Below are 141,126 nucleotides of genomic sequence, written 5' to 3'. Positions count from 1 at the left end.
TGTCAGCAATTCAGTTATAAACCCCTTATTTTCAGGAATTCATAACTTGGCTGTAAAAAATTATCAGTGAATGTGGTGCACTATATCAGTCCCACAGTAAATTTATTTTGATACAAAATTTTGAAAATATTGTTATTTAAGAAGTGACTCCTTTTCTTAATGTGTTATAGACAATTAGTGCATAAGATGGTTTAGAATCTTATGTATTTTGGAATTATTCGTTTGCCCCTTGGTGCTACTGTAATATAATAATATTGTTTTAAAGAATGTGCACTAGGAATATGCGCTAAACTTTTCTCATTACAAAGTTCACAAAGGTTTTTAAACTTGTGGTTGAAATGATGTAGCCATTGGTCTAATAAATCATTCTGTTTTACTGAATCCATGTGCATTTATTAAAACTATTTGATACCATTTTCCCTGTCATACTAATGGATAGGGGGTCTCTGGGCATGTCTACACTTACTGTACAGGTACAGCTGTGCTGTTGCAGCACATTTGGCGAAGATGCTCTATGCCGATGGGAGACAGCTCTCCTGTTGGCATAAAAAAACACCCCCGCAAGCAGCATAAGCTATGTCGATGGGAGAAGCTCTCCCTCCGACATAGCGCTGTGCACCCTCAAGCTTATGTCAGCATAATTTATGTCGCTCAGAGGGATTGAATATTCATGCCCCTGAACAACGTAAGTTTTACCAACATAGGCAGTAGTGTAGCTCAACAATCTGCACTTTCCTGCAATGGTACACATTATTACCTCATCCTGGACTATCTATGTAGTGCATGGTGGGGTGAGATATTCCTTCTATACTTATAAAAGAAGTTGCCCATTTATGATTTACTTTTAATTTTTTGCTAAGTTACCTTTCAACATATATTGCTGCTAAGGAATAACCTATTTCAGAGACAGAAGGTGGGTGAGGTAATATATTGTATTAGTCCAGTTTCTGTTGGTGAGAGAGACAAGCTTTCGAGTCACACAGAGCTCTTCTTCAGGTCTTGTAAAGGTACTCTGAGCATCACAGCTAAATGCAAGGTGGAACAGATTGTTTAGCACAATTAGTTAGCACATATTGTAAGGGACCATTCAAGGTACAGTGGCCCATTAACACCTCTGCAGTCATAGAACAAAAAGAGGGGGTTAGTGTGTTACAGATTGTTGCAAAATTGTCTCTGTTCGGCCTATGCTTTTTAGTGTGTAGCAGACTAATGAATTTAAACTCCCAGGCTAGTCTTTTGAAAGTATTGAGCAGGTTTCCTTTGAGGAGGAGGACTGCTAGGTCAGATATAAAGTGATCACTTTCTGAAAAGTGTTCACCCACAGGTGATGGGATGTTTTTGTCTTTTATAATTTTCCTGTGTAAACTCATTTGAGAGTTTAATGATTGATCCGTTTCACGCACATAATTGTTGTTGGGGGCATTTAGTGCACTGGATGAGGTACATCACATGTTGTGACAGGCATGTGTAGGATCCATGGATCTTGAAAGGTGTGTTGTGGGGTGTGTTGATCATTGTGGCAGTGGAAATATGTCTGCAGGTTTTGCATCTGTTGTTCTGGCAGGGTCTGGTGCTGCTTTGAGTTGGTGGGTCCTGGTCTTTGGGAGTTTGCTTCTGATGATGAGCTTGAAGAGGCTGGGGGGTTGTTTGAAGGCTGGAAGTGGGGGATCAGGGAAATTTTATTTTGGGATGCGGTACCTATTGAGTATGGGTTGTGGTGGTTTGATGATACGGTTCTAGTATGGGGTGGTAAGTAACAACTAGGGATGTGCAGTCAAAGGGGGGTTTTCTTCTGTATTGAAGCTTCTCTCAGGGTATTTGGGTGGTCTCTTCCATGATGCAATCTACTTCTTTGGTGGAGTGTCCTTATTTGGTGAAGGAGGTGTAACGATGCTGGTTCTGGTGGGACCCAACTGAGAGTGCTAATTCAGGACAAATTGCTTAAAGCAGGGCAGTTACAGCCCAAGGCTGGGGTTTCGTTGCACACCAAGGCAAACCAAACCAGCCAAGCAGAGAAGACTTTGGTTTCACCCCACTGGCTAACCACAAGTCACACAAGCAATTCCCTTAGATACTCCAGTTTCCCAGTATCACCACCAGTACCACTCGTTATGGAGACAAATGATTATGAAAACCAATACCCCAGTAAAAGAAAAAAAAATTATCTCAATCCCAAAGGACCAAGACCCAGATCCAGGTCAATATACAAGTCAGATCAGACCCACAAATCATGCTGTTGCCAATTCTTTAGAATCTAAAATCTAAAGGTTTATTCATAAAAGGACAAGGATACAGATGAGAGCTAGAATTGGTTAAATGGAATCAATAAAATACAGTAATGGCAAAGTTCTTGGTTCAGGCTTGTAGCAGGGATAGAATAAACTGCGGGTTCAAATCAAGTTTCTGGAGTACATCCCCAGCTGGGATGTGTCATCAGTCCTTTGTGTAGAGCTTCCGTTTGTAGAAAAGTCCCTCCAGAGGTATGAAGCAGGATTGAAGACTAGATGGAGGAGCTGCAGCAGCTTTTTATAGTCTCTTGCCATGTGGTCTCTGCTTTCTTTGTCCCAAAGACAAGCTGTCCATCACGTGGCATGGAAAAACCTCAGAGTTCTGTCCATAGGCATGTCCCTGCATACCTTATTGAGTCACAAGATGTGTCTGCCTTCTCTCAGTGGGTCAGTCCTATAGCTGATGTTTCTTAATGGACCATCAAGCAGGCTAGACAGAGCTGACACCAACTTATCTGGGATGTCACCCAGAAGCATAGCATAAGTTTGAAATGCAGACAGTATAGAGCCAACATTCATAACTTCAACTACAGATAGCATAATTATAACCAATCATAACCTTCCCATAGACACCTCACACAACAACCTTTTGTACAATATTTGTTGCAAATATATAACAGTGGTTGCAACAGTGATCTATACGGTTACAGATTCTGTCAATAACATCACAGGTGGTTTTAAGTGTGTTATGGCATATATCCTGGACTTCAAAAGCTTGTGTCTCTCACCAACAGAAGGTGGTCCAATAAAAGATATTACCTCACCCATTATGTCTCTCTAATATCCTGGGATATTACACTGCATATAACTTGTTTCAGGACATTTCTGGCTTGGCTTGATAGCAGCTCCTGAGATTTCCTACATCAACCATTTCTTAAAGATGTAGGGTCCTCTATGAGACCAGCTGCCAACCTTCCTTTTGTCCCTCATGGGAGGTCAAATTAGAACCACAAAAAGATTTGTGGGCCTGTAACTTCAAATAGATCAGCAGTTGTAGTACAATTGAGTCTCATTCAATTTTCACCACCAACTCATATATAACAAAAACTTAGATTTAGATTATATTGGACCCCATAAAAATTAAGGAAATGGGTGCTTGTTGAGGATGTTGAGCATCATACAAGTTTTGTGGAAATGCTTGGTCACGTAGGTTTTGGAAGGATCTACTTGCTAGAATTAATCTTAGGCTATGTCTACACTGGCAACTGAACAACAAAACTTTTGTCTTTCAGAGGTGTTAAACCCTGACCCCCCGAAAGACAAAAGTTTTGCCATGACAAGCACGAGTGTGAACAGAGCATTGTCGGCAAAAGCGCTCTCCTGCTGACAACGCAAACGCAGCTCATTGTGGGTGGAAATTTTTTGTCAGCAGGAGAGCCGACAAACAGCGGCTACACTGCCTGACTTTTAGCAGCAGGGCTGTAGCGACACAGCCACGTCGCTAAAAGCTGTGTAGTGTAGATACAACCTTACTCTTCCAAGTAATTCATTACCTTTTATATGTTTTTTATTGGGTGCAATCCCAAAATTGCTGAATCTGGGAGTTTCGATGAAGAAAAGGTTTCTTTAATGGTTGGGAAAATAGCATTGCAACACTGGAAATGATCAACAGCTCCATTTTTAAAGGAGTGGTGCAGTGAGCTGTAGGAGTTAGCTGCTCTGGAGAGAGTGATTTATAAAAGGCAATAAGCTGGAGGACTTTGAGAAAATAAAGTCTTTATTTTTGGACTGTTAAGCAGAATAACTATACTTCATAACCAATGTAGACTCTAGTCATAATAGTTTAGCATCTCAAGGACAGTGTTACTGTTTGGGGTTGGAGGGAAAAGGTGCAATTCATGTGTGTGGAAGAGGGGAATCCATTGTTTTTAAAGTGAGGAAGTCTACCTATACAGGTGATGGGTGTCACTATTTGACATTCACCATGGAAGGGAAGACACATGGGTGTGAGGAGTTTCTGGTTCTGACATGTGAAGTGGGGAGATCCATAAGTGCAAGTGGGACCCTGTTGAGGTTCAAGTGAGAAAGGGACAGATATAAACAGGTCTAGTACCAATATTTGTATGACCTTGGGCCAACCCTGACTTGTACTCTAAGAATGTGTGCACAGTATCTTTTACACACAGTTGCAAGTAGTCAGAAACTTAACTTTTGTTGGGGTCTCTGTGAGTACATATAGATTTTCTTTCTTTTTGCTGAGAGAAATGGCAGGTGCTGACTGCCAGGGGGCAGCAAAGGGAGATTTTTTGTTTTCAGCCCTTTGCAGTTGGAGCTTTTCAGCTTGATTGTGCTAAATGCTTCTATGCCAGTGTTTCCATTTACAAACTCTGCCTCCCCTCCCCCCCTTCTCAGTTTCTCTACCATTAACTCTGTGCTGCTGCAGCCTGTTCCACCTCCCATACAGCAGGATGGGGGTGGAGGCACTGAGGGGCTCTGGGAGGAGACTGGCTGAGGTTGTCTGCACTCCCTGAGTATATTGTAAGGGGGGGGGGATTTGAGAGGCTCAGGGGACCCTCTGGTCACCCAGGTTTTATCTCATCCCCTGCTCCCCTCGTCTAGGATGGGACTGAAGGACTCTATGTCCCACTGGCCCCCCAGCAGGCTTTCCCTCCCTGCCCCCCAAGTATGGGGTATTAGAGCTGCTGTTTCTCCCCATCCTGGCTGGCTCCCCCCATAGTGATGAGCATGAGGGGGGGTCTCTGTCCCCCTCCCCCCACTTGGCTTTGCTCTCCCCGTGTACTGCATGGGGGTGCTAAAGGTCTTGCCCTAATCTGGCTGGGGTTCTCCTTTGGCCCCTCATATACGGTAAGGGGGGGCTCCCCTCCATCAGGCTGGGCTGTGGGTGCCTCACTGCCCCCTGGCCTAGGGGACCTCTGCTCCCCCCGGCTCGGGGCTCGCTCGGTTACTCCGTCCTGGGCTGGGACTCTCTTCCCCGCCCCCCTAGATCGGGAGTTTCCAGGAAGCAGCGCTGAGAAGAGCCGTTTCACCGCGTAGGCTCAACTCCCCCGCCTCCGCTGAGACCGTGGCAGTAACGTCAGATAGTCCCCGTCCCGACCCCAACCAGACTTCTCCCAGCCTGGGTCCAGCGTGGGACGCACCCCGCCGGGAGGCGGGGGCGACCGAACTAAAGAGGAGCTGGCTCAGCCTGGGGCTAAAGTGAGAGTTTGGGGAGGGAAGATTGTGAGGTGAGGGAAGGAGTCCCGGCCGGGGCGGAAGGATCCGAAGACGAAGAGAGTGAAAAAGTCCCCGGGTGCCCTCTCAGCGAGGGAGGGAAGTGAGCGGGAAAACACGGCGCGGACGTAGCCGGGAACAGCTCCCACCCCCTGGAGCCTGGGGGCTCCCGCCCCCCAGCTTTCCCCACAGTCGGGGGCTTCCTACGCCTCATCCCCTCATGAGGGGCCGTGTCCGCACAGAGCGACGCTCCACCCCGCCCCTCAGGCTCAGGAGATCCTGCCCCACCAGCCCGGACCTTAACTTCACCAGACGCTGGGAGGGGGCGTCTCCTTCTCCTCAGCAGCGAGCGCCCCTCTCAGAGACAGGGGGAGGCAAAGGGGACAGAGTGAAAACGAGTGGTGTGGGGCAGGGAGGTCAGAGCAGGAGCCTTAGGGCTGCTGGGATATGGGTGTGTGTGTGTAGAGTCAGATAGGGGGTGCAGGAAGGGCAGGGCTGGAGGAGACCCCAGTGGGGCAGACAAAGCAGGACATGGGTTGGATTTGTGTTAGTGATGCTTTGTAAAGCCCCAGCTTATAGGGAGATTTGGCACAACAAAGTAAGGTGACTAAAAAGTGAGGATGCCAGTAACCACCACATGAATGACGTTTTCCTCCCATTCGCCCTGCAGGGTGAGAAGAAATGGGAGGTCTCGGCTTTGTGCTCACCCCCTTTTTTCTCCCTCCCCACAATTCAAGCCACTCCATCAAGGGTGGCCTTTGGCACAGCCCAGGAGTGCAGCCACACAGGGCAGGTTGTTTTTGTTCTTTTGTGGAACCCCTTTCTGCTGGACTTGCCTCCTGCCCTCAAAAATGAACTTGGGAACCAAAGTCTCCTGTCTTCTAGAGATAAGGACCCCAGTTCACCACTACCCCCCCCCCCCGACTGTTACTCCCCAACACTGAGTAACTTACTGGTTTAGTTTCCTTTTCTGGATAAGCAAAGCTACAACAAACCCAAATGTAACATGATGCTTGTGGAAGTTTGCTTCAGGCCCCTGCATATTTTACTTCACACAGGACCCCACAATTCCTAAAGCTGCCCATTCGCAATGGCTTCACATCCTTCCATTAACACTGCAGGGAGAGGAGGGAAAGAAATTGTGATCATTCTAAGGTCTTGCTTTCCACCAACACCCTCCCTGTTCCCAGGTACACAGGCTTCATGTCCTCCCATTAACCCTGAGGAGAGAGGATGAAAGCTAAACTATGCTCTTGCCCGGCTTCCCTCATCCCACTCCCAGCTAAGCAGTCTTCACATCCTCCTGTTAATGTTGAAAGGAGAGTAGGACAAGAGCTGCTGATGATTCTCAGGCCTTGCTCTGCTTCTCCCCACCCCCTCCATCATCACTATCCCCATCCCCCACTGCAGCTCCCATAGACTTGCATCTCTTCCATTAACACTGAAAGGGGAGGACAGGAGCTCTGATGGGTTTTTCTCAGGCTTATTCTGTTCTCTCCCTTCTACCAACCAGTACCCAGCTCTACAGCCCTTTTTAAGTGCAAACCCTGCAGCCAGCTCTGTTTTCATATACACCAACCCAACTGCCCTTCCCCCAACTCTCTATCCAAGCTCTACAGCCTTGCAGGAAAAACTGGTGATTCCCCACATTTTGCTTATTCACAAATGGTAGTTTTTAAAAAATGTGTGATCTGTTCTGTTTTGGAGGCTGCAGCATGCTTTCAGAACAACGTTTTGTTTTATATAATCTTGTAGATAGCCCTTCATAATAACCCCTTGAAATTCTCCATTTTGGTCTTTTAAAAAGTTCTATCTCATCACCTTTTCTGGATCAGTAAAGGTCAGTTTAACCCCTTCCATTTAAAATCAGAAGTCGGTTCAGAAGGATCACTTTTCATTTATGGTTGTGATATCTCATTTTAGTGAATGAATTTTTTTCAACCCAGTCATGAAGCACACTGACGAAGAGTGCTTCTGCACTAATGAAAGTCATGTATGAGTTAATGAGAGGTTTGCAGGGTATGCAAAGCAAAAGAGAATCTTTAACCAGCTCTGCCATTCCCTCTACATACCACAAACTTGTAAGCTGTAACTACAAGGTGGATTGGATGTGTGTGTGTGTGTAATGCTGCAGCAGGAGACTCATGTACAGGTGGATGCTCATTCATTTCATATGTTATCATTTTTAGAGTACCTTTAAGTTTATATACACTTTTTTTTCTGGAGGCATTGTGTGAGGCTTAATTAATACTTGTGAAGCACTCTGAGAACGTTAGAGGTAAGGTGTTATAAAACTACAAAGTATTATTTACTGAGTCAGGCTTCACTTTAAAATAACTTGATTTTTTCTATACTAACAATTTTCCAGATTTATATTAATAGATCAATTATATTTAGCAAATTCTCAGCTGCTGGGGCCAGTGTTGTTGGTGGCAACATCCTAACTATGGAACTTTTTACCTAAGGAACTCCTTGCCAGAAGAGATCAGATCAAGGCCAAGCCTGGCTGTGTTTAGGTCCAAATGTAAGATGTGCCTTTAAATTAAAGGCCCTGGAACAGTGCTAGTAAACAAAACAAAAACAAACCCCTTCAATTCATACACCCCACTTCACCAGGGAACAAAGAGAAGTAACACCACTTTTGTTATGTACTCTGATACTATTTAAGTTTGTACAACGCTTAGATACAGGTCCACCGGAGCCGCCTGCCACCCTCCCGGCGACCGACAGAGCACCCCCCGCGGCATGCCGCCGTGCTTGGGGCGGCGAAATGTCTAGAGCCCCCCTCCTTAGATACCAAAGCAATCAGTGATTTATAAATACCTATACAGGAAATACTGTAATGGTAAATCTAAACAAGAGGAACAAAGGTTTTATTTTCCTCTGCCTTTTTCTAACATTTTTCTGTAAGTTTCTATTAAAATGTTAAATTCCTCTTTCAATATGATGGATAAATATTAATTGTATCAATGGTGTTTTGTCATCTTTATAATACAGAGATAATGGAGCCTTGTAATAAAAAAAATCACTTTATATTGGGGAAATCTTTATATAACAGAGGGAACTACTGTATCTTGAAGTGGAGGGGGGGAATCTAACATTAAGAACATGGATGCTATATATTGTTGGAAAGCTATACTATAGGCATGGACGTCAGAAATATGTTTTATGCTGGAGAAAGCTTTGTAATGAGAGAGTTTGCCTTGGAGTAAGAGAGGATTTGATTTTTTTCTAACTTTAAGCAACAAATTAGGAACTCTTCGACCATATGAAAAAAGTCTCTGTCTGAAATGTCCACGCTGGAAACTGAAATTTGGCTCAAGTAGTCTGTTTATGAACATCTACTGAGTGGAATAATAATTAAAAGAAGTCAGACACTAACTTTAATCTAATCTCATTTAATTTTGCTATGACTTCAGTTGAAATTGAAAGAGGTGAAGGGTATGTAAGTAAATATTTATTTTTTTAAATTATGAACTGAATGTATGTTCAATAGGCCATAAAACTGGATTACCTGCTTCTGACTGGTGTCCTCTAGATTTTGCTCATGACAGAACATGGTCCTCCACCCCTCTGGGTCCCTGTCTTACTCTTATCAAGTATATTCCTTGTAAATGTTTATTCTGTAGTAGGAAAGATTGGGATGTTGGTTTGCTGGCTTGTCCCTCTCTCTAACTTATTTTTGTACAAATAATGAATGCAGTGAGGGCAAAATTGAGATTGTTTTGTATTCTCAACACTGTTGGCCACCACCTGCCCTCATCTCTCTCTCTGCAAATGCAATCACTTTAATGTTGCTGGGAGGTATTACTTCAGTGTCTTCTCCTTTCTGCAATATTTGTGGCCTCCTGGTCCAATGAGCCCTTCATATTAATTTTTCCTCCTTTTAGTTTGCCTTTTTGCAGCTTAGCATTCTTTTTCCAAGCAAGGAATTTACCAGATACTTCAGCTAGAAATTTAGGTCATCCATGGTGGAAGGGGGAAATAGAGAGCTAAAAGTAAAAATAATTTTTTGGTGGGTGGGTGAGTTTTTCTTTTTCTTTTTCCAAGAGGTTTGTCAGTTTAATTTTTTTTTCTGTTTGTGTGTAAACTAAGATTATATGTGTTGAAAACTGATTAGGGTAAATCATTTTTGTCATTTCAGAATCAAAGTTGACTATTTTCTTGTATGTATGGTTTCTTTCCCATCTTTGTTACTAGTCTTAGTCGCTTTCACACCTGCTTTGAGCTTTAACACTCAAATTATTCATAGACTTGCTCTGGAAAAAGAAGACTTTTCATCTGGACTAGAGAGATTTACCATCAGTAATTGTAAATGGGCTTGGATGATTTAATGATTCTTGTGCTTTAGCAAAATCTTAATTATCTGATTTCATTGCCTTTTAAGAACTCCTGTGCATTGTGTTGTCCCAATTTGTAAATCTCTCCAGTGGAATTTATTAGTTATTTCTTGCAAATTAACTGAAAGCTTACAAGGTAATGACTTCATGCTTTGACATGCTGAGAGATACTGTTACTCTCCTTTTGGAAAATTGTATCTCTTATTGTATTACTAGGTTAAGGTAGGTTATTGGACTATTTGCAAAACTTTTTGTCCCATAATCCCTAATAACCCCAGTTCTGTATGTTTGTGATAGGAAATCAGCTTGGTCTGACCTGGTTGTATCAAAAATACCATAGCAAATTTGGCTGTCAAGTCCAAAGCCTTTTTTCCTTTGTTAGAGAAGGAGATTGTATCCTATCTGAACTGTCCCTTCCTTTAAGAGGAGAGGGGGCTTTTGTGTTGAAGACTCTAGTACAGCCAGAGTTAGTACTTCGTGAAACACTTAGGATTCCCATCACCTAGACAAGTGCAATTGGAGGCAGTCAGAGGATCATAGTAAAAAATAATTTCTGTTTAGACTCAGATGAGCTGAAGGACTCATCTGATGTCAAATACATCTCCATAATGGAGGAACACCAAGACAGTAAGTCCACTGGGGTCCATGGACTCCTACCTTATTTGGCGAATTGTCCCTTGAATTGTTTTTAAATGTTGTCTTCTATACACAATGCAGTATATCTCGTTCTTTCCTCTGCAATCTGACTGCTCAGAAGAGAAGGAATCTCCTTCTCTGTCCTTTGCTAGACACAGACTGAGCCATTAGACAACTGGGCACTTTCACAGTGTGATGGTCTCTTCCTTGGGCCTTAGGATAGGACTGCTTCTTCAGGTTCCTCTGTGCTACCAAATGAGATGGTGCTGCTCTTCTGAGCAGTTGAGTGGCTGGGGAGCAGCAGCTCCTGTTTGTCCCAGGTCCTGCTAGTTGTACTAGCTCTTCAACATGTAGCTGACCAGGGCTGAGGAGAGGGGGGGGAAGCTGGTACAAATTACCAGGGCCCGGGGGTCTGGAAGGGGGCCCTGGGCCTGGCTTCCCTGGCTTCATCAGCCCTGTTTATCCAGTACGCCCTTGCTGGGGGGCCTGAAAAAATTTTTCACCAGGGCCCGAACCCGCTCTCGGCGGCCCTGTAGCTGACAGACAATGTATGTATAGGCAGCCTGCAGCACAGCAATTCATTCCTTGGGCTTACTGGGAGTCATCAACCTTAGCCCAGCAGTTCTGCCTGCCTCTATCACATCCCAACCTCTCTTCTATTTCATCACAATCACTGGTTTCCCCTTTTGCTTGCTTCCACCAGTGCCTTGCCTCCTTCCCAATTCTTTCACTTTCCCTGTCTGCCAAGATATGCAGGGGTGGAAGGCTGGTCACAAAGGGGTGTCTGTAGAATGACAGGTCAGATGGCCACATGTGTATGGGGAGCGAGAGTGGATGCTGGGTGTCAGGGATGAAATCAATCCAGTTCACTGTAGTTTGGCAAACCAATACTTTTTTTTCCCTGAACGCTATCATCATCTTGTGCTCCAGAATATAAACTTTAACTCTTATGATTGCACCATTCAACTTAAAAATGTGGGCTGAGGAGGATGCAGTGATATTTGCCTGAGTCTGCATGCAGCCTGAAACAATGACTCTGAGAGAGGTATGAATTACTTCTATTAATTTAAAATGGTCATTATCTCTGAAGTACAATGACAAATTAAATGTCAGTATTAATTATTTCACTGCTGATCGAGGCTTGCTAGAAAGAAGAGGGACAATCATATTCTGAAGATCTACTGTAAGTAAAGTCTAATTTCGATAAATCTCAGTTTGTGAAGGAACTTTGGAGAATACGAATATGTTTGTTTCTAGTTTCACCCTTGTTGGGGTTGTACAAAAAAGAAATAGAGAGGTTGGAACAAAAGATTGAGCATAAGGAAGTAGAGAGAGACTTTTATGAGATCACATGGAATAGAAAGCAAAGGAGGAAAAGAGGAGTGTGAAAGGGAAACAAGAAAAGGAGGGAGTGCACAAACTGGTTGGAGGGGAATTTAAAGGGGAAGGGGAGCCATTATTAAACACTGCAGAAAAGTTAGACTGAACAAATGCAGACACTGGAAAAGATAAAGGAAAAAGACACTAACAGTGGAGTGAAAGTTAAAAATGGAATGAAGGAAGTAAACTGACGAGAGAACAAAAGCAAGGGAAATGTATTTTTTTTTATAAAATGTTACAAAAAATAATGAATACATTTTAAAATAAGTTGTTACGAAACATTATAAAATATATATGTTTTTATTAGGGATTATATTTTAAGCATGTGAGCTACCCCAATTGAATGGTTTTGCAGAGGGGCCCAATCTTACAACACACAAGTCTGGGCCACTGTAAAGGTGTTGCTTGGGCTTCTTGTGTTCTGCCATTCCAGCTCTGTTCTTCACCACCAGCAAACAAAACGAGGAAAGGAGATATCCCTGGTAGTTCCTTTCCTTCATCTCTCTTTTAATTAGGGTATCAGCTTTTACTGATACTAGAGGCTGGAAGATGGAACAAGGATTTTTGTTCCCTGAGAAACACTATTTCTGCCTCATACAGTATAGGGCATAGATAACTAACACGTCTCTTAGCAAAAATTGTCTGTGATGGCCAGGAAAATTTGTTCAGGTTTTAAAATTCTTGTTACCATAATGTAAATGAAATCTTAGAGTAAGAGAATCTTGCAAATTTGTCCGTTTTCCTACTTACAGCCAAGACAGATGAACACACCTAAATCAAGATACTTCAAAGCAGAAAGTCTGTAGGACACACTTGATAGATCCCCTCATTGAGGCTTAGTATTTTTTGTTTGATTTTAAACTGTTTGCCATTTTGAAATGACACTAGGGCTTCAGCCAATCAAGACACAATACAATCTGTATTTTCCCACAGCTCCATAGTATTTATTTGACTTGTTCAATTGTAACAGTTACTTTTATTTTAATTTTCCAACTTTGAGAGCACAGTTTAACTAAGTTTTTGCATTTATTTTGTGCACTCGTTTGATCATCTTGAATGACATACATTTTACTACTTGTGTGGTGTTTTCTCTTTCCATAATATTTTTAACCATGTCAATAGCACTAAGGTTAATTTTCTCTGTGAGCTGCTCTATAAAAGGCAGGAGGCAGAGGAAGTGGTGTGTACAGATGGTAGTATTGTTGGTGCAAATAAGCAAAGAAAAGACTGTCCAGCCACTGGTGCATTGATCTGAGTTCTTTCCTTCTTAACACAGGGTCATTGCTTTTCTTTCCCCCTACTAACACGCTTTGGTAGAGTATTAATTGGGATAACTTCTAGCTATTTTATAGGGTAGCAGACTTACTCCATGGACCTTCATTGATCAGAGCGAAAAAAGGGAAGAAAAAAGGGACAACTGCTGATTCTTGTTTTGTTTAATTTCTCAAAGTTATATGAAATGTGAATTTTTAGAAACAGCAATTGTTACCATGTTCCAAGGGATGCTTGTGCAGAAATGTGAAAGTGAGCTGCTGTCATTCAAACTGCAGTTCTAAACAAAGCCAACCTCTCCAGCCAACCTTCCCAAACCCCTAAATAACACTCCACTAACATAATGCTCTGTGGCTTCCATTTAACATTGTTATTCTGTTATCGATAACCCTCTTTGCTCGCCACTCAATGTCCTGATATGAGTAGAAATTAAAGGACTATATCTGCACCAAGGAAGCAATTAGCATGCATGCACCAGCCTTCTGTAACCCTATGGAGAGACCACAAGAAGGTTTGGTTGTTTTTTTTTTAAAGAAAGAGCATATATATATATATATATATATATATATATATATATATATATATATATATATATATAAAAAATATCATCTTAGCACTTATATAACATTTTACCTATTTAAAGTTCTTTACAGACATTTAATTTACCCTAACATATCTGTGAGGATAACTGTAATTGTTCCCATTTTACAGATAATGAAACAGAAATAGAGAAATTAAATAACTTTTCCACAGCCACAGAGAACATCTTTGAAAATTCTCATTAGAAATCAGCCTCCCTGGCTTCTAGTCCTGAGCGGAGACCATGTGACTAAATCATGCCTCTTTTTTGCATTTTAAACAAGGACTACTGCAGATAAAGTTTTGGGTACCATCGAGCCAAGGAAATCAATATACAGAGCAAGTTAACTTGGAGTTCTGGTGAATCTCTCAGCTCCCCACAACACAATGATTGCAATGAGCTCTTTCAACTTCCTTTCCCTAACATTGTGGGCATCTTTTAATTGTTCTTCCCTCTTTTGGCCTCCTCCACTAATTCAATATCCACATTATGTTGCTTTCTCTCTGTTTTCAGGTCTTCCAGGACTAACTTGACTCACCACCAGGACACTCCAAGTTTGTCTCTCTCTGCTAACCTAGACCATTCCAGCCACTCTCATTTCTCCATGAGAAAGTCTGATTTCTTTCAGCTCAGTTGCTGCTTGATTCCACTGTGTTCTTCCAGGGATTTTGCAGACTCTTTCTACTCTGCCTTGCTGTCTTGATCATGTTAGCTTCCCCAGTATTTATGTTTTCACACTTACCCTCTTCAGACCATCTCCTATCTCCTGCGTTGCTCATACCTGAAATGTAGCAACAATACTCTGTGACATAAGACTTTTCCCTGCAATATTTTCTTTCATTTTAATGTGTTCCTTTTTTGTCAGAACAAAGCAGATTAAAATCCTTGTGTATCTAGAAAAGGGTGGATTCTTAGTTATTCAGGGAACAATTTCATAAAGAGCTTCAAATGGCCCTTTTTTTTATCGGGGAAAGCTCATTCCAAGACAAACCAGTGAGGTGCTTTGAAGCAACCTGCATGTCCCAAGCAACTTTAAGTTTTGACTTATGATAGTTCATTGTTCATTCATGTTGTCGGAATATCTGAAAGAGAACAGTCTTATTGCCCATAAAAATGTTCCCATTTTACAGATTACGAGACTGAGGTAGATAAGTAACTTTTGCATAGTCATAGGTAGAATATGTACAATTCAGAATATTAGTCTTATCTGCCAGAAGTATGATACAGAGGCAGATCTCTTGTAGCTCCAGTCTAAGGCTGGGTGAACAAGTGTTCAGGAAAGCTGCTGAAAAGGCAAAAATATTAAAGTAAAAACTGAAACTTCAAAAAGAGATTAAAAGGGTCATAAAAGAGGCCCTAAAGAAAAGCAAGAAAATTACAGGATCAGATTTGCAAGTAGGTGGAAGCAGCTATGGCAAAGGCTTGTATCTATTTGGTTGCAAGTATTGACAAATTCAGCAAAGTACAAAGCTAATAAAGTTAAATAGGAAAAGCAGGAGAGAAAATGATTTAGCTGCAGCAGAGTAGAGCTGGTACCTACACACTCTATGGAAGAAAATATAAGACAAATTACTTGAGAATACTGAGTGAACTGGAGCAAATATTAAACAAAACTGGAAGAGAGACTTAGTCACATCATTCTCATTGTCTTGGAGAGTCATACTGTAAGATGTCCATGATGTCCTAAAAGAACCTGAGTGAAGGGTTGCAGGTCCCCAAAAACATGTAATACTTGAAGTGTGTGTTACAAAGGCAAGGAAACATGTTTGGAGATGAAAGCGTAGCCTGACTGTATCTCATCTTGGTAGCTTAGTATTATGGTGGTAATAAGAAAGCAGGAAAATTGGCAAGTCAATTGGAAAGCAAAGCTTTATGCAGAGATCAAGCAGCCAAACCCTAAAACGTGTATATATGGTAAAGCCTGGGATAGGGGAGGGTATTGAGTGAGTGCTACACAGGAACCTATTCAAAATGTGTTTAATAGAACACTCAGTGAAACAGCAATCCAAAGTTGTTGTCTGGGTTAACTGTAGCAGAAGACAAATTGAAAGAGGTATTTTGTGTAGAACTGGTGTATGGACTGTTGGCCTCAAGAAATCCTACTGAAAATGTCATGGTTGGAAAAGAGAAGAAAGAGATGGCTCTGGGTAGATCACAACATACTACATTTGGAGAACTTCCAAATGGGTCTCAGAGCCAAGTCCTTTGAAGGGAATACAAGAGAGAAACTGGCAACTATTGGTCATTTTGAATAAGGTATGGAAGTTGTAATATGCATTGATTTATTTCTTGTTTGAAAACATTTTAATTTGGTAAAAATACTAATATAAAATAGGATGCAAGTTTTTACCTGCAGTTGTGAGAGACCAGAATTACAATATAAGGGGTCTTACAGAGTTCAGCAATAGAGCAATAATCTTTTCCACTCTGTTGCTATTCAAACAGTAGCACAATGACTCTGGTAATGTCCTTTTTTTAAAAAAATGGAAAGGTCCAAAGACAGAGCAATGACAGCAGCTGGACCACCTTGAGTAGGACAGAAGTGAGCAGGCAGGGAGAATATATAGATGAGCTGACAGGCACAATGGAGCAGTACTGGCCACATATGAAGCAACACGCTCTGCAATCACTGAGGGTGCTGTCAGTGGTCAGATTGCTGTTAGTGGAAGTGGAATTCTATGAGAAGTGCAGCTGCTACCAGCAAAAGACAAATGAGTAATAATGAAACAAGTATGTTGGGAGGGGTTTCAAGGCAGAGATGGTGTCCTCCTATGTATTTGTTTAGCAGTTAGCACAATGGGACTCTGATTTTGACTGTGGGTTTGGGGACTTATGCAATACAAATAATAAAATATTTATAAAACTGAGAGTTAACTGTGATGTATAACCTTATGGTGGAAAGGAATTTATGCATATGCCTGGTGGGAAGATCACTCTTCTGGTGAACGTTATTTGTGGGAGAAGAGCAGTGGGGACTAGGGATTAGCAAAAACTGGCATTCATCCACTTCCAATCTTCCCTAAACCATTCTGGCATATCCTCTGAAAATGTGTAAGACCAGCAGTAAATATATAAACCCTGTATTTTCTTGTATTGAGTAAATTCTTGTTTCTCTAAGTCTGCAATTAGTACTATAGATAATCACCCTTTCCCAAATCCATTTATGCCTCCACAGAAATTAGATAGTTAAGAAATGTGGTGTGAGGGTTTGAAGGCAGCGGTTTTCTCAACCTGTGGTCCAATGAGCACACAGCTGCAGCCCATGTGACATCCTCAAGGCCATGCAGGTATTGTGTGTGTATATGATATATGTGTGGCTGCAGCTCACATAACACCTAGAGAGCTGCATATGTGCCCCACAATGGTAAATAGGTTTAGAACCACTGAGGTCACAGCTACAATTAGCAGAATAAAGAACAGTGGATTTTCCATTCTTTGTTACAAACAATAATTAAGGTGTGACCTCCATGCATGAACACAACCAGTTCACAGCACATCAAGCCCTTTGCCTACAGTTGATAACCAGTGGGCTTGCCAGCTTCTGGATACTGCTCATACACTGGTAGTGTCTTTATTTTGATAGTGACTGATCTTTTGTCCTTCTCTAAATCTCATACCTTCACAGAGATCTTATTCCATAATCTAGATCTGCACAAAAGTCTTCTCCTAAAACTGTGTTTCTCAAACTGGGCAAAATGGATTCCTTAGGGCATTCCACTGTCTTTTCTGAGTGATACAAGAAAACACAGTGGAGGGAAATGCAACAAAAGAATTCCCCCGTCTTTTCTTGTTGTGTTGATTCTGACTTAAGTCTCTCTCTCAAAAAAAAGTCTCCTCTGAATATTCAAGACATGATTCTACTTTTACTGAACATGAAGTGAAAAATACCAAGCAAGAAAGTTTTGCTGTTGGAATATTCTTTAAAACTGCACTATTCTCTTACACTCACCAATTTTCTTCACATCCCACTTTCCCCAAGAAAATATGAGGGGAAACTCCATACACATCTTTTATATGTTCATTAGGGAGCCCTAATATTTTGTTTTCTATGAGACAGTTTGGAAAACCTTACACTAGAACAAGATTTTTTTCCCAGCACTTCTGTATAGAAGTGTGGGATTCTTTATGTGACATTGCATGTGCACAGATTTGACTAGAGCAAGGATCACTGCTTAGTTCTCCAAGTACAGTCTGACACAGAGAATTTGCTGAGCTTGCATTCCGGGCCAGGTCAACCTACATGCTACTTACCCTGTGTATTTCATGCTTCTTTACACTCTTGTGACCTGGATGAATTTTGCAGGGAATGGAGCAGTGCGCTGTTTTATTGTATGGGACTCTTTGAGTTTTGGTCATGCAATCTTAAATCAACTCCTTGTGATACATTAGGTTGTCACATATTATTTTTTTCCATAGGACCCTGCCTTGTTCATTGCACCAAATCAGTAGTTATTAAATATTTTATTTTATCTTCTTGATTCAGTGTGGGTCCCCATACTTTATTTATTGCACACATTTCAAACCCTGCAGTGAATCTAGAATTATGAATTTCCTCATGGACTTTTTGTGGTTCTCATCACTATAGCATCTGACTGCTTTACAAATGTTAATTAAATGTATCTTCACAATAGGCCTGTTGTGAAATTATCCTCATTTTACAGAGGAGGAATTGAGAAAGATTAAGGACAAAATTAACAAAAGTGTCCACTAAGTTTTGGCTGCCAAATTTTAGAAACCTAGGGACCGATTTTTTCATAATATTTTTATACCACTTTATATGTTCAAAGCACAGTTCTTTTTTACTTCAGTTGCAGTTGTCAGTGCTCAGCACTTCTGCAAATCAGGCTCCTTATGTTTGAGATGTGTGTCCCCAGCATCCCAGAGTAATTCTGTGTCAGAGGCATGGATAGGATCCACTTGTCCAGTGGGGTATTCAGTTGCCTTAACCATAAGACTATCCTTTCTCTTTATTCAGTCCCCTGCTTTCTTCACTACGCATCTGACTTCTGGGCAAATGAAGCAGAGTTCTTACAGACAACAGCCTCATTCTCTGTGCACCATCCATCTTGCGCTTGATTTTGCAACCTTCATGTCTTATCACAGAGTTTTATTGTATATAATTCATATGTTTTAATAAAGAAAACTGAAAAAACATAAACTTAATCATGTGGAACAGTACTGTCCCCCACAAGTATGGAGGTGGGCCACGCACAGGGTATATGGAACAGAATCAGACAATTTTGCTGCCAGTCTCTAACAAGCCTTTTCTAAGCATGTGCAAATGGTAATTTTCAGAAGCTTTAAATTCAGCCAAATTTAGGTGCTTTTTCATAAGAATACCAAAAAGTACATCTCCGCCTCCAAGGCAACCCTTCTGCTCAAAATGTGAAGGTGCTAGAACTTTTCAGCAAACATCTGTAAGAATTTAATATGGGCAAAACAGTGTATTTTACCTGATCCTCATTCTTGCAAATGGCTGAACCATTTCTATTGAAACTTAGTAATAATAATGATCAGCCTGAGGCAACCACTTTGCATGGAAAATTTCAGCCTCAACAGATGAAGTTTGGCAAAATTATAAGCAACTGAAAACAGGGTCTTATAGTGGAAATGTTAGGTAACCTTAATTATAGGTGTAGCTGCCAGCTTCACCTATAATTACAGTATTGCCTAGAGGGTCCCACCTGAAATTTGGGGCCCCTTTTTGATAGGCACTGGGACACAACAAATACATTGTAAAAGATGGAGAGTTTACAATCTTCTAAATAGACAGGACACGACAAAGATGGGAGAGCAAAAAAAGCATAGTCTAAGTCAGGAGTAGAATCCTGTGATGCTAACTGCCAGTCCAGTAGCCTGTCACTAGACCATGCTGCTTCTCAAGGAAATTATCACAGCAGAGGTTCCATATCTAAAACAATGTGGAAGACAAAAAGGAAGGTTCTACAGTTCCTGTTGGCTTTATTGACTATATTTTTTAATACAGAGGGTAGCTCCAGGTTTTATGGTGGAAGGAAATGGCCATGTTATCAGAAATTAGAGATGGAAAAGACTGATTTAATGTATCCAGACTATCTCCCTGACAATGCAGGAATCTGTTGTCTTCAACAGAATCCATTATCAAACATTCCAGTGTCAGTGATAACCAACTAGTAGCTAAAAACCTGTGCTATTGCACGGGCATAATTTGTAAAGTTATGTGTGGCCAAAACAAACAAAGAAATCTAAAAATGACTGAGACCTTTAAAAAATTGGATTGTATAAGACTGTGAATCCCAGTTATGATTGAACCTGGTGATATTCTAAACAAAAACCTCTTGTAGCTGTTCCCATTGCTTCACACTGACTCTCAGATTCTAGGATTCAGAGTGATGCTTGGGATTATCGTGTATGCTGGTGGCAAATGAGGGGGTCTGTTTGGGGTGAAAGTAACTTAAAGGACTTACCAGTATGCAGTGTGGCCAGGCTCCTGGGCAAGGTAGGGGGTGCTCTGGGCCCCTGGAAGGGGTGGGGCCAGACTCTCCCAGCCAGCCCTTCAGCGCTGCCCAGTCCGTGCAGCCCGGGACTCCAGCGGCGATTTAAAGGGCCCAGGGCTCTGGCAACTGCCGGGAGCCCCAGGCCCTTTTAAAGCACCGGGCCCCAGAGCAGCTGCCCCATTTGGGCTCCCCCACAGCAGCCCTGCTGGTGCGGTGCTTAAAGCGTTTTAACGTCGGCTGCGTACCGCCCCATACTGGCGGCCACTTTCTTACCGGTATACCGTACCGGCCCGTACTGGCTTACTTTCACCTCTGGGTCTGTTGTGTTATTTGTGTAAGGATCCACAGAACCAGAACCCAGGTTTGCAGAGCTTGGGACAGCTGCTGTTCCAACATTGCCACTGGGAAGTTATGCAGAACTATCTCCAAGGAGCATTGTGAAGATTAGGTGTTGCAGGATGTAGTGCCCAAAGGGACCATAGCAACAGGTCCTGTGGCTTTCTGATTGGCCCATGCTCTCTATTTAACCCTGGAGGGTGGCCCAGGAAGTTGTCTGGGTAACCAGGCAGACTTCTGGCTTGCTGTGACTTTACCCCTCACCTCACTTTCTGACCGGTCTGACCCCAGCCTGACTCTGACCCTGACTTGTGCCTGCTGATCCTGGCTCTAGCAATTACTCTGATCCCTGCTTGCTGACTTGTGGCTGCCCTTGACTTGTGGATGCCAGCCCAGCTGTGACTGCTAAGTTAGATTGCTTACACCCTGGTCCTGTGTAGTTTGCCCAGACCACTTTTGACCCCCTCTGCAGAAGCCCATTAGTAGGGATATGGAAGGGGCATGTCTTTCGTGACCCACTGGGGTACTGGATCTATAGGAGCAGCTTGTTCAACTCCAAACCAAGAACTATGTGCTGTGGTCCCAAGTGGCACAGCTCCTAGCAGAAAATCAGACACATTGCACAAAGCTAGCATGATCCTAGGAAGAGAAGGCTATGCTGCAGGCTCATGTTGAGCCACTGCCCTCCAAACAAGATCCGACAGTACCACTACATGAATGTTTTGATGAGAATCACCAGAAGTTCAGGGGGTTCCTGAACCAATGCAGTCTCATTTTCAAGGGCAGAGCAGGAATGTATCCCACTGACCAGGTGAGGGTGGAAATAGTGATCAGTTTGCTATCTGGAAAAGTGCTAAATTGGGCCTTCCCCCTGCTGAAGCAGAACAGCCTGATGTTAACTGACTAAAATGCCTTTCTGTGATTTCCCGCCCCCCCCAAGATGGCCCTGATTGTGCTCACTCAGTGGAAGCTCCACTACAAAGGCTCCAGTAAGGGAGAGGGCCAGCTGCCTCATACCCTGCCCAGTTCCAGTGACTTGTGGCTGACAAGTGGAACAAGGCAGTCTGAATTGCACCAATTTCAGTATGGACTTAGTGAGGAGGTAAGGGATGAACTAACCCATGATGACACCCTAACCAGAATGGATGTTTTTCTTGAACTCTCTCTCCATATTGACAACTGCTGCATGAGCAAAAGGAGAAGAGAAGGGGAATCATGTCATTGCATGCCTGTATGCCATGCTGAAAACCTCAGGGTCCAACCATGTACTGATGCTAGTTAACTTGGCGCAGAGACACTTGACCCTGTAAGAGAAGGAATAGTGATGGTGAAATAATTGATGCTTTTATTACGGAGTGCCAGGACATACCCTCACCTCCTGCCTATCATGGACCTCGACCAACAAGGAGTTGGAAATAAGTGAACCCATATAGAGAGGGCCAGCCTGAACACCACTAGGTCGCTATGCTCCAGAATTACCCCTCAGCCCTCGATGGAAACCTTATCCGGGACATACAAGTCCTCCTTATTCTTCCAAGTACAGCTACAGCGAATGGGGCCAAGCTGATTCCCCCTCAGTGGGCCCTGATTGATTCTGGGGCCACCAATAATTTCAGAGGTGATAAAGCTGCTCAAGCCCTACAAATAACCTTATGGTTAAAGTCTATATCAGTTTTCATGTAAATGATAGATGGGTCACTCCTGTCCTCAGAACCAGTAATACAGGAAACAGTACCCCTAGAGTCCATACTCCAGGGGCATCAGGAGGTGCTACAATTCTGTGTAATTCATTCTCCATGCTTCCCACTGATTCTAGGTGTCACGTGGCTGGTGCAGCACAATCCTTGCATCTCCTTGTGAGAGGAGAGGATCAGCTTCTACTCTGAACATTGATGAAGGGTCTGCATGCTGTTGGGCCCCCACCCTCTGTCCCAGGCTCCTGCAGCTGATCAGGAGAAATCCAGGTGGCAGTGGCTAACCAAAAGGAACCACTCCCAAACTTGAGTCCCCATCTGCCTGATAAGTATCAGGATTATGCAGACATTTTTTAAAAGAAAAAAGCAGACCTGCTACCTCTGCACTGAAACTACAACTGCCCTATAGACCTGCAACTTGAGGCAAAGGCCCTTTATGGATGGATCTGTGTAATGTTCAAGCCAGAACTGGCAGTGCTTTGTGTGTACATCCAAAAAAACCTGGCCAAGAGCTTCATCCAATGCTCCACCTCCCCAGCAGAAGCTCTGGTCCTTTTTGTTAAAAAAAAAAAAAAAAGGATGGAATGCTACTCTCTGGATAGCCTACTGTGCCGTAAACCAAGTGAGAGTCCAAAACTGGTGTCTCCAAGATTAGGGGTAGGAGTTGCTAGCTCAAATGTGGTCTGCCAGAATTTTCACCAAAACAGACTGCTGGCAGGGGGCTTACAGCCTAGTGCACATTAGGGTAGGAGATAAATGGAAAACTCTTTCAAACCCCCCTATGTGCACTTAGAATTTTTAGTAATGCCATTTGGTTTGACCAATGCTCCCACAACCCTTTAACACTTCAAGAATGATGTATTTAGAGACATCCTGGACCAATATAATCCTCTATCTTAACAACACATCTTGTTTTCAGAGAACCCCAAGCAGCATTGTTACTAGGTTTGTTCCATCCTGGAAAGACTACGGAAGCACAGCCTGTATATGAAACTGAAAATGAAAAATGTACCTTTGACCAATCCTCTACAGAATTATTGGGTTATATCCTTTCCGCAAGAGGACATTAAGATGGACCCTCCAGAAGGTGGATGCCATCTCCAGCTGGGCAGTGTCCAGGTGCCCCCAGGACTTACAGCTCTCCCTGGGCTTTACAGATTTTTACCAATGATTCATTCCAGGCTTCTCAGGGCAAATAGTCCCGATGACAAACTTCCTCAGCAAAGGTGTTGAATTTGTTTGGGTGCCAGAAGCTCACCTTGCCTTCAGACAGCTCAAGGCCACTTTCACCACTGCTCCTGATTTAGCACATCTTGCCTTGGCCCAGGCATTTATAGTGGAAGCCTATGCCTGCATTGGATTCAGACTCTCTCAGAGTCATGGGCCACAGGAAGTGCTGCACCACTCCGCTTACTACTCCCCAATACTCACCCCTGCTGAATGGAATTGTGAAATATTAGATAGAGAACTGATTGCAATTAAATCAGCCTTTGAAAAGTGGTGCCTTCACCTCAAGGGAGCCTGAAATCAGGTGCAAGTATTCTCTGACCATAAGAACCTCTAATATGTGTGTAAGGCTTGAGCCTTGAACCAAAGACCACTCAGGTGGGCAATATTCTGCTCTTAGTTCTATTTCATCATCATGTATTGCTTGGTAATGAGGAAGCCAATGCCTTATGCTGAAAAGGAAAATACTACCAAGAGGGTGAGGAACCTAACCAAGAATCATCCTGTCTCCTAAAATCCCACAACTTCCTTAGTGCCACAATACACCAAGATCAGATTAAGCTAATTGGATCTGCTTCACAGGGTAATCTGTTAACCCAGGAGGTGACAGATCAGCCCAAGAAGTTGAGACCCAGAACCAAAATGCAAAGTTCCACACAAGACAAGGTCACATAACTTGATGGGCACATATATGTTCTGTTGGAGTACCCCTGTTTAAAAGTGCTTCACCTCTGCCATGACGCCCCATTGGCAGATCATTTTGGCTACCTTCAGACATTTTGCACAGTTTCCTGTTTCTTCTGGTGACCCCATATGTGAACCAAAGTCCAGCACTATGTTGACACTTACGAGCTCTGTGCATGCACCAGGATGCCCTGTGCTAAGTCCCTCAGAACTCTAGTACCCCACCCTAGACCCTGGGCTTCAATCACCCTTGATTTCATAGTGAACTCCTTGAATCTGACGGCCACACACTGGTCTTGACAGTTGTAAACCAACTGACCAAAATATCACACTTCATCCCTGTGATTGCCTGCCCTCTGCTGAAACAACAGCTCATCTCCTGCTGGTGCAGTCTTCATGGGCTTCCGACCATATCACCTTGGACCAAGGCCCACAGTTTGTCTCATGCTTTGGGCATGAAACTTTCTGGTTACTGGATGTTTGTGCTTTTACCTCCTCCACATACCATCCCCAGACAGATGGGCAGACAGAGGAAGTGAACCAAGTACTAGAGCAATACTGAAGATGTTTTGTCAACTATCATCAGGATAACTGGTTGTCCCTCCTGCCTTATGCCGAGCTCTCATACAACAACACCAATCATGCCTCCATGGGGCAAAGTCACTTTTTTTTGCAAATTACAGGTGCCACCCTCGCTTTAGATCTGGCCTTGCTGGCAGCCTCCCGGAACCCAGCAGCAACTGGCTGGATCCAGTGAATTCATCATATCCATAAGGAGCTTAAGGACCACCTTGAAGATATGAAAAAGGTCTACAAGCACTACACAGACTGTCAACACCAGGAAGACCCAGCTCTGACAGTAGACGAAAAAGTCTGGCTTGCTGCAAAACACCTCTGTATGAACAGAGCATTCTGAAAGCTAGACCCAGGGCCGGCTCCAGGCACCAGCGAAGGAAGCAGGTGCTTTGGGCGGCCAATGGAAAGGGAAAGCATGTCCGGGTCTTCGGCGGTGGGTCCCTCAGTCTCTCTCTTCCTCTTTGAGGTGCCACCGAAGAGGAAGAGAGAGAGTGAAAGACCCACTGCTGAATTGCCGCAGAAGAATGAAGCGGTGCGATTGAGGTGCCACCGATCGGCTTTATTTATTTTATTTTTTCACTTCGCCGCTTGGGGCAGCAAAACAGCTGGAGCCGGCCCTGGCTAGACCACCAGTTCCTCAGACCATTCCAGATTTGTCAGCAAATCAACCCTGTCACCTTCAAATTGTAGCTCCCTCAGATCCCTTAAGATGCACCCTGTCTTTCATGTATCCCTTCTGAAGCCTTACAAGGAAGACCCCTTTCCTGAGTGGTCCCAACAGCTGCCCCTGCTGGTCCAGGTCCAAGGGCATGAGGCATACGGTAATCCATGATATCCTTGATTGTAAATGCAGAGGGAGAGTCTGTACTACTTCAAAGATTGTGAGGGCTATGGTCCGGAAGAGTGCTCCTGGGAACCTGCTATTCATGGCTATACCTCTGACCTGGTAAAAAGCTTTCATCAAGACCATCCAGACAAACCAGGCCCAGTGCCAACCCAGAGGAAAGATGCGCCTGAAGGGAGTGAATAATAAAATAATCCATATGACTAGAACTCTGGTTGTGGATAATGGGATAGCAGCTGTTCCCACATCACCACCAGGAGGCCATGCAGAGCCATATCCAAGAAGCACTGAGGAGACTAGGTGCCCCAAGAAGTACTACTCAAAGGGACCATAGCGACAGCATCCTGTGGTTTTCTGATTGGCTCATTCTCACTATCTAACTCTGAAGGGTGCCCCATGAAGTTGTCTGAGCAACATGCAGACTTCACCTTGTTCTCTGCACCTGCAGTCTCTGTCCTGAGCCTGACTCTGACCCTGATTCTTGCCTCCTGATTCCAGCCTGGTAACTAACTCTGATCTCCAGCTCCGACACCAGCCTTTCTCTGGCCCTGATTCTTGCCTATCGAGCCTGGCTCCAGTGACTTACTGGCTCCTGATTCCCGGTCACTGACTACTGCCTTGTGGCTGTCCTTGACTTGTGTACACCACCCCAGTAGTGACCGCTAGGCCAGGCTGCCTGTGCCTCAGTCCCTTACAAATTGTGTGGGTGACAGTTGGGCCGCATAATCCACTGTTTGTGCACTTTCTTTTACAACCAATGAAACTGGTGCATACAAATTAACTGTAGAGTTAGAGTGGTGTTTATCTCTGATATCACAGTTGTCTAGGACTCTTGGCGTGGCATCAATATATGCCTTGGTATTGCTTATATTGCACAGGTGTAAATTCAAAATAGTTGAGAACTTAAAAATTGGATGGTAACAAACCATGAAACCGAGTGATGATTCATCCTTGTGATATTCTGAACAAAAAGAGCTCTCAGTCATGCTTGTAGTTGCTTTCATTGCTACACACTGATTCAACAGACATTTTAGGCTTCAGAGTGATACAAAGAGGAATCTTATTATATAGATATGACTTGTCCCAGAAAACTAATCTTGAAATATCACCGTGATGAATTGTCCGCCATGACTGTGGATGCATACTGAAGGGGAGCTGATGTTAGGTGACTCTGTTCCTTATGATTGGACTTTTATAGTTAGTACATGGGAGAGGGAACTTTCATTTGTCTCAACATAATTCTGTCTTTTCACTTTGCATGTTTTACAAACATGTTCCGCCGCTATTTGTGAAAAAAGCATACTGTATCATTCAATTTTAATCCAGCATGAAATCCTCTTTTTTAAAGGTTTTATTGAGAAGCCTTTTACCTGCCAATAGCTGAGATTGGGTTTTGTTTTTCTTCTGTAACTCCTGATAGCTAGCAGTGAATCATTACAACACACTGCAACAGTTGATCACTGACCACTAAGGAGCTCTTATTCCTCATGCTAATTCAGGCATTATTTACTATTATTTGTTATACATTGTAAAAGTATCCTAGTTTCTTTACAGAATATATAAAAAACATAGTATTTTTCCTGAAGAATTTACAGTCTAAGAACAGACAAAACATAATAAGCAAATAGACAATAGGAGGGTAGGAGAATGGGAGGATGAGATTTACATCAATAAGACTAAGTGGTTATGTCAGTGATGTCCTTAACTGTACCAGTGGAAATCCAGAATCTTGAACTCTGGTCTCTGTAGGTAAGAAAAAAGTAGAAATTATTTTAAAATATCTTACTTTTTTAATGTATGTACTTGTAAACTTTGTCTAAATACACAATGAATCCTAAAACTGTGTGTATATAGATATGTATAATATAGCACTGAAGTTTACTTCTAAGTAAATCTACTGACTTATGCTTTCTGAGTTGCGGGGAGAGAGAGAGAGATTTTGTGTATATGAGAGGACAAGGTGGCTGCACACCTGGGAAAGGAAGTGCAAAACAAAAAAAGTATGGCTCTGTACCAAGAAAGAACAATATAATGGCACGCTTAGTGATGAGAAAGCGGGAGGAGGGGAAAATACTGTTGGTCATTCTGGATCTTTTTAGGCCTTTAATTCTGAAACCCCCAAAACACTGTTTTAAAAGGTCATACCCTTGTTCTTCAACAAAGAAGATGGAAGAATATACTATATTTTGATCTAGCATAGTCATTCCATTTGGAGGAGTTCAGTGAAATTAATTTAAAAGTGACTTTTTTTTTCTAGTCAGTGGCTGTAGTTTCTTTATCATCCTGTCCAGTTCTAGATATTACTGGGTTAGGGAACTTTGCTACTGACTATAATATAGGTAATTCTGACAGCCCTGAATTTGAAGAAGACCACGTAGAAGCATTGCAGGAGCAAAATCAGCAATGATAAATACACTTATCTAGCATTGCCCTGCCAGACACTTGCAGCAATGAGAGGCTATGGATAGTAGAACCAAATGTTACTATGTCAGTGACCCACTGTATGTGATACTGAGAGGAACTGTATTACTATCAGTTGCTTTTTCAAAGGACTTCCTGGCATTGAGAGACAATGGTTAGGAGGGTTAGTGTTATCTTTTAAAAGCAGTGCTTAAAGTGAGGGGTGGAGTATAGGTGGTTATGCCTTCTTCTCACTTTTCACTGTTGCCAGTTGAAAGAAAATATATATAGTGAAAGTTGGAATATAGCAACTTCACCTCTCCCCCAAATTCAAACCTTGTTTAGAAGTAAATTGGTTGAAAAGGGATTAAAGTTGCAAACCAGCAAGGGTATCTATATAGACTGCAAATAGAAATACATTTAGCTTCAAAAGATTTTTTTAAGCAAAAGTTTTGATATTTTTTTACTGGATACAGTATATAAAATATTTTCTTTCTTAAAAAAAAATATTTGAAAATCAATTCTTCCTATTTATTCAATAAATCTTGAGTTCAGGGTTCTACTTTTCCTGAAAAGATATCTCTAACCAGTAGCTTTGCTTTGCTGCAGGTGCTTGCAATGTTATCAGTTCCTGCAGAGAAACACTTCTGTCAAAATTGTGCAGTGAGACTCCTAACATTCATATTTAGTCAGCTGCATACAAATGGTTTGGTTTTCAAAAGTGCAGAGTTTGAACAGTCCCAAGAAAGTCAGTGGGAGCTGTGGGTTTTTAGAACTTTTGAGAATCAAGCAATTTATATGTAAGTTGGGATAAAGTTAGGCTCTAACTTTAGGCACCAAAGTTTTAAAATGTTGTCCTTATGCTTTTAGGGCTCCTATCCTGCAATCACATCCCTGCAAGTTGACTCCTATACTGAGTCTCAAAAACTTCAGTGGGACTTCACACAGGTGTAAAGGTCCTGTAAAGAACCAGAGCATAGACAGTCTATCCTAGCAGTCACAGTTGGATTGGTGTCCACAACAGTCAGCAAGCTGAGATCAGAGTAATCACTAGAGCCAGGATCAATAGGCAAGAGTCCAGGTTAGGCCAGAGTCAAAGACCAGAAATCAGAGGTAGTTATCTGGATGGAACCAGGAGGCAAGATTCAGGGTTAAAGTCAAGCTTGGGTCAGAGGCTGGAGAGCAGGAGGCAAGGTGAGGCATTGCAGTAAGCCAGAAGTCTGTGTGGTTGCCCTAGGGTGACCAAATGTCCTGATTTCATAGGGACAGTCTTGATTTTTGGGTCTTTTTCTTATATAGGCTCCTATTACCCCCCATCCCCTGTCCTGATTTTTCACATTTGCTGTATGGTCACCCTAGGTTGCCCAGACAACATCCTGGGGCACCCTCCAGGGTTAAATAGTGAGCATGGGGCAATCAGAAGGCCACAGAGTGCTGTCATTTCCCACCATTTGGGGAGTACTTCCTGTGGTGCTTAAGCTCCACAGTGCTCCTTCAAGATGGTTTTGGATGACCTCCTTGTGACAATGTGGGAACATCATCTGTCCCAAGCTTTGCATAGCTGGGTTTTATTCCCATGGTCCTTTATGGGGCCACCCACATGCATTAGATTACAGGATCAAGGCTTTAAAATGCTGCTTTTAAAAAATATTTTGTGTAGGTGAGTTAAGCATCATATATATATTTAATTGCAATCATCATGATATTAAAAGGTGAAAGTAAATTTTTGTACCTGAACGGATTCCTTTTTACTGAGGGTTTTCCAAGGCTGGTCTACACACCTGTTCTTTTACTAATTTGAAATATTTCATATCTCAATTTTGTATTAATAAACCATGCAATAATCACTTTTACCTTCCTTTTACTCTTTGAAACTCAGAAACATTATTTACAATAGCACAGCTCTTGAGTTTTCTGGCAGTGAAATAGATATTCCACGATTTTAGTTGTGTTCTTCCTATGTTTTAGGAAGTACATCTGGATTATTAAAAAATTTTTTTTAATCAACCTTTTTATAAAAGTATTTCACAGTACAAAGAGCATGATAAAGTTGGTGTAACAGCATATTCTACTCTCAATGACCATGGGTATAGTAGAATCCTATATAGAATATGAGCATAAAAGTTCCTAATTATTTGTTGCAATGTACAGATCGTACCTGAGGATACAGTTATCCACCATGTAGAGTGACTTTACTGTAAAATGGTTCCACTTTACCCATATATGTGAACTGGATGTCTGTTAAAGATAAGACTTTTCAAAAATCTTCTGTCTCCATCCCCACAGAAGGTATTTGATTTTAATTTCTCTCTGTGTATGTTTGTGGATGCACAGATTTTTTTTTTCCTCTTCCAGTCTGGGAACTTGTATACTTTTGATATGGACTTGATCTTGGAAAGTGCTGAGCAAGCTGGCCTCAGTCTAACAAAGTGCATAGTTAATATTACGTATGAGTCTTTTAACAGCAATGGGACTTTCTTGCATAAAATTAAATATGTACTTATGTGCGATACTGCATTGGGCCAGTGTGTTCTGTACCTTGCAGAATTGAGACCTGTGAATCCAGAGTGAATTTTTACAGCTGAATTTTATCCCTTTTGAAAAACAGGGTTTAAAACAGAAACTCTGACAGATGTTTAATTAAAATAATTATAATAATTGTATATGTAAAGTTGATGTGACTGATTTCTTTCTGTCTCTCTTTGAATACAAGCACTCTCCCCTAGAGGGTTAATGCAGGGTGTGCAGTTCTCAATCATACTCTATTCCTCTGAGTTCCTTGTCCATATTTTTTGTCTGTTTCATTCGGATTGAAAAATGGCAGTGTACAATGTTTGGTGTAACCTTAATCCTGACCAGCATCTGGGCCCCTTTAAACAAACAAAAAAAAAGTGCCTCTGCCACAAGTCAGGGCTTCTGTATATGCTTTCATAGAATTATAGAACTGGAAGGGACCTCAAGAGGTCATCTAGTCCAGTCCCCTGCACTCAAGGCAGGACTAAGTATTATCTAGACCATCCCTGGCAGGTGTTTGTCCAACATGTTCTTAAAATCCCCAATGATGGAGATTCCACAACCTCCCTAGGCAATTTATTCCAGTGCTTAACCACTCTGACAGTTAGGAAGTTTTTCCTAATGTCCAACCTAAACTGCCCTTGCTGCAATTTTAAGCCCATTGCTTCTTGACCTATCCTCAGAGGTTAATAAGAACAATTTTTCTCCCTCCTCCTTGTAACAACCTTTTATTTACTTGAAAACTGTTATGATGTCAGAGATGAACAGTGTTTTAGAATAGAGAAACTGAATATGAAGAAGAGATTTTATTTTTAATCTTCATTTAGCACCCCCTTAAGCTATTAATTACCCACAAGCATGTTAGAAGTAATGCTAATAGAAAACTGACAGAGAATAAAAATGTCTATTTGATGCCTCATGCCATTTTCCTATCAAATGTAACAGGCATTTTTAGAGGCCCCCAATGGCAACACTGTTGTATTAAATATCCCAGAAGACAAAGCACTGAAGATGAAATGGTGGGAACCTAGTGGGTATTCACCCACGAAAGCTCATGCTGCAAAACGTCTGTTAGTCTATAAGGTGCCACAGGATTCTTTGTTGCTCCCTCAACACAAGTAATTTTATTATTTAATTGTTATGTATTAAGTATTAAGACAAATCTAAATAGCTGATAAAGATTATAAACTTAAGCAGAAGCACCATACATGCCTCAGGTGAGAAGTATGAGGTTGAAAACTAGGGGACAGATGTTCTAAAGAACTCAGCTCCCACTTAGACACCAAAATAGATTTTCAGAAAAATTCAATATGTTGTGTGCCAAGGTCTTTTGAAAATCCAGACTTAGATGTCTCCAGCACCTGAAAATGGTGTGTATGATACTATAATTGCACATCCTACAGAGTATTATGTCTATCCAAACCGTAAAATAGCCATTTTATAATAGGATACAAACACTGTGGGTATGATTCCTAACTACACAGTTCAGAATAATTCTCACCAGCCACTCCCATTTCCTTGATGATTTTTCTTCTTCCATTTTGCTTTTTATTTCCCAACCCACAAGCCATTGTAGGGCAGCAACTGACTTGTCCCTTCAGATGAGGAACATTGGACTTCACTACTGAAACAGCCATAGAGGTTGTTTCGGAAGTCTGGGCAGTATGAAGCATTCTCTCCCAACTAGGGCTTTTAGTTTCTGATGGCCTGAGTGGAAGAGCAAGTTTAAATACTTAACTTGGACCCCCCACATTGTATCTTGTTGAACTGTCAGTGTGGCAATCCAGTCCATATTATATATATGTATGTAGTATGTTCATTTTCCCCTCCCCTCCCCCCGTTTTTGCTGAGAGACAGTAAAGGATGGATGTCTTCTATCCTTTTAGCGTTATTCACGTAGCACAGTATTGATATTTTTAGGGCATATTATATACTTTGAAACCTGTGCAAGAGGCCACATATGTCAGACAATCTTCTGTCTTAAGAATCTGCTCCAAAGTATCCCATAATAAGCTGAGTACAGTTCTGCTCTAACTTTATTAGACCACCTCCCTGAAATGATCCATTTTTGTCAGTCTTTTGAGGGTTAATTAAGGCAAGTTTCACTATAGTGGTGTTTGGCATTCTGAGTGAGTACACATGCAAACAGCATGTGTGTTGTCTGAGTGAAGAATGTATATTGGAATGCAAAGGATTTGCTTATGTTAGTACAGTATGTGTTGTGGGAGTCTAAGCATTAAGTGTGTGTGTGATGTTTATACTCTCATTGTCTCCTGATCTCCCCATTCAACCTGGGGTCATAGCTATTTAATACAGGATGCTTCAACCGTTGTTTGGGGGATGGGAACCAGAGGAGCCCAACTCCATAAATTTTAATCTGGTCTTCAGTTCATATTAAACTTCAGGAGAGAAAGTGATAATCTGGGGACCTGCTATAACTCTTAATGGAAGATTTTCTGTCTTGTCATTAGTTTGCTTAGTGGAGTGTGACAGATCTTCTGTAGCAGCTATTCTTTACTTTTTAGGCCACTTTTCCTGGTGACTGTAGGAGGCACTCTTTTCTGAGCAAGTGACTACAATCTTGACAATCAGAACACTAAAGGGCATGACCCCCTTGAAAAATTCCACTTCCTGTGTACTAATACTTTTCCTTGGGTCTCTCACTTATTCCCATTGGTGGGTTTTGTGCCTGAGGATAGGGACTTTTAACTTTTCCTATAAATGCTATGCTGTGGAGTACAGGGAAGTGATCAAACTTACTGTTTTTTTTTAGTAACCCCATTTCTGCATGACCTGTATCTCCTATCTGCTTGTTTCCCTCCATTTTATTTCTCATCTCTCTCTCTCTCCCCCTCTCTCTCTCTGTTTTTCATCTCACTCCAACTCTCTCTCATGCTGAATTTGCGTTTGAACAAAAGACTCCATTCCAGATCCATTCCAGAATTGCTGTGAGAAACTTCATAGCAAGAGCTGTCTGTCCTCTCTCCCTCCCTATCTCAGTAAAATGGCAGTGCAAGAGCTTCATGAAAGAGTGTAAAACCCTCTTTCTGAGTAGCTTGCTTTCTTTTTGCAAAATCCTTTACTGCAGTCGTGACTCCACCACTCAAACTTCCCCAAAAATACACTTTGCTGGTCAAAAGTGTAAACATATTTTTTACACCCCACTGAAAAAGGAGAACATAAGTAAAAGAAACACAGATGAACAGACTTATTCACAGCCAGTAGCTTTTCTTATGAAGGCTAATTAATTTGTGATCTCATTTGTATTTGTGTGTAATATTGCAGTTCCAAGTGCTTGAAATCCCAAAACAGTTTTGCTTAAATAGGAGAACGCAGGCCCAAAGTTCTTCACTCTGTTGGAGTTTTAGAAGGATTTCTAAACTATTTCTAAGTGGGTTTCTATTGTAATATGTTTTTTTGCTTCAGTCAACTAGAGTTGGATACAAATTTCTAGTGGGCTCAGCAGAAATGATACAGGTATGTTCCTGATCCAGTGCAGTGGTTTTATGAAACTCCAGTCCATGTTTTTTTATTAAAAGCTTTACACTTCCTTCTCTAAAAGAATATATTCAGCACCAGAAACTGGTACGTTGAAGAGGCTGTAGTCTCTGTGTTTGTATATACATAAGTGTATATAAAATAGATGCATTTGTTCTTTTATTGCACTTAACTGTCAGATGCTGATCAGAATTCTGTCCAGCATCTGATCATCTACCAATTCTGATCTGGAGTTACGTATTCATAGTTCCAATCCCCTAGTCTTTTTAATGTTCCTCATATGTTCAATAAGAAGACAGAGGTGCTTTTTCCACTTTGTCCTCATTTTAGGCCTAAATATCTCTGTGGCACATGCACACACAAACTTGGCATTATCTTACTACTCAAATCACAAATGTGTGAAATAGAGAGCAAAGACTATGTTGTTTATTTAGCTTAAACAAATTCTACGTTGTTTAAAGCTCTTATTTTTCTATTCCACTTCATATTTTCCTCCCATTTTGAGCCGCAGCAGCTTGAGAGGTTTGCCAGGGAAAAGATCTCTTAACTATAGTGCAGGCTCCATTCCACCTTCCTTTATGAAACTCCAGTTCATATTTTATACCTCCTGGCTAGGGCTGGTAAAATAATGGATTTCCTTGACTCAGACTTGAGTCCACTTTCCTCTTTTAAAGGGCATCCCAAAGTTTTTTCAGCTCTGTCAAATGTAATCAAATGTTAATGCCAGACTTCAGCAGTGTGTCTGAAACCTTAACTCACTACCTTTCCTCTTTCTTTCTTCCTTTCTTCTTGCTAACTTTTTAAGAAATAGCAAATCCAATTTAAAAATCCACTCCAGCCTTTGAACTTTGCTGGTGTGCTCAGTAAATTGACAGAGTTACCTTATGCTCAAACTCCACTTCAGTTTTTTTCTGTAGTGATCTCTCACTGTGTGCCTCTTTGCCATTGTGGCAATGTTTGAGTGGGAATAATACAATATCTTGATATTACATTTAAAGAACCTAAACAAGGATTGCAAAACTCTGTCTTGTACAGCGCCCAGTAGATTGTTCACACACATCAAATAATAATAATCCATAAATAATATCAATACTTAAGCTGCTATGAAGCTGCAGTAAGTATGCTGAAGCTAGATATAATAGAATCTATAGTGGAGAGAGACTATACAACACTGTAGTGGAGCTAATACATGTCAACATGTTTCCAGAAAACTTAACATTTCTTAAGAAAAATTGGTCAGCAACCACATAGGCATTCTAATGTACCGTAGATAACTTTTTCTATTTCCATTCCATATTTTGCAGTGTACTGTATGAATTAGAATAGATTTGTTTCTTATATTTGGTCCAATCCAGGCGAATCCCAGTAAAATGGAAGAGCATCTTCATTCTCCAATCTGTATGTTTCTGCTCAGCTCTTTCATTCCAGCTTGGATGCAGTAGTTAACACTTTATTGCAGAAACTCTATCCAGTTCCTGAAGTAATAATCCAGTCCATGTTTATAGCTTGTTTAAGGGGCCAGGGATAATAAGGTGAGAGAGAGAGAGAGAGTGTGTGTGTGTGTGTGTGTGTGTGTGTGTGAGAGAGAGAGAGAGACTTTAGTTCGGTTTCCATGTCAACAATTCAGTCCATATTTGCCATCACACAGTTGGCAGAGCCTCTTTTATTAGGGAGACTACTCCTGTTTCTAGCATTCTGATCTATACCAGGTTTCCTAAACTGCCTTGGTACTAGGTTAAATGGCAAGGCCACCTTCATGAAGGAGACTTTAGTTAATAAGAGCTGGCCTAGTGGTGGTGGCCTGCACTACCATGTGGGAGACCTGAGTTGGATTCCCATCCTGGGGTATCTCACTATCTGAGCTGCTAGGAGTTGGTATGGCAGTGGAGGAAATATGCTCAGCACAGAAGGTAGGGGGGCAAGGGAAAAAGTGCCTCGCATAACATAGCAGAGATCCCTCAGGTCATAAAGGAGGAGAGTTGACATGTTTCAAATAAAGTCTTGTCCAGTTCTCTTTGGCTGATAGTCGCAACACAGAACCACAAGAGGATTCTGTTGAGAGGATTCTTAGGTCTTGGATAGAAATGTTGGAAGAATGCTGCTCTCTGTTTTCCAAATCTAATATTTTGGGTTCCACAGAGTGCTTCAGTATTTAATAAAACCACAGGGCCTCCTTTCTGTGAGACAGATTCTGGAATTGCTTCAGGTTTCACAAACTTCTTGGTAAAATTAGTATCTCCTTATTGTAAAGGGAATCCATTCTAGTTTCCACATTCCAATCAGCTCTAGGTTTCAGTGTCCCACAGTATTCTTTGAAGAAGATTCCAAGAGGGTGAGAAATTGTAGGATAACCTCGCATACAAATTCATAATTTAGATGGGGGAGACTGAAATTTAGGCTCCTGGACTGAATTTGATAGCCTCTGAAGGGGTCCAATGAGATGGCAAGGTTTAATTTAATGAGGCAGACTCTAATCTGGTTTCTGGGAGATTATAACACTCAGAATTTTGTAGCCCAAGAGGGTTTTGGATAAAATGGTAGCGCCTGTTCCATTCTATTTTTTCTAGGTGTCCAACAATTCAGAATTTGTTGGATTCTCATTAAAGTGGGGGAAGCATCCTTGAAAGGGATATCCTGTCTGCTTTGCCGCTCTTTAATCTTTTTTGGATTTTACAGCCTACCACAGGGTCACCTTTGTGTGAGACTCTAGCTTGGTTTGCTGAAGGAGAATCTGCTCCAAAACCAAAACTCTCTCTGGACAACAGTGCTTGATCAAATAACAGTTTGGGTTTTTTTGTGAAGAGCTCTCAGATCAATTTTTTAATCTAGAATTTTCCAGAGTTTTTAAAACCCACTGCATTTTATTGAGCACTACAAAGGTCTCTTGTGTTGAGTACACTACAATGGTAGTATACTCAACAACTCAGGAGTTTCTGGTTTCAGAGTAGCAGCCATGTTAGTCTGTATCTGCAAAAAGAACAGGAGTACTTGTGGCACCTTAGAGACTAACAAATTTATTTCAGCATAAGCTTTCATGGGCTACAGCTCACTTCTTCGGATGCATAGAATGGAACACACACAGACAGGAGATATTTATACAGACAGAGAACATGAAAAGGTGGAAGTATGCATACCAACTGGAAGAATCCAATCAATTGAGATGAGCTATCGTTAGCAGGAGAAAAAAAAACTTTGAACTGATAATTGAGTTTCTGTTGGTTTCCTTTACTCTTTTTGTACACTTTAAAAGTGATGTTCATAGGGCAAGCATATAAAGACATGCCCAACCCCTCTCTGCTGGAGGAAACATTTTGTGATAGGGGGACGGGGGGGAAATATTGGGGATTTTTGGAATCCATCCCAAATTAAGGCCTCAGAAATTGCTTCACAATTGTGTGTCAGTTGGTAAAGTACATTTTGTGAAGGAGACTCCAATCCAGTTTCTGGCTCTAGAATAGAATGATTTCTGTTTCAGGCTGGATTATAAACTTTTAGCAAGGATTTTGTCTTCCTGTATGTTTGTGTAGCACCTAGCATGTTGGGGCCACAATCCTGAGAGGGGCTTTTGCGTGGCTACTACAAAACAAATACTAAATGTAGCTATCATTATGTATTATCCCATTGCAACTCTCAGTAAAATACGAGAGAGAGAGACTTTTTCTGTGCCAATGCTGAGGTAGACTCTACTCTGTGTTATACATTCTACTGTAAAATGGCAACGCTGCCTTGGTTAGGGAGCTTCTAATGCCGTTTGTTGCTCTGGAGTGCATTCTGAATTTAGCTACACATTGACTTGTGCCAACTTCTACCCCAGCTTATTACTTTGGAGTCCCTTCTGTTTTTTAGCACCTGCTGTACCATGTATATTTATATTATGTTATTTAGAATATAAATATATAGATTCTAATTTTTGTATTTTATTGCTGGATCGATGGCATTGTACACTGAAATTTTCTATTGATTGTAAAACATGCACAGTATTAGCAATGACCAGTTTTTCAGGTGCTGCCCAGACTAGACCATCCTAGACTTGGCCTCTCTATCTGACTGCTATCAGGGATGCTAACTGTGATAGCATTTTTTGTGAAGTGGACCCTTAAGAAATGGTTGAGACCATCAATCCATTTCATAGACACCCTCAAAGCATAACAGCTGATAATCTCTATGGGTCATTACTGCCCTGTACTTGTTTTGAACTGATGTTCTAGCACTGAAAGACTGTATATCATCACCTTCCCCCTGCTCTTTCAAGCATCCTATAGACATGGTTTTCTTATGTTAGTGTTTATATATAAGTTCTATATCTTTCGTAAAACTTCCCCTTCACAAAAAAAAAAAAAAACCCAAAACAAAATTAAGAAAAACTGTATCAGTGGGGGAAGAAGGAGGAAACTTCTGCCTAATATACTGTCAGGATGGTGACTGGATTATAGAACTTGATGATATCAGAAAATAGTAGATTCGACATTCACATAATGAAAGATAAGTTACAGCAGAGGTAAAAAGTCCAGTGCCTTCTCTGCCTCTGGGCTTCTTAGCTAACTATACCATTAGGACAATGGGTAGCCTTCTATACTTGCTCTCTCCAGGAACAAAATGTGGAATCAAGATCCGAACTGAAAAATAGTGTAGCGAACACTAATATAATGTGAGACTAATTAGTTAGCAATAATACTTCGCACTGTTGATATCCTCACATTAAAGAGGCTTCAAAGTGCTTTGCAAACATCATTTTTCTCACACAGATGTTGGGCAGATTTAGTAGTATTCCCATTTCAGAAGATGGGGGAAACAAGTTATGATGTGCCCAGTGTCATGTGATGGTCTTTTACCTATTTCTGCATTTGTTGTAGGTGTACATGGTGCTTCAAAGAGATGGGCCCTGTCCTAAAGAGTTTCCAATACAAGGGCCTGTTTTAATCCAGTTAATCATCAATGGGAGCAGGTTATAAAGTAGATCACATAAAGACAAAGGGTGCTGATGGGAAGGATTGTGATACAAAATAGTGTAACTTGCACTACTTAAAAATCTTGAAGCCAAGAAATGTGCATAATTGTATATGTATTACACACACACACACCCTATATTAAAATAAAGTTATTTAAGTTGCAAAGTCAAGTACTTGAAAGATAGGAAGTGTCAGATTTACAGTAATCCATGCAATCTTAATTCAGCTCCTTGTCCATTCAGCCTCTTGTCTGAATGAGGTAGGGGTCCTGTGGAAAAAATATTGTGATAATCTAATTGGAGTGTATCAATGGATACATACCAGGGGGCAGCAATTGCATGAATGAGCAACTCCGAATGTGACATTTCCTAACTTCCAACTGCTTGACTTTGCAATGTAAATAACTTTCTTTTAATATATTTTTGCATGACTCCTAAGGGTTTTTTAAGGGGGGGAGGAGAGAACTTTTGCATCATAGTACAAATTTATATCACTTGAGTTACAGGACTAACTATGCTGATGGCCTGCTGGCACAATATGCTACATCTACAGGGAGCCTGGCCTGACTCAGCTCTCTCTCTCTCTTCCCACCTCATCACCAGGAGAAGGACCCTTGCCCCCTGTGGTCCTCTGGAGCAGGGGACATGCTGCTCTGCCTCGTACAGTCTCTAGTGTAGTTATGAGGGGAGCCTGACCAGGGAGTTGGGGGAGTCCTGCTCTGGGTGATGGCCCCAGAGAAGGTGATAGGAAGGAGGTAGGACACTAGAACCATGTGCTTGGACTGAAGGGTATGTAGTCAGGTGGGGAGCTTGTCTTGTCTCTCTCCCCCACCCCATCCCCTAGTAGCTCCCAGTGCACTGCCTGCTGCTTTGGCAATAGTGTAAGCCCCTGGCTTTAGCATGTTTATGTTCAGTTATTATTCTGGAATACAGCCAACATTGTCCAGAGGAACACAAGCAGCAGACAGAAAATGGCAATTTTTAACAGTTTACAACAGGTAAATCTGAATGGAAAATCCTGGGACAAACAAAAGGCACTTAAATAGCCCAAGGGACTTTCACCTAGCTGAACTTCGCAGGCCTGCTGCAAACAATGCAATGTAAAAATTTCCCCCAAAAGTTGAAAGACACTTAAAATTGATAGTATTAGGCATCCTAAGTAATAAGGGTCTCTTCCATGCCCCCCTATAAAAATTGCAGTGCATTATACTGTTTGGTAGCTAGAGTCATTTTCCAAACCTTTCTTTAGCCTCCACTCCCAGAGGGTAAGATGGACACATCCCTCAGAGCATCTTATTCCCTAATTATCCAATTTAGAGTGCTTGTACCTTCCATTAAAGCATCTGGAACTAGCATGTTGCAGACAGGATGCTGGATGGAATGGGCCACTGGACAGAACCAGCCTGCATATTCCTGTACTCCAGACTCCAGCCATGTCTGGTCCTGTGCCCAGCATAACATCCCAGTTCTGGGGGCAAACCCAGCACTCCTGCCTTCCACAGTTAGAATAGACCCCAGGAGTCCTGGCTCCCAGACCTGTGCTTAGTAAACTTCGACTTGTTCTCCTTTAGCAGGGATGGATACCAGCTTCTGGTGGTTGCAGGTATCTTTTTATGCGCCGGGCAGTAGTGCAGAGGGGGAGAGGAACACTCTGGTGCGGGTCTTCTTAAGAGCGAGCCTGTAGCAGTCCGCTTCGCCAAGGCTGAAATCCGCTCCGTGTTTCGCAGCAGGGGAGCTTCCTTTTGTGGCGGAAGGTTGGGCTCGGCTCCGCGGGATCCGCTGCGGGTTTTGCGTGCGGCAGCGGCCTCAGCCTTGCTGAGTTGCAAGCGTCCGGGGCCTGCCTGCTCCTCCTTTGTGAAGGGGGGAGGCTCCGGGCCGGGCTCCGCTCCGGGTTTGGCAGGCCGCCGCGGCGCTGGGTAAAATGGCAGTGCTGAGCCTCGTGTCGGAGTGAGCAGGACTCGGCGGACGAGAGTCGGGAGCTGCTGCTCGGCTCGCCTAGTCCGGCCCCGCCGTCGCACCACCCGGCTCCAGGGACGGGGTCCGCTCGCCCGCCGTATCCCCCTCCCTCCTGCCTCTCCCACGCCGGGAGCCCCGTCCCGGGTCCCCCCCCTCCTCCTCCCCCCGATCCCTCCTCCCCTTTCTCCGCCGGCTGCAACCGAGGAGCACAGCGGGGCCAGGCCCCGGGGAGCCCAGCCCAGCGGAGCCCTCCCCGCCTCGCCAGCCAGGCCGGGGGGGAATGAGCCCCCGCTGCCCTGAAGAGCCCGCCGCCGCCTGAGCGGGGAGCAGCAGAGCAGCGAGGCCTCCCGCCGGCCGGCCAGGCAGGGGAGCAGCTCGGGGGCAGGGGTCCGGGGGGGGTGGCTAGGTGGGGAGGGGGGTGATCATGGCTGCTCAGGTCGCCCCCGCCGCCGCCAGCAGCCTGGGCGCCCCGGCTCCAGCCGAGCTGAAGAAAGCGGAGGCGCAGCAGCGGGATTGTCCCCCGGAGGAGGCGGGGGGCGAGGCGGTGGCGGAGCGCGGCGGCGAGAAGCAGGCGGAGAGCGAGGGCCCCCCGGGGAAGGAGCTGCAGGACGGGGCCGAGAGCAACGGAGGGGACGCCGGGGCCGAGCCCGACCTGAAGAGCTCGAACGGGAACGCGGGCCCCAGGCCCGCCGCCGCCACCCTGAACAATAACCTCCCGGAGCCGCCCGGTGGCGGCGGCGGCAGCAGCGACGGGGTGGGGGCGCCGCAGCAGCAGCCGCCGCCGCCGCAGCAGCAGCCTCCCCCTTCCCACCCGGCCGCCTTGCCCCCGCCAGCCTACGGCTTCGGGCAGCCCTACGGCCGGGGAGCCCAGGCTGCTGCCGTCGCTGCCGCCGCCGCGGCTGCCTTCCACCAACATGGCGGACAACAAAGCACTGGCATGGCAGCGCTGCAGAGCGGGGGCCTGGAGCAGCCCTACCCGGGACCGGCGGGGGCCCCCCCGGGGCCGCCCCCACCCCAGAACTCGCATGGCGGCGCCGAGCACGGCTTCCCCAACCACCAGTACAACTCCTACTACCCGGCGGCAGCCGGGCGCAGCGCCGGCGCCTACCCGCCTCCCCCCCAGGCCTACGCCCTGAGCTCCCCCCGGGGCAGCACGCAGAGCCCCGCGCAAGCGGCCGCCGGGGCCAAATCCCCTGCCGCCGCCGCCGCCTTCCAGCAGCAGCGCTTCGGGGCCATGGGGCCCTCGGCCGCCGGCGGGGCAGCGGCAGGAGGGGGCGCCACCCCGCAGCCCACCGCTACCCCCACCCTCAACCAGCTGCTTACCTCCCCCAGCTCAGCCCGTGGCTACCAGGGCTACCCCGGGGGCGACTACAGCAGCGGGCCCCAGGACGGGGGAGCCGCCGCCAAGGGCCCGGCCGCGGACATGGCCTCCCAGTACGGCGGGGGCAACAGCCAGGTCTGGGCCACGGCCACAGGAGGGGGCCAACAAAGGAGCCACCATGCGCCCATGAGCCCCGGGAGCAGCAGCGCTGGAGGGGGGCAGCCGCTCGCTAGGAGCCAGCAGGTGAGAGCTTGGCATGGGGGGAGGCGTGTGGGGGCAGGGGCCGGGGACCTGGGCTGGGGTTAGGGGCAGGGGCTGGGCGCACGTGGGGTGGCTGAGGGGGCTGGGGACAATGGAGGGGAAGGGAAGAGGGGGGCACATAAGGGGCAGGGATGAGGGCATGTGGGGCGATGGAGGGGGGGTGAGGTGGGCGAATTTCCTACGGGTTCCCTCCCCCACTTGGACCCACACTGCTGGGGAGCTGCCATTGTCTGTGTCTTTCTCTCTCTAAAATGGCTGCCTCTCTGCCTTCCCTTCCTCCCCTTCCAGCCTTTGTGCGAGGCTTCCAGAGAGGTGCCTTCTCCTTCCCACTTCCCCTGCCTGCCTTGGGGGCTCTGGGGGGGAGATGGAGGGAGCCCCTGGGTGGAGGAAGGGCCTGGCACCGTGGTGCGTGGGGTGGAGGTGGGTAGCTGAGCTCCTGGTTGTTGGGCGAGGGAAGGGGTGCCATCAGTAGAGGTAGTGGGAGCTCTGCAGAGCAGCACTTAGACATTTGCCCCCATTACACTCTCTTCTTCCCTCTTCTTGCTCCAAGCGAGGGGCCTTTGCACTTCCTGGGGGTAGGAAGGTGGGAAGTGACCTGTTTTGGGCAGCTGCAGCTTGCCCGGGTTAGCTGTGGCCATTTTCCTGAGCGGTCTCTTGGTTAGCCCAGTGGCCTGGGCCTCTCCCTGGAAGTGCTGGTGAACAGTTCAGTGATTGGAGTAGTAAGTGCAGATTGCTTTGGTTTGGGATTTGAATTATGGAGGTAAAATCCTTCTGTCAAAGCCAGGAGACAGTTGGTCTTAGGTTGACATCCTATCTGTGATCTGATTGGCTCCCCATCTCCTCCTCTTGGCCATTTATAATTGCCTCTGATGTAATGGTACAACAATCCTGATGAGCTCATAAACTTTTACACTCTGCTTTTCTGCCAGCCATAACCCAAACCATCAGTGCCACTATCTGCCTCTTTATTCCACAGCTGAAATTGGCTGTGACCTTGAGGAAGTTCAGTAGCAATACTGTATCAGCAGGAGCAGAGTTCCAGACAGGCTGCCCTTGTTGTATTGTGCCTGAAACAAAAGAGGAGGCCAATGGCATTTTGTTTGTACCTTGGATTTATTTTGCTTGTTATGTTTTATACAGCCTGGAATAGATTCTGTGTTGTCAGAACAGTAGCAGGGGCTCTCTGTACAATGAGCGTGCTGTTTGTTTTGGTTATGTGACATTCCCATTGGTATAAAGGATTTCTTTGATGGAATCTAAGGATGCATTTATTCCTGACTAATTTTGACCCATTTTAGAAATGAAATGGCTTGGCTGGGTTCATTATCAGATCGTGAATGTGGGGCTTTTATGGGGTATGTTAGAAACCTTTTAAAAAGCATTTGTAGCTGCAGCACTAGAAATGGTGAATTACCAATTAACACTTTTTCATATTGAGTTTTCTCTTAAAGTACAGGCCTGGCCTAACTCCTTCACTACGTTTAAAGAGATTTTTTTTTTAAATCACTATATTAATTTTACTTAAGTTCGGAAGGAACAATTGTTTATTATAGTGACATTAAACATAAAATACCTGGAACTGTTGGTCCTGACTATATTGTAAATTCCTACTTTTTGGAGAGAAGTGGGGGCAGGGTAAAAGAGTCTATAAATGTTTTTGTTGTTCATTTGCTGGAAATATAACTAATGCCAGCAATACAAATGTGCTATAGCACTTTCAGCTACATGTAAGTCAGACATTTTGGATATTGGGACAGTGATGCTAACATTCTGTTCATATCTGTTCTTAATCAGAGTTTGCAGATAATCTCTTGCGCTGTGTTTACATGTCTTAGATCTGAATGTGTAATGGCCTTGTGCAGGACTGACAGACTTCTCTCTCTGCCCATACCCTGCCTGTTCTCATTGCTAGCCCTAGGTCAGAGACATTTGATACTCTGGAGTGTGACATGCAGCTCCAGAGTTTTCCCTTCTTGCTCAATCCTTCTTTTCTGTGGCTCTGAAAACTTAGTGTAAGTTTTGTTCCTTTATAATTGATAGTGATGTCTGCTTCAGCTTAACTGTGTGTTCTCTGTTACATTGAAATAGTGTGTTTTCTAGGAGAAGTGGCTCTTATCACTGCTGTGGTCACCACATTGTCCACATGCAACTTGTAGTAACTATTCTGGGTAAATATTTGAGTTCCTGGGCAATACAACCCTATGTATTTGCAAGATAGTTGCATAAATGTGCCATGTAAACTGGTGCCCTACTGAGGAAATTTTTTTTACAAAACACAAAATTCAACCTGGATTCGATGGGCACTAAACCACAGCCCAAGATTAAACTGTTTGTTTGCACTGGAGTAAAAATCTGTCTCATGGACCTATTTGGTTTATGAATAGCATGGTTGTGATTCTGTGATAGAAACTTTCAAAAACTTAGTTTAAAAAACAGCCCTCCCCTCTTCCCCCCCAGCCCTTATGTCCCCTGGAGGGTGAAAGTCTGGTCTGGTTATAATTAATACTCCAGGCATTCAGTTTAATACAGGGTTTCTCAAACAGGGGTCGCTGCTTGTATAGGGAAAGCCCCTGGCGGGCTGGGCTGGTGTGTTTACCTGCCCAGTCCACAGGTCCAGCCAATTGTGGCTCCCACTGGCCGTGGATCGCTGCTTCGGGTCAATGAGAGCTGCTGGAAGTGCTGCTCTGGGCCAATGGGAGCTGCTGGAAGGGGCTTCCAGCAGCTCCCATTGGCCCGGAGCAGCATTCCACGGCCAGTGGGAGCCGCTATCAGCCGGACCTGCGGATGGGTCAGGTAAACACACTGGCCCGGCCCGCCAGGGGCTTTCCCTACCTAAGCGGTGACCCCTGTTTGAGAAATCCTGGTTTAATATGTGTGAGCCTTCTAGTCCCATCAACTCAAATTATTAGTGAGTGTATGTTTGGTGTTTTGGGAGTGAAAGTGACTTTTAGACAGCGCAAATCGCCTCTATTAAAAAGTTCTATGTGCCAAGGATTATCAGACATAAACGCACACAATTCCTTTTCACGTTGTGAAAACCCTGTTGCCTGGCATTGTGGAACAGGTTTCCACGCGTATTCTCTATTGCCCACAAGAAGTAGGTTTAATAATAGTACCCCCAAACTATGTTATAACCTCCTCACAGTGTATCTTGTTTTGTTTCTTAGATCGGATTAAACTAAATGCTTTCAATGTCATTATTGTCTTGAACAGTGGTGAGCCAATTGGTGCTTATCAAGTAACTTTTTACCTGAGAAATTTCAGTGGGATGAGATTGGAGAGGGGGCGGGGAGAGAGAACAGTGTGCCCCCCCCCACCTCTACTTCCAGATTAAGGGAAGGGAGTTTGGGTGAATGTGTATAGTTGTCTCCCTTCATATAGTCATCCAGAACAGAAAAATGTTTAGGTTTCTTGGCGGTGGGGGGGAGGCAGACAATAAAGAGGAAAAAGCATAAATGTCATTCTCTAAGCTCAGGATGACCTATGAATGAGGTGGAGGTACAGACCCTTTTACCCATCTCTTGCTTTAGGAGTTACTTCACTTTTTTGATGTAAAACCTTGATTTGAGGTTAAGAGTAGCTGCTCACTTGTGCACAGTTTTGACAGCAACATGTAACCCCTCTCAACACTAAAGACTTTTGCAGATAGGTCACGTATAAGAATGCACAGCTGATCCAGGGCGGAGTTGTGAATACCAGGACATTCTGTATCTGTATGGATCGGGCAGATGCAGGGACTTTGTTGTTCATTCTTATGACCATTTTAGTCTGGAAATGCAGAGTTGGATTGAGATTAGAAGACTTGTTTTACAGAGCAAGTGAATCTAGAAGATCCAGGAGGTCTACGGGAATGACTGGCAGGAAATCTGGGCCATCTCACATGCAGGACTTCTAGAACTCTTAGTAGAATGAAAAGATAAACACTAACCTTTTTTTCTGTAGTGTATGGCTGGTTTTGGTAGTGGACTAGGACTTTGTCCAGTCCCATTAGTAGTAGTAAAATTAAAAAGAAAAAAGAGTGGGATGGAGGAGCGGAATGATCCTCAAGAAAATTGTCTGCAAGAAGAGACTTTCCTCTAATGAGTAGATAGGTGGGTATTTGTTTTGGTATAACACTAACTACAGCAAAAGGCATCTCCTGTAATGGGAGATGTCTTTGGATTGTATTAAATATTCACATGTTGAATAATCTCCTTATAGGTGTACTGGCATCCAGAGACATTTATTACATGTTCAGGGAACTTGGTTTAAAAACAATTACATGCTAATAATAATAATAATAAAAAATCTCAGGGCCCAGTTGTTGACTTTAAATCTCAACTTTAGTAGCAACTGAAGCATGAACATGTTGTTAAAAACATGGTTTTCAAACTAAATTGGCAGCACAGAGCCATTTAGTGCCAGTGAGCTGTGATATCTTGGAATCTGAAATTGAGCCCTGGCTCCTGTTCACTTTTATCTTAGGGTTTTTCCTTGCTTAGTATTGCATTGTTGGCAGGTCTTGTATTGCCCGTAAGGTCTAGTAAACATTAGTTCTCTACAACAAAAGAGAGGTGGCATTCTTTTGTGATGTGGGCCTTGCCTGTGAATGACTTTCAGACCTTGTCTCTGCTAGAAAAGTACACTGGTTTCATTCAGTTGATTTTTAAAATTGACTTAGTTAAATTGGTGTAAGCCCCTAATGTAAAACTTCTTAAAATGGTGCAAGCCCCTAAGGTAGACACTTAACGTTCAACCAGTTTAGCTAGATTAACTTCTAAATGATTTTACTTAAACTGGTCTAGTGTGGACAAGGCCTTAGCCTCCCCATTCTGTTTAAATATTTTGTGCAAGTGTGTTTAGGAGGCTGGTGTTTCAGGATATGCTTTGGGAGGCCCTAATGAACTAATGGCATCTACTAGGGGAGGGATAGCTCAGTGGTTTGAGCATTGGCCTGCTAAACCCAGGGTTGTGAGTTCAATCCTTGACGGGGCCACATAGGGATCTGGGGCAAAATTAGTACTTGGCCCTGCTAGTGAAGGCAGGGGGCTGGACTTGATGACTTTTCAGGGGGCTGGACTTGATGACTTTTCAGGGTCCCTTCCAGTTCTATGAGATAGGTATTGCGCCATATATTTTAAGCATAATCTGGTGGATAGGACACCCAAATGGGAGTCAGAATTGGGGTCTGGTTTTGTTCCCTGCTCTTTCACTGACTCACGCTGTATAACCTTGGACAATTCGCGTAATCACTCTGTGCCTTCGTTACTTAGCTGATGTGGGTTTAATAATGCTTGCCCACCTTAATAAAATATGCTGAGGTCTACAAGTGAAGGGCATTACATAAGTGCTTATTTATTACTCTGCATGGGGGTAGTGAGATCACCTTTTTGTGTATGGTAACTCCTGTGGTGCTGCTATTATTGCCAAGATACTAATAGAATGTGCCCTCTGGAGTTTGGGGTGGGAGTAGAGTGGGGACAGGGGCAGGTGTCACTTTATTAACTTTTTTTTTTAAACAATCTTCGGCAAACAGTTTCCTATCACTGTCAGTCTAGTTCCATTGTCATTCCACTTGACTTGTTAAAACACTAGGCCGTAATGCTAGTACGGTGAATGTTTTTTCAATAATACTCTAGAAAAATATGTACCAGATCTCTCTCCCATCATGGTAGGAGGTCGCAGGGATGTGGGAAGAATGTTCCTTTTTTTTAACAAGTATTTTCGAATATCGCTGCCTTTTTAAATCATGAAGGTACTAAGCTTCCAAGGATACTTTGGGCTGATATCGCACCTTTCATCTGAGGATATCATTAGTAAATATCTACCAACCTTCCACGGGCATTAACATGCATGCCTTGCAACAAACAACCCAGCTGCTTTTCTTAAAAACAAATGAAAACTTAAAAGGGAGCATGAAATAACACAGGCCCCCATGCTGTCTTGGTGTTACAACACCTACTGCTTCTCCACCAGTGTCCTTGCTATTGTGCTCAAAGGGATACCAACTTGGAAATTCCCTTTCCGCCTGAAAAATCTGTACCTGCTGATCTTACAGGTAATATCTACAATCACTATAACTGGAACATTACAGGTATATTACCTGTACCTACAGGAACATTACAAGTACCTTTTTTCTCCCCGGTTTGTTTACTTGGTATATTTGATGGCACTTGTATATGGGCAGTTTATTGGCGTGCTCAGTTGCATTTGCTGTCTCATGCACTGCTCTGGGGAGAAGTTCACCTGCATGACAGTAGTCCCAGTAGTAAAGCTAAAACGGAAGGGGCAGGCATGTGCAAAGTGAAGGAGAAGAGGGGTGGGCCTGACAGTGTTTTGATATTGCTGCTAGACCCACCCACAGCCCCTCCTGCAAAGACCCTTATAAACATCAGCAGGGGAGTACAATAGCTTCTCCTCCCCCCCTCCATTTTTTTTTTAAACCAGGAACTTAAGAATCAGTGCATGCTCTCTAAAAGGTGCTATGTCAAACTTAATTTTTTTTGAAATTAGTCAATTTAAAAAATAAAAAAGTTCATTGTAAACTTCTTGGGGCAGCCCCTTATGTATAAAGGGGAAATGCACATGGATTGAGGAAAATGTACCAGTCACTTGCTAGCCAAAGTCTTAAACCTACCAGCTAGAGGTGAAAGATGGGAGGGTGGAAGTTATTGTTCCCTGTTGCTATTTGGGAAGGTGAGTGGAACCGACACAGGTCTTGTCATTTTTTCTACTGTCCACCTGCCTGGATGATGATAGAGAAATTGACTGTCTTTTTTAGTTTTGTGCCCTTATTGACTTGGGCAAACTGAGCAGCTGCAAAGAGATCGGAGCTGTTTTCTGTAGGCTCAGGAAGACTTCTACACATGAACTGAATGTCATCTTTACAATATTATGGGTATAAACTTAAACTTCTTTTTAAAAGCTGAAATTCTGTTGAAGTTGGTAGTCTGGGGCAGTCCACTACTTCCTAGGGAAAGCTTGCCACTGGAGCACACATCTTTCCGTTCCAGTCTTGCACTCTGGTGGTGGTAATCCTTTTACAGAAGGGGGAGGCTGTGGCACAGAGGTTAAGTGACTTGCCAAGGTGATGCAGCAAGTCTGTAACAGAGCTGAGAATAGAAGCTAGGTCTTCTGCCTCCCAGACCTATACCTTAATCACAAGGCCTTTGGTCCATTTAATATAGGATTTTTTTAAAATATAATACATTTAAAAACAAAACAAAACACCCACAGCTTTTTATGGTGCTCTGTGTCTAAAGAAACACAGTGCCCAAACCAGCTGTAGGTGGTTTGCAGAATGACAGAGTAGTTTTGGTAAGGGCTGGAACAGGAACAGCCACTTCTTTCAGGGTTGATCTCATGTGCATACTTTCCTTGTTCCTGTAGTGATCTAACCATGTGGTGTAAATATGCAATAGGGATTGGGGAGGAGTTCATATTTCTTCCTCTTCTCTATACACCTGCACTCCCAGTTCTTGTCATAGCTCAGCAGTGAGGAAGAGGCATTTGCAAGTGTGTGTGTGTGTGTCCCTTTCTGGAGTGTCTCTGAGCATTGTGTAAACACTTGCTGAGCTGTCAATATGTACATGTGAGCTTTCTGTAGTGAAATGTATAAGATGCTGTGTAATGGTAGGTAAACAATAATAAAAGCTATGTCATAGTTCTTGTACAAATAATTCCTTGTTTTAGATACTCCAGAGTAAAATGATATTGCAGATGGAAGCTGGGGTTCCAGTGCCATCTCCTTTTTGGGGGCTGGTGGGGGGGGGAAGGTGAATAACAAGGTGATATGTACCCTTTCTCCCCCCGCCCCCCCATTCCTGGTGGGAGGGTGGCTTTTTTTCGTTAAACTGTCATAAGAAACCTGTGTGTAGAAGTAAAACATTAGTGGTTATTATGGAGGAACAGGGTTTTTCCAGTTTCATGTGCAGTAACCAGTATGTTGATCTTCCCATAACATAACTATTGTGATTGGAATATTCTCAAAGACCAGAAATGAAGTTGCTAACTATAACTATTGACAACTCTGACTGTTCTGAGCTGGTACTAACTGTGAGTTTGTCTATACCTTCTATGTCTAGACTGTTTCCCGTTAGCATAAATACTCCACCTCCCCAAGAGGCAGTAACTTTTGTTGATAGAAGAAGCCCTCCCATCAACATAGCGCTGTCTACACTGGGGGTTAGGTTGGTGTAACTGCATTGCTCAGGGGCATGGAAAATCCACATCCCTAAGAGAGCTAGTTATACCAACATAAGTTTGTAGTGTTAGACCAAGCCTCTGAATTGCAAGTTAGTACTAAGGCAGTATATCATGCAGATCTTAAAATGTTCCCTATTGGCTTTCCTAACACTTTCATTATAAAATAATCTTGTGACTTCATAGCAGGCTGTTGGAATTTGACAAGAAGAGACCTGTGGCCAGAGATGTGCCTTTTCTTTGTTCTGTGAAATTCCATATGGGTTTGTCTGAGGGAAAACCTGAAAATCTCCACTTCCTATGTGGTGTCAGCACAACTTCGGTAGTCTGCCAAAAGAATTGCACACACATTTCTAAAAAGATGGATCCAGGGCACTGCTCTACCACACCTTCACGTATGCAGTGGGAGAACCGGGAGGAGAGGGGAACTCCCTGAGCTCATAGTGGGCCATTTTTTTTCTCTCACCCTCTTCCCCACGGAGGAGGAGAAATGGTATCACCTGACTCCCAGCCGTCAACTCGTTCCTCTAGGCCTCGGTGCTGAGTGACCACGACTCCTGTTGACTTCAGTTGCAGTTAAGTGCTTAAAACTTCTGTATGTTAGACCCTGGGTGTGTCATATTGGGACCCCCAGAAATGAGGCCTATACAACTAGTGCCCCCTGCCAACATTTTAGTTTAGTGACTTATTTGGCATCTCATAGGAAAAATGTTGCAAAGGCAAATACAGAAGAGAATTCCTCTGGGGTATGGCATTCCACCTGTCTTAACCATAAGACCATACTTTTTTCTTCCTGTAGTCTTCTGCCTCATTTGTTATACACCTTCTGTCTCTTGCAACAAATAGGGCAGGGTGCCTACACGCAGCCTCGTCTATATCACAATCTTGACTCATTGCAGGCACGGAATGAGGCAAGAGTCCTGTGGGAAGAAATAAGAATACGTACACAGGTGGGGGCAAAACTTAGACTGCACATGCAACCTAACTTGAGCGTGTAACTTTCACGTAGGTTTTTAATGTGTTAAATACATTGCTGAGAGTTTAGGATCACCTCAACAGTACTCCAGTGGGTAGATAGCAATGGAGCTGAAATTCAGTCCCTGGGACAGTTCTCTGTCCTGCCCTAGAACAATGGTCCTAGGTGCAGGTTTGAGTTCCAGCTTCTAGAGCCAATGAGAGAATTCAGTAGCATCCCCTCTGTTTTTAAAGGGAGTCCTATCTAATCCTTCCTGCTTAGGTGTGGTCTAAACTGTTGTATGTATTGATATAATGTTTAGGTTAGGGGCATTATTTTTATACAGATTTAATTAATGGTACAACCCTGGTGTGTATATGTATACAGCCAGTTCATCTGTCCACGTTAAGGGGTTGCACTGCTTTAACTTTGATCGGCTTCTGAATAGGTTTTTGTACTGCTATAACTATCCATGTGTAGACAAGCCCTTAGAGGGATTCAGGGCCCCATGAGGTAGGATGAGAGAATTGGTAAGGCTGGTAAGAAAATCTTGAATTTGGGCCTGGGGAAGGGTTGGTTGAAAAGTTGTGACCATGCTTTTGTTAAAGTTGTGGTTTTAGCACAGTCAGACACCAGCGTGGCAATAAGCTGACACTGCTCTAGGGGTATTGTCTTAGGCTTCCCCTCAACCGCTTTGCTGATGAGGAATGAAGACCCCTCTGGGTATCCACACAAGGAGCACCAGCTCTGTGTGCATATCCACAGGAAAGCTCTAGCACCTTCTTCCAAGGCAAGTAGCCTGTCTCCCAAAGAAGGGCAGCAGCACAGAAAAGAAGTTGTGTATCCCACTTGGTTCTCAAAGGCAAGCATGACGGAGGGACGGCTGGGTCAAATTTGAGTGTGTTGGTGTGACCCTGTGCACCGAGTCGCAATGCCTCTCTCATTTGCAACAAGTAAATTGGTGTGTGTGCGCGCACTTGCAGTTTCCACAGCAAAATCAGGGCCCACAAGTTCTTTTTTTATTTTAATTTTTTTTTAACAGCCTGAATTATTGGGTTTCTTACCAGGACGTGGAAGATTCCTTGGGAACATGGTGTTGTTTTTTTTTGTTATGGGATTGGAGGAATGATCCTGGCCTCTGTGGTGATGTGAATGTTTAGAACCATCTCTTCAGTTACCATAAAATATAGAAATTGCCTCAGTTTGTACCTAGACTAAAGTAGCCTGTTTCTCCTTGTTTGTGGGCTCCAAATTCTGCTGCGGAGCTTGGGGGAGCCAGGTTCATGTGATTATAAGGGAGGATGGAGCTCCCCATCTGGGAGAAAAGAACTGTCTGTCATCCTTATTTCCTGCTGAATATTATTGAATATTGAATATTATCTAAAATCTGACATTGGACTTAGGTTTCTCTCTTCAGGCTAATACTGAGGGCTTGTCTCCACTTCCCTGGGGACCGATGCTTGGTGATCGATCCAACCGGGGGTCGATTTAGCAGGTCTAGTGAAAACCTGCTAAATCGACCGCTGATCGCTTTCCTGTCGACTCTGGTACTCCACTGGAATGAGAAGTATAAGGAAAGTCGATGGGAGAGTTTCTCCTGTCGACCCAGCGTGGTGTAGGCACCGCAATAAGTCGACCTAAGGTATGTCGACTGCAGCTAGGTTAGTCACGTCGCTGGAGTTCCGTAACCTAGGTCGACTTAGCCCTGTGGTGTAGAGCTGCCCTGAGAATACTAAAATGGAGCTAGGGCTGCTTGCTTCTATCACATCTAGTGAGAGGAGGAAATGAATCCTGTAGTCTTTCCCAAATGAGGAAGTGACTTCTTGGTATGATGCCCCCTGTAGGTGGCTGCACAGCTCTGTAGCTGGCTGCATAGCTCTCTTCTGGTCCGTTGAGGAGAACCTGCCAGTTAACAAATTGTGAACAGTGTGTTTTTTTTCTCTTAATGCTCACTTGGGGTTGAGCAGAAGGAACTTGACTATTCTTGTTGTAACATCTGAACTTGTTCCAGGACTGAACAGGCCTATGCTGCATACGCAGTGTTCTCTTGCTGCGTGGGATCCTTCCTGCGCTCAGGTTTCATGTCTTGCTCTCCATGACTATCAAGCAGTGGATTTAAAGTCCAAACGACTATAGGACTATGCACCCTGTACAGATTTAGAAGGAGTATCTGGTATTTATTAACTTGGTGTAAATAATTAAACTCTAGTAGCCAGCTAGCTAGGTCTTCCTCAAATGTGCTAGCCATGGAATAGTTTGAAGAAGACCACTTCCCTTCTTTAGAATAAACATTTAAATGGCTGAATTGCTGAAAGTAGTTGTTTTTTTGTATTTATTTTTATTTTTTTTTAACTTGTAACTTTTTTGGTTACTTGGGTAATGTTATCAAACTTGCATAAGACCCTGCATTCGAGGCTGGTGTGTTAGCTAGGCCTGCACATCCATAGATGCTCATGGACATGCAGAAATGGCCTTTTTATAGTGCTTTAACTGTGCTTGACTGCACATGGTGTGACAAAGTGGCTTTTGAAGTATTCAAACTATACACTGTGGATTGGTGGCTTTATTTATTTATTTTGTCCATTCAACTGTTGTTCCATATAGGATTGGTGATTCTTGTGCCCATTCATAACGCTTGGAAAAAGGCCCAGGCCTATTAATTACGCATGTGTAATAGATACAGCCAGCTATTGTAACTTGTGACTGTATGGGATGGGAACCTATCTTGGGTATTTGTATGTCGTTGTCCCCCCTGTTCCCCCTTACAGTAGTATCTGAGCACCACACAATCTGTCATGTATTTATCCTCCTTACCCCTGTGAGGTACGGAAATCCTGTTGGCCCCCACTTTACAGATAGGGAACTAAGGCACAGAGAGTGTAAGGGACGTGATTAGGATCGCACAGAAAGTCTGTGGCAGAGCAGGGATTTGAGGCCAGATCTCCCAAATCCAGGCTACTGCCCTAACCAGTAGCCGTCTGTCCTCTCTAGGAATGGGATTACACCTTGATAGTATGCCAGTCTGGTTTCTAGGAAGCTACCGTTTTATGGAGCATGCCAGTCTTTTTCCTTCATGCTTCTATTGTAATTGTGTATGGCACTTCCGATGGAAGGCCTTAATTTTCCTGGAATGGGATGTGTTTGCAATACATAAAAACATTAAACATCTCCCGCTGATGGCTGCAGCACGCTAAACCTGAGTGTATTGATGATGCATGTTGGAGAACAGTAGCAACGTAATAAGAATAATGATTTGTTTAAAAGGCACTCCTGCAATTAATGTGCTGGAGGAAGGAAAAACTAGTAAAACATTTGACCGAAGATGATCTTCCAGTAGTCAGGGATAAGCGAATGGAAATGGTTGCAGTAGACCCATCCTGGATAACCCATTTGTCTGTACTCTACAGATATTCCCAAAATATCTCTGCAAACCCTGCCTCTTAGTTCTTGTGACGTGTTGGAGATGAAGAAACTTGTTCTTTCCACTCAAAGGTGACTAGACTGCTCCTCACTAAAGGAAAAACTTCTGCTGAAAAACCATATGCAGCACATTTGGTATGGAAGTTCTTAAAATCAAGGGAAGTAATGTTACTGCCTTATAAAATATACTAGAGCAGATGGGTGCTCCTGTTCAGCCCTCCAGCTACCCACATCAGCCCTTAACACTCATCTTCTCCCAATTCCCTGACTCTGAAGTAGAGCACAAAACATTGGCCTAATGCAACTTTCAGGGAAGGAAAGGGGAAGAAAACTTGATTCTAATAAGACCCATCCGACAGGGTACCAGGAAATCTGATGCACAAAATGTTACTTTTGTGACTTAGTGATGGGGGTAGCATCTTTTAAAGTGCATTGTTTTTTTCAGCTGTAGTATTCTGGATGGTGCACAAAGATCAGTGTTTGCTTTGAATCTGCTGATTTATGCTGCACGTAGCACTTCACTGTTGAATTGCTACTTCTGAAAAGGTGTAATAGTCATGTCTTGCTTTCCTTTTTCATTTGTTGCCTTATGGTTTCTTGTTATACCTGTTCCTGAAACCAGTGAAGAGTTTGCCGCGTTGGCTGTTCCTCCTCTCCCCCTGGCATTGGCACAGTAATTAATTTTGGCATCTGCTCGCCAGCAGCCAGCTCACGCTCGCTCTCCTTTTTAACTTGTTAAACAACTTGCAGGGTTGCTAACTTTGCTTTAAAAGCAGTTCATTTAATGCCTGGGCTGATGTGGAGATAGAAGCTCACAGACAGAAGGAAAGACCAAGAAAACTAAAGGAAACTCATCACAACTTAGGTTTCAGGATTGCTGTAACCTGGCATTTAAAGCTTATGAAAAGTACATATCCAGTTTGTATTTAGGACCTACCCTAGGATGTCTCTCTCTCTAGGATTGGGATTCACATAAGGCTTGCCAAGAGTAACATATCGGAATCAGTATGGTGTTGGCTTTAAGGCTGTGCTGGAGTGTCCTTGCTACTCTCTGACAGCAAAGGCTTGGGTGCAGCTCTTTCCCACACAGTGTCTTTCCTTCCCCAGCCGCCTCTTTTCTCACTAGGGTAGACATGAGTGCAGCTTTTGGATGCAAACAGGTTACTTGGTTATAAATGCTGGAAAGTCGTTATTTGTTAAAGACCTCAAGCTGCATCACTGGTAAATACAGGTATCTTCTTCTCTTGCCCACAGCAGTTGGTAATTTTTTTTTTTTTTTTTTTATCCTAAGGAGGTGAAATTAGTGGTGTTTCCAACTAGAGTGGCAGAAGGCTTTTGGTGTGGGCTTTCCTGAGTACAAAGCTATTGCTCACCTCTTGATTGTGAGGCTATTTGTTTTCTCCTCCCTTTTATGTTAAGACAGCAGAATTCACATTGTCCTGAACCTTGTCAGAACCACTTTGTACACTAGCAGGCAGGCGGGCTTGAGGAGGAGTAGTATGTGGCAGGTAATCTCCTTTGGATCTGTCTGCACCACACTGATACCCCATTGCAAACTAGCAGGAGCAGTGTCCGCTGCCTTGACTTTACTTAGTCCACCACTGGATTTTGAGAGTGACCAGCAGAACTTGAATTCAAGGACTTTAGGAATAAATCTAGCACCAGTAGTATGAATGTTCAGGGTTTTTTTTTTTTTTTTGTATTGTTCATTGGATTAATTTAAGTCGGTGAGGGAGGAAAAACACACAGGTTCAGTTTACTTCCTAGGCCCAGCTTTCATATATTGTGTTAGCCTTCCTCCATGTTTGGTTAGGCTCAGCTGAAAATGAAACTTGTCTGGTATGTACTTGGATCTTTTGCTGTAGCAAAAGTTCTGCTTCCAAGGAGATTCCAAAGTGTGGTCCTCTAGAAACTATCGGTGCCACCCAGCATCCAGTGCTCCATTGTTATTAAGTCAGGCAGCTACTCTGGACACGATGGAACGCTGGATGCTGGGATGAGGTAGCCTCTAACAGCTGTACTTCTAGAACAGATTAATGCGTTGCATTCTTCTGTTTTGCAGTACTTTGCACTTCTGTAGGAATCCCTGGGAGCTTGTAACTTTTTAAAATTATAAATTAAACCTCACAACACCCTAGTGGGTCAGTATTGTGCCAGCCTTGTAAATTTTACTGACAGTTCACCAGCCCAGACACTGTCTGTTCACCCACCCTTGATCTTAATAATTTAAAATAAAGACACAAAACAACAAAAATGTCTCCCCAAACCTAAAGATCTCACTTGGAAATTAAGAAAACATTTACCAGGTGGGTAGAAATTTGCAAGGGTAATACAAGAAGTCTGGAAGAACCAAGAACTGGATCTCCTGACTTAGTTCTGGGCTTTAGCCATAGACCAGGGGTCCCCAACGCGGTGCCTGCGGGCACGGAGGCATCTAAATGCATCTGCCACCACAGTCCTTTGTCCGACATCTGCCAGATGAAAAAGGTTGGGGACCACTGTCATAGACCATTCTTTCCTCCCTTGCAAACTGGTTGTGGCCCTCAGTCGCCTAGCAAATTGACAATGAAGCACTCCTCTGAATAAAGTTGGAGTGTTTTGTTTCATTACTGTGGAGTGGAAGCGGATGAAATTCAGGGGTGGTGTTTTCTTTCATAATTTCCTCTGACCCCCACCACTAGATATTCTTTCTGGTTTGTACATGGATGTGGAGCCCACCTGCTTTGCCTTAATAAACATCTTTACCAATAATTTCATTCTCTCCTTGATTTTGGGTCTGTCTCGTGTACCTTGCGTTGCAACCAGGCCTACCGCAGAAAAAGATCTCTACAGAAAGAAAAGGTGATTATCTGAGAATCTGACAGAAATTGGACCCTGCCATCTTTCCATGTGTAAAGGGCTCCTTGAATTAATGAAACAAACTTTGCTTTGGAAAGTGAATCCTGAAGAGTCCTCTGTTGCAGGGACTTCCCTCAGGCCTAATGGTTTAGAGGACAGATTGAATGCCAGCACTGTTTGGTAGCTGAGGATGTCCTGCTGTGTCTGGAGTCTGTATTGCTCATTTGGGATGAAGAGCAGGGTTTTAGGGAACCAGATAGTTAATGGGGACTGAAAGTTCATTGCTGGCTATAGTTGTCTGAATAGACTTATTAGTCAGCTTCGAAGCTGTTTTGAAGTTTTAATGATGCTTACTGAGAATACTGTCTTGTGAATGATCTGCATGGCTTGGACTGCTCAGCTGTTCTAATTTGCGTCACTGAGTAACACTGGTATCTGGAAGATAGTCTTTTCAGTTGCAGCGTGGCTATTTTTCCTTTTATTTATCCCCTCACCAACCTGTTTCAGGGAGTTAGTTTCATGACTTGTTACTGGACCTGATCAACATGTGCACTTCTACCTCTTCGAGTATATAAGTGGGTCTGCTACCAAAATGCTACTAAGTAATGATCATGCCAAGGACACTACCAACCTCAAGTTCATTTCTGTGGTGCGAATAGAGTGTTGGTGAAATGTGGAGCCTGCTTTCCCAGCTACAAAGGAAGTTTGTTTTTCTTTTTCTTTTTTCTTCCCATCTTGGGAAGAGAAGTACCGTGGCAGACTTTTTCTATTATGTGTTTCTTGGGAGTGTCTCCCACTCAGCTGAAGAAGTTCATGGATGCAGACTTCTTGGTGGACCTGAATAGTGTTGCTTGGCTGAGGTTTCTGAAAAAGTCCACAGGAGGTTTTTGGAGGGCAGCCTGTGTATAGGGTGACTGGACCTGATCAACATGTGCAACAGTTAGTGAGGGGTGGGGGAGGAAAGAGGGGAGCTAGCTAGTCATTTTATATATGACTTGCATCTGACAAAGTGGGTATTCACCCACGAAAGCTCATGCTGCAAAACGTCTGTTAGTCTATAAGGTGCCACAGGATTATTTGCTGCTTTTACAGAACCAGACTAACACGGCTCCCCCTCTGATATTTTATATAGGTATGTGATGGGTTTGACAAGAAATAACTTGCACAAGCCACTCCAGTGCAGACAGATGTTGGCTGAGGTGATTGTATAGTGAAGTGGGAGTTACTATCTAAATACCAATGGTCTGACTGACTTTACACCAAGACCTATAAGGCGAATGTGATGATGGGTTGATTGGTGGTCATTGCTGTTCCATAAAGCTTTTTGTTGGGCTCCTGCATTGACTGACCATCTAAATTTATGTACAGAAGTTGGCATCTACCCATGGCATGTCAACATCATAGAACTACTTCTAAATTTCTAGTGTTTTGTACTGTAAACCACCCTATATCCATTTCTAGATAAGAGAGTGGGCGGTGGAAGAAGGAACCTACCTGTTGGTCAGCCAGTTCATGTGGCTGGGCATGGTATGGGCCAGACATGCACAACGCATGGCCCTTTATCCTGTGTAGCAAGCATTGTTGAGAGCACTATGACTCGACTTAGTTTCTGATTTTTTTTTTTTTCTCCCTAGTCCACAAACTGCAGTTCTGTTGGGCAGGATTATCTGATCACCTTCTGACTCTTTTGAAACGTCTTGGATTTAAACCTTGCTATACTGGCACAGTAGCAAAACTTAATGAATGTGGAAAAATAAATAAAATGTCATTGCTTTTGTTACCTGGATGGGGGCACCAGGGTTTTGCTTGTTCAGCACCTTCAGATGGGGGTATTTGTCTCTGTAACAAAGTGCTCAGTTGGGTTAGAGAGAGGAGCTTTTACCTCCTCCACTAGTTGTGCCTCATGCTGCCTGTATGGTAGACGCCTAGATTCTCACAACTAGAATTAGCAAGGCTGGGTCTGTCTGGCATCTTTACAAGCACTAACTTAGCTTTCAAACAAGGAAGTGCCCTTCTCACTCCCCTCCTGAACCAGCAGATGCACAGTAAATCTTTTTTGCTATATCCCTTGCAACGCAGCTTATTTTAATAACATGTGACTATTTCCTGGTAGACCAATCTCTGCAACCATCTACATGTAACCTACAGCAATTACAGAAAACTAAAACATACCGCATATCTAAATATGACAGTCATTCAGATAATATGGTGATTTGGGGGGACGACACCTATATAAATACCTACTAACCTGGAGTGATAAATACAATGGTCATCTGTCATGAAGAATGACTTGCTGAACAGGGAAACCTATAGCCTTGATAAGTAGGGTTTGGTTACTTTGGTAGAGAGAATTTAAAAGGCACAGGCCAGAGAGAGGCGAGGTGATTGGAAAAATTCTGGCTTCTGACAAAGTGCATCTTCTGTTGCTGGGAATTTCCTGGTATCTGTGGTGTCTGAGGTTAGCTGCTCCAGTTTTTGATGAGACCACGGTCCTCTTGGTAAGCCTGCATGTGGTATGGCATCCCTCTTTGCGGTTGTAACACATCTTGCCTTGACTACTATTGTGAATTAACTTTTCAGTGTCCATCTTTGGTACCTGCAGAGCATCAAAAAGACTCTCTTGTGCTACCTTCTAATATTTATATATCTGGCACATTTTGTGAAAGCTGGTTCTTTTTTTGCTCTGAACAGAGTAGCTTCAGGAGAGGACTCGAAGGTCTGTTCAGTGGAAATTTATTTGGTCTTGGCACCATTTTAAACAGGATTTTTGTTGTTTTTTGTTGAGTTCTCTCTTGTATGAGACATCTGTACAAAAACTGTCCTTGGCCATTCATTGTGTGTATGTGCCTGCAATGGTTATTCTTGATACATGTTTGAATTAGGGCTCTTCCTTTGTAAGTCCAGCTTCTGCTTACCTCTTCCCATGAGGTGGTTCTATAATGGTCTGTTCTGCAAACAAAAACCCTGCCCAGACTAGTTGAAACTGTGGCATAGGGCATAGTAGGAGCAGCAGTGTTTAGTATGGCTCTTCTGGGGTGTGTGAACAGTCCTCTTGCTGAGAATAGCGTTGTACTGTAATATCCTGTGTTAACAGGAGTGTTTGTATGTAAAACATGGGAGGTAATTGTCCTGCTCTACTCAGCACTGGTGAGGCTTCATCTGGAGTACTGTGTCCAGTACTGGGCACCACGCTTTAGACAAGACATGGATAAATTGGAGAATCCAGAGGAGAGCATAAAAAATGATAAAAGATTTAGAAAACTTGACCTATGAGGAAAGGTTTAAAAAAACACTAGGCGTATATGGTCTGGAGAAAAGACCGTAGGTGGGGGAGAGGGAACTGATACTGCTTCAAATATGTTAAGGGTTGCTATGAAGAGAATGGTGATCAATTGTTCTCCATGTCCACTGAAGGTAGGACAAGGAATAATCTGCAGGAGGGGAGACCTAGGTTAAATATACAGGTAGGGGAAGCACTGGAATAGGCTTCCAAGGGAGGTGTAGAATTCCTGTCATTGGAGGTTTTTAAGAACAGGTTAGACAAACACCTGTCAGGGATGGCCTAGGTGTACTTGGTCCTGCCTCAGGAGGTCCCTTCCAACCCTGTGGAATGGGGAGGAGATGTTCATTCTGATCAGAAAGGGAACTTGCTGGTATGGCTTTCCTGACCAAAGTGGACTAGTATCTTTCTCAGTGTTGATATATTGGAAATATCGCCTCCCCCTCCTTTTCCCTCCATTGTAAAAGTCCTAATTCTAAATGTGGGGGAGCTCTGAATGAATGACTTTTGGAAGAAGCAGGAGAGGAGAATACCTTAGGAAGTGCCTTTTTATTCATGTGATTCCTTCTAAAGGGATTCTGTAATTCTGATATTCTTTTGAAACATATACTTTGGCGGAGGAGTGGGTTTTTACCGGACTTCAGTTACCTCAAACTTCATCTTTGAAAAGACAAGCTTGTAAAGAGAAAAGTAAAAAATGCTGAATTATGACACAGTAAACTAGCCCCTCAGGTTATAAAAGGTAGCGAGTTCAGGCTGGGATATTGACCTTAATACAGACAGCTCCACCTTAAATAGATTAGATGAAAGTGCTTCTGACTAGAAGTTGAGCTCTGTTTACTATTGAATGAGAATATTAATAAGTTCTGTGCTCTGGCTTTTTAGCCTGCACTTGTCACAGACTAATTGTGAAAGAGCTAAAGTTGGTTTACACATTGTGGGGCAAGTTTCAGAAAGACCATTTGGTGGAGCCATGAAAATGGTTGTACAGAGGATGCCAAATAAGTACTTTAAAAAAAAAAAATGGAATGAAACTGAAAGTCTGGTTCTCTAAACCATAATGTCTTTGATCCTGCTGAATGTTAACTCTCATTGTTTTCTGTACCATAATCCTGACTTGCGCTGCCTCATCCCCTGAGATGTGCTTTGTTTCCAGCCACTTCTGTGGCATTACCTTAGTGTTATAAGGCAAGGTAGGAAATACCCTCTGCTTCCTTGGGGCAGGTCCTCAGATGGCATAAACCAGGCGTTGGCAACCTTTGGCACGCAGCCCATCAGGGAAAGTCCCTGGCGGGCTGGGCCAGTTTATTTACCTGCGGTATCCACAAGTTCGGCCGATCGCGGTTCATATGGGATTTTGTTGCTAGGGTTAGACATACTGGCCTTTATGTATCTGGACAGGTTTCCGAGATTCCAAGGGATCATTGGTACTGATGGCTCTAGGTAGTATAGTTCATGAAACTGGAGCCAGCACTCAAAGTTCTTATTCACTACAGCCTCGTCACTTAAATTAGGACTCGCTTGTATTTTGAGACAACTTTAATGCTCAGTTGACATTGAGCTGGGTCCAGACTCATTATAGACTGCTTGAATTCAAGAGCAAAGTTCTCTTTACATTCTCAGTGATTTCTGAATTGCCAGCTATCAAAGACACATTTTTGGGTCCGTTTCTCTTTCTTGTGGTAATGGGGCTACAGTGTCCCTACATGGGGTGGGAAGTGCTGGAAAATGAATGAGTAAAGCTGCTCAGTCTGTATCCTGTTCACTTCAGCAAACCAGGGTAGCTGTTTTCACTTTCAGATAGCTGAGGTTTCTGTCACTGGTTCACTACTTTATTTGAACAACTTACACTCTTGTCTTGTTTAAATAGTTAAACTTGATCTCTAGATAAAACCCCCTCTGTAGAAATGAAGAAGCTGGTGACAGGCTTCCTAGTGGAGAGGTGTAGTCTCCTTGTTACTCTCCAATATTCAGCACCGATGGAGTGAACATCAGACAGCCTGCTTTCTAGTTTATCCAGTAACTGAGGCTGGTTATGCCTTTGTGCCTGGGTAGTGTAATGCGTGCAACACAGGGGAAAAGAGGACAATCTCTTCTGAGCGAAAATCAAATTTATCTTCGGTTCTGTAAGATCCCATCTGGGTTCAGCTGTGGGGAGTTGATGGAAGCTGCATCTGTGAGCTTGCAAAAACAATGTTAATCGGTGTTTTGTTGGTGAGAGCTTTTCTCTGTTTGGTGGCTTGCAGGTCCCAGAGCTCAGTGGTCCCTGTCCTCTGACTAGCTTGGGCATGTTAGACTCCAATAGGAGAAGCAGCAGTAGCTAGCTGCTGCTTCTCCCTGAATTTGCAGGAAATGGATTTACTGTCTTTGTACAGGAACACAGCAGCCAAACAATAGTTTGTGCTTGCAGGGCCATGTGGTGAGTCACGTGACCTTGTGCTGTTTCTGCCGGGGTCCTTACCCATCTGTTCTCTCTGCTCTTTCTGGGTTATCAGGCACAGATCCAAGTCCTCACAGGCAGCCAGCCTCATGGCCAGAGATTATGAGCACTAACCTTCCTGGCAGGGGCGGTGTGGCTTTGCTTTTATGCAGATTAGCCATGTGCTTCTCACTTCAAGGTTCCACAGGAAAAGACATTTCCTGTGCTTGGTTCTTAATGGGCGGTTCCCGGCTCACTGTACAGGGACCGTAGGGTTGGGGCCTGTGAAGTGAAAGCATGCATGGAAGAGGGATTACAGTACGCTGCCCCCCCTTTCCCATTCCACCTCTGCTACTACGTCACCACAACACAACCACACGCTCTCTCATACTGTTGGTGTCATTCATTCAGTGCCAAGATTGCTTTAAAAAATTCCCTTGGCCCCAGTTCAAACAGGAGTACAGCTGGGATGTGTTAGATTTTAGGCAGTCTGCCCTCAATTTGAGATGAGTTATAAATAGCAGTGCCGACTTCCTTAACTACCACTCTCGGAGGTAAAATGCAGGTTAATTACTGTGGGAATCAATTAGGGCTTCTCTGGGTTAAACAGCCAGGGTTGCTTTTTTATTATTATTTTTGATTCCCCTGCCTTTCTCCATGTTCTCCCTCCCCCCCTGTCCTCCCAACATGGACAGCAAATCTTATCGGAAATAAATTGAGATCCAAGGTGAGAGGTTTGTAATTCCAGAAAATTGTTTCTGGTTTATCCCAGCACTGGCCAATATCTGAGTGAAGCCAATTCAAGCGCTGCAAAATTAGACTTTAGTGAGAAACTCTTCCCCCTTTTCTCTGTGCCCCCGCCTTCCCCTACCAAAACTATTAGATAGGTAATAGGCTGTCGTAAAAGTGAAAGGAGTGCAGGTTTGGCCGTGGAGACTGTTCTTTGCTCTGTAGCCTCCACTTTCACAGTAGGACTCTTTACATATTTTTCATGTTGGTCTCATAAATGAGTTAACTCCACTTAACCCTTTAGAAAGGTACGAGATCTTCCTTTATGATGTCTTGTTTTCTGGCAGAATTGTGTGGGTTTTTTTTTTTAACACTTGGACCTGCTTTGAAGCCGTAGAAGAGTCTTCCCTGTTCACTTCTACTTGTGTGTATTAAAGCATTGCTCTTGACCAGCACTTGCTGTTCTGTTACCCCGCTTAGGATAATTTTTACGTTTGTAAAGTTGTTGTCTCACCATTGCAGTAAAGCCAGAATAGTGTGTGTAGGGTAACTGTATCTTCTGTGGCCTTTCTTCAGGTAAGGGTCTCTTGCACTTTCCATTATACAGCGTGACTTGGGGGTTTTGTAGAGCTTGTCAGTAAGCGTGCTCTGGACTGAAACTTGGTGCCCTTGGCCTAGGAGTGAGGTTTTTTTGTGTTTTTTTTTTTTGTCTAATTTTTTTTTTTTTTGAAAGAGCAGTTTTGATCTTTAGAATACAAGTTTATCCTAGAAGATTAGGGTTGGAAGAGACCTCAGGAGGTTATCTAGTCCAACCCCCGGCTCAAAGCAGGACCAACCCCAACTAAATCATCCCAGCCAGGGCTTTGTCAAGCCTTAAAAACCTCTAAGGAAGGAAATTCCACCACCTCCCTAGGTAACCCATTCCAGTGCTCCACCACCCTCCTAGTGAAATAGTGTTTCCTAATATCCAACCTAGACCTCCTCCACTGCCACCACTGACAACAGCCTAGGTCCATCCTCTTTGGATCATGTGCTTATTTTTGCATACAGTAGAGTAGAGCAAATCTGGTTTTTGAAAATTTGCCTGATGACTGAACTAAAAGTTTGGTTGTATAACACTCTCTCTCAAAGTACCAAAACTTGACACACATTCTGAGATCGCTTCTAGTTTCTCTTTTGGCTCTTCTTCGAGTGATGATCCCTCTGTGTCAATTGACACTACTATGAACTGTTCCAGCTCCAGCGCATAGTGTGCATGTGCACCCGCGTGTGGAATCTAGATAGGGACCACACATCTCCAGAACCTCCAGTTACAGTAAGTAATCGTCTCTTTCTGTGAATGCAGGAGGGTGTAAGAGAAGGGTCTAGACTTCACTGATCAAGAAGCAGCAAAACTTTTCTCTCAATTATGTCTCGGTGGCCTTTACTGTGATTGCATGTCAAAAGCAATCTACTCCTGTGGTTTCCTGTCGAAAGGATTTCCCATGTGTCAGTCCAGAGAAGGATCTCCAGCCTTTTGCAGTCAGGGTTTGGTATTTCCTTATTTATCCTGAAGTGTTCTTGCAAGTGAACAGGCATTACTCCCTCTTGGCTTTTCCATCTCGTATAACATCAGTGTGCAAGGGGATCTATAGCCCACCACCCTCCAACTCCTCTCACTAGCTTCTGGATTGATAGGCCCATCACTGCATTTCAGTCGTGGCTGTTCCTTTCTTGAAGCACATGAGTTACACTGAATAAAGGGATTCAAGTAGAATCCCTGATGGTACTTTTTTTTTTTTTTTTTAAACTCTTAAACCAGAGCAAGTCTGTTAAGGCTAGGCCAGTTAAAGTCCTATCCCTGAAAGGGGTGATTGTGTATGTAATGAGAGATTTGGAAGAAAGAGGCCACATGCTGTATTGCTGCTGATGCATGCTGCAGCCCTGAAGGAGACAAGTTAGCCTGCTTGGATTACAAGCATCAGAGATGTGTATTAAGTTTTTTTTTCCTTTCCTTTCCTTAGGGATGAAGTTTACACTTCTGTCACGTACAGACTTTGACATAAAGGGCCTCAGTTTAGAATGGTGTGTTGTAGAAATAAACCACTTAATTGTCAAACTTGCTTTTTGTTTCTGGTAGTGCCCATAGTATGCTAGTTGCTTTCAATATAGAGAGAGAGACCTAGAGAATCTCCATCTAAAGATACATGCTATGTGCTGTGCTCCACCTTGGCCAAGCAGAGTAGGTGATGTGACCACAGTCTGGAAATACAAAGTCCTGCTTTCTAAGGGCTATATATAAACTATTCCCTATTATTCTTCAAGTTCATCAGTAGCAGTCAGCTGGTTTCCTGCGGGCGTCACAGCAGAAGTGGCTCTTAAAAAGGGATTTGAACGGTGGCATTAGCCTTGCAGTTGATCAAAGGAAGGGAGATCTGTGCATAGGGGCTAGTCTACGCTAGAAGCGATGCAGCTGCACCGATGCAGCTGTGCCACTGTAGCCCATCTGGTGAAGAGGCTCTATGCTGGGGTCCCCAACACGGTGCCTGCGGGGCATCTAAGTGTGCCCGCGTACTGGCCGGTGGACGAGCATCCGCTGAAATGCCACCGACAAGCTGCGGCATCGCCTATTGACATTGCCGCATTTCGGCGGCTGCTCGTCCGTCACCATGGTCCTCCACGGCTCGTCGTTTGGCGCCCACCAGACGAAAAAGGTTGGGAACCACTGCATGCTGATGAGAGAGCTCTCCCGTCAGCATAATAAAGCCACCTCCCTGAGAAGTGGTAGCTATGTCAGCAGGAGCAGCTCTTCCGCCAACAAAGTGCTGTCCCCGCTGTCGCTCAGGTCACTGTAGCTTATGTCACTCGGGGGGTGGGGGGTGACTTATAACTTATGTCGCTCAGGGGTGTGAATACCAACGTAAGTGTCATGTAGACAAGCCCTAAGAGGCAGCGTATGGTGATGGCTGGGTGTTTAAAACACTGATATTTACATGAGGGGCTGGCCTCTGGCGGACGGGGGTAGTGATAGGTAGGGAAGGGTGAATTATCCAGGACTCGGAAAATGGTGACCAGAGGCCTGAGCTTGATCAGGTGGAACTGAGAGGATTCAAAGATGGACTGACTCTGGTCAAAATTACAGGCAAGGGAAGTGGTCCTGGTGGTAGCCTCTTCCTGCAATGTCTGCCACAAGTGCATGTGTACTTGGCTAACATGTTTTTTTTTAAAAAGTCTTAGTTCTAAAACTCCATCCTTTCCATGGGCATAGCTCTAAAAGCTGAGGGCATTTTATATTGTTACCTGTTCCAAAAATTACACAAGAAACACGTTGAACACACTAAAAAGTGGAAATGCAGCTTTACACGTGCATTGGTGTGTACACATGTAGCACCACGCCCTGAAATAAATGTCTGGATTAATGCAATGGTGTGGCTGAATTTAAATGCGCAAAAGGCGAAATTAACCGCATGTAGAGGTACGCAAGAAACTATTGGTTCCAGGAGGTTGCTGTGGGAGCCATAACATTTTGACTTCTGTGCGTTTTAAATTTTCAGCTGTAGCGTTGTATTAACACAACTTTTTACATTTAATTTACTTATTTGTGGTGTACTTGCTGCTTAAACCATTCCCTGATATGGGAAAAGACTTTTCCTCTTCTCATGTGAACGGACTGCTCTTTAGTCCCCCAGTTGGATATATCAACTGACTTCCCTTTCCCCTAATGACCCTTCTCTCTCCTTCCTTTCTTCAGGCCTCGGAGGAGATGGCAGAGTGTAAAAAGATTCCTCACAGCTGGATTAGTGCTGTGGGGAATATCTGTAGGCCCCGTGTGCTTGCTTCTCCTCCAGAGAGTGATGCTGTATTTTATAGCATGACTGCAGTTTTGTCGGCTGATAGCTCATTAGTTGAGGAGATGCAGGGCAGCTTGAGTTTTATTGCACCCCTTCTTGCTGACCAGTTCCTTTTATCGTTCTATGGGAATAAGGATTGTATAGGCAAATATGGTGTATATTCAGTTCGCATACACGTCCTAACTTTCTTCACAGCCTTCAAGCCCAATGGATCAGATGGGGAAGATGAGACCTCAGCCATATGGAGGAAGTAACCCGTACACACAGCAGCAGGGACCTCAGTCGGGGCCACAGCAAGGACATGGCTATCCAGGGCAGCCATATGGTCCACAGACCCCTCAGAGATATCCCATGGGAATTCAAGGCAGGACACAGAGTGCAATGGGCAGCATCTCGTATGCGCAGCAGGTAGAGCAAAAAATAAAACCTCTCGTGCCTCACCACAACCCATTCTTCTCTGACAAGCAGATGAATGGACTCCTTTAAATCTGGCTTGTGAATGTGTGTACTAACGGGACCGGTCTTCAACAAATTCAGCTATGTCCTGTTCTCAGTTATGGAGGTGAAAATATTATCTGTTGTTTAGGCTGTGTTGTGATGTGGTTGGACTTAAACAGATGAATCCTTATGTGAAGGACAAGGATCTGTGATGATCTTGCTTTCCAGAGAGGTGACAATAGATCTTTAGTATCACAAGTGTAAGGTGGGGAGGGAGGGGAAACAGTTAATGGATTAAAACAGCATCTACACAAATCTTTACCAGCGTAGAGAGACTTTACATTACTACTCAGAGTAATGTAAACTTCAGGTCGGGGTGGCTTACTGCTTCATACAATCATCTCCTCCTGATCTCCTGCAGAATTCAAAAGGCTGCCTTTGCAGTGAGACTTCACTCTTTGTGGTCATTTACTTACTTTTGAGGATGGACTAATGGACATCACAACAAAGTCCTTATGGGTCCATATTAAAGATCTGTTATTGCCAGACGGAATCTGGCACACCCCTGGCTTCGCTGGTTCCTCGGCGGCGTACTCATCTAGACAGCAGCGCTTCCATTACCTTTCCAGTTAATTGCCCAGCCCAGCTGCCTGGGAGTCATGTCTGCAGAAACTCCGATTCAGACATGTTCTTGTTTGTGGAATCTGTTTCTAACTTGCATAATTCTACTCTCCTTTTGTAGATTCCTCCTTACGGACAGCAGGGCCCAAGTGCATATGGACAGCAGAGCCAGACTCCATATTACAACCAGCAAAGTCCTCATCCCCAGCAACAGCAGCCTCCATACTCACAGCAACCACCATCCCAGACCTCTCACTCCCAAACTTCTTATCAACAGCAGCAGACCCAGTCTCAGCCTCCACAGCTTCCGTCATCCCAGCCTCCGTACTCCCAGCAGCAGTCCCAGCCACCTCATCAGCAGCCCCCATCACCGTATCCCCAGCAGCAGCCCACGGCCCAGCAACATCAACAGAGTCAGCCTCCGTACTCCCAGCAGCAGCAGTCAGTGTCGCCCTACCAGCAGCAGCAACAAACTCAGCAAACCGCCCCCTCTGCTCTTTCTCAGCAGTCTTCTTCATACCCTCAGTCACAACCACAGCAACAGCAGCAGTCTGCGTACTCCCAGCAACGCTTCCCACCTCCACAGGTAGGACCTCCGCTGCTCGCTACCTCCTTCTGTAGGTAACGACCAGAGTTTGCAGAATTTCGTTCTCGGTTCATTTTAAAACCAATGAACCCCTACTTACTAATAAATGTATCGCCGCCTTAGCTCTGCATCTCCTCTGGCCAGGATGTCGAAATGAGACCACTGAAGGCACAGAGCGGTCCACAGAGCTCTAGTGTTTCATAGTGATGATGCACTTCTAGGTCTTCAAGAGATCACGCTTCTTGCTGCTTCTGTAGCCCAGTGCAAGACTACAAGATATTGGGAGCCTTGTTTTATCGCTGAAAGTAACAAGCCTATCTCTGCACCCTGAGTGGCTACTATGTTGCTTGGGTGAGGCTTTTCCATGTAAACTTATTCCGTGTACAGATGGCCCCAAATTTGAGGGAGGAAGCAAATGAAGAATAGATCCGAAGTGACCTGGAGAGGTCAGAGTAGCGGGGAATGTAGACGGCCCTACACTTGTGGGGAAGTGAAATACCCAGCACAAATATGAAATGGAGTTTTTAATCAGAGCATGGTCCCTTACTTTAAAGGTAAATGAAGATAATTTTGTCTTAATGTTCTAATTAAGCATGGAGTTGTCTGAAAACCTTTTGAAATTCACAATCTTTGTGAAAAAGATCAAAAATCTTGGCCGAACTTCTCAGAAAACTGTCCTGTTTTTTGGATCAGCTCTATTAATATATGTAATTACCATAGTTTCCAGAGGAAAGGTATAGAAGGTAGGAGGAGAAAGTGCCTACAAGAGATCTTGGTTCTTAAGTGGTCTGTATTGGGAAAAATAGAGCAATAACTGGAAAATCACTGTCTTTTTAGACTCCTAGTGCTAAAATTCCTTCTAGTACAGACACTTGGCCTAGCTGTCCATCAGCAGCCTTGATCCTTTGTGGAGGCAGGGGATGCTAACTTAGTTCCTCTATTCTGTCTCCCTCTTTGTTTTGGATAAATGCCCTCAAGTGGTACGTAAACTGTTTTCTCCATATTGTTGGAATATTCCCAGACCGATTGCTGTGGAGTTCATATTTCACTGCTGTGTTTTCTTTGTGTTTCAGGAGTTATCTCAAGACTCATTTGGGTCTCAGGCATCATCTGCCCCCTCAATGACTTCCAGTAAAGGACAAGAAGATATGAACTTGAATCTTCAGTCAAGGCCCTCCAGCCTGCCGGTGAGTGGGGAGGCTGTCTGTAAGTGACTGGGGTGAGGGTGACCAGAAGCTCACCAGCATCGCTAGTACTGGTAGTATTCCAGATGGAAGCAGGTATAGGTCTCCAGTTGCCGAAGAGAACTGATCATTAGGGTAGCCTCTGGTTTTGTCCTTTTTAAAATATAGGGGTGCAGTGGCTTGTTCTTTTGGTTTTTTTTTTATTTGCATTCCAATTTAGCTCAGTATTACATGTATCTTACAAGTCTAGTAGACTTGTAGCCACTACCTGTATGTCAGAGGATTATTATGTTGCTGATTTGTGCACCTTGGTCCAACATGACTGAACAGATTTTGAATAAAACAGGTTACTCAGTACCTGGAGTTAGGAAGATCAGCCTGTAGATAGCGCCTGTCACTGCAGCCGGGACAGTCGTTTCCTCGTAACTCCAAATCTGTTTGCTATGTGACTTTTTTTTTTATTTTTTTTTAAATTAAACATTTGAACTATTATATAGTTTTTGTAAACTTACCAGATTTTTGGGTACAGCATTCTGGCTGCTTGTTGAACGAGACGTCTTTTTATCTTGGTTTTAAACTTCCTAGAATGTAGCAATTTAGTGGGGAGGGTTGATAAATTTCTCCTGTAAAGGTCTGGAATGGGCTGGCCAAGCAGATCCATGCTTATGGCTCAAAAGAAGAGTTTGAGTTGTTGAACTCAGTTTAATTTCATGGAATAATTATTTCCACTTATAACCAGGTGGGAGTTCTTTTCCTTTAGCATCTAGGATAAAGCTCCTTCCTAAATTGCTGTTGAATTGGTCAAAGGAGAAGGAGTTGTGTGCATAGTAGAAGTTATTCTTGCTCTCAACAGTGGGATCCAGTTTTTTGGTCTGTGGTGAACCCTTCTAAACAGTTCCATGGATCATAGGGGCAAGTTATGTCATCAAAATGCAGATCAGACTCTAACTTTGATAACAAAATGAGTTAAATTTATTTTGGTGTTTGGCTCCTTTTGGACCCTGATTTTGAAGATTCTGAGGTGTGGAGAATCTTTAAATAGCATGTTTCTTTCCACTCTCTCTCTACAAGTCCTTGTTTATGACCCATCTTCTGCCTTGCAGTGAAGGGAAAGTGTAGCCATTGAAGAAATCGCTCTGAATCTGAGCGGTGGAGTGTCATGATTAGTTGCACTGTTGATGCTGTCTCCATGAATCCTTCCAATCAACTCCATCTGATTCAGATTATAGGGGTGAATTGTTCTCTTTAGCAGAAGTGGCTCCTGCTCAGAGCCAAGTGGGAGTTTGTTTTTGTGGTGTTATGGATAAATGTGGTCTCTCCTTGAGCCCTCTTCAAATTTACCTTCAAAGTGGCTCTGTTGTGGAATAGCAGTATTGGAAATGTGGGAGTTCTGTTGTTTTTAGATGCTTGAATTTTAACATATCCATCAGTGTTAGTGTACTTAAGCTTCCCGTGTGAGAAATCTCTTCTAGAACTCTGTAGCATATGGAACTCAATCCAGTGTTGCGTTAGGCGTTTGCTCTGGGTAAGACCCAGTGTTCTGTTTAACCAAACATCTTTACAGCCTTTCATCTCTCAGACTTTTTCAAGGATTAGGTAGTGAAATCAAAGGCCATCCGTCAGTCCGTCTGTGGTTTCCTAGAGCCTGTTCCTCCGCCCCCCCCCACCCTTTTAAAATATTTATAGATGTGCAGGATTTAAAAAACAAACAAACAAAAACCTCAATTTTCATTTCCCAGAATTCCTTCTCCTGCTAACATGAAGGGAATCCTTAACCCTAGCTTTAAGGGGAACACTCTTGTCTACTTACTGTCTGCACATCCAATTTTGTGTCAAAGAACTTCTGTATCTGTAAAAAGGGAATGTTTGCAGGTGTTCTCTACCCATTTGTTCCAATAGGCAGCCTTTTCCTTGGTTTCTGTACTGGGAGGTTTGGTGGCAGAATAGCTTGATAGGGATTTTTTTCTGTTAAAGTGTAAATATACCTTTTTTGTTCTTCTCCCTGTGTCCCTCAAAGTTGGATGGTCGATCAGGGATTTTGGATTCCCCCGTTGTAGAGTAACTTTCCCAGGCAGCCATATAAATGCCTTATGGAACCATAGGTAGTACTATGGCCTTTCACAGTGGAAAGCCTTAGGTGCTTCCCTAAGATCAATAAGCCCTGCAGAGTAGCCACTATTGTGCGCCTTGGTAACTGGCAACCTGTGAAATGCAGCTTCTTAATTACTGACATGTAGCGCAGCCCTGGCTAAAGTGAATACTGCTGTTTTCTAGGTCTCCCTGCTTAGGAGGTATTCAATATATTTAAAGACTTTTTTTTTTTCTTAATTGCATAAAGGCCAGAGGTTCCATATGTCTCCATCAGACTTAGTGCCTGTGTTGAAACTTTAGGCAACGAAGGGGGAAACACTTAAAAATAAATAAATAAATTAAAAGTCACTCTCCGTGATACTTAACCATAAGTCTACTAGGAACGTCCAGGCTACGTGGCACTTCGTGCCGGTCTAGGCAAGATCTCTCTGAGGAATGTGTAGCTGGTCTCTGGTGGTGGTGTGCTAGGAATCTGTTCAGTAACTTTAGAGAGAGGTTTCTTTCACTGCTGTGAGAATCTGAAATATAGGAATGTTGCAAGAGGTTGAAATTCGTTTCACAGACTTATCTAATGCTTTGTTTGCTCATCTGTAGATTGCAAAAAATGTTTAGCCTTCCACTTTGGTTCACAAGTTATTGGGCTTTTATAGAGTAAGTCCTTCTCCCTGGTCTCTTTTCCCCCTTTCTGAAGAATAGACTTGAAAAGCATGTGAGTAAATATACTGCGGCTACCCAGTGACACAGATGTCTTTAAAGCAATGGCAGATCCAGATAGGTGCCTGGCAAAGGCAATTTTCCCTACAATAGTCTGGGGGAAGAATTTTTCTGAAGAATTCTTTGATTCCTAGGGAGTCTTTCTCAGCAATTCATTAAACTAAACTTAGATAACTCTTGTGTATGGGAGGGACAGTGTGTAGTCTTAGTGCCTGAATGTAATAGATGGTGTAATCATTAGTATAAATCTCTTTCTCCCAAGGGATCCTAAATTTCTGCTCATCAGCAAGAGACTCTCTCTGGCAAGTAGCATCCAGTTTATTTGGTGTTCAGCTTCTTGAGACCTTGACTTTTTCTGAATCTGAGGACCATATCTCCAGCTATTAATTACAATAGCTTCTCTCTGGTTTGGGAGGAGTTGGCTTTCAGCAGTGTTTAGGTGAAATCAGAGAGCTCTCTTCTGTGCCAAGCTCGGATCCTTTCTTCTATTCCTTTCCTCTTGTCTCCTCTTGAGCTGTAGACATCCTCAGGACTGGAGGGGGAAATGGCAGGTCAGTGTTTCAAAAAATACTAATTTTCCCTTACGTGAGAGACCTTAATCCCATGCAGAGTTTATTGCACAACCTTCACAAGCCTAGTGGCAGTGCATTCTCCTAAAGCATACTTCATAAATAAGAGTTGCAGCTTACTCTAAGGGTTAGAAACATGGTTGGAAGTGCGGGGATGTGAAATGTCTAATAGCTGCTTCATCCATCTCTTCTCCTTTGCCTTCCCTTGATTTCATAGAATATCAGGGTTGGAAGGGACATCAGGAGGTCATCTAGTCCAACCCCCTGCTCAAAGCAGGACCAATCCCCAGACATATTTTTGCCCCAGATCCCTAAATGGCCCCCTCAAGGATTGAACTCTCAACCCTGGGTTTAGCAGGCCAATGCTCAACCACTGAACTATCCCTCCCTCCTACCCCTTTCTCTTAATTAGCATCTTCCTTGATTGGTGTTCTCAATGTTTATGTAGTATGGTGGTAGGTTTAATGTTTCTGCTTCATCTGAAATATGACTGACCTGAACATCCCATCATTATCCAAAGGGCTGTGTGTTAAAGTCTAGGCTAGGAATTTTTTTTGCAGAAGGCCCTGAATTCTTAAATCACAGGGTTTTCTCCCCCCCTCCCCTTGTTAGGGATCTTGATAGTCTGTTTCCCCCTCTTTGTCTCAAGTTGGTTTTCTTGCTTACAGCCACTTGATTTTAGGCAGTTCTCTTGGAACCTTAGAGAATTATGTGGTTAGAAGATGAAATTGTTAGCCTACATCTTTCTTCAAGCTCCTATCTTGATCACTACAGAAGTTTTTTCTCTCCTGCTGATAATAGCTCATCTTAATTAATTAGCCTCTTAGAGTTGGTAGGGCAACTCCCACCTTTTCATGTTCTCTCTGTGTGTGTATATATGTGTGTGTGTGTGTGTGTGTGTGTGTGTGTGTACACACACACACACACACACACACACACACACACACACACACACACACACACACACACACACACACACACACACACACACACACACACACACACACACACACACACACCTCTACCTCGATGTAACGCTGTCCTTGGGAGCCAAAAAATCTTACCGCGTTATAGGTGAAACCGTGTTATATTGAACTTGCTTTGATCCATCGGACTGTGCAGCCCCCCCCGGAGCACTGCTTTACTGTGTTGTATCAGGTGGCGTTGTATCGAGGTAGCGGTGTATCTCCTTACCATATGTTCCATTCTGTGTATCCAGTGAAGTGGACTGTGGCCCACAAAAGCTTATGCTCAAATAAATTTGTTAGTCTCTAAGGGACCACAAGGCCTCCTGTTCTTTTTAAGGCATTCCTATGTGAGAAGAATGGATATGTTGGTTCCTGGCAGGGAACTCGGAGACATTTTACCTGTGGTTTTGTAGGAGGCATCAGAGTATGGAATTAGGATGTAGGGCCAAACCCTCAGCGGGTGTTGCTCCACTGATGAAGCTATGCTGATTTATTTTTATTTTTTTATTTTTTATTTTTTACTCCAGTTGAAAATCTAGCCTATATAGTCCACCAGTAATGGCGAACTTGTGCATTTATTCGTCAGTGGAGGGTGTGTTTGGTAGAGCGTGTGTTTGTCTCTCACCTTGTTCCGATAACTGCACGCTGCACTCAAATCCTTGTAGCCCAAACTTGCTGCTAGGTTTTCTATGCCAATAGAAACTTGCTCCTATTTAAACTGGGCTTTCTGTTTCTGCAAACCAGCCCTGTGCTTGTCCATGAGGACAGGAGATCTTAACGTTGTGGCTAACCTGGTGAAGCCAAACAAGTTTGGTGGTAGTTTCAGGTTGGTTTGCTGAAGGGACTCCAACTTCTTCCTGTTATGAGGATCCGTGGTAATATTTTGGGTTGGGCCTAAAGGATTGCACCCCATAAACAGGTATAGGGTGGCTTCCCTGTCAAAATGAAAATGGTAGAAAACTAATCTTCAGGTAGGAACAAATTTTGATCAGTTCTGCAGTTTATGAAGGTGAGATAATCTTCACCCAAGCAGAAATGTGTACATAAAATTGAGGGGCAGGGGGAAAACTTCAGAGCAACCATAAGTGCCGGTGCCAGTCTGCAATTTCAGCATCTGATGAGCTGTTTGACTTTACTGTAAAAGGTGACTTCTGGTACTGGCAGCTCTAACCTAAGAGGAATAAATAGGGTATCGAGTCACCAGGGTTGTGAGTTATGAATCTCTTCCACTGCTTGGTTCTGAGTGCAGGAGGAGGGGAACTGCAAGTATACAATAGATTTAAATAATGTACTGGAGTCCTGGTTCAAGACTGGTTTGCAAAAGTGTTTGTGAAAACTAACTGCAACTGTGCGCTGTAGCAGTCCCTGGCTTACTGACTGTCCTGAGGACCTTAGTGAGAGCTCTTGAAAGTTCTGAGATGTAATTTGGAGAACATCAAGGGACAATTAATGTTGACGTACCTAGTAATTTTATAACTTTTCCAAGTGCAGAGCCCTAGTTATGGTATTGGGACTCTCTGGCTTAGCTTTCCTGGTATTTTAGAGCTGATCTGCTTTGATACTGCAGTTTAGTAGCCGCATGTACTGATCACTCACTTGCCATTGGATGTTTGAGGTAATAGGGTCTTTCACCTCTTGAGGACAAAAGGGAATTCAAAAACCAAATCTCACTTTTCACCTTCACTATGGCTTCATAGTTTTGCAGGCTAGATCATTTTCGTTCAAACTCTACAATAGTTTTGGGGAAGGGGCGAAAGGTGGCACTGCTCTCCTGTTGTGTGTGGTGTGGCAGTCTGGGAGTTATTCGGCTGTTCTTGGGGTGGCAAGGAGATCGAGTACTTAGCATCCATTTATTTCTTGGCATCTGTGGCTTGTCAGGAAGTGCTGGTGGGATTAGCTAAATTTACCATTATTTCCACTTTTCAGTCTGTTTCTCTCTCTCTCTCTCCTCCCTCCCCCCTTTTGTATTTGTAAGTACTGAAAGGTAGAATAATTTGTGAGTTCAGTCAGCTGTGTCTGTGAGTAAAACGTCATCTTCTGCACAATCCCCCTCACTGGAAATAATCAGAACAGCAAACTAAATTATGGCTAAAAGCTGACTTGAGGAAGTTGCTGCTAGGGGGAAAAAGCAACAAGTGTCTTCATTTGAATATTAGGTGCTGAAGACCAAGTTAAGACCCAGGCTGGTAACTTGGAGGGAGAAATACACATTCATAGTTCAATCTAATAATGAACTCAGAGTCTGCTTCCTTCCCTGTTGAGGCTTCCTGCTGAACGTTTTTTGTAAACTTGTTTGTTTCTGGACTTTTTGGCTCCTTTTTCTGACTACAAGACATAGAAGAGGACCAGTGATGTATAAATGTCTCAGCCATTTGGCACTTTTTATGCTGTTGTGGCTGGGCACCATAGAAATGTTTAGATGGAAAACACTCCTGTAACTTGTCCCAAAGTGTTCAATTCCTGAAATCCTATGACTGGTGCTTCACAAAGGTTGCTACAAAGCCTGTTTTGACAATGGGAGTCGAATGAATCCCCCTGTATCTTCTTCTGTCATAGTCTCCTCGTTAATTCTTCTAGGTTTTTTTATTTTTCTCTATGATCTTGGGGCTGGTAACACTTTCCTGCTATTTCTCTGGAGCTCTGAGTGTTTTGTTTTTGTTTAATAGCTCTTTATGGGCTTGAGAGAGGTGTTGAAGGCCACTAGTACATAATCTAAAGACAAGGTGGGTGAGGTAATATCTTTTACTGGACCAACTTCTGTTGGTGTGAGAGACCAAGCTACATGAACCTCTTCCTCATGACTGGGAAAGGCACTCCCATCCAGGAAAGGTACCTTTCCAAGACCTAAAGAAGCTCTCTTTGTAGCTCGAAAGCTGGTCTCTCTCCCCAACAGGAGTTGGTCCAATAAAAGATATTACCTCACCCACCTTGTCTCTCTGATATCCTGGGACCGACACTGTTACAGCAGCACTGCACGATCTTCTAGTCCACTCTTGTGACATGTTTTCTGTGTGTGACCTGCTTCTCCAGGTTGCTTTGCTATTTGTCCATGTGGCAATTTCTCTCCTCCCACCCCTCCCTCCAGTTTTGGACTAAGCTAGTCTAACCTGGTGTTTAGAAGGAAATTCCCCACCCCCACTGCTGTATCAGCCATGGCTGTTCTGAACAGTGCTGAACCCTGTGCGTTCGTTTTCTCTCTGCCGGGGTAGCCAATCCGCTTCCACCTTATAAATCATGCTGCTCTGAGCCACTGATGCAGTTTGCTTTCCCTGTGCTTCGTGCTGGAGCTTGTGCTTGCAGCAGATTTCGCTATGCTCGATCCAGGGCCTGTTTCCTGTTTCTATTCTGGTCGTTGGTGGCTCAGCTCTGCTTCCTGCCTGTATATGTTACACAGATTCCCCTAACTGCTGGAGCCTTTTGTTTTCATAGGAACAATTTCAAGTAGCTTGTTTTATATTTGTTAGCTTTCTACCTCCTTTGAGGAATGACAGAGGTTGTCTGAAAGACAGTCTTGTTTCTTACTCTTCACCATTTGCTTTTAAACCTGGCTACAGTAAATAGGCAGGTCAGTGTTTAATCAGGAAATTGCTGTAGGATGACCCATTCTGATCTTGGATTGCTAACAATAGTCTTTTTTCCTCCCTCAGTCAGATACAGCCAATGAAAACGTAGGGCTGTCATTTTGCGCCCTAGAAGAGCTCTAGAGAGTATAGTCTTTGGAAGATGGCCTTATAGTTTGAAAGCTTCTCCAGGGAGGTCTGTTGTGAAGTGAGGAGACCTATTGCCTTTTGCCACCTGCTCAGTCTGCAGAAGTCTCCCTCTGGCAGTCTGATGTGGTAGGAGCACTAGTCTCAGCAAAAGACACTAACCTCACTGGAGCATTGAAGAAAGGTGGGAGGGGCAAGGAGAACATGTGCTCTTTCTTCTGCTCTCGGCACAGGGTGGTTAAGGGATAAATGGAGGTGGGTAACTTTTTGGCTGATAATTGTACAGACTTTAGCACCATCTCCTCTGAGCTCTCAATTGACAAGAAGCATCATTGTGTAAATACACCCTTGGCATTCAGGACTGACTTCTCCTGGGGGAAAATGGCCCCCATGTGGCTGTCATGGGAGGGTGTGTGTGTTGTAGGGTAGGATCAAGGCTCAGCTTCCTTAGCGTACTCTCTGCTCTGCCCCCTTCTGGAGGCACCGGCTGCTTTCCTAGGTCTGTCCACGTCCTTACTGATGTAGGATTTGCAGTGTGACTTCAGACAAGCCCTCCATGAGGAGCAGAGGAGGAGTTGTATGATTGATTTTAGTATTTTTAATCAGGTCTTTATCCAGGAAGGAAGAAATGTCTTACAGGCTGTTGAGTTTCCTGAAATGACAAGAAAGACTTCTCTGATAATTAACTGTTCTGGCAACCTCTGACCTCTAGGGCTAGTAATGGGCAATCGTCAACACGTGGAATGGGCTGGGTTGCCATGGTTATGCTTACTTCCCCCCTCCCCCCCCCGCCCACACTCAATCCTGTAAACTGGTGGGGAGGGAGAATTTCCTAGATTAAATACCTCAGTTTCCCAGCTGGCCTAGCTCATCCCGATCAACAGCATAATATAGGGATGTGCTGCTGGACTGATTTCTCAGAGCGAAAGTGCCTTCATTGTGAACACACAACTCTTTGCCTTCAGATAGCCCTGGAAGGGCTGCTACAGAGTTAATTGCATGGAAGTGACAGCCAGCAAGGAAAAGGGGATGGGTGTTTTCAGTGGCCTGGTTCAGAGGAGGGAAATGCAAGATATGTCTGGCGTACAAATATTTGACGCTGGTTTTGTTTTAAATTCCAAATCCCCTTCCCATTCCCCGTGAAGTTTCTGACTCAAATCTTACTCTTGGGGGTATTGTGCTTTCCTCGCTCAGTTTTTGGTACAGTCCTTCTCAAAAGTCAATGTGTGGGCCAAGAGCCTTGTACATCTCCTACAGTTTTTTGAATTCCTGAGTTTGCTGCATTTCTTTGCCCACCAAACTCGTGTGTGGTTGGCATAGTGGTGTAATCACATGCGGAGATGACTAAATGCTTCTGGAGTCTGAACTGAACACATCACAGATGAAGAATGCCTTGCAGATCATGAGGAAGCAGGACTGGGAACTTGTATCCTTGGGGATAGAGCGAAGGGGTTAGCTTTCTATATATGGGCAGAGTGTTGACCTCAGATAAGACACTGCATCTTTTGTGATCGAGGATGAGGTGCATTTGAAAACAAACAAACCTAAAACACAAGGTTGTGGTCAGTCGTTTGAGAGTTGTACCTCTCTCTTTTTGACATTTTCCTTACCAAAGCCGTAAGTTGGACCAACATTCTTGACTAATGTGTCTTCTAGCAGAAAGATTGCTTGAATAGTCAGTGTTGCCACTAACCACATCCAGGAGTTACCTGTGCTCTTTCCACAGCGGCTTCTGCCCTGACCTGTTTAGGGATCAAAAAGTTTGGCTTGGGACTTGAGTCCTGGTCCCTTCTTTTGTGCCGCCATCCATTTGCTGGGCCAACCTTTATGATGAGACAGTTAATAACAAATATTAATCAGAATATAAATCTAATTACCTTGGCAAGCCAGGAAAAGCCAAAATAGGAGCATTTTCCACTACTGCTTTGAAGATTTCCTGTCTTACATTCATGCTAATTAAATGCTAGAGTGTGTTGTAGAAACTGAGAGAGGGTTCCTCAAAGGGTTAAAGTAAACTAGTTTTGCTGTTGTATTTCCCAGGAACTTGCAGAAGAGATCAGCATTCCCCAAGGAGGGAGAGAATGCTGGCCTCCTAGATGGTGGGTTTTTCCTTCCGCGACATCTTGTTCTGTGAATGAATCACGTTATTCCTTCCTCTTACTTTCTGCTGCCACTGTAGCTTTGAATTTCTCTTTTTGAGAGAAGGGAGACCATGGGGTTGCTAGTCTGCTCTGTGTGTGTGTGTGTGTGTGTGTTTAATTTTATTGGGGAGGGATAGAGAAGAAGAAGGGGTGGTGTGGAGCAGAAGCAGTAGATGTGATTTGAAGCTCCTGCTGAGCAGATCTGTGGGAGTGGAGTATCGACCTCTGAAAAATCAATGGCTGCTGCAGTAGCAGTGCTTGGTGTTTTGCAAGGTCTCCCGTTGTAGGAATGTAGTAAAGCCAGCAGCACTTTTCTCTCTCCCTCCCCCTTGATTCTATACCCAATCTCCACCAAAGCAGCCAGACCCACCTAGATTTGCTGAGGTGGATTAGAACGGCAGCTTATTTTTGCAATTGAGTAAAATTTCTTGTGTGACACTGAGCCCCTCCTCCTGGCAGCCTCCTTTCCAAACGCTCCTTCCCTGCACTGCAGCTAGAGCCAGCAGCTTCTACCAGTTTGTCTGAAGCCATCCTGGAAGAGTGAGCTTTTCAGCTTGCTTTTTAGAGAAGGAAACTGTACAAAGATCTCTCTGCCATATTCTAGTCCCCGTCCTGGAACAGTTACTCAACAGCGCTGATACTCTGGAGAAGCTCAAACCTCCTCATGGAGGAAGGGAAGGAAAAATGGTTTGTCCATAGAACAAAAAGGGAGACTGAATACTGAGAAGTGTTTTAGTTTTGTTACCTTTTTAGCATTTAGTTTTTGTTCCTTTTTGGGCCGGGCAATGACAGGCGCAATTTTAAAGACTGGTTGGATGGAGTAACTCCCACACGGTGGGACTCCGAATATTTTATGCATCCTTAGTTTGCAACCATGATCCTATCGCTCTTTCTTCCCAAAAGATGCTGTGTGCCCTCCAGGGAGGAACCTGGGAACTGTCTAGTTTGTAGTTGCTCTCTCGTGGTCCTTGTTCAAATCAATAGATCTCACTCCCAGTTGAGCTCTTAGTGACACATTAGGGAGGGCGGAAACCTGATTGACAGTTATATTTAAATCCCTCTCTTCTGGCTGCTGACGGTTAAAGCTTTTGAAAAGGGATGCAGGGGAAAGGGGGAGGCTATGAACCAGGTGCACTGATACCTGCTCATGGCGCACTGTGTAGAACCGGGCTGCTGTGGTGCTTTCTTCTTCCTCTCGGTATGAGAAACAGGGAATGCCTGGAAAGTCACCTTCCTCCCCAAGGTTGTTACAGTTCTGGAAAAGTTGAGTGTTTTTTTCCTAGTTTAATGAATGGAAAAAAACACAGAAATAAAGTAATCTTCTCTCCGCTTTGGGAGCATAACTAATGTAATGGAAGAAAGCAGTTTGGGGCGGAGGGGTCACAACCCTGTATTGAAGTGTGCAACTGCACTTCAGTTATTTTGGGGTATTAATTTTGTTAGAAATGTCTGTTTAAAGGTGGCTGGAGAATATTGATAAGCACTCCTTCCTAGCATGTGAATACATGTAAATAACTCTCGTCTAGTCCCACTTCCCAGAGCTGTTAGCTAAACATAAATGTCACTTCTTTAAGGTTCCTCCCTCTGCCCCCACCCAAGAAGGATGGTTGTGGGATGGACAGAAACCGTCTTTGTCAGCAGGAGTTATGAGTTTAGTCTTTGGGTACGTCTACACTGCAATAAAAAATACACAGCCTTGAGTCTCCGAGCCCAGGTCAATTGACTTGGGCTCACGGGGCTAAAAATGGCAGCATAGACGTTTTGGGCAGGAGCCTAGGCTCTGAAGCTGGGTGACGGGGGTGGGTGTCAGAACCTAGGCTCCAGCCTGAGACCAAACATCTGCACTGCAATTTTTTAACCCTGTGAGCCCAAGTCATCTGACCTGGGCCAGCTGCAGCTGTGCTGCTGGCTTTTTATTGCAGTTTCGATGTCCCCTTGGCCTCCAAAAACATTCTAGACTTAAAGATAAGCCTATGAATAGGAGATTCTGCACCCCCTTCCCCTTCCCCCATGTATGCCCCAGGAATGATGAGCACCTAGAAGGTGCTTCTGGTGCCATGAAGAATGGCCCATTATACTCCACACAATAGCATGTTGTGGGAGACTGGAGGTACTTCAGTGGCCTGGTCCACTCGGTGGCAAGTTTGTATGCTTTTAGGTTAGAATTGGGGTGGCTGGAAATCTGTGATTTGTGGTTTTTGGTATTTGAATCATTTCTTTTTCTTTTTTTGCCCCCCCTCACAGCACGTTCAGGTCTGCGTCATGCTTTCCTGTGCAGCCCATGTCCCAGAACTGGCCTGCTTTTTTAGAACAAAAATGTCATGAGTCTGTTTGCAGTGAACTGAATGCTTGAGACAGTTGTTAACAGTACAATTAGAACTTTAGTACACACAACGGGTAGAGTCTAGGCAGAGGCAGTACAGGTCTATGCGCGCTCATGCCAGTTTGCCTGAACCCTAACCTAACATTCCTGCCTTTCACTCCCAAAGAGTAGTTAGGTCTCATGGTCTCTCCAGTTCTCTTGTCTAGTCTTCTCAGCCTGCAAAGAGTAAAGTTTTACTGGTGGACATGTGTCCCCTAGGAAGTGGACGGAGACCTACCAGTTCCTTTTACCTTGTTTAATAAACTGCAATTCTGTAAGTATTTCTGGTCACTGTTGTATGCTAGGTTTATTCTGGGGGAGAGAAGAGAATCTTTAGCTATCTATTTAGGGTGGTTTACAGTCCCTTTATGCTGTTCTGGCAGAGCAAATGTACCTCCGTGGGAGCTGAGCATCTGGCCTGCAGTGCTTAAATGAGAGCATTTAAGTGATTGCAGCTACTGTAGAAAGTGAAGTTCACACAACGCTAAGATGAACAGGGAACGTTCCTCTCTCTAACTGGATTTTGTCTGGCTACAGACACAGCAATTCAGCCAGTGCATTTGCTGTGAATGAAAAATCAAAAAGATGAGACAATTCTCTCCACTATAGTTTGCCAATAAACACTTGGATTTAATTGATGCATAACTTGTAAAAAAAAAAAAAGTTTAATAGAACTCTAACTTGTATGTAAAGTATTCAGGTAAGGAAATCAAAATTAAAACTTGTGCCCCATCCTTAATTCTGCCCCTCAACTCAACCTATCTTCCAAGTAGTTAGACACCCCCCCAAAAGTGGACCGTTTTTGTAAATGAATTACAATAGTAAGTTATGGTGTGGTGTCGCGTGATATATGGGGTTCACCCTTGAATGTAGTGTTAATGGGGTACAATGAGGTCTTCAGACCTTGGTGGGGTGTTACATGGGGTGGCATGTGAAGTGTAAAATGGAAGATACAGCAGTCTCTGCACTAGAGAGGAAGGAATGGGTCTAAAGCCCGTAAGTAATGGGAAGATCATAGTTTGCTGGGCAGCTCTGTAGTTTGCTGTGGTATAGTGGACCAGAGGAGGTTGGGTCCGTGAAGCATATTTGAATATGAAATAGGTTAAGTAGTTGTGGGGGTGTGAGAACAGGAGACACTGGTATTGAAGATGTTTGTAGTTCTTGAGTGCTTGGAAAGGAAGTTGCAGAAAAATGAAGAAACCATAACATAAAGCAGGTGTTTCAATTGACGACAAGCAGTAAGGATGCTTGTCCAGTTTCAGAAAAGCCAGAGAATAAGAACAATGTGTTCTAATAATTCCCTCGTTAGTCCTTTCTCGGACGTTAGAAGCCCCTTTTGGTTTTGCCTGTGGAGTTTACTAGTGTCTGTGTGGAAGCGGTAAGCTCTGCCATGTTTCTCCAGTTTGTAATTTTCTTGAACCCTAGTTTGACTTAATGGTGCCGACAAGGATTACGGGCACCGCACAGACCGTAGAAGGTGAAGTGTCTATAGTGCTGAACGTAGAGGACATCAAACAGTCTGTAAGTACCATGTAGACTGCTGTGTGGAACCCTTATTCTCCAAGTCTGACACTATAAACCTTGTGGCTCTGCAGGCATTGCCTACAGACCTTAAACACTCTGTGCATAACATTGTATAGCTTATATAATAGAACCAAAAAAAAATTGAGGATCAAGTGGAATTTCTACAACAGGCTTTGTTTTTGAACTGACCATACAAAAGAAGACTTTTGGAAGTGTGTGTATTTGGGGTGGTTTTTGTGTATGGTTTTGTTTTGGATCTAAGTCCTGTATCTTAAATACTTCATTTCATTAATGTAAAGCTTGCCCCAAAATAATTGCGTAAAAAGCTTTACAACTTTCACTATTGGTTGGGTTTTGTAACACAGTATTCAGATCTAAAGCATATCTAGAATAAACTGGGGGAAGCTGTAGGGGCTCCACCATGGATGGACGGGTAAGAGTGACTTTGTCAACTTTTGCACCTTCGGGAATCGGGGACAGGCTTGGGTCTGTCCATCTCCCTTTATAAGGTAGAGCAGCGACTGGTGCTCTAACTAAAGCTTGTGATGCAAGAGTCCATAGTAGCTAGAGCATGGTGCATTCTGGCTACGCCCCTTCCCTTTTCAACCAACTTTTTCTATGCCCTTACCCTGGGGACTGTGGGAGGCGATATCGGACAGATGTAATTCCCATGTGGTGCTATTTGTTGACTTTGGTCGGTCCCTTTACTTTGGACCTTTTATACTGCTCTGACAGACTGTAACCCAGACTCTGGAGAATTACTGTCCTAATCTTAAGTATTTCTTGTTGATCCATCCTGATGTGTGCTTAACAAATGAGCTAGTGTCTGGTAGTGAGAGATGGTGATTCCCTTTTCATAGAAAACAAAACCCTTTATTTGGGCACAAACTAAGCAGCTCTCTCTTATTGGTCATGCTAGGACTTGCAGCTCCCACCCTGAGAGAGACCAGTCCCCCTGCTCCTCCGTGTTGAATTATGTGATTTCAGGCATGGTTTTGTTGTGGTGTGAAAAGGTTTTAGCTGCTGAGTCCCTGTTTGTCAGCAGTGCTGACAAACCCACGCTGGCATGAGCGAGGATTGGGCAACCAATTGCAGCTGGAACAGTTATCATTTCAGAGTCCCTGTGGGCTTCCGCTATCAGGTCACATCCCAAAATAACACTGGGCAGTATTTCAAGTGAAGAAACCAAGGCTTTGGGGCTGCAGCCAGCCTGGAGTGTGAGATTCTGTGTGAAATAGTTGGAATCCCTCCAGCGTTTTTGATCTGCATGGCAGATGAGCAATAAAATGCATAAAAAACACATTGGAAACACGTGAGGAAATTCTCCAGACCCTGACGTTTCCTTCAAGTTGGCAGAGCTACTGCTGTTGATCCTCACCTCCTGTCTCTGTGTGACTGGCTGTGCTCAGAGGAGAGAAGAGGGAGAGCCCTGTTAGTGGTACTGTTACGTAGTTTGAAGTCTGTCTGTGAAAGCCTTGCAGAGGGCAACTAAAGTTTGTCCCTGATCTAAAGCCCATTGAAGTCAATGGGTCTCTGTTACCTGCAGTGAGCTTTGGATCAGGGTCTTTGTGCTAAAACCTGTCCCAGAAGCAGATTGTGGAGGGGAAGTTTTATTGCATTTTTCTTTGTGGTGCGCATCAGTAAATTACATATTAAAGTTTTCTAGGTGTTCGGGCCTGATTAAAAGACACTCTAGTTATTTGAATGATAGCCTGTCTGAGAAACTCATCTGCTCAGATGGAAACTGGATGCGTCTTTGCCATAGTTAAGACTTATGGTCCCAGTTTTACCATTTCATTCCTTCTCCCTGAAGAAGTAAAATTCCTGTGAAATTTTATAAATACAAACATGATAGCTTTGAAATCCTAACCTTAAAAAAAAAAAAAAAAAAAAAAAAGGCAGTGTAGCTGATAGTTTCTCTCCATTGAGAGATGGCTGCATTGTTGGAGTTTATAAACTTCAATGGCGTTTTTTTTTTAAATAATTCAGCCTAAGGGAGGTTAGATGCAGCTGGCACAGTATTTTCATTAGAATGCTGTTGTCCTGTTTCATATAATAAACGTGGTGGTGTTTTAACATATAAGTTTTACACGCTAATTAAATAGTCTGTCAGAAAAGTACAGTGGGCTTACATGTCAGTGTTCCTTAATTTCCTTAAAATATGCACATGATAGAGGTCTATAAAATCATGACTGGTGTGGAGAATGTGAATAAGGAAGTGTTATTCACTCCTCGTAACACAAGAACTAGGGGTCACCAAATGAAATTAATAGGCAGCAGATTTAAAGCAAACAAAAGGAAGTATTTCTTCACACAACACACAGTCAACCTGTGGAACTCTTTGCCAGGAGATGTTGTGAAGGCCAAGACCATAACAGGGTTCAAAAAAAGAACTAGATAGGCCTATCTTCCATGAACTTATCAGTGGGCAGGGATGGTGTCCCTGGCCTCTGTTTGCCAGAAGCTGGGAATGGGCGACAGGGGATGGTTCACTTGATGTTTACCTGTTCTGTTCATTCCCTCTGGGGCACCTGGCTTGGCCACTGTCTGAAGACAGGATACTGGGCTAGATGGACCTTTGGTCTGACCCAGTCTGGCTGTTCTTATGTAAGGACATGGCTGCTTCTGCCGACTTTTGTATAAGATGAAGGTCCAGGACCTGATTTTTCTGTTAGGCCCTTTTATGCCACCCTCACAGTGTAAAGGGGCCTTAAATTGGATGCAACATAGGTAAGCATAGTTAAGTCAGTAAATTCCCAAATTAAGCTAAATGTATGTAAACCAGTTTAAATGTATCCACATAGGAAGTCTCATTTAACTAAATCCATTTTTAAAAATGACATGCACCAGGTTAGCCAAGCCTTTGTATATAGACGAGTCTATGACATAGACTTTAAATATTTAACCTTTTAAATTAACTAAAGTTGAGGTTCAAAGAGCTTTAATGTTTCCTCCTCTCAGTATCTCGATGCGTCACTCCCTCACACAGTGTACTTATCTATATATTTCCAGTATAAGCCACATGCCCTACTGTTGTAGCCTTTACTCTGCCCACTGATAATGTACAAACATCAGTCTTGTCACATAGCAATCACCGATCTCCTCAGACTCTTTCTGGAAGAAGCCAGATGTAGCACCCTGCCTTTTACCTGCCAAAGATCAGTGGTGTGTCCCTGCCACACCTGCTGTTGTCAAGAGTGTTCACATTTCTGCCTCAGTGTACAGTCCCCAAGTACCCATCATTTACAGTCATTCCCTGTATTGATTCATTCTGTGCCTCTCTCTCATATTTAGAGATGTACTTTTCCAGTGGAAGTCTGAGTAGATATCTAGTCTGACCTGGCCTCTGCTGTACAAATAACATCTGTAGAGTACTGTACTTCATTCTCTAAAACAACGCTGACGAAGTTTACGAGTGGGGGTTTTCCGTTGCCTGTGGTGATCTGGACTCTCAATTCCCCTTTAATTGTTATGGGAATCAAGCATCCAAATCCCCCCCAAACAACTTGGACAATTTCAGCCTAGAAGTATTTTAAAGTACTTAAGAGAAATGCAAGCCTTCATCATGTGGATTCACCCCCATTGTAGTGGTGTGTTAGATCAGAGTTAAGGATGTTCATGTACTTAACTCTGGATTTCCTTGCTTTCAGGCTTGTTATAACTACATTCAAATAAGTCTTTTAGCAGAACTAATTGATACACCTCTGCAGTCTCGTTAACAATGTCTTCCATTTTTTGGTCTGGAAATAAGGACAAAAATCAGATAATATGTTATGTGATGTATTGGGTTTTTCCCTCAAAGTATCTATAAATAAGGTGTCATTCTTTTCCTGGCTGTTCCACAGTTTTCCAGCATAATGTTATTTAAGTCACTTAAAGGGCTGGGGGAGGAGGTCGAAAAGAGAGCTTGCCCCCTTTTTGGTATTTGTGGTTGTATTTTTTAATTTTTAATTCTTTATTGAACTTCCACGTATGTTTCACATTAGGAATTCAGATCTTATCATCCTGTCTTTCCTGGAAGACTCTGGCAACTGTGGAGAAACTAGCAAGATTGTAACGTTGCAACACTAAGGAAGTGAAACCCAAGCCATGCAGTAGAAAAGGGATTTTTAGACACTTTAATTTGTTTCTTAAATTAACAAATAATCAAAACACCTCACAAGCATTTGGGGGAGAAGATTTTTGTTAGAGTCAACATTGTTGTTTCTCCAGTTTAGGAAACATCCATCAAAGCCAGAAAAGGCAAGATTAGATATTTTTGATTTTTCTAAGATTACAAAAAGGCAGACATCTTTTGGTTAGAGAAAACTTTCAGGCCCTTATATCTTGTGTGTGTATGTGGCTTTGTGTTTTTTGCAATTTTTTTTTTTCCTTTTGCATATCACCTTTTTTACCTGCTCTATAAAACTGAAATTAACTCCATTTTGTTATGGGGGGTGTTGTGAAGCAATATTTATAAAATACTTTTCAGTTCTTAGATGAAAGATGCGAGACAAATCCAGAGTATTAACAGATTAAGACCTAACTGGCTCTTTGGGCATACTAAATTTGGGGTTAATACTGAAACTGCAGTTATAACATTCGCACTTAATGACCGTGGGGTTGTGATACATGTCTGTAATGTCACCCCAAACACAAATTAGTTAGAATAATGTGAGCAACTTGACCGAACTCATAGATTGAAGAAGAAATGTAATTCCTGCCTAATGAGAAATTTGTCCTGAAGCACCAAAGTCAGATGAGAGAAGATTTTTCTTAGATTTGAGGTTAATACTCTTGAAAGTGAGTGACGAAGAACCAATAATAATGGCTGTGTGCAAGGTACTGTCTTCAGGCCTTCTCTGGAGAGACAGGAGTTGTATTTTGTTTAGACTGGAAGCTTTGTGCCATCAACCATACTGAGACTGATCAGTAGAGAGACGGGGAAGTCATTGGATCTTGTAAACTTTTGTTTTTAGGATTTTTCTGAACGATCCTATCTTTGCTTGAAATAAAAAGAAAAGCAGAAATATTACTGAGACAGCCTTGCAAGACATCGTCTTAATACAAAGGAAGTGGTGGTAAACGGTTGAGAATAGTGGGCCTTAGGTCATGCTAACAAAGGATTGGATTGACATTTCCATCTGAAATGTGCCATTAAAATCAGTGGAAATTGCAGTGGTGCAAGAGCGGGCAGCATGGGACTCTGTTCATATACCCCCTCCCACCTATACGCACCCATTTTAAACACAGAATGATTTCTCTGCCTACCCAGTCTCCAAGCGTGACCTACCCTAACCATCTTCTAGCATAGACAGGAATCTCTTCACTCTTGACTTGTGCCTTCAGGTTTCCCTTTTCCTGAACGTTCAGGGAAGTGCTGCGTATTCAGCCTGAGGAAGGGGACATGCCGACAAGCAGGTGTTCTACAGTGACAAGGCCTCTTGTTTGCGTCTGATAACTTTGTAGAACTTCAGGTCTGAGGCCCTGTCTGCACTGGGGTTCTCTGAACTGTGTTGACAATGGTATAGCCCAGCCAGTGAGGATGGGACCAAACTGTCTAAGTCACGTTTAGCAATTGTGTCCTGACTGTTTTCTGAATTCTTATTTTAAAACGTGGTTTGGCCCTATTCATGCTGGTCAGCTAAGTGGTTGTGTTCAAACAGATTGGCCCAAGCTGGTTTTAATGCTTATTCAGGCAATGCTTTCTGACGAAGTGCTGATCTGGCCAGAGATTTGTGGACTGCAAGACCTGAAGGGACCACTGTGTTCGAATCTGACCTCCCGCAAACATAACACAGGCCGCAGAACTTCCCCTGAAATAATTGCTGTTCGAAATGGATCGTGTCTGTTATGGAAAAACATCCACAGGGGTCTGTTTAGTGATAAGCTAGACCCCAGTGAACGTGTCTCCCACTTGGGTACCTGACTGATCCCTCCACATCTATCGCTGACCATTTCGGACAGGTATCAGAGTTGCCGTTTTTAGTTTCCCAGTTTGCTTTCCAACTTCTTGTCTCCTTCTGTCTAGGGCTGCTGCCCATTCCTCCTAGCTCCTGTGAGCTCCCCTTTGTCCCCGCCATCCATTACTGTAGAATGTATCTTTGCAACATCCCAGTGAAGTGTGGATGTAATCGTATCCACACTTCGCAAATGAGGGGAACGGAGCAAAAGACAGTGACCTACCCCAAGATCTCTCAGGATGTCTGTAGTAGAGCAGGGGCTTGAATCCAGACCTTACAAGTACCATCTAGTGCTTTAACCACAAGTCCAATTACCTTGGTATTCTGTTGTCCCTAATCATGGAAAGCCAGATTGTCCATGCTGCTGTACACCTGCTATTACACATACTATAATACTATAAAACTAGCTGTCCTCAAAGTCAAGATGTCTATGGAAAGATGCAAACATGTTTTTAGCACAGTCGTGGTAAATCAGATTAGGATATTATGGTCACATGGCTCCTCCTAAAAGATGCAAAGTATAATGTGCACTGGTTTAGGCCAGAGGTACGTACAGAGCAAAGCTAACTTGATGTCTGTCCTTTTTTCAAAGTAAATGTGAAGTGTAGGCTAAAATGTGGCCTATTCCTAAATCATCAGCATCATCTTCTGCTCTTTCAGTGATGCCAGCTGCAAAGCACTGTTCATTTGTTTTTCCCACTTCTGGGCCTTTCTTCATACTTCCTCTTCTGTATGCAATGTCCTCCTAAAACTGGTTTTTCAAGCCTCTCTCTTCATCCAAATACATACTAAGACTCTACTTCTGTATTTCCTACAAAAATAGTTAAACTATCATTCAAAAAAAAAGAAAAGCTACTTAAAATTAGTCTCATGCTGGATAAGAAATAAGAACCAGATCGAGGAAAAACCTGCACCGTTTTTGTTCATTAAACTGTTACGGTGCTGCACTTTATATTAACAAATTCAGGAAGCAACAGTTCCTACATAAAGAATAAAAAAATCTGAAACCTTTTAATTATAAACCTTAGGTTTATATTTTAGAAGTAAGGAAAATAAGATTTCTGGTAGGGTCAGAATCCTTATACTTTCTTTGAGTTTCTGCAAAGAGGGAGTTACTAATGGTGGACAGGTGGGTGGGGAATGAATATGTGAGAGAGAGAGAGAGAGATGGGGAGCACATCGCCATATATTGTCTCCCCCAGCTCTTCCCAATATGATAGGTCGTGTGTGGTGGTGGGTTTTTTTTTTAACATAGAGCTTAATCTCTTAATGGCAGGGACTGTCTTCGCACGTGGGTTTTTGCAAGTACCAAGGTACTTGAATAATAGCCATGTGTAGAAAATACAAGGTTCCCCTACCCACCCACACGTGCAGTATCCAGACAATTTACCGATTGTTCACGGGCTGCAATTTTCCAGCAACTGTTGTGCCAATTTAGGGCATGGAAGCGAGTTCAGACAAGACGACTGTCTCCTGGTTCAAGGTGGAAGTGTGCAGTAGGGGAGAGCCTTCTCTGTTCTTGCCTTCAATAATGCCTGAAACTTAATGCTGTTGAAAGAAATGGCTAATTTCCAGTTGCTGTGAAGAAAGGGAAGTGGGAAATGTTTCATGGTTTTCTTTTAAATCTGTATTTTAGTTTTTGTGTTTTTTTTTTTTCTCAAGTAAGAAGCTCCTCAGCCCATCTGAGGTCTCAGAGTGGACTGAGGTTAGGCAGGAGTTCTCAGACTCTTTCAAAGGGTGAGCCACTCTTCTGTCATGGACCACTTCCCTTCACCTAGTCATCACATAGACAACCTCTTCTCCCGTTTGCAGTCATATACACGCCTGTGGCAACTACGTCACTTGCTTATATAGGAAATTATTTTTATTTTTATCCTCTTTGAATGCAACTTAGCAGCTGAAACACATTGGAGAATTGGCACCCATGTGACCAACTAGCTTTCTGGACCACCAGTTAGCACTCCACAGACCACAGCTGGGGAACTTCTGGATTTGGGGGCGGGAGGACAGAGTAAGATGCATTTGTCAGTTAACTAGGTTTGAGCTACAGCCTTCATAATTGACAATAACATGAGCTGGTTTGATTGATTTTTCTATTTGTTTGTAGTTTGCCTAGGAGCAGAATGCAGTGAATTCTGTAACAGACACTTCTCTTTGCTGGTGGTGTGCAGGAGAACAGTTTCTCTGCCTCTTAATTGTTTTTGTCTGATCCGCTTTTCTGTGCACTACAGGATCTGTCTGGTTCAATAGATGATCTACCCATGGGTACAGAAGGAGCCCTGAGTCCTGGAGTAAGCACGTCAGGGATTTCAAGCAGTCAAGGAGAACAGAGTAACCCAGCTCAGTCTCCTTTCTCTCCGCATACCTCGCCTCACCTCCCAGGAATTAGAGGACCCTCCCCTTCCCCCGTTGGTTCTCCTGCTAGTGTTGCTCAGTCGCGTTCTGGTCCACTCTCACCTGCTGCAGTACCAGGTAAAAGTATTCAGTGTATCTGTGGATCCGCTGTTGACTGCTCTGTGCAGCTGAAGAGCCTGGACTCAGTGAATTAAAATGGGCAGTTTTAAAGAGAGGTTTACCAAGAGCAGCCCTGCTTTCTGACTCTGGGGGGGTCTCATGATCATTTAATTGCCTTAAAAATAAGGCTACAACTTGGAGGAGGAGATTTTTAAATGTATGAAAGAAGGTATCTAGCAGAGTAGCTGCGGTCTGTTGGCTTGCAAACTAGTAACATGTTAATTGTTTTACATGGAATAGACTAATTTAACTGTGTGTTCGCCTCCTCCGACACTTCCTTTGGTTGGCTTAACCCCTCCCGCCACCTCCCCTTGGATTTTGTTGCTGCCCTGTTGTTTAACGCTATGAGCCTAAGTCTCTACCAGCCATTTCTAGGTATTCTGCATTTTCTTGTGTCTGTGCTTCTTGTGGCTAATGCTTTTGTATCCATGGTGCAGGCAATCAGATGCCACCCCGACCACCTAGTGGCCATTCGGACAGTATCATGCATCCTTCCATGAATCAGTCAAGCATAGTCCAAGATCGAGGTAGGGGTATGAGCGTGTGTGTGTGTGTGTGGTGTTAAGGGTTCTAAGTTTTAAGAGTAGACTTCTAAATGTAAAGCAGGATATATAAATAATAAAGATTGTCTGGACTGTGCAAGCTTTGAAACAAGCCTCTTCCACGTGAGGCAGACTTCGTGGGCTAGGCCACCATTTGTAAAGCTGGAGCAGCTCTTTCAACTCAATAAGGGTTCAGAGCACATTGCAATAAGGTTGCCTGTTGCTTGCCCTAGAGATTTTACTTCGATTAAGATGTTCCCTGCAGCTTTTAAAACAAATGTCTGTGAATGCTGCATTTCCAGGAATCATAACCTTAAACTTCAAAATGTAGGATGTTTACAACAGTTCTCCCTTTGTGCTCCATAAAAGGGAACAGGTTCACTGGAAGATGGACACATGAGTAGGAACGTCTCTCTTTATGGCTGCAGGCCTATGTAGTACAATGGTCCCCACTAAAAAAGCAACATTAGCTAACTCACTACAAGTGCCATGACATGCTCAGTTTTTCCTGAGTTAGCGTAGGCAGTAGATGTGGAATCTTTTGGCACATACAGTTGACTTTTTTTTAAATGGCAATTGTTTTAAAAAAAAAAAATCTGTCGGGGTTGTGTCATTAGAATGTTTGTGTGTGTTCCTGGAGCCCAGGGATGTTTGTGTGTGCAGTAGTACCAACGATTTGAATGAATAACACTCTCATTTGAATGTCTCATTTATCAGGTTACATGCAGAGGAATCCTCAGATGCCTCAGTACAGCTCCCCTCAGCCTGGCTCCGCCTTATCTCCCCGTCAGTCTTCTGGAGGACAGATGCATGCTGGGATGGGAGCTTATCAGCAGAATTCACTGGGAAGCTATGGACCCCAGGGGGGTCAGTATGGTCCTCAAGGTAAGGACATGAACCAATCGGATAGAATGGGAAACTGATGGAGCTCTACTAAGTAAACATGTGGGCAGGAAAAATGGCCCATATCCCCTGTAGTCTTTTTTTGCCTTTGACAAATTGCATTTATTTGGACTGGTTTAAAATGTGCGGATCATGCAGCAGCATCTGAAACCCTTTCCTGCCATGAAAGGGAGCATGCTTTGTGTGTGTCGCTTGGGAACAAGGGTAAGACAGATGGCTTTAAGGATTAAAGTACTTCTGCTACAGAATTCCCCTCCTGGTTTGAAAAAACATTACATGATTGTGCCTCCAAACTGCTGCTAATTCAGTTAACTTCAGAGGGGGGAAACTTGACAGGAGTTGTACGTCTTATGGCACTTTTAACTGTGACCTTGCCGTCTTGTCCTGGGCCATTTGGCTCATTGTGTGCTGTGATGTGCTCAGGGGAGGGTCGTACTGCCTTTGAATTGATGTTGTTGCTGGATTGTGTTTTTAGACCTATTTTATGTGTATTATAACCAGGTCAATTAACTGAGTTGAGGTGCTAAAATTCACCCATGTCCCTTGTGCTCTTTTATTAGTGATTTTAAAACAACTTCAGATTTGAAGACTTCTGAGTCACAAATTAAATAGTTGAATGTGCTCTTTCTCCCTGCTCTTCTCTCTGCAGGAGGTTATCCCAGACAGCCAAACTATAATGCTATGCCTAATGCCAACTACCCCAGCCCAGGAATGGGGGGAAGTATAAACCCAATGGGAGCAGGGAGCCAGATGCATGGTCAGACTGGTGTGCAACCCTATACTGGGCTTCCCCCAGGAAGGATGAGCCATGCAGCCATAGGGAACAGGCCCTATGGACCCAACATGGCAAATATGCCTCCCCAGGTGGGGACAGGGATGTGCCCACCACCAGGTGGCATGAACCGGAAAGCACAAGAAGCAGCTGCTGCTGCCATGCATGCTGCTGCCAACTCCATCCAGAACAGGTAAGAAATGAGGCTGCCCTATGTCTCTGTTCTTGCTTTCAACCCTTTCACATAGTATGTCCTATGACTTCAGACTAGGATGTGTTTTGAAACAAATCAAAGTTGGGAAACCCTGAACACAGGTTTCCTTACAATGCCTGCAGAAGAGCAGTTCTTCAATCAACCTGGAGAAGTTAGGAGCGGAGAAGTGTATTTGAATCACTACGCAATTAGCAATGTTATGTGGCTTCTTTGTGTGTACAAAGAAAGTCTGTTGTTCTTTGAGATCCATGCAGTTTTGGTTTCTGGGGCTGTTGCACAGGTGAGAACAAGATGCAGTGTGCCTGGAAGAGCCAGTAAATCTGGCAGGCCATGATTCCAGCTGTGTGTGTGTGTTTTTTGAGTCGAGCCGTTTAGACCCAAGTTGTGTCCAGTGCAGTTCACCTTTTCCTGTTGGGGTCTTGATGAGCAGCAGACCTGAGGCGGGAGATCTGGAATTCATTATTGGAGTCTGCAGGAAAGAGTAGGATGGCTGTAAAATCAGGTGGAGGTTGCATACAGAGGTCAACCAGGGTAGTCATGAGAGCAATGAATTCACACATAAGTTGAGTTGCCTCTGCAGAGTAGAAGTTTGCTGGTTTGTCTTGCATATCAATGAGATCTGAAAAAATATTCCAGTCTCCCATTTCTGTTTATGACAAGGCCTATCACCTGATTGTGCAGCTGTTGGATTAATAGTCCCCAACCACAGATGTAAAGATAGAGATGCCTCTTCTATTGGAATGTGAGTTTGAGTTGGTATTTAGGTGTGGTGCTTTTGGGTATATCTGATATAGCAAAAAGGAGAGAGAGCAGTGGTTAGACTAGACTAGAGCAGTGTACTTTCTGCTTGGACATCAGGAGCAGCAACACTTACAATGACATTCCAGATCTGAGAGTTCCATCTCCTTTGGCAGGTAACTTAACACCTGCGACGGAGTGCAACGGAGCAAGATTAGGGGGAAAACTTTCAAAAGCGTTGGAAGTTTCATTTTCAGAATTGGTTGACGTATTTTGGTGCTTAAGTCTCATTCACTTTCAGTGAGACTAAGACTATGTCTACACTGCCGCAGTTAGGGCTCTGGGGATGTGTTGTGCTCTGAGTGCACAGAGATAATATACCTGTGGCTGACCCAGGTCCACTGACTTAGGTCCACAGGGCTCAGGTTCTAGGGCTGAAAAATGGTTTGGGCTTGAATTGGAGCCTGAGCTCTGGGACTCTGCGAGGGGGGAGGATCCTAGAGCTCGGGCTCCAGCCTGAGCCCAAACATACAGACAGCGATTTTTAGCCCCACCCGCCTAGCCCAGCTGCAGCCATGCCATGTGTCTTTTACTACTGTGTAGATGTACCCGAACTGCCCCGTGTGGACGCTCCTGGTGCCAACTAAAAGGAATTTACTTTGTGTTAACATAGTCCCATTTGAAAGGGGACTACTAGTTCGTCCCAGCAGTGTCCGCATGGAGCAGTTAGAGTGCAGCACTTCAGTGTACTCTGCAGTTCACACCCCTGTAGTGTCCGTGTTGTGGCACAGTGTAGACAAGCACTCTGGCTTTAAAGTCACTTAGGTGCTCTTGTAGACTTCATCCTAGGTCAGTTTTGGTGGAAAAGTGTGTTCTCATGGAACCAATCATCACTTCCATTTCATGGTTCAACTGCAGGAAAGCCTCCGTTAGCAAAGCCCACTGTAGCAGAATACAAATCTTAATGCTTGATATTGAAAATGTACTTCTGCTCGCTCTATCCTGTTTTCAGGCCTCCTGGCTATCCCAACATGAACCAAGGGGGGATGATGGGAACTGGAGCTCCTTATGGACAAGGAATTAACAGTATGGCTGGCATGATAAACCCCCAGGGTCCTCCATATCCTATGAGTGGGAATATGGCCAACAACTCGGCAGGTAAGCCAGCGCTAACCCCAAGGAGGGCATTGGATTTCATGATACTGAACTGAAATGCAGTGTTTGAAGATTCTGTTTAATCTTCTAGGGATGGCAGCAAGTCCTGAGATGATGGGCCTTGGGGATGTCAAATTAACGCCTGCAACTAAAATGAACAATAAGGCAGATGGGACGCCAAAAACAGAATCCAAATCAAAGGTAAAGCATGTGTATTCCTGTTACCTTCCCAGGTGATAGGAAATGTGAGAATACGACCTTCATGCACTGGTTTTAATTGATCGTCTGTTCAAAACCTCCATTTAATAATGTAACTCTATTTACTGCCTGAGTATTTTCAGACTGTATTTAAATTTAAATGGTCCCTGAAGGCTTGCTAGTACACCTTGCTCCCCCAACCTCCATCAGTAAACTTATCCTTGTAATCTGTTATGTGCTGCTTCTGAAATGTTGCACCACTGGGTCAAATACGGCTAGTGAGGTGAATGTCCTTTTTGTGTGCAGTACGTTAGATCATAATTTAAACAACTGTATCTGAGATTTTGGTGTAGAATGCTTTGGGAAAGGCTCTGATTGATTGTGTGTGCCACTTACTCTCCCTTATTATTGTATATTAATATTATAGTAGTGCTTAAAGACCTGGAAAGTCGGAGTCAGGGTCCCATTGCATGGGCATTGTACAAACACATAGATGACATGGTCTCTGCCCCAAGAAGATTACTTTACTTTACTTTACCCTACCCTCTCCCTCAAAATTATCTGTTGCACGGATGCCACTCTCTCCCCTTGGTTCTGTAGAGCAGTCACTTAAGAAATGGGAGAGAGTCTGTTTTATTGCTAATAGAGTTGGAGACGATCTAAACCAACATAGCCATGTCAGCTAGCCTCAGATCCTGGAAAGGCAGGAGGAGGAGGAAGGTGTTTTACAAAGAGCAGAACAACTTGTTCCCGTCGCAGTCTCCTAATTCTCTTCTCAGCGTCGTCTTCAGCTGATGGCTTCAAGGCATTCTAGGACCGCCTCAGGCGCATGGCAGAGACTTTAGATCAGGGGTAGGCAACCTATGGCACGCGAGCTGATTTTCAGTGGCACTCACGCTGCCCGGGTCCTGGCCACCGGTCCGGGAGGCTCTGCATTTTAATTTAATTTTAAATGAAGTTTCTTAAACATTTTAAAAACCTTATTTCCTTTACATACAACAATAGTTTAGGTATATATTATAGACTTACCGAAAGAGACCTAAAAACGTTAAAATGTATGACTGGCACGTGAAACCTTTAAATTAGAATGAATAAATGAAGACTCGGCACAGCACTTCTGAAAGGCTGTCGACTCCTGCTTTCGATATACCTCTGGAAATGGTGCAGGCTCCCAGACTGCTGGACATCTTGCACCCATCCATGCCCGGTAGGCTCTCCATGCCTATAAAGGAGGGACTGTTGGAACCTGCAAAAAACCTGTGGCACACACCAGCGTCCGTTTTGGCTACATCCACACTTAGTCACTTCCAAGAGATTTTGAATATCTTTGTTCCCATCCAGTACCAGGTTTGCTTGTAGTAGCTGCGGTCCAAGAGATATTGAAGCAATAGGGAACTCCCAAATCCACACCCAGGGAGGTCCAGTCTGAGTCTGTTCAGATGCAAAATTTTCATCTACCAGCCCCCACATGCTCCAGATGCTTCTGTCTAATACCGTTATTTCAGTTGGAACTGGCTGTCTCAGTTTGTGGACGTGCTACTTCCAGGAACACAGAGGAGCTAAAGAGCATGTCTGAAGGACAGCTGATAGCCCACACATCCTTATAGGCTGCACTGGATGTGTCCTGTGCAGCAGCACGTTCTGTGAGCACATTGGTGGGTGTGAGACGATCATCCTGGCTCCAGCCTGGGGCGGTCCAAACAGCAACTGAGGATCCTCCCTTTAAGGGCAACAAGTGCTTTAGTTCAAAGACAGATTCCATTCCTTAAAGGACTCCAGGGTGACGCTACCCTCCCTGGGCCTCTGTGTTCCACCCACAAGAAGGAAGCAGTGAAACCACAGATTTTTCAGGCAGCATTCTTCTGGCCCCTCCTATTACCAGCCTTCAAAGGACGTCAGAGCTGCTGATAAAGAAGCAGAGGTTCCAATGATGATCCTCTGCCTTTTCCTCTGCTGCTGCAGTCTGTTGTCCACCAGTCGGTGGGTCAAGAGCTGGCAGAACCTCCAAAGGATCTCTGCACTTCTACCCATCCCTAACTTTGGCAGCTGCCTTTTTTGGGGAAGCCTGGACTCTGATCAGCTTGGATCACTGGATCCTAGAAATTAACAAGGGGTATTCTGTCCAGTCACTTTCTGGCCCTACCGCCTTTCCCCATCCTTTTGCAGGGCTCTTTCTCATATGATACTATTAAAACAAGAAGTGGACTTCCTTCTGCCACTTGGAGCAATGCAAGAGTTCAGAATTCAGGAGCAGGGTTTTTTTATTCCAACTATTTTGCCATCCCTAAGAGGAAAGGAGGTTGGTGTCTTATTTTTAGACTCTTGACTCCTTGCCGCCTTATCCAGGGCCATACTGTATTTTGTCCATGCTGCAGCAGTAAGGCTCCTTGAGGGCCACCTTTTTGTTTGTCCCCAGATTGGGGAACTCATTTATTAGCATAGTTGATGAATCCCACTTTGAGCCCGTAGCAACTTGTTCTCTTCACCACTTATCTAGGAAGACTGCCTTTTTTAGTGCCTGTTACATCAACTCAACAGGCAGAGGAGATTCAGGCCCTCATGGCAGGGACTATTGTATACAGTGTTTTTCATAAGTACAGGATCACACTCAAACCTCAACCCAAGTTCTTTCAAAATTTCATGTGAACCAACTGATTTATTTCCAAGTGTTCTTCCCCAAACCTCACTCATTGTCAAGGGAAGCTAAATTTTGCACACTTGATGTTATAGGAATGCCCCTGGACTGTTTGGTTTTTTTGTCCCTGGCAGAGAGGGTTAGACAATATCCTCCAAGAGGTTATCTGAGAGAGTCTCCAAGTGTATAAAGACACATTCAGAGTTAGCCAGGTGAGGTCCACCTAGCCACATTAGAGCTCTCACAGCCTCTGCTGCCTGTTTGAAGACTTTCCCGATTTCTGAAATCTTTAAGACTGCTACAGGGAGCTTGGTCCATGAATTTACAAGGCACTATTATTTGGCAGAAGCTTCCAGATGGGATAGCTGCTTTGGTCCTGCAATCATTGTTTAGGTAGACTGCTACTACCCACCTCCAAACAGACAGCTAACTGGTCGTTAGTCACCGAACACTTGACAAGATAGCAATGCATAGTCATGGTGTCTCTTGCAGGTGGCTTGTGTTCTCCTGGCATCTCTGATTAGTCTTATGCCAGAAAGCCCTACAATTCCATGGGCAAAAGGTTTGATGGGATGATGGATATGGGCTGATGCAAGTCCTCTTACTTGCCTTGTGCAAAAAATGCTTGGCTACCTTTGTCACGTGTCTGTCTGACTCCACCCAGGTGTGTCTAGCTTATCCAGACTTAGTCAAAGGTAAACCAGTGTCTTTGCAGCTCTTTGTCGGACTCCCATAAGGATTGATACTAGAAAAAAACAAAAAAACCATTAAAAAGCCCTTTGTGTTGTGGGACTTTATCGTGGTGTTGTCAAAGCTGATGAACACTCCTTATGAACCATGGGAGCTTAAATTTCCTTCGTGAAAGGTCATTTACTGGTGGCAGTGACTTCTACCACCAAGTGCTCTAGAGATTATCCCTGTAAAACCTGGTATAAGGGGGATCAAAGTGGTGCTGCAGACTCATCCCAGATTGCTCCTAAGTGGTGTTTTGAGTTCCATCTTAATGAACTTATTGCCCTATCACCATTTCCCTCACATCGGCATGCCCATCCCAGAGAGGCACATTTCCATATATGCCACCTCAAATGGTCCAGCGTAGGATGTCTCAGGCTCTACCTGGAGCAGACTAGCGCCCCTAAAAAAAAAAATCCACCCAATTCTGTTTCTTTTGATGACAGTTTTCTAGGCGATGTTGTGACCAGTGGGGCCACATCTACATGGATACCTGATTGCTCTTATGACCTGGCTGGCCTGGAACTAGAAGACTTTGTAAAAGCTCCTTTGATCCAAGACAAGGTTGTCACCACAGTCTGCCTCAAATTTAATTGTTGACAGCTGTAGAGTAGCTACACAGTCCTCATTCTGCAGACTTGCACGTTATTGCTTGGATTCAGCCTCCAGAATAGAGCTCCCGTCGGGGAGATTCTACCCCAGACTCTGTTTCCAAGATAGAGGCCAAACTCCCTTCCTTCCACTTAGCTTCAATACAGTCTTTAATTCAGGATACCCCTTATTTTCAGTTGACTAATTATTTTACATCAGGAAGTTTTAATTGTGATCTCCTTCTGCAAATTTGAAGGTTGTCTGGTGTAGTATTTTTTAAGAGGCATCTTCCTTTTATATTTATGAATAAAAAGCAGCAAATGCTGGCAGGGGAAGACAGAAATTTCCACCAATTTTGGCATTAATGGCATTGTTGCAACTTGTGGCAAATTCTGCAGATTGAATCATTAGGGAGGGAAAATTATGAAGGGAAGAGAATCTCTTGTAGGATTCCTCACCCGTCCACTTCCTATTAGAATTTGGTGGTTTAATTTAAAACCTTACACCTAGTCTTACTTTTCTTTGGGGCATATTTTTGATCCTTGGTACATTTGTAGTAATGTATCCTAGGAGCTTCCACTAGAGTAATTAGAAAATGGATTGACTGAAAAGTTTGGAGGGCGGTGTTTATCGTTGGCAGGGTGTGATGGCTAGCAGGGAGTCTGGCTTTCCCTTATCCTGTTAGTGCTGTCCTTGGGGAGCAGAAAACCTTAAGAGCTAAGGGAGTTCCCCATTTCTTGTGCTAAGGAACAAAGGCTCCCCCCTCCCCCTCCCAGTAATAAGAATATCCTACAAGGTCTCTTCAGAGAAGCAAAATTACGGGTAAGTCAGTCTCTTGTTTAGAAGAAAGATTGTATCCCCTTGTCCGTCCCTCTTCCGCTCACCACAAAAACTATTCTGATGTCTGGAGGAAACTTACCTACCTTCTGCAGCCTTCCTACGGGTGGACTAACTTCATCTTTTGAAGTGTGGTCATTGTGATTCTCAGTGGTGTTTTCCATAAAAGCTCTGTGTCAACTGTCCGTCTACACCAACCTCATACTGAGACGTGTGCATTTCACCTTTGGGCTGATGTATGGCTGCTCCTAATACAACTGCAGAATTTTATCCTTTCCAGTTTTTTTGTACTTTATAAGATGATGAACCTGGCCTGAACTTGACCTGTTTAAATTTCTTGGCTCACTTGCTCCTCCATTTTGAGATCTGCTTTCTCCTTATTCTAGAAGTCCAGTTCCTCTACTACCACCAATGAGAAGATTACCAAATTGTATGAGCTTGGTGGTGAGCCGGAGAGGAAGATTTGGGTAGATCGCTACCTAGCCTTCACTGAAGAGAAGGCAATGGGCATGACCAACCTCCCAGCAGTGGGCAGGAAACCCCTAGACCTTTACCGGCTCTATATCTCTGTAAAGGAGATTGGAGGACTGACTCAGGTGGGTGACCAGAAGCTGTGAAAGCCATCACGACTGTGACTCAAGTGAGATGGCTATACGTTTGTATGCATATCAGCATCTGTCTCAATCTCAAGTGTTGTATGGGCAACAGGATTCAAGCTTAACTTGATTTGCTAATTGAGTTCTTCTGATTTAAATTGAGTCTGGAACTTGTAAAATAGCATTAATATCTTATTTATAAAATCCAGTATACTTGAATTAAGTGGATCTAATTGCAATGCTCAAGGTAGTTGCTCCTGTTCCGAGTATTCTGACAGCACTGAGCTCCAGCTCGTGCTTTTCCTCATCCAGCCCAAGAACAGCAATGATGCTCGCTATGTTTTCATCACTTATTAGTGTTGGTGCATGTGGGCTGCCTGCTGGACTCATGTTTACTTCAGTTTGCTGCTTGTTGTTATCCATCTCTGAGACTCCTTTTCCCCCCGCCCTCCAGGTGGGCGAAGGGGAGGCTTACTGTTTTGGTTTTGATCCACAGTTTCAGCCCAACTGTGTAGCTGTTATGATTGCTACATATTTAGCTAGTATCTAGCTGGAAAATGTGGCTCTGTCTCACCCTGGGGCGGGGGTCTCCTGGAAAGGGGAAATGGCTTGAATTTTATGTTCTGGACCCTTTTTCGGTTGTTTAGGTCAACAAAAACAAGAAATGGCGTGAGCTAGCTACCAATCTTAACGTGGGCACCTCTAGCAGCGCAGCTAGTTCTTTGAAGAAGCAGTACATCCAATGTCTCTATGCCTTTGAGTGCAAGATTGAACGAGGCGAAGACCCGCCCCCAGACATCTTTGCGGCTGCTGATTCAAAGAAGTCCCAGCCCAAGATACAGCCCCCATCTCCAGGTGAGTATAAAGACTACAGAGAAGATCCCATCTATTCTGCAGCAAGTTGGATTTAAATTCCTCTCCGAGGTCACCCACATTCCTACTGTAAAATGGAAATTCTCACGACAATATCAGATGCATTCAAATTAAGGCTTTTAATGAGCTCCACATGTAAGTGAATAGAACAGTGAGTAGCGTATTCCTTGTAGTGTATGTATCTTCTTTGAGTGCTCATCCCTATGGGTGTCATGATGGGTGCAAATGTTGTCCATGTGCCCAGGACCAGAACTCCTTCAGTAGGAGTGTCCATTGGTCTGCATCTGCCTCATGCTGAGAATGAGGGACATATGGGGTGTGGCAGGCTGATGGCCTCTCCAGTTACTTTTCTGCTGACTGGGAGGGAACCCTCATGTGTCTGTAGTCTTCTAGTGTCAGCTGCCCTTTCTCTGTAAATACTGCAAATCATTTTATTAGTTCTTTTTACTAGTTCAGTGTTTCTCAAACTGGGGTCCACAGGTGTACTCCAGAGGGTCCGTGGGCCCCGCTGATCAACTCCTCCCCCTTCCTCCCAGGGAGGCTCTGTGCACTGCCCCCGCCAGAGTGCCGACACCGCAGCTCCCATTGGCCGGGAACCACAACCAATGGGAGCTGCAGGGGCAGCACCTGTGGGCACGAGGGCAGCGCACAGCACCTCCCTGGCTTCCCATGGGGCCGCAGGGACCTAGTGGCTGTTTCCTCGGAGCCGTGGTAAGTGCTTCCGGGACCCTGAACCCCTCCCACACCCCAACCCCCTGTCCCAACCCAGAGTCCTCTCCCACGCCCAAACTCCCTCCCGGAGCCCGCAACACCCCAATCCCCTGCCCCAGCCCTGAACCCACTTCTGCATCCCAAACCTCTCATCCCCAGAGCCTGCACCCCCAGTCGGAGACCGCACACCCCCCGATCCCAACCCCCTGCCCCAGCCCGGTGAAAGTGAGTGAGGGTGTGGGAGAGCAGGCGACAGAGGGAGGGGGGGATGGAGCAAGCAGAGGGAGGGGTCCTCAGTGAAGGGCCAGGGCAAGGGGTCCCTGAAAATTTTTAAATCAAAATGGGGGTCCTCTTTGGCTGTTAAGTACCACGATAGCTGGAGAAATAATTATGCCCAAGGCCCGTCTCCTCAATAGGTATGGCGTGGGTGTCACCCGTAGTAAACAGCTAGGGACTAGAACTCAAAGAAGAACTGACCGTTACTTAGCTTACAGTAATTGGAGTTTCTAAAGATGTGTGGTCCTTGTGGGTATTCATGACCTCTGCTCCTCCCGCCTCATCCTCACATGACTTGTGGCAGGTGGGAACTGGAGAGGTGGTCGGTCTGTGCTGCCCTTTTATACCGTGGGTTTGCAGCCCAAGAAGGCACAGGGTGCTGGCACAGACCAATGGTCACTGCTGAAGAATTTCTAGTCCTTGTCACCCCGAGCACATGCATGCCTGCAGTGAGTATCCCTAGGGACCATGTAACTTACCTTATAGGAACTGGAGTTGGAGATAACTTTGATACTGACTTTTACGCTCTCTCCAAATGTTCCATGTTCTGCAGGCTTTTATACTGACGATGCATAACTGCATGATAGGGGATGCGGGGGAGTGACCTGGAGGAGGCTCTTTGAGATGACTTTGGCATATTCGAGCAGCACCACATGCTGCTGCGATGTGGGAACCTTTCCCCTCCGCGGCACTGAGTACTTGAAGCTTGCGTTATGGGGCTGTGTTGTCAGATACCGCATCAGTCAGTTACTTTTCCTATGGCTAGCTGCAGGGATAGGGCTCTAAAAACAAAAAAAGGCTTTGGGAACAAACACAAACTTAAATTGCTACTTGTTGGTATGGTTTTGGTTATAGACCATTTAGGGGAGCTTTAGAATAGGTAATTAGTCTCTGTTGTGTAGTTTTGTTTCCTGGAGAGTCTCCAGTTTGTTCCTTGGTTCCTGGGCATCCTGTCTGATCCAGACTGTACAGGACAGGAGAAAAGTCTGGCTTTAAGCAGTGCATTTTGTGCCCCTTTGTCTTCCCAGAGTGTGATACCTTCTATCCTGTTTGTATTGGAGAAGGCCATTCCCTGGATGGCTGTTTTGAACATGCCAAGTCTTTAAGCCTCTGTTACAAAAGACCAGGTGTACTCAGCTGGTTCCAGGCCCTCCTAATGAGTGAGCCTTACAAGCAGATCCTCAGATGCATTTTCTGGTTAGGGCCCCATTTCCATGCAAAGGTAAAGGAGACCTTTGTTTGCTTTGAAGCACCTTAATGTGGGAAAGAAAAAGCCTTTGGTTCTGGGATGGGCATCTTTGTCCAGCTCCAGGACAGCGAAAGGGAGTCCTGCTTTGAGAGTACTCCAGTTTTGTAAATCTTGTCAGTCCTGGCAAAAGGAAGCATCTGGGGTTGTGTGTGATTCCCCTTCAGGCGCCACTAGGACCTTTCTCTCAAAGGCCTCTCAGGCTCCCTGCCATATTTCTCTGCAGATGCTGCTGCTTTCCCCCATCCTCACTGTGCTTTAACCCATGGCTGATGCAGCTGCCTCCCTCAGTTTATTGGTAGCCAGTTGAGAAGCCCGCTTCGTTGACCTTTCCGAAAAGGGCCAAGGGCAGTCACCATGACCTTCTTAGACTCAACAATTTAAAGAGGCAATTGTCTCTCTCCACCTTTGGCTCCTATCCACAGTGTAACATGTCTACCGGGTAGGGATGAAGTCACATTTGATGTCAATACTTCTGCTTTGCCTGAATGCTACCACGTCTGTCCCCAGTACCCCGATGACTACAGATAATTTCAAGAGTTGCTGGTTTGAATAATTATCGTTAGAGTTGAAGACTGTCCAAGTCCAGGAAGAAAATGCTGCCTATTTTGATGTATACTGTACCTGAGACCGAGGAGAAGAACTTACTGTTGATTATGGCTTGATGACACCTGCTACAGGTAGCTGGCTGACCCCAGGATCTGCACCCTTCATCACCACAAAGGGAGGTCGCTTGTACCCAGCATCTTTCCCACACCTGACTGACTCTTCTGGTCATCTCTGTGGCCAATGGAAAGCCTTAAGAGCTCCAGGTTTGGTGGTTCCTCCCCTTCTGACACAACCAGACAGATTTACTTTTTGGGTACAAAAACGTACCGACTCAGGTAGAGGCAGCAGTGCAGCATCCTCATTTTTGTAGTTGTTCCAGAGCAGGGATGAAGAGAAAATCCAGTGACCAATATTCTTCCGATTGAATTGGAGCAGGGATGCACTATGTGCATTTCCACCAATCCCATTACTACCACTGGCGGTGAGAGAGAATTGATTCAGGGCCTGGTTTATCTTGATCAGTCCAGTTGTTTGGAACAGGCAGTATTGCTATATAGGTCTTGTCCATACCAGCTACCTATGCCACCAGGCCTTGTAACAAGAAAACAATCTTGTCCTGCATCCCAAATCAGTCTCTTCACCTTGCTGCTTGGGTCATAGGACATGGATTTCTTCTCGTCTAGCAAATTCTGCAAGGCTACAAAGCATCTCTTTGCAGACCAGGAAGCGTTCCATATTGAAATACTACTCCCAGAAGTGGACAAAGGTTTTCCCTCTCCCACCAGTGGCTGGCAGTTCATCACCATGCTCTGCGTTCATATAATCTTTTATTGACTTCTTACTGTATCTGAAGCATCAGCCTTGCTGTGTCCTTGAACAAAATGCTCGTTTGCCATCTCAGAATACCACTCTCCCATAGGCAACTATGAAGCATTCAGCCACAATCACAAGATTCCTCAGAGGACTGGATAATGTCTTTCCACCATTCAGGAAACCTGTCCCAGTGTGGGATTAACGTCACTGTATTCCACAGGATGAAACTATTTTGTCATTAGACAAAAATTTTGCCTAAAGCAGCGTCTGAGTTAAACTTAAACCAGACCACTGATCTCTTCCATCTTCCTTCGCAAAACCTCATTCTTTCCAGCAGGGAAATGAGGCTACATAACCAAGGTGTTAGGAGGGTTCTGAGTTTATTTGGTTAGGACTAAGGCATCTAGGACAGTGTTTTTCAAACAGTGGGTCGTGACCTGCTACTGGGTAAGGCGCTGAGTCACCTTGCTCTGGTCAGCACTGCCGACTGGGACATTAAAAGTCCCGTTGACAGTGCTCCCCAACCTTTTCCGACACCACACTGCGCCCCGGAAGTGGCCAGCAGTGAGTCCTGCTTCTAGGTAAGGGGGCCATGGGGCTTCACATGCTACCCCTGCCCTGGGCACCAATGGGAACTGAGGGGAGGGGGCGGTGCCTGCAGGCAAGAGTCACGTGGAGCCGCTTGCACGCCTCCGCCTAGGAGCCAGACCTGCTGGTGGCCGCTTCTGGGGCGCAGTGCGGTCCGCAGTGCCAGGACAGGCAGGAACCTGGCTCTGCATCCTGGCTGCGCCGCTGACCGGGAGCCGCTGGAGGTAAGTATGTGCCCCAATCCCCTGCCCCAGCCCTGAGCCCCCCCGCAACCCAGAACCCCTTCTTGCACCCCAAACCCAGAACCCCACCCCAGGGCCTGCACCCCTAGCCCAGAGCCCTGGCCCCTTCCCACACCCCAGCCGCTTTCACCCCAAACCCCTCATCCCCGGCCCCACCCCAGAGCCTGCACCCAGAACCCTGACCCCGTCTCACACCCTAACCCCCTACCCCAGCCCTGAACTCCTCATTCGCAGCCTCACCCCATCACCCCAACCCTCTGCCTGAGCCCCTCCCACACCCCAAACCCCTCACCCCCAGCTCCGTTGGGTCGCGGGCATCAACAATTTTCTTCAACTGGGTCACCAGAAAAAAAAAAAATTGAAAACCACTTATCTAGGAAGTCACTTGTGGCATTTGGAGATTAATGTGGAAGGGGAGGCACTTCCACTTGGTGCCTGTCAATGAATTAGATGGTGCATAGCTTTCTCTTTTTTCTTTAGCTAGCGTGATTGCACATGATTCTCAAGACTTGGCCTTCTAGGGATATGGTGGCATTGATGGCCTGCTTTAGTGATGGAAATCTGCAGGTCTGCTGCTCCGAATTCTTTGTACGTTTATGCAGCACTGCTCTATTGACTTGGCCTGTAGATCTGATGCTTACTTTCGGAGGACTGTTCTGCAATCATGTTCAATTAAACCACCTCAGCGCACCTTCCGTGGTGGTCTCCTGCATGCTAGACTCCCAGAAGTGGGAAGCTCTGCAGAAGCAACCTTGAAGCAGAGTCAGTAACTGTGTGGTCCTTTCAGAGTTGTCTCCGCTTATTCACACTATTCACCCACCCACATAGTTGCCTTTAACAACCTTGGCTCCAAACCTCAAGTGCCTCAGGTGAGTGCTCATGCTGTCCCACCAGGTTCCTGAAACTCAACGGGGGGAGCATCCCACAAATGCGAGTGCACATAGGCAGCTCTCTCAAGGAACGTTTCTTTTTGGCAGCTGAGTAGAGGGCAGTGGGGCATTTGGTACCCAGGAGGCCTGAGTTAGGTTTGGCAGCTGACAGCAGTTAGAACCCAGAAGGCAGCTGTGGGGATGCTTCTGTTCCTCTCTTGCAAACAAGGAAGAGGTGACTCTCTTTTGGTGGGGGAGTGGAAAGGTTTGAGTTCTGGTTTCCAAAGCTGTGCCCTGCATGTCCACCACTGAATGCCTTTAAGCATACCAAGTTAACACCCCATGAAGATGAATGGAGGTGGTTCATATCACTCAGAGCTGTTGCTTCAGGTTGTTTGCAGACTACGTGTTTGATTGCTGGTCCTTCTGGCTGTGAAGATCGCTTTCCACTTATTTTCATCTTACTGGAGGCTTAGATTCCAATACACAATTGTGCCATTAAGCTGTGGAATACGTAGGGATCCATAGAGAAGTGACTTCCTTGGCGTGTGTGAGGGGGTAGGGCTACTGGAGAGTCTAGTGAAACGTACGCCCTGCTCAGGCAATCCTCTCTGTAAAGCATGTAGTGTGCAGTTTGCGGGCCCCCTTCTCCTCCCCCCCCCCCCCCCAAAAAAAGGGCCGCCTGACTTGTCTGCCCAGGAGGCTGGGTATTGCCTTCCCCCAAGCCGCCTTGGGTTCCTGAGTGTGAATGGCTGGGGGTCCCCTGGGAAGTGCCTTCAGCTGGCTGTTAGGTTGAATTCCCAGGGGATGGAATTGGCTCGGCTCCAACTGTTTGTAAATTAGTGAGTGGGAGGGACAGCAGGGGGTGGGAACAAACAGCCGCTTCCTGTTGATGTCAGTGTGTTCTAGTGCAGTGGAGCCCAGCGCTGAGTTCCCAGGGGGGTGGGAGTGGAGCTGAAATGCTAATGAATAGTGAAGAAGGGCGTGGGGGAGGGGTTATGAATGAAGCTCCCTGCTGAGCTTGACTGCCCTTCCTTCTGTGGAGACCTCCCCAGCCTGGGAGGGAGGAAGGGCGGAGGGAGAGGGACAGGGTGCCAGGAAGGTGGGGCATAAACAAACATGACCTGTAGGTGACCTTAGAGGATTTTAATGAATAGCTGAAATGACTCATCAAGCAGCAAGGCTGAAGCTGAGGGATATCGGGTGCCGGGAATGGTAACTAATGGAAACATTAATTAAGAGTTCAGCTCTTGCCAGCTGCAAGTAGTTCCACTGGAATAGTGGAACTCCCTAAGCTCACTGTGTGCTTGGTTACACGTGGTGGCCTAGGATTATCAAGTGAGGGTTTTCCATAGCTACTTTGTCTCAATTGATCCTCCACTTCTTGGCTAAACAAGAGCTTTGTCATTCATTGAAAGTGCTGTTCTTTCTCCGGTCCCTGTTCCTGAGTCTGTCCCAAGATGGCTTAGGAGTGCTTCTAGAGTTATCCTGAATGAATCCCCACCGGAAAGGGCACGTCAGATAAGGGAGCCTTGCAGTACAAAATCACAGAGTGACTTCCACTGAAGGCGGTGGAGTTCCCATCTCATAAAGGCTGTGAGCCTAATGAGACATCAAACTCACTACCTTTGCCTTGAGTATGGTGGGAACATGAAGGTGCAGGGCTGTTAACTGCGATAGTGGGGTTGGGGTTGTCATGCTGAAGAAACATTTTAATTCTGTGCAGCCTGGTACGCTGCTAAGCATCTTCCTCTGACACCAGATAATCTGGGGAGCTTGTCCATTATGGTGGGGAAGTGATTTAAAGGGGTGAGGGTGGGACAATCGGATAGAAAGGATAAGAGACTTTTTTCTGACCGAGAATTATGAGGGCCTTAAGCGTTCTCACAGCTCAATGTGTTGTGTGTGGATTTGTTGGGAAGTCTGGACAGCCGATGGTATGTCCTTGTGCTGGTCTATTTACTATTGCTTTCCTTTATCTTTCAAACAGGTTCTGTTTTAGAGGGAGGCTTATGGGGGGATTAGAGAGAGGTCTCACCTGTCCGTGTTTTGACAATGGCCATACCACTCCTTCAGGGGGTCTCTCTTGATTTTTTTTTTTTTTTGAGTTGCTGAGATTCTGGAGTGTTTCTGGGTAGCCTCTTCTGTCTGGTGCAGATCTACTCATGCTGGCTTTCTCTACTTGCAGCGGGCTCAGGCTCCATGCAGGGTCCTCAGACACCTCAATCCACCAGCAGCTCGATGGCAGAGGGAGGAGATTTGAAACCACCAACGCCAGCGTCTACGCCACACAGTCAGATGCCCCCTTTGCCAGGCATCAGGTATTGCACTGCCACATTCTGTCTGCTGCGAGCAAAGAACCTGTGTTGCTGGCAGGATTGCTAATGGCCGCTAGCAGTTGTGAGTTGGGGCCGAGATGAGCGTTTTGGTCAGTCGCACGAGTCACGCTCGTTGTGTAATAGCTGGTAGTGAAGCTGTGGAATTGGCAACTGTGTCCCATCATCTGTGTAATTATTTCTTCTCTCCTAGAGGTGTCCCTTTTTGAAGGGAAACAAGGATTTTTTTTCCCTCTTTTGGTGGGTCTGTCAGGAAGGGGGATATGATCACCCATCTTGTAGGGGAAGTGGGGGTATCTGGGGGTGGGGGGAGGCGAAGAGTGGCACAGGACTTTACTCTAAACAGTGTGTTCTCGTATTATATCAGGAGTAACTCAGTAGGTCTTCAGGATGCCTTTGCAGATGGCAGTGACCCCACGTTCCAGAAGCGGAACTCCATGACTCCAAATCCCGGGTACCAGCCCAGCATGAATACCTCTGACATGATGGGTCGCATGTCCTACGAGCCAAATAAGGATCCTTACAGCAGTATGAGGAAAGGTGATTGAGCTCTTAATACTCTTCTATACAGAAGCACTTAACCCATTGAATTGTCTAACCCCTGAAAGGTGCCTTAGGGATATATGAAGCCCCTGGGCCAGAGCCATGCGGCCTCATCTTCATCCATCTCCTGCAAAAGGGGAGAACGTGTTTTCTGATTCCAAGGTGAACTTGCTGTGCTGATCCTTTCTTTTCCTCTCCCAGCTCCAGGAAGTGACCCCTTCATGTCCTCAGGGCAGGGCCCCAACACTGGTATGGGTGACCCGTATAATCGTGCTGCAGGTCCAGGGATGGGTAACATGGCCCTGGGACAACGGCAACATTATCCCTATGGAGGTCCTTACGACAGAGTGAGGTGAGCGCTTGCTGGACTCTTTAAGTTTAATAGCGTATCCCTTATTCACAGCGGTGACTGCCCTGGTAGCCTCTGTCCTCTAGAGGAACAAAGGAACAGCCTTGACAAGTGTCTGTGTTTGTGTAGGACGGAGCCAGGAATGGGACCAGAGGGCAGCTTAGGAACCGGAACTCCCCAGGCCAACATTATGCCTTCCACCCCTGACTCAGGGATGTACTCTCCCAGCCGCTATCCACAGCAGCAACAGCAGCAGCAACGGTAGGTGCAGGCTGGTGCCAAACAAGCAGCGTTTGCCAGTTAATAGAACTGGTTTACCTCCCACAACAGACAGGGAGTTCAGAAACCCTTGTCGCTAAGTGTGCACCTGGGCAGAGGGTGATGCACCTGTTCAATCTATCCCTGCAGACATGATTCCTATGGCAATCAGTTCTCCACTCAAGGCGCATCCTCTGGCAGTCCCTTTCCCAGTCAGCAAACCACCCTCTATCAACAGCAACAGCAGGTGAGCTCCTAGACCTCTCAGCTTCGCTCAAGAGACGCGTGGGGTGATTTACCTGTGGAAAGTTGTCAAAAGCAAATTGTTTTCTGGGGTAGCTGTCGGCTGTACTGATTCCTGTTTAATGTTTGAGAGTTGTAGGACATGTACACGCCCAAACATCATGCAGAACCTTGCCATGTTACTGCCAGTTTCCAAGTAGTTAAACAGGTTTTAATGCGACTTTGCTGTAATACACGGTGTGGTTTTGTGCAGTGTTTACAGCATTTAGTCCTATTAGCCGTGTTCTGTAAAGTAGGGGCTCTTCGGTACACAGCTAGTACAGTTACTTGTTCCGATTCTGGGAACCCAGAAAGCTTCACTTGGGGTTCTGTTCTCCCTATAACCTACTTGTCTGATCCCCAGAGTATCTCTAACAGCAGGTTTGTCTAGTATTTCATGTATGGCCTCACGATCATCCCTTAATAGGTCTAGGTAACTGCCTCTGACTCGGCTCCTTCCACACAACCCAGAATTTTCTTGGATGTTTTTCATTTCCTGAGCCCACTGTTGAAGATTTTGGGGCTATATCCATCCTATGAGTGTGTTTATAGATATACAATGCACTTTGTTCAGAGAAGAGTTTAGCGTAACATCCATAAAAACTGAGAGGAAATTTAACTTGCTATTCATGGCAATGCCTCCACCAATCCCTTATTTTTCTTGCAGTTTTGGGCTAGATCCTGTCTGGCTTGTGAACATATAGTAGAGGGCACTTGCAGAGCTGTGCTAAGAATAATTCCAACTGCTTTGCAGTTTGTTTGGCTTTGCAACCAGAGCCACAGGGCGCTGGGCCAAGGGTTTCAGTTACTTTGGTTCTCAAGTGTCTTCCTGGAGCTTTAGAGCTGCACACTGAAGCCTAGGTAGACAGCACAGTCGTTAGGGCACAGGACTGGGAGTTGAGATCTGGATTTTAATCCTGGTTCGGTCATGGCCCAACTGAGCTTCCCTATGTAAAAAAGGGGTCATGCTCACTTCTGTAAGATGCTTTAAGATCTATGATGAAAGGAACAATTAGAAGTACAAACTACAGCTTTTGATTCACACCCTATCTGAGATTTCAGTGGAAACTTCTATTCTGCTGTCCAGTGTATGGAAGAACTGGAACAGGGTCTGCTGAAGCTGCTGAGATTGACCAGACAGGAATCCACACACACATTGTGCTGTGTGGTGACTGTGGACTAAAGGTTGAGGCTGAGCTCTTTTCATAGGCAAGTCTTTTCCACTGACCGTTAGCCTGCCCTGAAAGCATCCTTATGGAAGCAGCTAGGGGAACTCAAAAGGCCTGAAGGAATCAGTCTTGGCTTGTAAAATTTGGAGGTTGCTGTCTCTTCAGGCCTCACGTGGGAAGGTTGGTCTTATTGACCATTTAGGAAAAACTCAGCCTGGTGCAGGTTAGATAATAGCATTCGTATGATTTGGGGATGCAGTCCCACTTGGTCTGTGTAGCTCTGCCACAGAATTCACATTGCCTTTAGCATTTTATAAATATTCTCCATTACCAACTGCTTTGTACATCTTCCTTGTAGAATTACAAGCGACCGATGGATGGCAATTATGGCCCGCCTGCCAAGCGACATGAAGGGGAGATGTACAACGTATCGTACAGCACCGGGCAGGGGCAGGCGCAGCAGCAGCTGCCTACAGCACAGACCCAACAACCGAGCCAGCAGCAAACGGCACAGCCTTATACATGTCCTGCTGTGGAGAACCAGTATGGGAGTACATATCCTGCCACTGACCGCCGACCTGCAGGAGGGCCGCAGAACCAGTTCCCATTCCAATTTGTTAGAGACAGGGTCTCGGCTCCCCCAGGCTCAACTGCCCAGCAGAATATGCCACCTCAGATGATGGGTGGTCCCATACAATCTACTCCAGAGGGCCTGCAGCAGGGCACCTTGTGGCAAGGGCGCAATGAAATAGGGTACAGCTATCCAAATCGGCAGAGTTCAGGCTCTGCAGCCCAGGGGCCTGCTTATCATGGAGTGAATCGAACAGATGAAATTCTACATTCAGATCAGAGGGTAAATCATGAGGGGCCATGGCCCTCCCATGGGAACCGTCAGCCTCCTTATGGTCCTTCTGCCCCGGTACCCCCAATGACAAGGCCCCCACAGCCTAACTACCAGACCCCTCCTAGCATGCAGAATCACATTCCTCAGGTATCCAGCCCAGCACCTCTGCCCAGACCTCTGGAGAACCGCACCTCACCCAGCAAATCTCCGTTCCTGCACTCGGGGATGAAAATGCAGAAAGCAGGACCTCCCGTCCCTGCCTCGCATATAGCCTCAGCAGCCGTACAGCCTCCCATGATACGACGGGACATCACCTTCCCACCCGGATCAGTGGAAGCTACGCAGCCTGTGTTGAAGCAAAGGAGACGGCTGACAACGAAAGATATCGGTAAGACTAAGCTCCCACTCTGCTGTAGCTGTTGGGGATGATGGCTGTCAGAGGACCATCACTGCTTTTGGGGACAAGTTGTTGGGAAGGGGAACCACCAAAGGAAATGGGTCTCGGGTGGCTTTGTCTGAATCACCCTCCCCTCCACCTCCCCCAGATATTTGGTTTGTCTGCACTGTGGTCTGTAGAGCCCTGTGGAATGGGCTGTGCTGTCCATGGAATCAGAAAGCAATATTGAGTGTCAGTCCTTTTTTTTGTTTCTCAGCACCAGGAACTGGAGGTATCATATGTTTATATTACAGGAACTCCTGAAGCATGGAGAGTGATGATGTCTCTGAAGTCTGGGCTGCTGGCTGAAAGTACGTGGGCCTTAGATACCATAAACATCCTGCTCTATGATGACAACAGCATAATGACCTTCAATCTCAGCCAGGTGGGTGCAGATGCTCTGAGATACAGGTCTTTGAAGCACTAACCTATGTTCAGAATGCTGTGAACAAGATAGCAGAATACAGGTCTTCTCCATCTAGGGCCAAAGTTCCTAACATTTGCAGAAATGTAACACAACTGTTGTGTAGGTCAACCCTGAATACATACATGCAGAGAGTCTGGGTAATTGGAAGCCCCACTACTTTGTCGGTATGCACAGTTATCCACTTGCATTGTATGCAAATGCAAGGTTTTGCCTGGATGGTGGATGTGTTGTCTCTGCGGTACAAAAGGGGAATAACAGGGATGAGGTGTTCAAACCTACCTTCACAGTAAGGGCACCACAAAATGCTGAAGGCTGACTATCTTCTCTGATGATCTACAATGCCATTTTGTTTTCTCTAGCTGTCTGTCAGGCCTCTTTTCCTGAAGTTTGGATGCCAGTTCAAGGAAGCTAACCTTCTTCCTAAACTGGTTCTGGCTGGGTGTCTTGTGCATATGGGGTTATACATCCTCCTCGCCCCAGCCATAGCAAAAAGTATGAACTACGATATTGTAAATACTGTTTCAATTGCTGTTGTATTTTGCCACCCTGTGCTTGAAGGAAGGAGGAGGTGACCAGGAAGAGGGCATAGGGGCGTGTCATATGTTTGGTCAGTGATGGATAGTAAAATACTGACTTTTTTTTTTCTCCCCCTCCATCACCCCCTTTCCCAGAAGATGAGAAGTCTATTTGGAGTAGCAAATACTGTAATGTGTAACCAGTATAATAAACTAATTGCCAATACTGCTTCAGCCCTTAACTATCTTCTGACCAACCTCCCCAATCACTTCTATTGGCCTAGCTTGCGCTGACTATTTTTTCTCCCTCCTCCGCTTGTTTTTTCTATTGCAGCTGCCAGGGTTGCTGGAACTGCTGGTGGAATATTTCCGGCGTTGCCTGATTGAAATCTTTGGGATCCTAAAGGAATATGAGGTGGGAGATCCGGGACAAAAAACACTATTAGATCCTGAAAGATTCTGCAAGTCTTCAAGTCCCCCTCCTGAAGAGGGGGATGAAGAGGAGGAGCCACAGAGCCCTAACTATGAGGAGGAGGAGGAGGAGGAAGAGGAGGCTGCATTTGCAAGTAAAGACAAAGCACCCCTAGAGAGCAATGAGGAAAAACTAGTCAGTAAATTTGACAAGCTTCCAGTCAAGATAGTGCAGAAGAATGACCCATTTGTGGTAGATTACTCAGACAAGCTGGGGCGAGTACAGGAGTTTGAAAGTGGATTGCTGCACTGGCGGATTGGTGGTGGAGACACCACTGAACACATTCAAACCCACTTTGAGAGCAAAATGGAGCTACTGTTAACTCACAAACGAGCTTCCTGCAACTCTGCCTTGAGAAAACGATCCGCAGCTGAGAGCAATCCAGGAACTAGAGAGGGGGAGAATCTGCCATCTGATGGTCCCCCGGAGAAAAGGATAACCGCTACTATGGATGACATGCTTTCGGCACGGCCAGGCTCACTGGCGGAGGAGGAGGTAAAAAACTCTGAAGCAACAAAGGAAAGCAGCAAATTTCCATTTGGCAGTAGTCCAGCTCAGAGCCACAGAAATATCAAAATTCTGGAGGATGAACCTCATAGTAAAGATGAGACACCCCTGTGCACCCTTCTAGACTGGCAGGACTCTCTAGCTAAACGCTGCGTCTGTGTGTCTAATATCATCAGGAGTTTATCGTTTGTGCCGGGCAATGACTTTGAAATGTCTAAGCACCCCGGTTTGCTGCTGATTCTAGGGAAACTGATTCTCCTGCACCACAAGCATCCGGAACGCAAACAGGCACCGCTGACCTACGAGAAGGAAGAGGAGCAGGACCAAGGGGTGAGCTGCAACAAGGTGGAGTGGTGGTGGGACTGCTTGGAGATGCTGCGTGAAAACACGCTGGTTACACTGGCCAACATTTCTGGTCAGTTGGACCTCTCCCCGTACCCGGAAAGCATCTGTTTGCCTGTCCTGGATGGACTCCTCCACTGGGCAGTATGTCCATCAGCAGAGGCCCAGGATCCTTTTCCAACCCTGGGGCCTAATGCTGTCCTCTCCCCTCAGAGACTGGTTTTGGAAACTCTCAGCAAACTCAGCATCCAGGACAACAACGTGGATTTGATTCTTGCAACTCCCCCCTTTAGTCGCTTGGAGAAGGTCTACAGCACCATGGTGCGTTTCCTTAGTGACAGAAAGAACCCAGTGTGTCGAGAGATGGCTGTGGTACTACTGGCCAACTTGGCACAGGGCGACAGTCTGGCAGCTAGAGCAATTGCAGTGCAGAAGGGCAGCATTGGCAACTTGTTGGGCTTCTTGGAGGACAGCCTGGCAACCACTCAGTTCCAGCAGAGTCAGGCCAGCTTGATGCACATGCAAAACCCTCCCTTTGAGTCGACAAGTGTGGACATGATGCGTCGGGCAGCTCGGGCGCTGCTTGCCCTGGCCAAAGTGGACGAGAACCACTCTGAGTTCACGTTATACGAGTCGCGGCTGTTGGACATCTCCGTGTCGCCTTTGATGAACTCGTTGGTTTCACAAGTTATTTGTGATGTACTGTTTTTAATTGGCCAGTCATGACAGCCGTGGGATGCCTATACCCCCGTGTGCGTGTGCGTGAGTGGAGAACTTAGAAACTGACTGTTGCCCTTTATTTATGCAAAACCACCTCAGAATCCACTGTCTGCCCTGCGCTGCCCTGCTTCTTCCTGGGGAAAAATCTCCCCCTTCCCTTTTCCCCTCACCCCACCCTCAACTCTGTCCTGAACCCCCAGTTCAAGGAGACAAAAGTTCTGCCTACGTAGAAGACTTTTTTTTATTTTAACCAAAGTTACTGTCGTTTACAGTGAGTTTGGGGAAAACGACTTGCCGTGTTATCGCATCGACAGGCGCCACTTTCATAACTGTTTTTAATGGTAAACTCGGAAGGACAAAAGTGACTGCTGAACTCTGTGTGGTTTATCGTTGTACATTCACAATCTTGCAGGAACCAAGAAGTTACCAGTTGTGAACAGACCTTGTCCAATGGAGGCCTGTGCAGTAGAGTGTAGAACTTCATGTACTGTACACCTTAAACTGTAAACATACTGTAATAATGTCTCACATTGAAAAAAAACGCTGGATCAGCAGCAAGCTGTAGTTTTTAAAAATGTTTTTAGTTAATGTTGAGGAGAAAAAAAAGGCTTTTCCCCCAAAGTATCATGTGTGAACCTACAACACCCTGACCTCTTTCTCTCTTCCTCCTTGATTGTATGAATAACCCTGAGATCACCTCTTAGAACTGGTTTTAACCTTTAGCTGCAGCCTGAACGCTGCCACGTGTGTATATATATATGACGTTGTACATTGCACATACCCTCAGATTCCTTGCAGTTTTGTCCCCCTCCTCCCCACCCCTTTATAGTATGACGAGTTAACGAGTTGATGACCTGCAAAAGCGAGACACAATTATTTAATCTCTTGCCAGACATCTCTCTCTGGAGGATGCTGTACAGGTCTTTGTGTATAAAGTCATTGCTGTCTCAGCAGCCAATCAACTTATAGTTTATTTTTCCTGTTTTTGTTTTCTTTCTAATCGAGGTGTGAAAAAGTTCTAGGTTCAGTTGAAGTTCCTGATGAAGAAACACAATTGAGATTTTTCAGTGATGAATTCTGCATATTTGTATTTCAGACGATGTAGCTAAAAACTTGATGTAAATTCCTCCCTTTTTTCCTTTTTTGGCTTAATGAATATCATTTATTCAGTATGAAATCTTTATACTATATGTTCCACGTGTTAAGAATAAATGTACATTAAATCTTGGTAAGATGTTTGTAAGGGTTTTTATTTTTTATTAGAAAGATGGATATTGTCTGTGTCTCCACTGACCCTAATTCCACATTCTTGTCTGTTGGCATAGACTAGTCATAGTGATGGTAGTTTGGCTTCATAAATACAAATCCTGCTTCCAGGGAAAATCTGAATTTTGTAGTGGAAACTTGGGGAATCCATTCATTGTAAGGTTAAAAAAGAGTACAATTTAGAGTCAGAGAAACAGTTGCCTTTGGGTATTTGAAAGAAAATTAAAAGGGGTGTTTCCAGTAAGCAGGGTTTTAACAACCTTCAGCCAGCAACCAAATTTCAGTCTGTGGCCCAGTAATCCTTGTTCTCGATGTGACCATCTGCAAGTTAATAGGTTCTGGTTAGTTAGTAAATGTATAAATTTTACTTTAACTTTTCATAAAACATTGCTGGGGTCAGTAATGAAATGCCATGTAAGTAGAAAGACCAGCCAAGGAAAAGGTGTGAATTATTTTAATGTAAATATCCTTTCTGTTCAAGAAACCAGAAACACCTCTCGTGTTTTGGTAGTGTTTTTGTTTTTTTAATTTAGCCTTCCTCTCTGACATGTCCCAGTTCCTAACTTTGAAACCCACTGCCCTTCAGTGATTAGTCTTTAACTTCAGACTTCTGGAAGTAATTCCACCTCAATGTGGTGGTGTTTATTGGTGATAAGCAGGGGCTTCAAAACCAAACACTATATTTATAACTTTTCTTGCTTGGCTAGTGGGAATTGGGGAATCTTTAAACCCCCAGTTCCTTGGAAAATTGAGTTAATGGGAAAGTGAGCTCATAAAAGTAGTATCTCTGGTCTTATTTTTGTGTTTTTAAAAAAGGTGTGTGCAGAACTTCAGCCTATTTAAATTTAATTTTAACAATGTGCTAATTACTGGGATGACCACTAAAGTATCAAGTGCCTATTACTGCATCAGGAAATTTTTTTTCTGTATGTAGAAAGACTATCTGTGTCTTTAACCCTTCATTTCTGGTATGTAGATTGTCTTGTCTCCTAGCTGCTTTGTTTAAATGGAGAATCTCATGTCTGGTTCTTGTAGGCCAAGGATTGGCAACCTCTGGCACATGGCTCGCCAGGGTATGCACCGTGGTGGGCCGGGCCAGTTTGTTTACCTGCCGCGTCGGCAGGTTCGGCCGATCGCGGCTCCCACTGGCCACGGTTCGCTGTCCCAGGCCAATGGGGGTGGCGGGAAGCCGCAGCCAGCACATCCCTCTCCTGTGCCACTTTCCGCTGCCCCCGTTGGCCTGGGACGGCGAACCGTGGCCAGTGGGAGCTGCGATCGGCCGAACCTCCCGACGCGGCAGGTAAACAAACTGGCCCGGCCCACCAGGGTGCTTACCCTGGTGAGCCATGTGCCAGAGGTTGCTGACCCCTGTTGTAGGCATTAGTGAACTAGGAAATCTGAATTGACAGTGAGAGATTTTAAACTAAAAGAACCTCAGCAGCAGTGTCCACAAGGTACTGCCAACAGTTTGTGTCCAAGGGCTTGTCTGCAGGCTTGCAGTCTTTTATCGTAAGGGGACTTCAGGTATTTCACAGCTAATGCTATGTGGAGAGGCACAGAAGAACGAAGCTGCCAATAATTACCAGTTCCATTGATATCTGCTAACTGAGCCAAGGGGAAACTCCTAGCATGTTCCCCACAAGACAGATTAATCTATGTATATTCCAGTGGTCGTCTTTAAAAAAAAAATAAATAAATAAAAAAAAAAGTATACATTAGCATATATGGAAAATAAGTACAGTGAGAACAAGCAGTGTCCACAATTTGTAATTAGGTTTGACTCAAGTCCCTGACTTTAAGCCCAGCAGAATGCAAGTCTTAATGCTTTGACCTGACTTCTACTGTTGCAAGGAATGCCTGTGAAAATTTGAAGCCTAACTCCTTTTCTTGACCCAGGGAGGTTAGACAGCCTTTTATCATTCCCAATAGCAGGAGAAAACAGAAAGCTGATTCTTCCATCTTCCGGTCAGAGCCTGGACTGTAGCATCTTCATGAACTTCCTCTCAAGATATGAGTGAAGATGACTGTCAGTTTCATGTATTGCTAGAACATCATTTAACAGAAGAAAATGCCATAATACCTTTGCAGTATTTTGCTAGATATTTTAAACCAGATTACAAACAAAAACTAACATGTCCTTGATGGATTGTGGTGCCCTTATTTAAGTTTAACTACACCTCTACCCCAATACAATGCTCTCCTCGGGAGCCAAAAAAATCTTACGTTATATTGAACTTGCTTTGATTCGCCGGAGTGCGCGGCCCCTCCCCTCTAGAGCACTGCTTTACCGCCTTATATCCGAATTTGTGTTGTATCGGGTTGCGTTATATCAGGGTAGAGGTGTACATCATTAAGAAGTACTTCGTGAGGTCTTGGCGAAAGCAAAATCTGATAAGTCACTATTCACTCTCTCTAGGCAGGATCTTGAGTGGAGCCCTTTTCACTACTAGTAATGTTAATAACTGACTGTACAAATATGGTACATTACCCAATGCACTGTAGCATGTAACATTGTATAATGTACTTTGGCATGTTACTGGCCTAAACTAAATTGCTGACTTAACTGCTGGCTAAGAGGGATGAAAACATTATCTACTATCAGCACAAGGGGAGCTGTACTGGTATAAACACATCATGCAAAATTCCGTAATGTAGACAGGATTTAAGTGCGGAAGACAGACAGTGATGATCGTTGATCGGGAAAGTTGTGGCCTGTACAGAATTGCCTTGGCTGAGTTCTGAGGCTTTATAACTAGAGGGTTGGAGATCTGTCCTCAGGTATGGACTGTGGCACAGCTAATGGCATAAAGCAGATAGAACAAACAGCATTGCTTCAGTGGAACTTAACTGCAATGGTGATATTCAGGTATTAGTTCCTTATGTCCCTCCGGGGAAGATCATCATAGTGGACTCAAGCTGGTACTTGTCAACGACTGTCATTGCCTGCTCTGTAGGTTGCTTTTTGTTGAGCGGAAGCTAGTTCATCGTTTTCACTGATGACTGCCAACTTGTATCACAGTATCGGCTTCTCAAAGTGTCTTAAACACTGAGCTAGCCATGGAGGCCACTTCCAAGACTTTAAGCATTTTGGTTTTATAGATGCTACTTTATGATGTATCTGTTATGTAGCTATATCTGTTAAATGAGAACAGGATACCTGAGTACCACTAACCTTAAGAATTGGAGCACTCTTGTAGTTTTGTTATCCTGGGGATAATTTGCAGTTACCTTCTGTCCTCAATCTGTTTTATCCATTTGGGGGGTGGGAAGGGGAAATATTCGGTATGGAGTAAGAGAAAGGAGGAAATATTTGTGTAGGTGGATGTACATTAAATGTTTAACCTGAGTGATTCACACACGCAACCAGGCTCTTCCTGCTGGCTTTGTGGAGTGAATTTCCTTAATGGGAGATTTTAATTTTCCATGTTACTTTTCAAACAGCAGGCAGACTTAAATTTTAGACCTCTTTTAATCGGCATTCTAGCTGTCACTTCCACAGTGTCTGGTTACCTGCTCAAGTCAAGTTCATTACTTTCTTAAAAGCTGAGATGCAGTTCATGACTCTTTGTCACGAGTATTCTTGCAATCAAATCTGTACAGGCCATGCACTTTTGACCTGTCAAGCCCTCGCAGCCATACAGGAACAGACCAAATGGTGAATGATTGCTATTGATGCCATTTAGCTAGAAGTTGAAGAAAATTCTTGCAGTTGCTTCTCTCATTCCTCCTACATCTTGCACTTTTTTGGTAGAGAAAGTGTTTGTGCATCAGCCCTGGCTAGGGGTTTATTGGTTTTATTTCTCTCAAGTACATGAAACTAGAAAATATATTTTCCGCATGTGAAAACATATCCCTTAATATCCTAGATTATCTCAGCGGTTTGCAGTGTTCCCTAATCCTCTTAGTTGCCTCTTATAGGAGAAGACGGCTAGGCATGTAAGAGTCTATAAACTGCAGGTAGTGGAGTTCTAGTATCAGAGCTGGGTGATTTTATTCTTTCTCTCCTCACAATATGGGTGAAACTGAACTAAGTTGTCAAGGAAGAGCCTCCTCCAGAGCAGCGGGTTTGGAAGGAAGGTCTTGTGCAACAGGTGTGTAACGTGTAACGTATCGGTGTTGCTGTCAGAGTCATTCGCTTCTCTTCTCCTCAGCGAATCACGCGCTCGCAGGCCCAGCGGCGGCCGAGCCATTGTTCTGCCACGTGGGGAAAAGTTGGAGGCTAAAGCTTGTGGCCGTGACACGGGTTTAAACGGCCGCTGCCGGTTCCTGGGGAGGCCGGGATCCAGCGCAGGGCTCCTCCCCCGCCCGCCCCGGCTGCGCGGTTTCATGTCTGCTGAGGCAGCCCGGGGGGTGCCCGTGATGGCGGCTTTGCCCCTCGGCTCGCGGCGGCTGCAAGGCGGGAGGCGGAGGGTCGCTTTGACGAGGCGCGGCCCCCGGGCCCGGAGCTGGCGCTGAGTCACGGACCCTCCCGCCCAGCGCGGGGAAGTGGCGGGGTCGCTGGGGCCCCGCGCGCGGGGGAGGCGCCACAGCCCCGCGCGCGCGCGCGCTCTGAGGAGAGGCGGGCCAACGGCTGCCCTCCCGACGGACGCCGCGTGCGTGATCCGGCCGGGCTTCACGGAATCCTAGCGCGCAGGCGCAGAAAGCCGCGTGCCCCCCGGAAGTGCTCGCTGCGAGGCGGAAGCGAGGGGGCGGTGTCTGGGTGGCGGCGGCGGGATGGAGCCGGAGCGGGAACCCCGCGCTGAGTGCTCAGGTGGGGGAGGGGCCGGGGCTCTGCAGCCCCTGATAGCGGGGGGCGGGGGCAGCCCCTAGACTCGACCCCCTCGCGCCAGGAGCCCCGGGCGGGGACCCTCCCGCCGAGACCCTCCCGGCCCCTCAGACCTTTCACTGCTGGGGGGGGGCTCACAGACTCTCCTCCCGCCCCATGCCCCCCCCGGGGGCCTCCAGCCCCCGCCCAGGGAGACTCGCCCCATGGTCCGCTCCCCTCCCCTCCCAGAGTCTCCAACCCCCGCCCCATGGCCCCTCCCCTCCCAGAGCCTCCAACCCCCGCCCCATGGCCCCTCCCGCAGAGTCTCCAACCCCGTGGCCCCTCCCCTCCTAGAGCTTCCACCCCTGCCCAAGAGAGACTCGCCCCATGGCCCCTACCCACCCAGAGCCCCCAACCCCTGCCCCAGAGAGACTCGCCCCGTGGCCCCTCCCTGCCCAGAACTCCATTGCCCCTAGCCCCACAGTTTGCTGTTTTCCGTGTGTCCCCCTATACCAACCCCTTCCCCTTCCTTAGAGACCTCTTAATCCCTCCCTGTCTCCAGACCTTGTTCTCCCCCTGCATTTCCAGCACTGGGTTTGTGTGGGGAGGGGAGAGCCCTGTAGGGACTTTCCTACCCTGGGACATTTTGAATGAGAGAGCTTCGTGCCCCCCAACTCTGGGAGTAGACACATTGCCGGATCCCTTGGTAATAGGAATGTGTCTGCAGGGTGGGACACTTCACAATCTGTTTTAAAATTATTCTCCTTCCAAATGAGTGGGCCTGGACACATGGGAAAGCAGCTCCCATAAAACTTAGTGTGGGGTCTGTGGGGGAGGGGAGAAAAGGGATAAGGCCAGCTCTGAGGCCTGAAAGCAGCTACAACTCCACTTTTTGGAATGTCCTACCCTTTTCCTCCAGGATATGAAGTACTTTGTGTTCTGTAGCCACCTCTGAGAGTATGGCCACACATGGATTTTTAGTTATCTTAACTAACATGACTGTAAATTCTAGTGGACACAGCACAAAAATGTTTGTTTTTAACCCTAGGCTGCAGCCTAAATACAACTCACAACAAGTATTTGTGGAGCATCTATACAACGTTTACAGTCTTCTCAGTTAATGTGCTAAAAATTCAAGCGCAAAAATGCTTTGCTGTTTTTTGTCCCTTTTCAGTTCTTTGACAACCTGTGAATTATATAAAGTGAATTAAATGGAAACCAGTTCCCTGATTCCCCCACCTTCTCAGTCCTAGAAGGAGAGGATGCCCAGAGTGCTCTGTAGCTGCAGGGAGATCTGACAATGAAACTGAAAAGTAGTGGGGAAATGTGTGCAATAGGAGTTCATCTCAGGTTGAAGGTCATCTGGAAACTCACACAAATGAGTGCTAGGGGCTTTCCAGTAAGAGTTCAGAAGTCAGACTCAGACCCTGGGATTAACTTTAAAAAAAAAATCTGACATTTAAACAAAACTAAGTTTGAAAGGGCTGGGGTTACGTGTCATGATTTTTTTATTATTCTTGGGGTTGGCAACATTCAAATTGATCCTTTTAAAAGGGATCAGTTAATTTAAAAAAAAAAAAAAGTTTGAGTGAAAAGATGAGCTCTCCCTGCCCAAACACATCATTTAAGACCTAGGAGTAAATCATGAGATACTGTAGCATTCTCTAGTCTACAGCCCTACTAGGAAATCTTGTAACAACAGAAGTGAATGTATTTAATGGAAACAATTGAAGTGACCTGTTTTGGGGTTGAGGCCCTTTTGTGTCTATGGTGTTTAATATTAATCCATTAATAAACACACAAGCTATTTAAGTAATTGTCTTCCAACCTTGAAAAATGTTCCTATTCAGGGCTTCCACAGTGATCTAACCTCTGCTGGAGTCTTTGCAAATTGCAGGACTTACTTATCTCCAAAGCGAGGAGGAATAATTTTGTTTCATTTTTATCTTTTTAATTTAAATGCCAGCTGCAGGCTTTGTCAGTTTTAGCCATCTGAAAGAAGCAGCAAAGCAATGAGTTTGAGTCCACGAACAAAAAAAAAAGTTGCTTGGTTTGATACAAGTGAGTCTTGTGAAGTGATTTTTTTGAGTCTAAAGTCTCTTATTGTGGTTAGGTACTGTAGTATTTCCAGACAAACTTGAAAATGTGCCTTTAGAAAAGGGTAAAATAATTGGAGTATACCATCGTGTGCAAGATTAACTGGACCATTTTCAGACCTGCTGTAAGATGGTGCAGCTCTCTTGACTTCAGTGAATTTGTACCCTTTAAATCAACTCTGGGTGTGGTCCAGTTCTTTCAAATTAATTATACAGGGACAGCATCATGTTAATTTTTGACCCAGTGTATAAATTTTGCACAAATAAGCTTTTCGAAAAACTATGATCAATAGAAATGTTCCCTTTTTTAAAAAAGTATTTGAATGGAAAATGTTTTTATAATAATTAAATTGTGCAGTGGCTACAACCAAACATTTCAGTCTTGTGCCTGAGGACCAGAAACTGAAGCTGACTAGAAACAAATGTGAAAATGACTAGGCTCTCTATTATCCAAGCTATTATAAATGCAAACAGTAAGCAGTATAAATGGTGAAAAGTAAATTGGATTTCTACTATTGTTTTACTCATCTATGATGTCGGTGAGAAGCACATTCTTGTAAATACATTTTTAATTCAAGAGCCCCTTTAATCTGAAGGAAGATTGCAAAAATACTGAGAGATGCCTAAATCATTGTTTTATAAGTGTTTCCAATATGTACACTGAAATGGATTTCCTATTAGGAATCCTATAACCTAACCAGAATCTGATTGCCATAGTATATGGACGGAGGAAGTGCCAATGTTGTAAGAGTGTACTGCCCCTTGGTGGTGGACAGTCATCACTACATATTTTATAGACCTTTCATAATTTGTTTTAATTTACCTGATGATTTATCTAACATCTGTTTGAGGTTCATACCCTTACTGATAGCATAATGGGGTGAGGCAAAGGGAATTCCTGTCCAAAAACAAGAAACTGGTTAGAAATACTGAACACTGATCGAAATTCACCTTTAATTTTGCATAAGATTTGACTTTTCTTCCATGAAGATTTTTTTTTTTACCCACCTTTGCCCCTTGTGTCCCTTTTCTATCCACCCTGGTGTTCTTGTGGTCCTGTGAGCAACACTTGGTGGTGCTTTTTGTGTAAAGACATCCAAACCCATGCAATGCTGTGTTCTCTGTCAATATGGTGGTTGTGGATCGCAGCTTTTTCTAGGCTTTGCTGCCTTCTGATAGAGGGTGTTCTGTGTGCTGCCAGAAACAGCCTTTTCTTATGGATTTATTTGAACCTTCTTGGCAAATTCATTTTAGGATTTTTTAAATATCCAAACTTGTGATAAACATTAGGGGCAAAAAATATCTTATGTTCTTTAATAGGATTTACAGCTTTAATAGAATGTATAGCTAGGCTGAAATCCTCCTCCATAATAAATTATAACTTAATGATTCGGTATTATATTCCCCGTATTTATTACTTTATTTGTCTGCTGCTGTAAATGTTTGGGAGGGACAAAGGCATATGAGCAAAACCAAAAGTTTTGTGCATGAGAAAACAGGAAGCATGGGCTAATGGTTAAAGCCTAGAACTCAGACTCAGCATATTTAGGTTCTTTTTCTTGGTTTGGCCACTGGCCTGCTCTGTGTCCTTGGACGAGTCACGTTACCTCTCTTTCTCTGTTCTGCCCACCTGTGAAATGAAGATAATGCCACTTTATCTCACAAGGTGTTTTGAGACCTAATTCATGAAAGTATGTAAAGTGCTTTGAACTCTTTGTGTGTATTATAGAAAGCTGAATCAGTAAAATTACTGAGTGGAGAGCAGAGTGTGAACCTACAGGCAACCTAGCACCTACCATTTCTCAAAGCAAGAAGGCATTAAGGGCTATGAGGGCCGAGGAAAGACTCATGTTATCCTAAAGCTCCCTAGAGAACAGTGTAGCAGATCTGGAGGTTGCTTAGCTGCCTTCCATGGCCATGAGTCTGTTCTGATCATATCTCAGGGATGGGCAAACTTTTTGGTCCGAGGGCCACATCTGGGTATGGAAACTGTCTGGTGGGCCATGAATGCTCATGAAATTGGGTTGGGGCGTGGGAGGGGGTGCGGGCTCGGGTGGGGCCAGAAATGAGGAGTTCAGGGTGCAGGAGGGGGCTCTGGGCAGGGGGTTTGGGGTACAGGAGGGGGCTCCAGTCTGGGACCGAGGGAGTTTGGAGGACAGGAGAGGGATCAGGGCTGGGGCAGGGGGTTGGAGCAGCTCCTACACAGAGGCATGGCCAAGCGGCTCTGCGCATTGCGCCACCCCTGCAGCTCCCATTGGCCATGGTTCCTGGCCAATGGGAGCTGTGGGGGCAGCGTGCAGAGCTCCCTGGCTGCCCCTACACGTAGGAGCCGGAGGAGGGACATGCCGCTGTTTCCAGGAGCTGTGTGAAGCGGGGCCAACCCCTGACCCCGTTCCCTGGCTGGAGCACCGGAGTGGGGCAAACCCTGGATCCTGCTCCCCGATGGGAGGTTGAGGGTCAGATTAAAACGTCTGAAGGGCCAGATGCAGCCCCCAGGCCATAGTTTGCCCACCTCTGTCATATCTGCTCTGGAAATGTCAGCCCAGAATACTAAGGTGTATGTTAAACTGGCTTAAATCCCCTAGTTAAGGTATGGGGAGATGAGTCCCCTTAGCATATGTCATTTGCCTGAGTCAAGCAGATGCCCTCACTCTAGTGAGCAGGAATCCCGTCCAGAGCATTAGAAGAGCAGTGAGAGAATAGAGCTCTGTAAATATGTCAGGACAATGATTTATTTGTTCTGTGGAGGGCTTAAGTGGTAGGTGTGAGACACTGAGAGGGGATGCTAGCCCTCACCTTGCAATGGTCAGTGAATTCAATGATGTTGGAAGGTGTTGGTTTCATAGCCCTAAAGGCTGAAGTTTTCTGCTTCTCCAGAACAAATACAAGATGGCCAATGGGAGCTGTAGGGGCGGCGCTTGGGGTGACAGTGGCGTGCAGAGTCCCCTGGCTGCCCCTAAACGTAGGAGCCGGAGAGGGGACATGCCACTGTTTCCAGGAGTCATAGCACGTGCCCGCGGTGCGTATCCTACTCCCCGGCTGGAGCGTGGGAGCAGGGCAAGCCCCAGACCCTGCTCCCCCAGCAGGAGCTTGAGAGCCAGATTAAATCGGCGGGTGAGCTGGATGTGGCCCATGGGCCATAGTTTACCCACTCCCCTTCTACGGTGTCCCCTGAACCATGGTCTCTTCCAGAAGGAACATTCTTCAAGTTTATAGCCTGAGGTTTAGGAAGGAAGTACTGTTGGCCAGTAAGTAAAGATCTGTAACTTACAAACAGCTGAATCCTGCAATACCTCTTTGTGTCCCTGAGCTCTGTGTTTAATTCAGATTTCAAAAGCCAGAGAGAGAATTTTCCCTGCCGAAAGCAGCAGTGACCCACTGAGGCAACTTCCAAGGTCATGATGAAGCTGATGAATAGAAGAGACCCCTATGTTCGAGAGGTCATCCGGTTTGCAGTGTGTTGCAGAGTCCTGACACTTGTGCTCCAGGCAAGTCTCCTAATGAACACAAGACATTGTACTAAATGTAATATACTACTTCAGAGTTACCTTTTCAGTACTGCAGGATGTATTGTGAGCTATCACGATCTTCCTGATTGTAATTGGACTTCTCATGCAGAGGCCTACAAGCGGCATCTGGGAAGTCATGTTGCTGTCAAATAGAAGTTTGACAGGGTTAATTTATTTTTAAATTAAAAATGTTGTGTGAATTCACTACTGTTGCAAGGGGCTGTATTGACACTTCTGTAGACTGAAGTCCCCTATTTATCCACAAAACAGGTACATCAATCTTCTCACGCAAACAATTCCCAAGTCTCAAGCCTAGAGGCACTATCTCTAGACATGAGGACATCTCAGTGCTCATGGCTAGGGCCCTATCAAATTCATGGTCCATTTTGGTCAATTTCATAGTCATAGGATTTTAAAAATTATAAATTTCATGATTTCAGATATTTAAATCTGAAATTTCATGGGGTTGTAACTGATGGGGTCCTGACCTAACTGTGAAGGCAGAAGTAAAGGTGGCATGGTATGGTATTGCCACCCTTACTTCTGCATTTCTGCTGCTTGCAGGGCACTGCCTTCAGATCTGGGCACCTGGCCAGCAGCTGCCGCTCTCCTGCCACCCAGCTCTGAAGGCAGTGCAGAAGTAAGGGTGGCAATAGTGTGACCCCCACTACAATAACCTTGCAAAAAAAACCATGACCCTCTTTTGGGTTGGGACCCCCAGTTTGAGAAACGTTGGTCTCCCCTGTGAAATTTGTATAGTATAGGATAAAAGTACACAAAAGACCAGATTTTATGGGGGGAGACCAGATTTCATGGTCCATGATGCATTTTTCATGACCATGAATTTGGTAGGGCCCTACTCATGGCCCATTCATTCCTTGGTATGTCTGCTGAGACTGTCAACAAGGAACTCAGCAGTTTTGGCTTTTGTGAAGTGAAACCAGTCTAACTGGGGAAGAGATTGTAACTTTTGCTCTCTATTGGGTTGGTTTGGATTTGAACAACCATCTGAGAGATGAAAGGCTCCATATGAGATGAAAAGGTCTCCCAAGCAGCCAGTTTCCTAGTAATGTAGGTTTTTCTGTAAAGCATCAACATTTATTTTTTTAATTACAGTTTGTTAAATGCAGCCCTTTTTTTTTTCTCTGTTCTCCTTCTCCTGTCAGTGCCAACACTGACATAATTGTACAAGGGACACCCCTAATTCCTCGTTTTAAGCTTCAGGACTGCTCAGTCAGATGCATGACTTTCATCTGGCTGGGTATTGCAGTGCTTTAAAATTTAGACCATTGAGCTTTCTGTTTTTCTCTCATCTGTTAAAACATGGTGCATGCCGCAAACTCACAAAGGGAGTTTGTTGGGTGTCCCATTCACCTTTCTAATATGAAGGTCAGGGGAGTCCTTTGTGTCAGCTCCAACTGCAGCATGCTAAGCTAAGCAGCAGAGACAATGGGAGTGTGATCTAGCGGCTGGAAAAGGGGCCTGGGCACTGCATTAACCTGCTGTGTGACATAAGTATGACGTCCTCCTGTGCCTCAGTTTCCCCATATATAAAGTGGGGGTCAAAATGTCTATCTCACTAGTGGGGGGGGGGGTTGTGAAACAATCATTGTAAAATATCAGAGGGGGAGCCATGTTAGTCTGGATCTGTAAAAGCAGCAAAGAGTCCTGTGGCACCTTATAGACTAACAGACATATTGTAGCATGAGTGAATACCCACTTCGTTGGATGCATGTCATTGTAAAGCAGTTTGAGAGGTTTAGATGGAAGTTGCTATCATAGTACATTCACTAGTACATACAGTGTTAGAGCTGTTCTGGAGTAGAAATGAGTAAACTGCGCTTCATAGCTAGCTACAGAATCACAGCCATTACAGAAAGAAAAGACCTGCTGATTCATCTCCATTTCCCACCTCCTGCACCACAGAGGTTAATGCGGGATTTGGATTTTTCCCTGCATATTTTCCAGAGCATTGTCTGGTCTAGATTTGAATGTTACAAGTGAGTCTCTGGTGAAAACCCAAATATGTTGTAGTCTAATAGGTCTCACCATCTCAAACCTTTTCCCGATACTCAAGGTATGCTACGCTGCTAAAAAAAAGTGCATTTTAAATCAGGATAGCTAACCAACATTCACTAACTTGGGCTAAAAGAGCAGCGAAGACATGTCAGCTCAGATTACCATCTCCAGCTAAAACCCATGGGGAGCCTGTCATTGAACTTGAGCTGCTAACAGGTTTCTTTGCAATGTAAACAAACCCTTAGCCTGCATTTCTTGGCTTCTACTTATACTCCCTTCTTGGAGTTAACATTTGTAATCCCTGGAGTCCTCCTCCTGCTTGGGACTCCATTTGACTGTCTTCAGTGCGGGAAGTCGCAATAGGATGCTTGGTTAATTTCAGTTCTCTCCCTCTCTTCCAGGCCCTGTTTAACTTCTTGATCCCGGATCATGCAGCAGATGCCTTCTCTCCTCCCCGCCTGTCAGAACCCAGCTTCTGTGACTGGTTGTCGGAATGGCTGTTGGGGGGCTTGTCACACTGGGATGCAGAGCACTTCCTGTTCATAGCTGAGCATGGCTACCTGTATGAGCACAACTTTGCCTTCTTCCCAGTGTACCCCCTCAGTGTGCGAGCCGTGGCAGAGGTCACACTGTGGCCCCTGCAAGGGCTGCTGTGTTTACGGAGCCGCCTGCTCTTGTCAGCGGTGCTTTTGAATGCTCTCCTCTCGGTCCTGGCAGCTGCTGTCCTCTATGAGCTGGGGTGCGTGGTGCTGCGGTGTCGCAGGATGGCCTTCCTCTCTGCTGTCCTCTTCTGCCTCACCCCCGCCAATGTGTTCATGACAGCCGCTTACTCAGAAAGCCTGTTTGCTTTCCTGGTGTTCAGTGCCATGCTGCAGCTGGAGAAAGGGCAGAGCTGGACCAGCGGACTGCTCTTCTCCCTTGCTGCTGGTGTGCGCTCCAACGGGGTGATCAACACTGGCTTCCTCATCTATTCCCAGAGTAAAGACCTTGCCCTCCAACTCCAGGCAGGTGCTTGGACTGTAATGAAGCTGCCTCAGGTCTGGAGACGACTCCTCCGCTTTGCAGCTTCAGTGGTTCTGATGTCTGCTGGGGTCTTTTTCCCTTTTGCTTTGTTTCAGTCCTATGCCTACTTGAGATTCTGCAATCCTGATGCCAGCTCTGAACATGCTGTTCCCAGGCCGCTATTGCAGCTGGCTGTGGATAAGGGGTATCGTCTAGCAGCCATGAATGGGATGAAACCTGCGTGGTGCTCCCAGGGGCTCCCTGTGGTCTATTCTTACATTCAAGATGTTTACTGGAATGTGGGCTTTCTAAGGTACTTTGAGCTTAAACAGGTACCCAACTTCCTGCTAGCTGTGCCGGTTACTGTGCTGGGCTCTTGGGCCACCTGGTTCTACCTTATTGCAAATCCCCAGTACTGCTTAATGCTTGGCCTAGTGAGAAGAACAAAGGAAGGAAGGAAAGGAGAGGACTCTGATAAGCCAGTGGATGGATTTTGCTGCTCCAGTGTCTTCGTTTACGTGGTCCATGCCATGGCTCTTCTGGCCTTCGGAATCCTCTGCATGCATGTGCAGGTGAGACATTTGAAGCAGCATATGGCAGTGGTGTCTTTAAAGGAATTTAATGCTGGGGGTGAGGTGGTAGATTGACAGCCATGGAGATGGAAGTTGTCTAGCCACAGCACAAGGACAGGGGCAGTGCAAGCATCTCTCTTAGCACATCTCATCCTGCTCTATTGGAGCCACTTCCAGGTCAGAGATGATTGTTCAGTTTCCCTGGCCATTTAGTTCCTTTTCTTTCATTAAGACTGCCCAAAAGGAGGCCCATTAGGTGCCAAGTGTGATGGAGACACTTGTCCAGTAGGAACTACCGGCTTGTTTCACCTTGGCCACTTATCTAATGGATGGTATTTTTAACATGCTTATCACTGGGACAGCAAAGTGCTGCTAGTCAGCTGTCAGGGGGTAAAGACTTTGGGCCACTGCCGCGTTGGGCTGGACTTGTACTGGTGACCTGGAAGTGAAAAGCTCTGTAACCTTGTACCAGTCTCTAGAAGTGTTTCAAGACTACTTAAAACGTGGCTAGTGGCAGTAGAAAGCTGGGGATTCCAGAACCCCCAGATGCGGGTCATGAAGCATTAAATAAAAATTCAAGTGGAGGAGGTTCTCTCTCTCTCTCTCTCTCTCTCCCTTCCCTTCCCCTGCCTCCCAATGTATGAGCAGGACTCCTCCTTCTGGAGTCTGTCCCCTCTCACTTGGAATCCTGTTAAATAACCTCTCCAGTCTCTGACATTGCTCTGCCAGGTCCCCAGCAGATCTATGGGTGTCAATGTTTGCATGTGTTCAGCAGGCAGGGATTAGTGGAGAATGTCTCTGGATTCCTCCTATGTGCTGGTAGTCTATCCCTCCAATTACTCGACCCTTCAGGGTTCTGGAGGGTTACAGGACATACATCAGGGGTGGGCAAACTTTTTGGCCCGAGGGCCACATCTGGATATGGAAATTGTTTGGCAGGACATGAATGCACACAAAATTGGGGGTTGGGGTGCAGGATGGGGTGAGGGCTCTGGTTGGGGGTGTGGGCTCTGGCATGGGGCCAGAAATGAGTTCAGAGTGCGGGAGGGGGGTCCAGGCTGGGGCAGGGGATTGGGGTGCGGGGGTGTGTGTGTGAGGCCTCTGGAGTGGGGCTCGGTATGAGGGGTTGGGGGTGCAGGAGGGTGCTCCAGGCTGGGACCGAGGGGTTCGGATGGTGGGAGTGGGTCAGGATACGGGAAGGGGTCAGAGGTGCAGGCTCTGGGTGGTGCTTACCTCAAGCAGCTCCTGGAAGCAGCAGCATGTCCCTTCTCCATCTCCTATGCGGAGGCGTAGCCAGGCGGGTCTGCGTGCTGCCCTGTCCGCAGCCCCATTGGCCTCAGTGCCCAGCTAACGGGAGCTGCGGAGGTGGTGCTTGGGGCAGGGTCAGTGTGCGGAGCCCCCTGGTTGCCCCTACGTGTAGGAGCTGGAGGAGGAACATGCTGCTGCTTCCAGGAGCTGCGTGAAGCCATGGCATGCGCAGAGCGGGGTAAGCGCCCGACTCTGCTCCCTGGCTAGAGCCCTGGAGCAGGGCAAGCTCTGGACCCTGCTACCCGGCGGGAGCTCGAGGGCCGGATTAAAACGTCTGAAGGGCTGGATGCGGCCCCAGGGCTGTAGTTTGCCCACCCCGACATACATGCTAGAGGGGATGTCATGGAACCACAGGGTTAACTCAGTCCTTTATTCTTCACCGGAGACAAACTGCTGCCATTCAATTTAGTATATGGGGGGGGAGGGGAGCTCTTGTCATTTTCAAGAAGTTGTTTGCTGTGTAGTTGTAGCCATGTTGGTCCCAGGATATTAGAGAGTGGGTGAGGTAATATCTTATATTGCACTAACTTCTTTCCAGAAGAGCAAAGGGAGTTGTTTTAGGCCATTGTTGCCCCTCTCCACACTGTTCTGCAGAGTGCTGCGTACCAGCTAGCTGTTGCTGTCATCCGCAGAGATGGTTGCATTTTAGTGATGCTGCATGCATAGCATTTGTAAAGTGCTTTGGGATCCTTTGAGGTGTAAGGCTCTTCATAAATGTAAAATAGTCATCATCTTATGTAGGATTTGGCTCTCTCATTTTCCTTGTGGAAGATAGCAAGATTCAAGTCTTCGCCATAGCTCTGCTCAGGAATAGGGCCCTGTAGGGGTTTTAGGAGAGATTTCTGCAGAGCTGTGGCAAGTAAACTGTTTCTGTGTTTTTCTGTAACCTGGAGGTTACTTGGCTGCTTTCACAACATCATTATAACCATAACCCTGAGCTGAGAGGCATTTTATTTCATATTATTTTATAATAATAAATTCTAGCTCCATAAAGTGGGGCTGTATTTCACTCCAGTTTGTCAGTAGTCTGTTTGAGGCAGATAGATTGCACCTTTCATTCCTCAGAATCAGGGTCACTTAGTCACTGGCACATAATTAACGTGCTTCCCCCCCCCCCTTGTTGTTTTCAGGTTGTAACCAGGTTCCTAGGCTCATCTACACCAGTATTGTACTGGTTCTCTGCTCATCTGCTCCAGGACTATGAACCTTTGCTGTGGAAAGAAGGAGCTGCTCTCCAGACTGCAGCATCCCTCTCTGAGAAGCCCAGTGTAGGCAGCTCTTTTCCTGGAGTGTTCAGAAAAGGGATTTCTGAAAACCCCATCATGAAATTACTGCTGAACTGGAGAATAAGTTCCCCTCTCACCAAATGCATTCTGGGATACTTCCTGTCTTACTGGCTGCTGGGGCTGATCCTACACTGCAACTTTCTGCCTTGGACATAGTTAGAGTTTGAGAACGTGTTTGTGATGGACCTGCTAATGGGAACAGAATCACTGCTCAGAATAGAAACTCTTTTTTAAACTTGACATAAGTGAATTGATGCTACTATCTTTGTTTTTATTTCCAAGGACATACAAAGCCCCCAATATGTGCACATGACTCTGTGTTCTTATTGCTGTAAACTTCATCCTTCCTCATTCCATTCTCCCCCCTACAATTTTTCACCATTACTGGTCATATGATGGCTAAAATCTAATCTGTAAAGTCTTTGGGGTAGCGGTTGTCTTTTTATTCTTATGTCTTCTGTGAAGCACTTTACCATAATTAATAATTGTCCAGTGAAATGAGTTATAGGCCTGTTTAAGGTTATAGGTTAGGTTATAGTTGACATGTCTATCTGCAGAATACAAATTGGGGTTCTGAGGTGGTGGAGAAACTCAAGGAAGCATCCTCTAGCTCGCAGTGAGAAGCTTTCCTAGTGTGCTCCTCTTTCTGTAGGAAAGAGCCCTTTCTGCATCACAGAGAACAGGTGGAGTCACTAAGGAGCTGGCTGTAGAGGTCCCATGGGAAAGTTGTTAGAGGTTCTCAAGCTAGGGCATGTGGAAATTCACAAGGGTGTATCAGAGTGTTTGAATGTTGTCAGTAAAGTTTGTGGACTTTACAAGAGTCGCTTTTCCCCCTTAAATAAAAAGGCATCTCTAGCTTTGGGAAATTTGAGAACTGCCTGGGGTGGGTAGGAGAATCAGTGTGATAGGGCCTACAGCTTGGAGAGTACTGTGGGGAGGTTGGACATCGAGGGAAGGAAATAAACATTCCTGTTTACTTCATTAAATAGTAGGGGAGAGTTGCCCTCTGGTTACAGCAGGGCAGAGGGACTCCGGTCGGATTCCTGTTTCCAGTTCTGCTGTTGACTTACTGTGGAGAAAGTCACTTGCTCTTTATGCCCTGATTCTACTCTCTCTTAAAATGGAGACCGTGGGACTTCCCACTCTCACCAAAGGATTGTGAAGTTTGTTTAATGACTGTGTGAAGATCTTTTATAGAAGGCACTAAAGAAGGGTAAAGCATATACTGTTTTTAGCTTAAAACAGAATAAGCTAATTGCAAATGTGGTAGTCTCCAGCTATCCAAGCTTCTGGTTAGATGAAGGTTTTGGGGATACATCTACACAGCAAGCAGAAAGGTGTGGCAGTGAGTCTATAAAGTTGACCTAATTTTGTAGTGGAGACATACCCTCAGTCAGAGCTTGGGTCTGCAGACTCAGGGCTCATGCTGCAGTGCTCAGAATAACTTCAAAGAGCCCAAGCTCCCACCTGAGCCTGAATGTCTATACAGCTACTTTAACACTGCAGCATGAGCCCTCTGAGCCCAATTCTGTAGACCCAGGCTCTGCTGCTGGTTTGTACTTGCCATGTAGACATACTCTGGGTGTCCACTGAGGCTTCTGGTTCTACAGTATTTAAGTATACTATTTAATGATTTAGGGTGTTGTACATTTTTACATAGACACACACACACACCCTCCCTTGATAGTAGCTGTTTGTAGCTGGACACCTTGGTTTAAATCCTGCTTGCAGCAGGTCATAACAGCAAATTAATCTGGAAGATTCCTCTGAGGTGCTGGCAGTTGTCACCCCTTCAATTCCAGAAGGGGCAGACTTAAAGGAAATGAGAAGCAGGCATTCCTGCATTCTGGAACATACCTAACATCCCCCACAGCAGTAGACTATTGAGGCAAACATGGCTGATAATGAGACTTTAAAAACAAACATACCCTGAAACTCTCCAGCTAACTGGAAGAGGCTGTAGTGAGATTTTCCAAAACAGCCACGGCATCCTGCATGCTGCCAGTGAAATCAATTGAATTCTGCAGAGATCTGTCTGCAAAGATCTGCTTGTGGGATTGAGTCCATATTTTCGAGCCTGTAGAAGGCAAGTGTGTCTTCAGTGTTTAAAAGCTTTGCCTTCCCTACATGAAAATTCTGCTGACGTTTTTAGTCAGACTTTGCACTGGTAAATAAGAATAAAGATTAAACTTAAAACTCCAAATAAAACAATGAGTAAAGATAGACCTGTTGCAATTTTAGTATCTCTCTGGTTATCAAAAACAACTCGTAAACTGAACACGTTTCAGTCTCTGAGACATAATAGCAAGAGGTCGTGCAACACACACAGAGTAGCAGCACTCTTTAGTGGGGACAGAGGGCTACAGTCATTCATAAAACTACAGGAACCTGAGCCTGAACATGAGGCCCTGACTGCCAGCCAGCACCCAGGAGGCTGCTTCATGCCTGCGCACAGCAGCAGTGTCTTACGTTGCTGATGCCATTTCAGTAATTGCTTGCACAGGTTGACACTTCCTGGACTCCAGCTGCTGTTACTTCAGGCTTTGCTGACCCTGGTTATTGCTGTGAAGGGGGAAGAAGCTCCTTATTGCACCACCCAGACTCAGGCCAGTGGAACTTGTTTCCTGAGCGTGGGAGATCTCTTGAACATGTTTCTCCCCTGACTAATGTGTGATCCATGTCTTCATCACTCATTTCCCAAAGCTTCTAGAGAATTGAATGGACCTTGAATCCTGACCATACACAGTTGTGAAATTTTAAATGTAAGAGGCCAAATTCTGTGCTTATTTCCACACTATCTGATTCTGTTGATTCCAGATGAAACTTTGGGGCCAAAGAATTTAACCATCAGTTCATTAACGTCACAGTGGGCTGTGCCCTTTACCTACCCACTTCCACAATAGATGGTAAAAACATCAAAGAGAAACTGACAGAAATAGCAACCACAATAATGGTAAGGATGTGACTCAAACTGCCCGGCAGGGAATTGATGATTCAGCCTATGTTACCCTTGCTACCTTATGGCTGTAGAGAAGGCTCTATCCCGATGCACCTCCAGTCCATTTCTGAGTGTTTCTGCTGCTGCATTATTCCCTATATCCATGCTCTTCATCATTAGATTATCTAGGTAGCAGGACATGTTCTATCCTTAATTTCTTTTATCAATTTTCATCAAAGCCAGGACACTATTTGAAGTTTGGACCAGGTCAGTAGTGATCAAAAATGGTTACAGTCTTGAAGCTGTTTTGAGACTTGTATATGAAATAAGTGTGATCTCAATCTGATTCCAAGCGGTACAAGTATCCCGCCTCTCACCCAGAGAGTGGAAGGATTGAGTGATCCAGGCAGACTGAACTCTCCTTGTTTGCCTGTGGGTGGTCCCTCCATCAGAGAGATGAAACGTGTGGGCTAGGGAAATTTAATCTATCCTGTGGATAAACAGAGGCCTTCAGTTTCCAGGCTTGTCAGCTCACCAACTTCCACCAGCACTAATCACAGCAAACGTTTAGAAAATAAAATAGTAACAAGTCAAATTGTTTTATTGTTTGCTTGTTTAGGTCTGTGATTATTTGGGGGAGCTACAGTTATGCTGGGTCTATAAGGGGAAGGTGTTTAGTGGGAGGTGAGCTACAACTGGCTTGAGGTTGTGACCATCACCCAAGTGGCTGTTACAGCCTCATTAGAAGAGGGCACACACACTAGTGGTGGTGATGGTGGGAACTAGGGCTGTACTGTGAGAGTTGTTACAATGGGGTTTGAGCCGAGTGAATGGGTTTGTTTTATAATGGTGTTATGGTTTGAATAGGGCTGCAAGTTGATGGTTCAGTGGCTGGCCATAAATAATGTTATACTGTGGTGGTGGTGGTGATGGGAGTAGAGGGTGAGTGGGGCTATGGGGTGTTGTGATGGGTTACATAAAGGATGGTGGGGTGAAGGGTACTGTGTAGCATTGCAGGATTAGGAATGAGTGGTTGGGGGGGCAGGAGTTATGAAGAGCTGTGGGATATGGGGTTTTGAGGGTTGGGGATTAGGGGTGAGTGGAATTTGGGGGAATCTGGTTTATAAAAATGTTATGGGTTTAAAAGAAAAGGGGGGAGTCTCTGGGGACTGCAGGGCAGGCTTCTAGCCATGTGGGAGGTGGTGTGTCTGAGACAGTTGTGAAGTTATGGGGTTTAAGAGATTTGGGAGAATGTGGTGTTCAGGATGAAGGGTTATTGGGGAGTTTGTGGGGTGTCACTGATTTTTTGGGGGAGTGGGATTTGTGGGGCTTTGATAGTAGGGTTGAGGTGTGTAGAGAGCTAATGAATATAGAGGTAATGGGATTCAGGTGCTGTAGTATTCAAGGTGGAGATTGGGGAGCTATGCGGTTCTTATGGATTTAGAGAGCAGGAGTTTGGGTCTGTGGTATTGGGATGGGGATATGGGGGCCTGTGGGGGTGTTAGGTTTAGAAGGCATGGGGATTTGACTGGGGGTGTTAAGTTTGGGGGCTGAGGGGGCTATGGAGGTGTGTAGTGTTAGGTTTAGAGGTAAGGGAGCTTGGGACTTGAGGTACTATGGGTAATGATGTAAGGGACAGTTTGTGGTAGTAGAGGTTGAAGGGGTAAGGGTGTTACAGGGCTAAGGAAGAG

At 44.8% G+C, this 141,126-nt stretch overlaps 2 protein-coding genes and 1 long non-coding RNA gene across 8 annotated transcripts; 2 read left to right on the top strand and 1 right to left on the bottom strand.

Moving 5' to 3' along the window:
- Positions 1 to 41,244: 41,244 nt before the first annotated feature.
- On the top strand, positions 41,245 to 119,927 carry ARID1A (AT-rich interaction domain 1A). The gene is made up of 20 exons (XM_039511189.1): positions 41,245 to 42,384; positions 68,250 to 68,462; positions 69,235 to 69,699; positions 70,773 to 70,886; positions 93,133 to 93,373; positions 93,853 to 93,942; positions 94,675 to 94,842; positions 95,510 to 95,825; positions 97,597 to 97,742; positions 97,831 to 97,940; positions 103,119 to 103,328; positions 103,976 to 104,183; positions 111,684 to 111,816; positions 112,199 to 112,371; positions 112,576 to 112,726; positions 112,853 to 112,984; positions 113,132 to 113,228; positions 114,791 to 115,664; positions 115,967 to 116,097; positions 116,989 to 119,927. The coding sequence occupies exons 1-20, from the start codon at positions 41,245 to 41,247 to the stop codon at positions 118,699 to 118,701; spliced, it is 6,825 nt and encodes a 2,274-aa protein (XP_039367123.1). The 3' UTR covers positions 118,702 to 119,927.
- LOC120389047 lies at positions 119,925 to 124,487 on the bottom strand. 2 transcript variants are annotated; one of them, XR_005590733.1, is made up of 3 exons: positions 122,810 to 124,487; positions 121,545 to 121,636; positions 119,925 to 120,282 (listed from the first exon to the last, which is right to left on the bottom strand). It is a non-coding gene; the product is annotated as an uncharacterized LOC120389047 (long non-coding RNA). The 2 variants fall into 2 exon arrangements; XR_005590732.1 differs by lacking the exon at positions 121,545 to 121,636 and having other exon boundaries at positions 122,810 to 124,486.
- A 68-nt stretch (positions 124,488 to 124,555) lies between these two features.
- On the top strand, positions 124,556 to 136,802 carry PIGV (phosphatidylinositol glycan anchor biosynthesis class V). 5 transcript variants are annotated; one of them, XM_039511196.1, is made up of 5 exons: positions 124,635 to 124,711; positions 126,672 to 126,766; positions 130,129 to 130,289; positions 132,731 to 133,903; positions 136,342 to 136,802. In XM_039511196.1, exons 3-5 carry the CDS (start codon positions 130,200 to 130,202, stop codon positions 136,651 to 136,653), a joined length of 1,575 nt encoding a protein of 524 aa, XP_039367130.1. In that variant the 5' UTR covers positions 124,635 to 124,711; positions 126,672 to 126,766; positions 130,129 to 130,199; the 3' UTR covers positions 136,654 to 136,802. The 5 variants fall into 5 exon arrangements, with proteins under 5 accessions (XP_039367129.1, XP_039367132.1, XP_039367130.1 ...); XM_039511197.1 differs by having other exon boundaries at positions 130,112 to 130,289; XM_039511195.1 differs by lacking the exon at positions 126,672 to 126,766 and having other exon boundaries at positions 124,556 to 124,711.
- The last annotated feature ends 4,324 nt before the right edge of the window (positions 136,803 to 141,126 follow it).

This window comes from Mauremys reevesii, linkage group 23 (genome assembly GCF_016161935.1).
Source record: "Mauremys reevesii isolate NIE-2019 linkage group 23, ASM1616193v1, whole genome shotgun sequence".
In the NCBI taxonomy this organism is placed as follows: domain Eukaryota; kingdom Metazoa; phylum Chordata; order Testudines; family Geoemydidae; genus Mauremys; species Mauremys reevesii.
Note: the sequence above shows the minus strand (reverse complement) of the source record. Positions and strands in the feature narration are given on the sequence as shown.

Coding starts and splice junctions, on each gene's coding strand:
- ARID1A (XM_039511189.1), top strand. CDS start 41,245: ATGGCTGCTCAGGTCGCCCCCGCCGCCGCCAGCAGCCTGGGCGCCCCG. Junction 42,385..68,249: donor CGCTCGCTAGGAGCCAGCAG/GTGAGAGCTTGG, acceptor CTTTCTTCACAG/CCTTCAAGCCCAATGGATCA. Junction 69,700..70,772: donor AACGCTTCCCACCTCCACAG/GTAGGACCTCCG, acceptor TTTGTGTTTCAG/GAGTTATCTCAAGACTCATT.
- PIGV (XM_039511195.1), top strand. CDS start 130,200: ATGATGAAGCTGATGAATAGAAGAGACCCCTATGTTCGAGAGGTCATC. Junction 130,290..132,730: donor TCCTGACACTTGTGCTCCAG/GCAAGTCTCCTA, acceptor CCTCTCTTCCAG/GCCCTGTTTAACTTCTTGAT. Junction 133,904..136,341: donor TCCTCTGCATGCATGTGCAG/GTGAGACATTTG, acceptor TGTTGTTTTCAG/GTTGTAACCAGGTTCCTAGG.